Genomic DNA, 144,179 nt, shown 5'->3' with positions numbered 1-144,179 from the left:
TGTATTTGTGCAATTTGAGAGATTTAGAAGAGAAGCCAAAAGACAGTGCCTTTTTTATTGTTTGTTAGAACATCTGTCTTAATGGTCCTTGCTTTGCCAGTTAAACAATAAAGCTTTTCATCTGCAGAATCTTGTTGTTTGGCTTTCTTGGACCAAAAATGTCCTGAGTCCTGACACTATTAAAAACCTGAGAAATTGGTGGGATTGTGGAATACAAGGAACAACGTGAAGTAAGATCGACTAGAGCAACAAAACCTACATATAAAGTATGAATATGGAAGAAACGAAATTAATTTCAATAAACATAAATGGACTTAACTCGGTAGTGAAAAGGAGAAAGGTGTTTCATAAATTAGAGAAATTAAAATTTGACATAATTTGTCTACAAGAAGTACACATTAAAAAGCAACACGAACAATTATTGATACAACCTAAACTTGGAAGAACCTTTTTATCATTGTCACAAAGTAAAAAGACAGGAGTTGTTTTATATATTAGAAATTCAATACTTGTGGAGCAAATATATGCAGACTCAGAAGGTAGAATTTTGATGGTGGAAATAATTGATAATAATATGAAAATTCTTTTGGTAGCAATATACGCTCCAAACAATAATCAAAGTGACTTTTATAGAAAATTACACATGAAAATAATTGAAATGGAGTACGACAATATATGTATGATGGGTGATTTTAATGGAATAATGGATGAAAACTTGGACTATAAAACACACAAAACAGTAAGACATAATAGAAAGACACTACCGAAACCCTTTTTTAAGATGATAGAGGAAATAAATTTGAAAGAAGTATGGAGAGATAGAAATGGGAAAAACAGACAATATACCTTTTACTCCAATAAATAAATAAATAAATAAATAAATAAATAAATAAATAAATAAATAAATAAATAATTTTATTTCTATACCGCCCTTCTCCCGAAGGACTCAGGGCGGTGTACAGCCTATTAAAAGCACAAAGACAGACATCAATTAAAAATAATTAAAATTCTAGAGTGCGCAGAGATGGCCAAATTGACGAGCGAGCTAAAAAACGAAGAGAACTTTAAGTACCACGAAGTATGGGGAATTTGGTATAACTGGTTAAAGAATAGAATAAAAATATGATAATAGGCTACGATCTGTTAGACACCCGAAATGGACTTAATTGTATAGAAACGTAGAGAACTGTATAGAACTGTATATTGTATAGTTATGGATGAATTTCATTTAATGTCTGATCTAATGAAATGTGTAACATTGCACCTCGGATCAAGATTGTGATTGTATATTGTCTTTTTAAAAATTCGAAAATTCAATAAAGTATTAAAAAAAAAAAAAAAAAAAATTAAAATTATTAAATAATTTCGGCTCAGATTTAAAACCCCAAAAATTTAAAACACCCAATTTAAAATCATTACATTGATATCCCGGCCTGGCGGAACAGCAGGGTCTTGAGGGCACAGCGAAATATACAGAGGTCGGAGATCTTACACATTTCCGGGGGCAGTTCATTCCACAGGGCAGGATGATAGACACTCATCTTGGTCTAGGCTAGATATGATATGGACAACAATGGATTTGACTTTGAATATAGAACACGTGGAAATAGAAACAAATCTATGGGCTGACCACAATCCTGTGATAGCTACCTGGAAAGGTAGAAAAAGAAAATCCAGATGGACTCTAAATAATACAATTTTAAAAGAAAAAGACTTCGTACAGAAAATGGAGAGAGAGTTGCCCTTTCTTTTTAAGGAGTACAAGAAAGAAGATACATTGGCACAAAATCTTTGGGATACAATGAAGGCCTATGCCAGAGGTCTAATAATGGACTATACAAGGAAAGGAAACGTGAAGAAAAGACAAACTTCTAAAATATTAATTGATGAATATAAGAGATTTGAAAAGGAACTCCAGAAAGATCCATGCAAGAAAGATGTAAAAATGAAAATGGATATAATAAAGCACAAAATGGACTTACTGGAGAAGGAAGAATTAGCCCAAAAAATAAGAAGTGCTAAACAGAATTATTTCGAAAATGCGAATAAACCAGGAAGATGGCTAGCATATAAATTGAAAAAAGAAAGAGAATCAAGAAAAATAATACAATTAATTGATGATCAAGGGCAAAGTAAATGTGGAAATAAAGAGATGGGAAAAATAATACAAGAATATTATAGACAACTCTACAAGAGAGAGATTATAGAGGAAGAAAAAGTGGCAAGGTACTTACAAGATGCAAAATTACCTTGGATTCCCAAAGATATTGAGGAGATGTTGGAGGGGAGCATAACAATGATGGAATTAACAGAAGCAATCAAGAAGCAAAAGAATGGAAAGGCACCAGGGCCAGATGGTTTACCTGTTGAATACTATAGAACACTACAAGAATCTTTAAGTCTCCCATTACTAGACGTTATGAATGAAGTGATGACAAAGAAGAAAATACCCAAATCATGGACTGAGGCGTATATCACATTGATCCATAAAGAAGATACAGACCCACAACAAATAAAAAAATATAGGCCTATATCCCTACTAAATTCAGACTATAAAATCTTTGCTTCAATATTGGCAGAAAGGCTTAAGAGATATCTGAAAAATTTTATACATACAGTTCAAAATGGATTTCTCCCAAAAAGACAAATTAGAGACAATATAAGAATAATTCTGGGACTTCCGGTTGGTGATTTGCAGCGACAGGGTGTTGAGTGAGAGCTCGCTGCTCCTCAACACCTTTTAACATCGCGTTTTGGGGATCCCCACGGGGGACGCGGGACCCGGAGAGCCCTGCGGGCAAAAGAGGAAGCCAGGCAAGCGGGAAGTGGGTGCGATCACCTCTCGCTGGACCAGGCGGCTCTGCCTAGCCAACGCGGTGAGCCGGCCATTGATGGCGGGCGCGAAGCAGCAATAGCCAACAAAGACGGGAAGCTAAGAAGAAGATCGGAGGTGCGGTGACAGATTCAAGCCTATTCCCCTATACCTACGACCGTGCGGCAGAGAGGGGATCGGTGGTGTCGGGAGAGGAGTGCTCGGAGTGGCGAGAGGCAGAGACGGAAAAGGTGGAGCAGCTTGTACTCCCGGCGATCCGACAAGCTGAAGAGCAGACGAGAAAACGGGGAGAGTGGATTGCGTCTGTAAGGAGCTTTGGAGAGTGCGGTGTGGTGAGAGAGTAAAAGAAAAAGGAAAGACCATCGGTGTGGTTGGCTTTTGGTATTGGGATTGAGTGGAAGAAAGCAGAAGAAATACAGTGATTAGCTGTTTGAGGCTTTCAGCAAACAGGAAGTGCTTCCATTGAATCGGAAGAGAGGAACAGCAGCGGTTGAACAAGAAGACGCTCTGGCAGAGACTATTACCATCGAGTTTGGTTGGAGCCCAGCAAAGTGGGAAATTGAAGATCTCCTATTTGTACTCTAAAACTCCGTAAATACTATAAACACTATAAAACAATATACTTATACCCATATATTTATATGTTTATATCTTTCCTATCCTTCTCTTGAGTATCTGTGATATTAATAAGTGAACTCTGTTTTCCTCTCTAACTTTATAATTTTATAATTAACATTATTTAGATCTCTTAAGCCATTTTATAGATATATACAAAAAAAAAAGGTTGATTATATATGAGAATTTAGATTTCTATAATTATTACTAGTTAAGGGAAAAAAGGGTTGGATTTGTATCTTACTAATTAAATTATTATATAGGATTTTATATTTATTATATCTATTTATATTTATTGTAATTTATTTATACCTATTTATACTTATTTATATCTATTATATCTATTTATATCCAACCTTTATTAAGATCTGAACTTAGAATTTATTAGTTCATTAACTTATTGTGGTCAACTTATACAATTTAGAATATCTATCTGTATTTATCTATATCAATACTACCCATTAGGAACTGAACTTAGAATTTATTAACTTAAAATAATTACTTGTATTGCTAGCCTTTAACAATTTATATATATTACTTACTCTTTTCTAAGATTGAATTTAGATTTTATTAAGTGATTAATTGATTTGTATCGATATTTGTCTATCTATTTGGAGGAGAACTTACTTATTGAGAGTGCAGAGAGGACCAATAAAGGAGCGAAATAAAGGTCTAAGAAAGCTCCTCAGGGAAAACGTGGCAAGTGCCACTGGATGAGAATTTGGAGAAAGATAGAGGAGATAATAAGAGACCAAAAATCGGTTCTGAAAGAAATGGCAAGTCTGACCTCCACAATTGCAAAAACTGCTAAAAAAGCGACATCTATACCTACCTTAGCGATGTCTTCCCCAGCCACCCAGAAATCAGTAGAAGGTCTCCAGAAACTAGACAAACCCCCTATAACTCCTACACTGCAAACGGTACAAACATCCCTTCAGTCAATCCAAGAAACAATGCTTGCGATGCAAGAAAAACTTTTGAATAGTCACTCCGAATTAAAATCAGACATCCATGCTCTTGATTTTAAAATGAATGAGATTCAAACGGCTATTGCTAGTAACGAAAATAGAATTTTAAAAGCAGAACAAAGAATTGAAAAAAACGAGAAAAAACTGGACACAGTAGACCAAACTTTGTCGGCACAAAACAAAGAAACGGAAGACGCGCTGATCCAACTTGAGATGGACAAGGCCTCGTTTTTTTTGCATTTCCAGAACATCCTGGAAGATAAAGATGAGGATTTAGGTGATAAGATAGCGGAGTTGATTTCAGAAACTCTGCAGCAAGACAAGCAGGAAATAATTCGTGAGATTGATGAGGTGTACAGGGTCCAGACAAATTACGTAAGAAGAAACAGACTCCCCAGAGAGGTCCATGTGCGCTTTGCTAGAAAAAAAGTTAGGGATATCCTGTATAACATAGCTCGGGAGGAAAAAATTACCTACGGGGGAAAAGAAATTAATATTCTGAAACAAATTCCGAGAAGAGTGAGGGAAAGGAGGAGAAACTATAGGTTTTTGACAAATCATCTAAACAGGAGAAATATAATTTTTAGGTGGCTTTTGCCAGAAGGACTGCAAATTTCCTGGCAAGGGAGGAAAATAAGAATTGATTGTCTAAGTGATGCTCAAGACTTTTTAGAACAACTAAGGGGAGGAGAGGAGGAACAAACCAGTAAGGAGGATAACGAGATAGTAAATACGGAAGAAGAGATATCCCAAGAGCAAATTACTAGGGAAGACATAGAAGAGGAGAAGAAAAAGGAGGATATTGAGGAAAGAGGGAAAAAATCAAGACCAGTGAGAGCAGTAACTTTAAAAGGTAAATAAGAACAAGAGACTAGAAACTAATTTCAGGAATGAACGATACCAAGATCATATCGGTAAATGTGAATGGATTAAACGATTACAAAAAAAGAAGGATAATATTGTCGAAATTGGTGAAACAAAATCCCGATATTATCTGCATCCAAGAGGTCCATATAAAAAAAGATGAAGCTGAATATTTAAATTACTGTAAATTTGGTAAAGTATTTTCCTCACTCGCTGAGAAAAGGAAAAGGGGGGTTGCTATCTATGTTAAGAAAGGAATAATGGCAGAATGTAAATATAAAGATGAAAAAGGGAGAATACTCATAGTTGAAATAATGAGAGGTAACTCTAGACTGCTATTAGTAGGGGTTTATGCACTGAATAAAAAACAAGGGAAATTCTATAGGAAACTGCAGGAACAGTTGGCAAATTGGGCACATCTTGAAATATGTATGCTAGGGGATTTTAATGGAATTGTAGATCCAAAGCTTGATTATAAGTGCGATATAACCAAAAAGAATAAAAGATCTCCCTTACCAAAGTTTTTTTTTGATTTGGTGGATGAGATAAATTTAATTGACATGTGGCGTACCTTACACCCCCAGGACAGACAATATACATTTTACTCCATCCCACAGAACTCCTGGTCCAGAATTGATATGGTTTGGGTTACTAGAAAATTGGCATTAGAAATTAAGAAAGTTAACATGGGCATCAATACTTGGGCAGATCATAAGCTCCTTGAAATCAGTTGGTCCCATGGTACGAAGAAAATACAACAGAGATGGAGCTTGAGGACCAATCTCCTAAATGAAAAAGAGTTCACACTCAAATTGAATGAAGAAATCAAACGCTTCTTCTTAGAAAATGGAAATCGAGGGACAGCCAAAGAAATTGTGTGGGACACTATGAAGGCCTATGTCAGAGGAGTAGCCATCTCATATACTGCCTTTAAAAATAAGGAAAAAAGAAAGAGTAGAGAAGAACTTACTCAAAAATTATTACAAACTGAGGCTGAATTACAGCAACGACCGGGAGATGAGGCGACGAAACAACAGTGGTTGATGATGAGACATAGACTGAATCTATTGGACCAGGAGGAGGTAGCTCAAAAAATAAGAAGATCTAAGCACTATTGTTTCGAGAATGCTAACAAGTCGGGGAGATGGCTGGCATATAAATTAAAAAAAGAGAAGGAAAAAAACCAAATACTAGCTTTAGAAGATCCACAGGGCATCCTGTTGACGAAGGAAGAAGACAAATTAGAAAACATAAGAAAATTTTATGAATGTCTTTACAAAAATGAAGGAATTGAGTTAAACAAGGTAGAACAGTATTTGTTGGAAGCCAACCTTCCTCAAATTCCGGAAGAAGAAAAGGAAATGTTAAATGAAAAGATCACCATAGGGGAGTTAAGAACCGCCTTATCCAAAATAAAGAAGAACAAAACCCCAGGCCCTGATGGTCTCCCCGGAGAATTATATCAAAAATTTGATGATGCTCTGAAACTGGAATTGTTAGAAATTCTAAATGATGTTATTGCTGGCATAACAATCCCAGACTCCTGGAGGGAAGCGTACCTGACGATCATTCTGAAAGAAGGTGCCGACCCGAAGCAGATCTCCAACTATAGACCTATCTCACTGCTTAACGCAGATTACAAATTATTTATGACTATAATAGCGGAGAGATTCAAGAAAATTTTAAACCAATGGATACATAAGGATCAAAATGGTTTTCTCCCAGGGAGACAGATTAGAGACAATTTGAGAACAGTCCTAAATACCATTGAATATTATGAACAACACCCTGGAAAACAGATGGCTTTAATGTTTGTCGATGCCCAAAAGGCATTCGACAATCTGAATTGGACCTTCATGATAAACCAAATAGATCTAATGGGATTCGGGACTAACTTTAGGAGGATGATAGAGAATATTTACCAAAATCAGAGGGCAAATATATTAGTTAACGGAGGCAGAACCCAGACATTTCAGATCCAAAGAGGAGTCAGGCAGGGATGTCCCCTATCCCCCTTACTTTACATTCTAGCATTAGAGGTCTTACTCAGAAGGATTAGAACTAATGAAAGTATCAAAGGCTTGAAGATTAGGAAGGAAATATTTAAAACACAGGCTTTTGCGGACGACGTTGCCTTCATAATAGAAGACCCATTAGATACCGGCTCAAAATTAATGCAGGAAGTTCAGAATTATGGAGAAGTCGCGGGCCTTAAACTTAATAAGAACAAAACCAAAATAATTGTGAAAAATATGACAAACCTACAAACGAAAGAATTAGAAGATATATTAGGCCTCCAGGTAGTTAAGAAGATAAAATATCTGGGAATATGGATTATGGTGAGACTCTCTTCATTAAAAGATGATAACTATATCCCTTTATTGCAGAAAACTAATCAAGACCTTGATAGGTGGAGGAGGCTTAAATTGTCCCTGACTGGTAAAATTGCGGCGATCAAAATGAATATTTTACCGAAATTTCTATTTCTATTTCAAAATATACCGATATCACTAGATAAAAAAATTTTTTCGGATCTGAATAAACATATCAGGAATTTTTTGTGGGAGGGTAAGAAATCGAGGATTTCTCTCAAGACACTTCAAGGGAAAAGAAATTTGGGAGGGTTCGGGCTCCCTGACTGGGAGTTATATCAAAAGGCGGCAAAAATAATTTGGATAAAGGAGTGGATCAAATTACAAGAAGGTAGAATTTTGACACTAGAAGGACACGATCTCCTTGAAGGATGGCACGCTTACCTCTGGGACATAAAGGATAGGAAGAAAACTCATTTCTATAAACATAAAATTAGAGAGACATTGATTCGTACGTGGCTGGAAATTAGACAGAAGATATATACCAAGGTTCCTAGCTGGTTGTCGATTATGGATGCTCTAGTGGCCCCAAATAGAAGAGGGAACTATAAAATGGGCACATATAAGGATATCTTGGATGAAGAAGGGAAGCTCAAACCCTTGGAAGTACTGAGGGACCAGGGGTTTATTCTGGATTGGTGGAAATATCTTCAGATTAAGTCTAGATTTCAAGAAGATAGAGATAAATGTGGTATTGAAATGAAATATGGATATTTTGACAAAATTATTTGGGGACCAGATAAGAAAATGCTATCGAAAATCTATAACTTTATATTAGATGAGGATAGAGCCGAGAAGATAGCTAAAAATCAGCTAAGCATTTGGGAGAAAAATTTAGGATATGGCCTTAATTTCAATGATTGGGAGATAGCTTGGAACAGAAATCTCAAAATAACGAAATCCGTAACATTCAGGGAAAATCACTACAAAATGTTGCATAGGTGGTACCTAGCCCCGGACAGGCTGGCCAAAATATTTCCAAATTCCTCTGCTTTATGTTGGAAATGTGGAAAGACGGTCGGCACCTTTTATCATCTGTGGTGGACTTGCCCTGAGACCAAAAAGTTTTGGTTAAAGATCCGACTCTGGCTCTCGGAAATAATGGGACAAGAGATAGCCCTGGCCCCGGAATCCTTCCTCTTAGGTATGATTGAAGATGGTCTCGACAACAATAAAACCCAACTGGCAATTCAAATTATTACTGCGGCTAGATTAGCCTTTGCGAAACTCTGGAAATCCAACTCTACCCCCTCTGAAGAAACATTAATAAATAAAATTCTAGAGTGCGCAGAGATGGCCAAATTGACGAGCGAGCTAAAAAACGAAGAGAACTTTAAGTACCACGAAGTATGGGGAATTTGGTATAACTGGTTAAAGAATAGGATAAAAATATGATAATAGGCTACGATTTGTTAGACACTCGAAATGGACTTAATTGTATAGAAATGTAGAGAATTGTATAGAACTGCATATTGTATAGCTATGGATGGAATTCATTTAATGTTTGATCTATGAAATGCGTAAACATTGCACCTCGGATCAAGATTGTGATTGTACATTGTCTTTTTAAAAATTAGAAAATTCAATAAAGTATTTAAAAAAAAAAAAAAAAGAATAATTCTGGACACTTTAGAATATTATGAAGCACATCCTGAAAAGCAGATGGCCTTGATATTCTTAGACGCACAAAAAGCTTTTGACAATGTAAATTGGTGATTCATGACGCTCCAAATGGAAGAGATGGGCTTTGTCAGGAAATTCATTCAGGCAATTGAAGCTATATATTTTAAGCAGACGGGAAAAGTAATGATAAATGGAGAATTGATTGATGTAAGATGGATTGGTTTTCATACATGCAAATATGCTTTAGATATGAAGAAGATCTCAAACAAGGTTTATACAATGTTTTGACTAATTTAGATAAGATTTTAATGGGTTCTATGATCATGTAATTAAAAAGTTATATGGATATTTGTTAGAGGTAAAATTGGAAGAAGAACAAGTTAAAGAATCAGTGATAGTGTGGGGGAAAAATTTTGGTCATGGTATTGATTTAGAGAAATGGCAAAAATTGTGGTCGCATAATTTTAAAATGACAATGTCTACAGCATATAAGGAGAATTTGTATAAGATGTTTTACAGGTGGCATTTACCCCCGACGAGGATAGCCAGAATGTTCAAGAATAAATCGGAGAAGTGTTGGAAGTGTCATCAGACTCCAGGATCTTATTACCATATGTGGTGGACATGCGCAGAAGCTAAGAGATATTGGACTAAGATACACACGTGGTTGGAAAAAATGCTAAAGAGACATATTGACTTTAAACCAGAGATATTTTTATTAGGGATATTACCAGAGACATATAATAAAGAACTGCAATACTTAATTGTGAATGTTTTAACAGCGGCCAGAATTGTATTTGCTAAAAACTGGAAAGGAGAAAAGATACCTACTGATGAAGAAGTTATTAAGAAAATGATGGACTGTACTGAAATGAGCAAATTGACATTTGAAATAAGAGAACAGGAAGATAAACAATATTATTTGATATGGGATTTATTTTATCAATGGATAGATAATAAAATATGGAGATAAATATGAAATATGAAGTGGAAGTTGAGATAAAATAAGTGAAATATTTCTTTATGAAAATAAGCTTTGGTCATATATTGATATTTTGAAGATGGGATTGAGCACAAAAGGATGTTAACCGATTGATACACTGTCTGTAATTGTTTGCAATAATGAGTTTTATGTTTTATTTTTGTTTTATAATCAAAAATTGTTTTTGCAAAAAAAAAACCCTGAGAAATTAAATTCTTTGTGTCACCTTGACAAACTTGCATACTTGGACGCCAATCTTTAGAATGACATAGATGTGAATAATTATTTACTCAACCCAGAATTAATAACTGGACATTTGGGGATAATTACTGAATGATGTTACATGGTGCAAAAATACTTGTTCCGAGTCAGACTGTAATATTTTAATATAACTTTCCAGTTCTTTTCTGAAGCCCTGGATTTCTAAAAAGTGACCAATCTATTCAGATGTTTTCCATCACTAAAATCTTGTAGAAGACTTGGGAGAAGTTGACCACCAACCCAGACTCAAGAACCTAAGCAAAGGAAGCTTCATGAACTTAAACTGACTCTAGCCTGATTCACATATCAGGCTTATCCTAGCAGCTTGTGTATCATGTAGCTTGTTCAGATTATTTGGTTTGATGCTGTGTGAACCTTGCTAATTCTGGTTTATTCAATAGGCTATGCTTTTAAAAAAATAGTGGTGTAGAACAATGTATGCAACCAGTCCTTGTCTCCATTTTCAGCATTTTAGAGATGTGCTATGTTCCTTCTTGCTTCAAATGCTCTACTATCATCCCAGTGCCGAAGAAGCCCACCATCAAGGAACTGAATGACTACAGACCAGTTGCTCTAACATCTGTAGTCATGAAAACCGTTGAAAGGCTAGTGCTGGCCCACTTGAAAACCATCACGGATCCGCTGTTAGACCCCTTGCAATTTGCATACTGAGCAAATAGATCAACAGATTATGCTGTTAATATGGCTCTGCACTACATCCTACAACATCTTGAATCTCCAAAGACCTACGCAAGGGTCCTCTTTGTAGACTTTAGTTCAGCATTCAATACCATCATTCCAGACACTCTTCTAACTAAGCTAAACCAGCTACAGGTACCTGAACACACTTGTAAGTGCATCATAAGCTTCCTAACAAACAGGAAGCAGCAGGTGAAGCTAAGCAGAATCACATCAGATACCTGTACAATTAGCACAGGGGCCCCCCAAGGCTGTGTGCTCTCCCCACTTCTCTCTGTATACCAATGATTGCATCTCTAACGATCCACCTGTTAAACGACTGAAGTTCGCAGATGACACAACAGTGATCGGTCTCATTCGAGACAATGATGAATCCGCATACAGACGGGACGTTGAACAACTAGCCTCATGGTGCGACCGGAACAATCTGGAACTGAACACACTCAAAGCCGTAGAAATGGTGGTAGACTTTAGGAGAAACCCTTCCATGCTTCCACCTCTTACAATACTAGACAACACAGTATCAACAGTAGAGACCTTTAAATTTCTAGATTCTACCATATCGCAAGATCTAAAATGGACAGCTAACATCAAAAACGTCATCAAAAAAGCACAACAAAGAATGTTCTTTCTGTGCCAACTCAGAAAGCTCAAACTGCCCAAGGAACTGCTGATAGAGTTCTACAGAGGAATTATCGAGTCTGTCATCTGCACCTCTATAACTGTCTGGTTTGGTTCTGCAACCCAACAAGACAGACACAGACTTCAGAGGATAATTAGAACAGCAGAAAAAACCATTGCTACCAACCTGCCTTCCATTGAGGACCTGTATACTGCACAAGTCAAAAAGAGGGCTGTGAAAATATCTACAGACCCCTCGCATCCTGGACATAAACTGTTTCAACTCCTACCCTCAAAACGACGCTATAGAGCACTGCACACCAGAACAACTAGACACAAGAACAGTTTTTCCCCGAATGCCATTACTCTGCTAAACAAATAATTCCCTCAACACTGTCAAACTATTTACTAAATCTGCACTACTATTAATCTTCTCATCGTTCCCATCACCCATCTCCTTCCACTTATGACTGTATGACTGTAACTTTGTTGCTTGTATCCTTACAATTTATATTGATATTGTTTCCTGATTGCTTATTTGTACCCTATGACTATCATTAAGTGTTGTACCTTATGATTCTTGATGAACGTATCTTTTCTTTTATGTACACTGAGAGCATATGTACCAAGACAAATTCCTTGTGTGTCCAATCACACTTGGCCAATAAAAAATTCTATTCTATTCTATCTTCAGTGGGACATCCTATATCAAGTGCTGATGGCAGCAGCGCAGGAATCTTCTCCAGCATCCCAAACTTCTGTGCATTACTGTATAGAGAAGATAATCCATGATCAATAGTTCATGTTGGTTAAATATAGAAGAGTCAAGGGAGTTGTCATCCATACAGCTTAGGCCAGTTCAGTAAACAAACTCCATAGAACAGACATGTCAAACACAGATCCGGCCCATGATGTGATTAGATCTGGCCCACAGGGCCGTGCTGCTGACAGTGAGGAGCTGGCCCCCGCCGCCTCGCCCCCAACACAGCCAGGCCAAGTGCTTCCCCTGGGTGCGTGCATAGGAGTCAGTGAGGGAGCAGGAGCTGGCATCCCGGGTGAAAGGAAAGTGCTCAGAATGCAGTCAGCCTGTGGGACAAGGCGATCACTGGGGATGCCAGGCCCCGCGTGCTCACCGCCTCCTGTGCATGCACCCAGGGGGAGGGGCCAAGGCAGTGGTGGCAGGCCCTTGCTGTCTCCCGGGTGACCTCACAGGCCAGATCTAAGGCTGACCGCATTCTGGCCCAGATGGCACAGCCACCAGCAATGCTGCCAACCTCTCCACTTCCCCTCATCCCTTCCTGGGTGCAGAGGGAGGGAGGGAGGGAGGGAGGGAGGGAGGGAGGGAGGGAGGGAGGAAGGAAGGAAGGAAGGAAGGACATGGGAATGAGAAGGAGGAAGGAATAGTTAACTGTGCTCACTTGGAAGAAGCGTTTATTGAAAAGTTTGCCTTCACATGCAAATGCAAATGATATGTGAATGCTTGCCTTTCAAACAGGAGGATAGACAAATGCTTGTCATTAGAAACATTTCCATGCATTTATATTAGGCTGTCCTCTAAAAGACTTTTCAGACAAATATGTCATCAAGATATTCAAAACTGGGGGAGGCATGGCCAGCGCCGCGGCGCTACGACAGACTCTTTGGGGCTTCCAAGGAGTTGTTGATATCCCCACTGTCCGAGGGTCCTCTGTGACCTAAGTCATCCTGTAGGGATGACCAACAAGAGGAGTGCGTACTGGTCAACACAGGGAGATTGCAAACTCCCTGAAGAGACCGGAAGAAGCTCCTCAAATCGGACACTGAGGAAAGTGACTCAGAAGTCACTAAAAATCTGGGGTGGCCACAACAAAAGAGAAAGTAAAGAGCCAGCCTGTGACATTGAGGTCAGATTGATTCAATTTTATTCATTGTAGAAAGTTTCTTTTTAATCCACCTGGAAGATCTGTGGGGTGGAGAAGATTGGCTGAGAGTGAGGAGTGAGCGCGGGTGTGTATTCGCACCCATATCTGGAAATTTGGGCAGCAAGGAATGCGCGACTGAAAGCCCATTAAACACTTACCAAATCTCTATTGAAGAAGGTTTGGGGACTTTAAAAATAATTGGATATTAAGGCTTTCAATGGACTGAATGGAATATACTTTTGTTTTTTTTTTTGAATGGATTGTTACAAATGCTGATTGCTTAAATGATCCTTTGAAGCAAACTTAAAGAAGTGAAAGTACTGAGCTGAGACGAAAAGTTAACCTGCAGTGCCACCTAGTGGCAGAAGAAAAAGTTAAAGAAAGACATATATTTTGGAGAAAATTTAACAAATAACTGACCTTGACATTTTGACTAGAAGATAATAGAACAGCTGTGAAGAGTGAAGATTAGACTTTAAATTTGCTTTGATTTTTGCCAAACTGATTTTCCCTTGGATTTCTATTTTTGATTATTTTTTTTAAAAAAATATTTTTCTCTCTTTTGAGACAGTTGGATTATACTTTTTTCCCCCTTCCCCCCTTCTATAATATTATTTTTTACACTTTCTACATTTCTGAAGGATGGGGATGGTTTGAGACTCTTTTTTATTTTACTTTATGCCATTTTATTCTATTTTTGCTAATTCTACTATTGGTTGAATTAGATATTTGAACCATAACTACACCACAAGTGGATTATAAATTATCTGGGAAAAGTGGAAATGAAGAAATTTACAGCTCATTTGCATCCAGCATCAAGTCCCTCAGAGGCAGAAACACAGAAATCTTCAGAGATGATGGAACTACGAAATTTTATGCAATCGCTTCATGATGACATAAAACAGGAATTAAAAGAATGAAAGAAATGATGGGGAAGAATGAGGAGAGAATTCAGAAAGTAGAAGAAAAAGCAGAAATGACAGAAAAAAAAGTTGAGGAATTAGAAGAAAAATTGGTTTTAACAGACAAATCACAAGAAAGAACAATTACCCTGTTGGAAATGGAACGTTCTGAATTCTACTTAAGATTTCAAAACATAGAAGAAAAAGGAGAAAATCTACCAGAGGTAATTGCAGAGATTTTGGCTGAAGCCTTGGAACAATCCAAGGAAAAGATTTTAGGTGAGATTGATGAAGCATTCAGAATATATACTAGATATGCAATAAGGAATAAATTACCAAGAGAAGTGCACGTAAGATTCACAAAGAGGGCAATGAAAACAGAGATATTACAAGCAGCAAGGATCACAGCACTGAAACACAAAGATAAAGAACTTGTGGTTTTAAGACAAATACCCAGAAGAGTTAGAGATTTGAGGAGAGAATACCAATTTTTAACAACATTTTTAATATCCAAAGTAGTAAGTTTTAGATGGTTAATACCTGAAGGAATCATGGTGACATGGCAAGAACAACGATATAGACTGGATTTGATTGAAAAAGTGAAACTATTCTATCAACAATTCTTTGGACCATTGGAAGAACATTTGGGAGCTGTAGGCGTGACCAAAGAAAAAGATGAAGAAAAAGATAAAGATGACAAAGCAAAAGAGGAAAGGGCCCTAAGAGAAGGGGTGAGATCTAAAGACCCATTGGAACAAAGAGAGACCAGGGCGATGAAATTAAAAACTAGTAACAAGTAAACATGGAAGAAGAAATAAAAGCAATATCCTTAAATGTAAATGGACTGAATGCGGCGATAAAAAGAAACAGAATATTGACTAAATTAAATACCTTGAAGATGGACATTGTATGTCTACAAGAAGTTCACATTAGAAAACAACATTCAAAATTACTACAACATCCAAAACTAGGAGTTCTATTTACATCACTGATACAACAAAGTAAAAGAGGTGTGGTATTATATATTAAAGAAAAATTAGAACCTAAATTAATTTTTGAAGATGAGGAAGGTGGGATTTTGATGGTGGAAATAAAAATGAACTCTAAACAAATACTTTTGATAGCATTATATGCACCAAATGAAAAACAGGAAGAATTCTATCAGCGACTACACAGGAAAATTATAGAAATAGATTATGAAAATGTATGTATAATGGGTGATTTAAATGCTGTAACAGATGCAGACTTGGATTACAAAACAGTGAAGATAAATAAAGAATCTAGAAAAACACTCCCAAAATCCTTCTTTTCAATGATAGAAGAACTAAGTATTAAAGATATTTGAAGACAAAAACACCTGAAAGAGAGTCAATATACTTTTTACTCAAATAGACATTTATCGTGGTCAAGGATAGATATGATATGGATGTCAACTGGACTTACAGAAGCGGTGCAAGAAGTAAATATTGGCTCAAATATTTGGGCAGATCATAGCCCAATGACAATAATATGGAAAGGGCAAAAGAAAAAGACAAGATGGACTTTGAATGCAACAATACTGTTGAGGGTAAAACTGCCCTCTGCAAAGTGGTGCAATGGACCAGACAGCGAATAGATACGTTGCTTAGCAAAACACACAGATACTCACAGACTCTGAACGTTTAAAGAAAAATAAACAGTCTTTACTTGTAGTAAGAAAAACAAACTTGGCTTCTCAAAACAAAGATAACACTTCTTCAAATCATGGTTCAACACAAAAACATAGTTTGCTTACAATTCCAGTTCTCTTCAGTAACACAGACACAGTTCCTTCCAGCAGTTCAACCTTCTAATAGCCGGAGCAGAGGTGAATGAACTTCCTGCCTTCTTTTATGTCTGCTTAGCACAGCCAATTAGTCATCTTGTAGCAGTTAAAGTTACAGAACATAGTTTTCTATATATTACCTACCCAACCGTAGGATAAGCATCCAACAAATACTAAATGAAAAAGAATTTCAGAAATTTGTGGAAAAAGAATTGGAAATTTTCTTTAAAATAAACAAAAAGGAAGATACATCACTTCAGAATGTATGGGATACGGACTTCCGGTTTGCCTCCCGACGCCGAAAGACGGTCCCGTTTTTGGACCGCCAGCCCCGCTGCCTGTTAGAGCCGCTTCAATCAAGAGAAGCAGCTCGGAAGTTCCAGAATCCTGCGGGAATCTTGGAAGAGAGTGGGTGAGAAGCAGGTTGAGCCCCTGTGAGCCCCCAGATAGCTATCGTTTGCTTCTGGGGAGGAAACAGGCGCGGCTCCCTTCCAGCTTGCCGAGACTCCGGACAGCGTGGGACGAGTCTGCCTAGCGCAGAACAAGGCATCAGGAGCAACCTTTCCTTACTGAAAATAAAGCAATTCAAATCGCCAGGGTGGAAGAACAACTTGAACCTTAAAAACTGCAAGTATTACTAGCCCTGTGACTTATTTTAAAAACAGAAGATTGAGTGAGTGAGTGAAAGTCCCTTGAAAATGGCGCCCGGCTTCAGAGTTAACAAGCTGAAAGCGAGAGTGGATTTCAACTAGTTACAAAGTTGCATTGTCTGTAACAAGTGGAGGAAGAGAAAAGAAAACTCTTTTTAAAATAAGTCTGATTTTGCTTCAACCTCACCCTTACTCTGATTAAACCTGGAGGAATTTTTTAGAGGACTTTGTGGTGGAGGAAAGGGAAAAAGAATTTCTTTTTTTGGAAAAGCCAGCTTACGTGGCAGGATGGCTTCTAAGCAGACCAAACAGGAAGGAAAGGTGGCAGGGGGGGGGATCCCCCACACGTAAGCCTGAACAGCAGCCTCCCAGCCAGCAGAGCCAGAAAAAAGAGTTTGATTTTGAAAGCTTAAAGGATTTTATTACCCAGGTTTTGGATGAAAAATTTAAAGAATCACAACAGGAAATTAAGCAGGAGATTAAAGAAATTAAAGAGGTGGTGCAAGAAAAGTATGATAAGGTGACTAACAAATTAATGACAGTGGTGACTGGACTATCAGAAGCAATTATTAAAACGGATGCTAAGGTGGAAGAATTTAAATCAGAAATGGATGTCAAAATGAAGGAGACTGATTATAAAATTTATGATGTTGATAATAAAATGCAGAGATTTGAAAATGAAATTACAATGATGCAGTTCAGGTCAATGGAATTTGCCATAAGGCTGAGAGGCATAAAAGAGGATGATAGACAAGATTTGAGACAGATTTGTTCTGATGCTCTTGCTGTGTTTTTAAAGATTAGCCCTGAAGAGATTTTTTGCAAAATTGATAAAAACTACAGAGTGAATTCGTGGGTGGCCAGACAAAGACAATTGCCTAGAGATGTGGTAATATATTTCACAGACAGAAGAATGAGAAATGATATTTTGCAAAAGTCTTTTCTCTCTACTGTCCAAGTGGAGGGAAGAGAGATAGGAGTTTATAAAGAACTACCACCTAAGATGTTAAAAGACAGAAAGGACTTTGGATTTTTGGTGAATGAACTAAAAAAACAACAAATTCCATTTCGGTGGGATGCCCCAACTGGTATAATCCTGAGGTATAATGGAGAAAGATCTCGATTAAACACTGTTGAAAAGTCGGAAGAATTTTATTCTAATGTTTTTAAAAGGAGCTCGCCATCCCCACGTACATCTACTGTGTTGGAGATAAAGGAGAGTGATAAGGAGAAACAACTTCAGCAAGAGATGGAAGAGCAGCTTAAACAGGTGGAACCAGAGGTAATGGAAATGCAGGGAGCTACAGGAGGTTTTCTGGAGGAGCCCCTGCTAGACCTTCCTTCGAAAATTGTGATTGAACCACCTAAGACTACAAGAGATGTGGCTTTGGACCTAGCCCGGATGGCTGAAGCTAAAGATCAGCATGTAACTCGAGCAATTTCTAAGCAACTTAAAGAAAGACAACAACAGGAAAGGCCCAAGCCACAACAATATAAGAAAGGAGCCAAGAGCAACATACAAGAATGTGAAGCCATGGGGGGAGCAAAGCCAAAGACTACCGATTCGGAAGATCTTCGGCAATTCTGCTCGTCGCTTCAAAAAAGTGTACATGACGATTAAGATCTTATCTTGGAATGTGAATGGACTGAACTCACCACAGAAAAGGAAGAAATTATTTACATATCTGAGACAATTTAATAATGATATAATTTGTTTACAAGAAACTCATGTTAGAACAAAAGATCAAAAATATCTGATAAATTCAAGATTAGGAATACATTTCATAGCCTCAAGTGTGGAAAAAAAGAATGGTGTGGTTATTTATATAAATAAAAGATTGTCAGCTAAAATTATAGAAGCAGATGAAGGTGGCAGGTTTATAGCAATTGAACTGTACACAGCAACTGCTCCAATTTTAGTGATTGGAATTTATGTTCCTAACCAACAACAGGATAATTTTTACAAAACTTTGCATTCTAAAATATTGCAATGGGACTATAGAACTATTTTAATCATGGGAGATTGGAATGGAGTAATTGATTTAAAAATAGATAAAAAGAGTTCGGCGAAGTCAAGGATTAAACTGCCACAGACTTTTTTTGATATGAAAGAAGATTTGGAATTAAAAGACATTTGGAGAATACATAATCCAAAAGAATTGGACTTTACTTTCTTCTCAGATAGACATAGGTCTTTCTCTAGGATTGATTTTGTTTTACTATCAACTGATTTACTTGTAAAAACAAAAAGAACAAAGATTTTTCCAAGGACTTTGACCATAGCCCGGTATGGATAGAAATTGAGCTGGAAAAGAGTGAGAGAAGATCATGGAGACTAAATGAAAATTTGTTTAGATATGAAAAAAATATAATAGAACTTAAAAAGCAGATGAAAGAATTTTTTTAAATGAATTTGAATAAGGGTACCCCTATTGAAATCGTGTGGGATGCGAGTAAAGCGTATATGAGAGGGGTACTCATTCATATGAACTCTAAACATAAACTGAATAGACAAAAGAAAAGATCTGAAATCGAAGCAGAAATAAAGAATAAAGAACAGCTACTTATAAAAAATCCAACAGATGAAAGAATACGAGGAGCTATAAAACTTCTGAAAGATCAATTTCAAATGCTTATGGCGGAACAAACAGCAACAAATTTACAATTTGCGAAACATAACACATTTTGTAACGCTAACAAACCGGGCAGATGGTTGGCTTATACACTAAGGAAGAAGCAGAGTACACGGATTATTGATAGTATTGATATTGGAGGGAAGGAAATTTCTCAACAAAAATTAATTAAAGAAGTTTTTGTAGATTATTACACTAAATTATATGCCAAAGATGACACACAGAATGGACTTATAGAAGAATATTTAGAAAATAAAAGAGTTACAAAAATTACCAATCAACAAAAGGAGAGAATGAATTATCCTATAACAGCCGAGGAGATTATTGCCGCAATTAAACAATTGAAAACAGCTAAAGCTCCTGGGACGGATGGTTTAACTGCGGTGTACTATAAAACTTTACAAGCAGAAATGATTGAGCATCTTAAAGATTTATTTTGTAGTATACAACAAGGGGGTAAAATACCCCCATCATGGAAAACAGCTTATATTTCATTGATACCGAAAGAGCAAACAGGTCCTAAAAAACCTGAAAATTTTAGACCAATATCTCTTCTGAATAATGACTATAAAATATATGCAAAAGTATTAACCAACAGGTTGATGCCAGTTATTCAAGAGGTGATTCATGGTGACCAAGCGGGATTTATAGAAGGCAGATACATGAAGGACAACGTAAGGCAAGTTATAGATTTATTGGAATATTTTGAGAAGAACAAACAGATCCCTGCAGTGCTGGTTTTCTTGGATGCGGAGAAGGCCTTTGATAGAGTGGATTGGAATTTTCTATTAAAGACTTTAAAAAAGATGGACTTTGGGGATCAATTTATACAGGCGGTTTCAGCAATTTATCAAGAACAAAAGGCACAGATTATTATTAATGGAAGTTTGACAACAGATTTTAATATTGAAAAAGGAACAAGACAAGGTTGTCCGTTATCCCCATTGTTATTTATTTTAACATTAGAAGTCTTGTTGAATACAATACGGGACTCAAGTATCTTGAAAGGAATAGTGATAAGGCAAGAGGATTACAGAATAAGGGCATTTGCAGATGATCTGGTTGTTACCCTAACACAGCCAATGGAATCAATAATCCAGATGAAAGACATTATAAAATATTATGGTACAGTATCAGGATTTAGATTGAACCAGAAAAAAACTAAGATGATAGTTAAAAATATGACACAAGATCGAAAACACGAACTTGAAAGCAAGGCAGTGTTACGATCTGATGAGCGGCCGCCCAGCAACGGAGGCTTCCTGATCGGCTGAGCTGATAGCTCGGCCGGCGGGAGGTGTGAATGTTTTAAAGTGTTTTATTGGCCGTGCGAGCCCAGCTGCAATATAAATAGCGGCTGCGCACGACCGATGTTAGGTTACATTTTAACCCTTGTGCTTGTTGCTGTGAATAAACCGTGTTGCTTATCTTGGTCTCTTATCCGTCGTTCTCAATTCAGAACACTGGCGACGAGGATGGATGACTCCCACTGAGTACGGCCACGAGAGAAGAATTGTTTTGTTGTTGGCATTTCGGAAGGTAGCTACGTGAGGCAAACATTTTTTTCTTCTCTCTCGTTCCTTGTGGGCCTGCAACTCTTTCTAATGAGTAATTTGGCTATTTTTACGCCTTTTGTGCCCAGCGCAGAAACTTGGGACGCTTATATTGAGCGTTTTGAGTGTTTTTTGCAGGCAAATGACTATACTGACTTTTCCAATGACCGGAAGCGAGCTCATTTTCTCAACGCGTGTGGGCCGCAGATTTTTGCAACGGCACGGGCGCTTGTAGCGCCCCAACAGCTGTCCACCGTTTCTTGGCCTATTTTGCTGGCTAACTTGAAGGGCCATTATGCACCCGCACCTTCTCGCATTTTTCGCCGTTTCATGTTTCGTCAACGGGTACAAAAGGAAGGGGAGTCCATTAATGACTATCTCGCCGCCCTTTGGACTGAGGCGATAAATTGTGAGTTTGAAAACCTTGATGACTCCCTCCTCGAGCAACTAGTTTGCGGCGTGCGCGATTTGCGGTTGCAGCGCCGCCTTTTGGCCAAATCTGTCATCAATTTGGAGACTGCTGTTGAGGAAGCGGCTGCGTTTGAGATGTCTGACCGGTCTGCAGCAGAAATTCAAAACTTCCTGCATGTTCCACCGGCCTCTCGTTGTGCAGCCATACAGCTAGGGGAGTCTTACGAACACTCTGATACCATTGCTGATAGCGAAGAGGAGGTGGACCGCCTCAAGGCGTCAGTCTTCAATCGACGCCCACCCTCCAAAGGACGGGCTCCAGCGTTTTGTTTGGGTTGTGGGGATTCACATCCTCGTGCTTTTTGCCGTTTTCGAAACGCCGTTTGCCACCACTGTGGAAAGAAAGGCCACCTGGCAAAGGTTTGCCGTTCAAGATCCTCCGCGGACGTCACGGGCGTACCATCTTCCATTAAATTAGGCCGGGAAGGGTTCAACGGTCCTCAGGACTCTTGTTTTGCTATTTCCCGCTGTGATCTTCTCTCGTCTGGCAACCATGCTGTCTCGGGTCACAAGAAGATCTTTCTGACTGTTCGTATTGAAGGAAAACCGTGCAGGATGGAAGTGGATACTGGTTCATCTAAGTCCATCATCGCCTGGCAGACCCTTAAAGAGCTGGTGCCGTCCTTCACTTGTGACCGTTTGCAACTCTGTTCTACTCGTCTCCACGACTACCAAGGAAATGGCATTCCCATTTTGGGTTGCAGCCAGTTTATGGTGGAGTGGGGGGAGTTTGCAGGTCCCCTCCCACTTTTGGTAGTCAAGGGCAGGCTCCCTAGCCTTTTGGGTTTAGACTGGTTTGGGGCGTTGGGGCTTTCCATTGCCGGCATCCATACCACGTCTAGTGATGATTTCGAAACCTTGACAACAGAGTTCGCTGAGGTTTTCGACGGCACCTTAGGTAAATATAAGGGTACCCCCATATCTCTTAATTTAGACCCCCAGGTGCCACCTATACGCCTTAAGCCCCGACGGGTCCCTTTTGCCCTTCGCCCTAAGGTGGATGTGGAGATAGATAAGTTGCTGGCTCAGGGTGTACTTGAGCCTACGGATCATTCTCGATGGGAGACCCCTATTGTTATCCCCACTAAGCCGGATGGTTCCATCCGTATTTGTGGTGACTTTAAGTGTACCCTTAATCGGGCCTTGCAGGCCCACCCGTATCCGGTCCCGGTAGTTCAACACCTCTTACATTCTTTGGGTCAAGGGTCTATTTTTGCTAAATTGGATATGTCCCAGGCGTATCAACAGCTTCCTGTTGATGACGCCACGGCCACTGCCCAAACAATTGTCACGCATCGGGGCGCTTTTAAGTGCCGCCGATTACAATTTGGGGTCTGCGTAGCTCCCGGCATTTTTCAGAGCCTTATGGAGCGGTTGCTCCAGGGAATCCCTGGCGTCGTTCCTTATTTCGATGATGTTTTGATCTCAGCTACCACCAAACACGATCTCATCGAACGTGTTCGCCAGGTGCTACGCAGATTTCAACAAAAGGGCCTGAAACTTAAAAAATCTAAGTGTAAGTTTGGCGTTCCCCAGGTCGAATTTTTAGGGTTCCTTGTTGATAAGTTTGGCATTCATCCTACACCTTCTAAGGTCGATGCCATAAAGAACGCTCCAACGCCATCATGTAGGGCTGAGCTTCAGGCTTTTCTGGGCCTGCTTAATTTCTATAGCATATTTTTGCCGCATAAGGCGTCTGTGGCGGAACCACTCCATCGGCTATTGGACAGAACGGCCTCCTGGAAGTGGGGGCAAGCCCAAGCTACTGCTTTCAGGGCTGTTAAAGATTTACTTACTTCTGATGCTGTGCTGGTCCAGTATAGTGACCATATACCCCTCGCCGTGGTTTGTGATGCCTCCCCATATGGCATCGGCGCTGTGCTGAATCATGTTTTACCCAATGGGTCCGAAGCTCCAGTTGCCTATTATTCCAGAACTCTGTCGATGACAGAGAGGAATTATAGTCAACTGGATAAAGAAGCGTTGGCACTCGTGGCCGCCGTAAAGCAGTTCCACGATTATATTTACGGCCGTTCCTTTCAATTAGTTACGGACCACAAGCCACTTTTGGGCTTGCTGGCCGGAGATAAGCCTACTCCCCAGATTATCTCCCCGCGTTTGGCGCGGTGGTCTGTTTTCTTGGCCGCCTATAACTATCAGTTAATTTATCGCCCCGGGAGCACCTTGGGAAATGCGGACGGCCTTAGCCGCTGCCCCCTTCCTTTGGCCGTAGAGGATCCTGTTTCGGACCAGCTGGTTCTTTTGATAGATGATGTTCCTTCCCTTGTGACGGCTGTGGATGTAGCTAAACACTCCGCTAAGGACCCTACCCTTGTACAGGTCATGGATTGGGTGCGTAGGGGATGGCCGCGTGGGCCGTTACCCACGGAGGTTAAGCCATATTCCATCCGCCAACACGAGCTTTCTATTTCCCGGGGGTGCCTTTTGTGGGGCTGCCGAGTGGTGGTTCCCCCTGTATTGCGGCCAACTATTCTGAAACGGCTGCACGATAGCCATCCCGGTATCGAGAGAATGAAGGCTTTAGGCCGTAGTTATGTTTGGTGGCCTAAGCTTGATCAGGCCATCATAGATTGGGTAGCAAGGTGTCAAGTTTGCCAGTCATCCCGGCCAGGGCCCCCGGCTGCCACACCTAGGGAATGGGAGATACCCAGGAATCCGTGGTCCAGGCTGCATATAGATCTAGCAGGGCCAGTTCAGGGCCAGACTTTTTTTAATCGTGGTTGATGTGTATTCTAAATGGGTGGAGGTTGTTCGTATGGCATCAACCACATCGGATGCTGTGAGCAAGGCTCTCCGTAACATATTTGCCACACATGGACTTCCCGATGTAATTGTCTCGGACAATGGACCCCAATTTGTTTCAGCAGCGTTTCAGATGTTTTTGATGGGGTTGGGTATTCGTCATGCCTTAGTGGCACCATATCATCCGTCCAGTAACGGCCGGGCGGAGAGGGCCGTCCGCTCGGCCAAGGACGCCTTGGCCCGTTTCAGCCCCGGTGATTGGCAAGAGAAGGTGGAGCGGTACCTTTTGGCGCAGCACTCAACCCCATGCCCAGTATCCAATCGTAGCCCGGCTGAACTTCTTATGGGCCGGCGACTAAGGACTGTGTTAGATAGGCTACATCCGGACTATACACCTGAGGCACCCGTGGATTCCTCTAGCCGGCCCCGGGTGTTCGGGGTTGGTGATGGCGTTTATGCCAGGAATTATGGGGGTAATCCTTTGTGGCTTCCTGGACGTATTATTTTAGTCACGGGACCCCGTTCTTACAGGGTCGAACTTGAGGATGGCCGGACCTGGCGGCGCCATATAGACCAGCTAAGGAGTCGCATTACGGCTCGGACCCGGGGTAACGAGGAGCCGGATATGTTTGGTGCACTTCCGACGGCTGATCCGGTGGACGATAGTACTCTAGAGGCTCCGTCGTTGGGGTCTTCACGTTCACCTGTTGTAATTACAGCTCCTTCATTGCCAGAGGTACCCGTAGATGTTCTTGCATGATCATCAAATATTCCACCGTCTTCAGACCAGCTACCTCCGTCTATGTCATCTCAGGAAGTACCGGAGACGGCGTCAGCCCCTGATCGCTTGGACGGCGATTTGCGCCGGTCCGGGCGTATATGTAGGCGCCCGGGTTATCTGGATGATTATTGTACTATCTAAAGGGGGAGGAGTGTTACGATCTGATGAGCGGCCGCCCAGCAACGGAGGCTTCCTGATCGGCTGAGCTGATAGCTCGGCCGGCGGGAGGTGTGAATGTTTTAAAGTGTTTTATTGGCCGTGCGAGCCCAGCTGCAATATAAATAGCGGCTGCGCACGACCGATGTTAGGTTACATTTTAACCCTTGTGCTTGTTGCTGTGAATAAACCGTGTTGCTTATCTTGGTCTCTTATCCGTCGTTCTCAATTCAGAACAGGCAGGTTTTGAGATAGTACCAAAGGTTAAATATCTAGGAGTTCAGGTTGCAGAATCCAATATGAAATTGTTTCAAAATAATTATGAGGTGTTGTGGCGAGACGTACAGAAAGATATGGAGACTTGGAAAAAACTGCAACTGTCTTTACTTGGAAGAATAGCAGCAGTTAAGATGAACATTTTGCCAAGATTTCTTTTTTTTGTTTCAAATGATTCCGGTGCTTAAAAGTGATAAACAATTGAAAGAATGGCAAAGTGGATTGAATAAGTTTGTCTGGAACGGAAAAAAACCGAGAGTGAAACTGAAAATTATGCAAGATGTTCCAGAAAGGGGAGGTCTTAAACTTCCAAACCTACAATTATATTATGAAGCAGCAGCTTTGACCCAAGCAAGTGATTGGTTTGGAAGGAAAAAGACTGGAATATTGAATAGAGAAAGTTTTGATCTTGAATTCGGTTGGCATGCTTACTTATTTTATGAGAACAAAGTGGATAAAGTATTTAAAAGCCATATACTTAGAGATTCTTTAATGAGAGTTTGGAAGAAGCACCGATTCAAATGGGATTACAAAATACCGCTATGGCTGGATCTTGGTCATATCATGTGGAATACAAATATAATGTCACTCAGGGGGGGTTTATATAAAGAAGTTCTTTTTTTAGATGCGGGCAGATGGCAACTGAAGACTTTAGAAACGCTGTTGGAAGAAGGGATTAATTTAACTTGGTTACAGTATAATCAACTTCAATTGAGATGGAAAGAGGACCAAAAAATCGGTATAATGATGCATGAGGAAGAACTGGTTAGACATATAAAAGAGAAAGGTCCAATGCATATTAAAAGGCTTTATAATGTTTTGTTAGAAAGGGATTCAGAAACTGAATTGGTTAAAGATTGCATGATTAAGTGGGCACAAAATTTTGCAGAACCAGTGATGTTGGAAACATGGGAAAAAATATGGGTTCAGAATGTTAAATTTACACAGTCGCAGAATTTGAGGGAAAATTTTTATAAAATGTTTTATAGATGGCATTTAGATCCTAAGAAACTGTCATGCATGTACCCTAATGTTCAACCAAAATGTTGGAGATGTGATTGCTTAGACGCCACATATTATCATATGTGGTGGACTTGTAAGAAAGTGAAGGCCTTTTGGGTTAAAATTTGGTGGGTTATGCAGAATGTTTTGAGGAAAAAAATTCAGTTTTCTCCACAACTGTTTCTGTTGGGTATAGTTAAGGGCTTTACATTGGGTGAAACAAAGTTGATATTGTATATGATAACAGCAGCGAGATTACTGATAGGTCAATATTGGAAAAATGAAGCTACGCCTACTATTGAGGAATGGACTTTGAAGATGGCCAGCTTTGCAGAGATGGCGAAGATTTCAGCATATTTAAAAGACCGCTCACAAGAGACTTATGAATGGGAGTGGAAAAAGTGGATAGATTATGTGCAGAATAAATATCAAACTAGTAAATATCAGATAGCTTTTAACTGAAAGTATTATATAAAGATAGAATATTTAAATTTTGTGAAGATGTGAAAAATATGCAGGAGGTGGAGGGGTTCAAGTTTTATAACAAGGGGATTTTGATTTGGATTATATTCTGTGGAAGTCCGGGGGGGAGGGGCGGGTTAGGGGGAGTTAGGGAGGGTTAGGGAGGTTAGGGAGGGTTGGGAGGGGGAAATTGGGGGAAAAAATGTAATTGTAAAACTTTTTCAATAAAAAAAAGAATGTATGGGATACAATGAAAGCATATATCAGAGGTTTGGCAATAATGCATTTGGGGAAAAAGAACAAAAAGAAATGGTAGAAACAAGCAAGATTGGAAGAAGAATATAAAAGCCTGGAAAAAGAGTTCCAAAAAGATGTTCAAAATAAAAAAATTAAGAAATTGATGGAATTGAAGAAGCATGAAAGCGAACAAGAATCATTAGCAAACCAATTGAGAGCATCGAAGCAGAATTTCTTTGAAAACGCAAATAAACCAGATGGCTAGCATATAAATTAAGAAAAGAGAAGGAGAAGAAAACTATAAAATACTTACAAGATGGAGAAGGGAAATTACAATACAGAAATGAAGAAAAAAAAGAAAGCAATTCAAGAATATTATGAAAAAATTTATTCTCAAGAGAAGATCTCCGAGGAGGAGATACAAAGTTACCTGGAAAAATCAGATTTAATTAAAATATCAGATCAATACAAAGGAATGCTAGAAGAAAGATTAACAATGATGGAATTAACAGAAGCAATAAAAAGACAAAAGAATGGAAAAGCGCCTGGACCAGATGGCTTACCAGCCGAGTTGTATAAAACATTGGAAGAAGTGATTAGTAATGTAATGTTGGACTTACTTAATGAATTATTATTAGAGGCTAAAATGCCAGATTCATGGAAAGAGGCATATGTGACACTCATACCTAAAGAAGATACAGATTTACAATTGATCAAAAACTATAGACCGATTTCATTACTAAATATAGACTATAAGATTTTTGCTTCAATAATGGCAAACAGGTTGAAAAAACCGCTAAATGAATATATTCATACTGATCAAAATGGATTCCTACCAAAACGACAAATTAGAGACAATATGAGGATGATTTTGAATACTTTGGAATATTATGAAAATTAAAAAAGAGGAGTACAAATTGCAAGCATTTGCAGATGATTTGGTATTCATTATAGAGGAACCACAAACCCTGGTGGCCCTAAATTATTAGAACAGATAGAAGGATATGGGAAAGTTTCTGGCTTGAAAATAAATAAAGATAAAACAAAAATTTTGGTGGAAAACACAACAGAAAAACAAAACAGAGAGATAAAAGAAAATTTAGTTATACAAGTGGTGAAAAAAGTTAAATATCTGGGAGTATATTTAACCTCAAGATGTGCAACAATAAAAGAAGAAAATTATTACAAATTAAAACAACAAATTGAAAAAGACTTGGAAAAATGGAAGAATCTTCAATTATCACTGATGGGATGGATTGCATTGATAAAGATGAATATATTACCAAGATTGCTATTTTTATTCCAAACTGTGCCAATAAAAATTGAAAAGACTTACTTTCAATATCTTAATAAGATAATGAGGAAATTTATATTAATGTGGATAAAAGAAGGAATCATAGAGTCAGCTACAGGACCCTCTCTATTCACATTATTATAAAGCTACATGAACGCTAAAGGACCCTCTCTAGTCACATTATTATAAGAGAGAAAAGTGCTTGCTTGGAGATTATATTAAAAATCAGCTAAACCCCATTAAGTGGTAATATAGCTTCTGATGAGACCTAGATGTCACGGAAGGACAGCCATATGGAAAACATCTGAGTGACCTCACTGTGAATGACACAAGGATATATATGTTACAAAGAGTTACTTAATCCAATAAATTTACCCAAGGACAGCATTAAATTTCCCATTAGCAACTACAAGCACTTAAGAAAGGTTGTCTAGCTAAAGATAATCTTATAAACTAAAAATAATGGTTTACTAATGGTTTAGTAATTAGGAAGTCTGTCAATTATCATATGACAGGTGTGTGTTAGCCATATATGGAGAATGTATGATCTCATGTTAACCATATATGGAAAATGCATGATCTCACCGAATCCTTTGTCTTAGAAATGTATAAAAACAGTTGTATCATAGTTCTTTCCTTGTTCAAAGCTTCAGGTACAAATCTGGCTCTGAACCTTGCGCAATAAAACTGTCTCTGGCTGACCCAGGAATGTTGTTTGGTCCCTTCATTCCACAACAATATGGCAAGGGAAAAAAGCAAGAATAAGTATAAAAATGCTGCAAGACACAAGATTACGAGGGGGATTTGGTTTACCAAATTGGGAACTATATTATCAAGCAGCAATATTGATATGGTTGAAGGAATGGATTGAACTAAGAAATACTAGGTTGTTAACATTGGAAGGGCATGATTTACAACTGGGATGGCATGCTTTTTTGTGGTATGGTAGAAATAAGATACATACATATTTTCATAGACATTATATAAGAAATGCATTGCTATTGGTATGGGAGAAGGTTAGAGATAAATATTATGTGAAAATACCAATATGGTTATCAACAATGGAAGCTTTAATACACCCAAATGTTTTTAACTTTGGAAATATTGTTAGATATAAGGATTTATTAACAGATAAGGGGGAACTGAAAGAGAAACGAGAACTGGAAGAACAGGGGATTGAGACAGATTGGTATATGTATATGCAGATAAGAACAAGATATGAAAAAGATGCTAAATTATATGGTTTTTATTTGGAAAAGACTGAGTTGGATAGGATACTCACAGGAACAGAGGAGAATTTAATAAAAAAATTATAATTTCGACTTCTGGTTTGTTGCTTGTCGCCGCCAGACGATCCCTCGGGACCGCCAGCCCCATTACCTGTAAAGAGCCGCCTTCACAACGGAATGGTGGCTCGAAAAAACTCCGTTTCCACGAGGAAATGGAGATAGAGCCAGCTAGGGCAGGTAGAGCTCTCTGCGTAGCCCCAAAAGTTTTTTTTCTTACTTTTGGGGACGAAGCAGATGAGACTCCCCATTTCCCTAGCCGCCGCTCCGGGCTTTGGGAGACCTCTGCTTATGCAGAGCTAGGCGACAAGAACAAGCCTACAAATTTAACAGATTAATTAAAGAGGACGTGAGTTGGACCTGTGATCCTGAATCGCAAGTATTTTATTTATTTTATAAAAGTTATTCAAGAAGGGAAGAAGGAAAAAAGAATTTTTAAAAAATGGCGACTGCCGAGGCTTGAGAAGGGGCTGAAAGGGAAAGTCCTTCCGTTTTCTATTACTACAAAGTAGCGGAATAAATACTCCTGGCTACAATTGAAGAGAAAACTCCACTTTTGTGTTTTCTTTCTCCTGGAGATTTGATATTGATCTTGGTTGGAAAGAAGCTTTTTTTTTTCTCTGCTTTTCTTTTCTTTTCTAAAAAAGTTTGTCTGGGCGGAAACATGGCATTAAGACTTACAAAGCCGGACAAACAAGCAGTGGGGGGGGATTCCCCCATTAACAAACTACATGAACAAGTTCTAAATCTCCAGTCTCAGAAACCTGATTTTAACATAATTGAATTTCTCTTGGAGGAGATTGTAAGAAGGGATGAGATTGTGAATCAGAACTTTAAAAAATTTAAGCAGGAAATTAAAGAATTGGTGCAATTAAAGTTTGATATTTTGGAACGAAAGATTATAAAAATGGCTAATGGTTTTACAGAATTTATGATCCAGTTGGATGCAAATACTAATTTATTAGAGTCTAAAATGGAAGAAATTGAAGACAATTTGGACAATAGAATACAAAAAATTGAAAATGACTTGACAAATACTCAAGATAATAGCTTAGAAGAAAAACCTAAAATGGAGGATGATCAAAAGACTTGTAATGCAGAAAATATACAACAACGGATTGAAAGAGAAGTTTTAATGATGCAATATAATTTCACTGAATATGCGATTAGACTGAGAGGACTGCAGGAAAATAACAGAGATGATTTAAGGAAAATATCTTCTGAAATTCTGGCTGGGATTTTAAAGGTTCAATCTGAGGAAGTATTTTGTAGGATCGATAGAGTTTATAGAATAAATTCCTGGACTGCAAAGCAAAGGCAATTGCCTAGAGATGTGGTGATTTATTTTACAGATAAGGAGATAAGAAATAATATTGTGCAAAATTCTTACAACTCTACTTTGCAATGGTTTGGAAGAAAGATTTGGATATATAAAGAGCTCCCGCCCAAGATGTTATTGGAAAGAAAGAAATTTGGTTTTCTGGTGACTGAACTTAAAAAAAGAAATATTCTATTCAGGTGGGATGCTCCAGTTGGTATTATATTGAGATATCAAGGAGAAAGATATCAATTAAATACTGTTGAAAAAGCGGAAGAATTTTATCAAAAAATTTTGAAAATGAATACAACATCTTTATGCACAATACAGGATAAGCAGAAAGAATTGGAAATAAAGGGAAAACATCGAATTATAGAGGCTTCTGTAGACAAATTGCCTTCGGATTCTTTAGACACCTCAGATGGATTATTTACAAATAAAAGAGAAGTGGCATCGGATTCTAACGTGATGATGATTCATCAAGTCACAGACAAGCATGGAAATCAATTAGCTGATATACAATTGATAGAAAAGAAATATGAGTTACAAAAGCAAAACCAACAAGATCAAGTCATAAAGCAGAATGAAAATCGATCAGTCGATATACAACTTGTAGAAAGGAAATTAGGATGGAGTTCAAACCCACAAAAGGAAAAGAAAAAAAGGAATAGGTCTCACAAAAATAAAAATTTCTAAATTAAGCAACAGTGAAGCCAGTTTTTTTTTTTTAAAAAAAAGAATGAATATATGAAAAGACAGTTGAGGCGAAGTATTGGTTAACATTATCCTGAGGAGAGTGACAGACCTCTGCAATGCCGTAATTTTGGGATGTGAAAAGAGCCTTATTTATTTATTTTATTATTAAATTGGTTGGATTGGAATTATCCATTTTGGATTTCTTTTTATTGATAAATGTATTATATTTATGTTGAGCTATAAGGCAAGAGAGCTACGCTGGGGCACGCAGAAGATCTGGTTGTTACCCATTATGATGATGGGAATTAATAATCCTGAAGAAAACCACAATTACAGATATTATATGGAATATAATTATAATGTCACTCGGGTGGTTGTTTTCCTTTTTTATATATATATGAGGAGATTTATTACTGATGTGGGCAGATGATAACTGTGGATTTTGAACAATCTGTTGCAACTAGGATGCTATGTTACCCTAATATGGATGATGTACTCAACAATCTAGTGGAAAGACATCAAAGAAGATATTATATGGATTATAAATTTAAAGTTATTGATTTTTTCTATATAACGGAATATTTTTTTTAGTAGGGCAGGCAGTAGATTAAAGATATTAAGAATTGTTGTGTATGGCAATTTTGTAGGAAAGTGGGTGGAGATAGGTTAGTTTACTGATTGTTTAGTTTAAGAAAAGGGATGCTTAAGTGATATATTTATGGGAGTGGAGCAAATGGATGGAGCTGAATGAATGTTAAATTAGGATTTATGGGGAAGGCTGCTTTGAAATGTTATATTAATATACACAAAAGATTAAATGTTAAAGCACTAACTTATTATATAGTTTTAAAGTGGAAGGTTGTTATGAAATGTTGTATTAATATACAGATATAAGTACGGGGGAGGAGAAAAAGGGCAGATTACTGTTAAATTGGGAGTTATAATAATATTATTATGCTAAATTAGAAGTTATTATGTAATGTTATAGTAGAATGATATTTTGAAATGTATGGTAAAAGGGGGAAGTAATAATATTAATAATATTATTAGTAAGTAAGGGTCAGTATTTAGAGGAGGGAGTAAGGGGATGGTAAAATATTATATAATCTGTTATGAATTAGGTTTTTGTTGTGAAGAAGTCACGGGGGGATGGCTGGTGAGGGGGGGTTAGGGAGGAGGGGGGGAGAAAAATGCAGGAAAAAAATTTGTATTTGAAAACTTTTTCAATAAAAAAAAATTATAATTTCTTGCTGTACATTGAATTGGAGGAAGAGCAAGTAAAAGAAACAATGATAGTTTGGCGAAGAAATTTTGGATATTCAATTGATCTTGAAAAATGGCAACAACTATGGGAAAGGAATTATAAATTAACTATGTCCACTGCATATAAGGAAAATCAATATAAAATGTTTTATAGATGGCATATGCCACCGGAGAAGTTAGCAAAAATCTTTAAAGATAAATCAGCGAAATGTTGGAAATGTCACCAATTACCAGGATCTTATTACCATATGTGGTGGACATGCCCTGAAGAAAAAAATTATTGGAATAAAATTAAAATTTGGTTGGAAGAAATGATACTACAGTAGGACGTAAAGTGAAATTGAATATAAGAGTGAAATAATACGGGGTCAGCCTGGATGATCTCTAAAGGTCCTTTAACTAGTAATTATAAAAGACAGTTGCTGGGTTCAAAAAGTCAAACCGCAGGGTTAACTCACTATTCTACCGTTGCAAAGTTCAAGAAGTCAAACCGCAGAGGTACAATGTTAAAATGCAGAACTAAACCACATGGATCAGCGTGAAGGGAGGGGGGTGAGCCTAGCACATAGGAGGTTTATTTCATACTTCCTGTTTTTCTAGTATTGAAGGGTATAAAAATGTGTGTTAATAACAGAACGTTGTTCAGAATGTAAACAGAATGCATGTCTGAACCTTTTGGCCAAAATAAAAGCTTTTTCTGATCTCGAAATTCATCTCATTTATTTTTCTGCAACAATACAGCAACGTATTGAACTTAAACCAGAGTTGTTCCTATTGGGTATCCTCCCTGAAAAAATTAGTAAGGAAAATATTTACTTGATTATACATGTAATAACAGCTGCTAGAATTGTTTATGCTCAAAATTGGAAAGCAGAGAAAATACCTTTGGAAGAAGAAGTAATAAAAAAAAATTTAGACTGTGCAGAAATGAATAGATTAACTTTGATGATTAAAGATAGGGAAGAGTCAGAATATTTTAAGATATGGAATAACTTTTATGGTTGGTTGGAAAAGAGATATAAATGATTAATTTTATAATTTTGTATAAAAACTCAATGATTAGAATATTGTTTTAGCAATGAACTGTTATAAGGGCTTGGATGAAGATCAAGATAGAAGAAACTTATGGAAGAATAATAATTTTGGAATATAACACCGAGGTGTCACAGGGAAGGGATAACTGATGTATTAAATGTTTGTTTGTCTTAAAAAAAAAAATTAAAAAAAAAAGATATTCAAAACCATGTAATCTTATCCCAAGTTTCATCTATCGATGGCACAGATTCAATCTCTCAGAGCTGTGTGTGTCAGAATATGCAGGCAGATTAGCCAACTGAGGAGGGAGGAGGGAGTGACAAGGATGAGGGACTTGTCTTTAACCTAACAAGAAATGCAATAGGAAGGAAGGAAGGAAGGAAGGAAGGAAGGAAGGAAGGAAGGAAGGAAGGAAGGAAGGAAGGAAGGAAAGAGGCAGGGAAGGAAGGAGATGAGAAGGAGAAGGAGAGGGAGGCAGGGAAGGGGGAGGGAGGGAGGAAGGATCGAGATGGGAATGAGAAGGAGGGAGGGAGGAAGGAAGGAAGGAAAGGAGTGTCACTGCATTCTTTTATTTACCAGCTGAGGGAGGGAGATTGGAATGAGAGGGAGGGAGGGTCTGAGGGAAGTCTTGCCTTAGCACTTGGCCATCAGCAGCCGTGCTGCTCTTTCGCCATCCCCTTGCCCCCTCCTCCTGGCCTCTCCTCTCCCTCAGGGAAGTGGGGCTGAGCTGGGCTGGGCTGGGCTGCGGGGTCCTAGTGCCCCGGGAACTCAAGGACCGGGCTGGGTGCTTGCCCTCCACTGCCCAGGACTCCAGGCAGCCTATGCCGCTGTCCAGGGATCCTCCGTGTGGCCTGAGAGGGTCGGCGAGGCTCCTCTGGTGGACTAGGGTTTGGCGCTCACCCTGGTCTCACCCTCCACTGGAGACCTCCGGATCCCCCCTTCCAGCCTTGCCTGCCCCCCCCCCCCACAGGAGGCGGAGGATGACGCTGCTGTATGTGGAAGCGTGGAGGAGAAAGTTTGCAGGAAGCAGTTTCCTCCTAGTCCAACTTCTGCCTTTACAGATCTCTGGAGAGGAGGAGGGGGTGTCAGGGGAGCTGCGTGAGGGAAGGCTGTCCCAACAAGCCAGCATCCTTACCACACATGATTGAAAATGGGGATTCCCTTTTGAGAAGGGCCAGCCTCTCTCGTGCAGGACCAAGGAGCGCTGCTCCCCTGTCTCCTCTGTTGTGGATTTAATAAGACAAACACAACTTTTGGGTTAATCAGAGACAGATTTTATATATTGCGCAATAGGTTCAAGGCTCTGTACATGAAGCGTTGAACAAAGACAGAAATTAGGTACAATGGTTTTATACCCTTCTAGACAAAGGATTCTTTGAAGTCAGCAGTTCATATGGTCCTATACATTTATCAATTTTAATTGACATTACAGAGTTTCTTTGCAAAACAGTCATAATTCTTTTTGTAGATTACTGAAGCATATCTTTTATCTTTTGTTGAAACAACAAAGTGGACATCTCTGTCACTTTAACCTCAAGGTGTAAATCACATAGACTGTTCTTATCTGTGACAACTGAGAGGCCTTGAAGTAAGCATCCTTGCAAAGAAATATCCCTGCCTGTGTTCTGAATATAATTGCAAGCAATTTCTCTCTTACAATATTAAGAACAAAGAAGGGCCCTTTAGTGACTATCTAACTGGATCCGTGTTTTTATTTATTTTATTTTATTTTATTTTATTTGTTACCTGTCCCACCTCTTCCTCTGCAGAGATCTGTCAAGGCATAAATTGGAGGAAACTGCTTCCTACAAACTTTCTCCTCCCCACGTCCACACGCAGTAGCGTCATCCTCCGCCTCCTGCTTTGCTGGGAGGAGGCACCAGACAGGGAAACGCCAATGATGTCTGGAATTGGGAGAAGAACATCTCCTTTGACGTGCTATGCACACGCATCCCATTCCAAGCTTGGAGACTTTTATCCACATCTGAGCTTACAAACTGCCAATCATGCCTGGGCTTGGGAAGAAGGCTTTCTCCTTCCTGTGGATAAAAGCCCCCAAACTTGGAATGTGGTGTGTGTGCGCGCACGCACTTGGCTGCCAGCAGTTTGGGGAGGCGAGGAGCTTGTGGGGTACCAAATTGTCCCCATGTCAAGTTAGCCAGTGCGACTTGTTCCATCCCGACCCAGCCGTCCCATGTCAGCCACACCCAGTTAGCGGCGTCAAACTAGCCACGCCCAGCCAGCCACACCCACCTAGTAGCAGCGACCCAGCTACTGGCCCTTTGAGGGCAATCATGATGCTGATGCAGCCCTCAATGAAATTGAGTTTGACACCCTTGCCATAGGATGACTAGAAGTCTCCTTCTTTGGGCCAATCATTCAGTAATGGTATATGGGAATGACCTTGGTGGACAGAAGGAAGAGCCACGGACTAGACAACTGTCCTTTGTGCAAATGGAATCTCAGCTCAAAGGTGAAGAGGAGGTATGGTAAGTGGTTCAGAACTAACCCCTAAACCTAACCCTAACAACCCCCCCACCCCCACCCCTCACCCACACCCCTCACCCCCGGTTTTCCAGAGAATAAGAGAGGAGGGTAGAAATACTTTCAGACTTGCAAGATAGTTGTCAGCTCTTTGAAATAGTCCAGACAAGAAGCATAACAAAGAATACTAGCTCTGTCTTTATTGTAAGATTACATAAACAAAATCTTGCATATGGTTAATATGATATTTTTGCTATTTTATCACTTTTCATTTACTTCCTGTCTTTGTTCCCACAGTTCATGAATCCCACAAAGAACTTTTGGTCAAGTGCCTTCAATAATATGACCACTTAATACCAAGGGTGGCTTATCGTCTTCAAACATCATATAAGAATGATCTCATTTCTGTTGTCTCCATTTGCTTTACTGGAGCATCAAGTTCCAAACATCACTTAACATCTACAGTACAGTATTATGGCAAAGTTGTGCCTTTTAAACCTCTGTCTGAAACTAGAACCTTGCACAGTCATGTCAATTACCTGCTGGATTCCTTTTTCTCCCTTTTTTCTTTTCCTTGTCTGCAGACAGAAGCATCCACATGGGGTCAAAAAAGTCAAAATGATGTTCACACATATGTAAAAGGGGGTGGGGCTTCAGTTGAGTGATCATAGCATCCATCTAGATCCCTCCCCTGTAGACACCCCAAGAAACTATCACACAAGGGCAACTCCTTTAGATCAGTCAGCACTTGGGTGATTTGAACATATTCTGGTGTTCTTTCAACATCACTGCTGTATGAAAGGGATTATTTTTACCATATGCAAAGGGAAATATCGTAAGAATGAATGCAAAAGTTAGGGAATGTGGTGGTTTCAGAGTGCCAGGGAATGTGTTTCACATAACTCTTAATTGAAAGGGTGCAAGGGGTGACAGTGAACATAATTTGAAAAGTGTAATGTGGTGTTATGTTGAGCAAGGGTGGTGCAAGCCAGAGTTTTGCTCTTTAGTAGACCACTGAGAAACATATGAGTGTCAGAAATAAAGTTGATTCTACATTTGTTGACTTCAGAAAATATGGTAAAGATAATTGGCTTGAATTATTTGATGTTTTGTGTATATAGAGAGTTAAATTTTGGTTGCTAAATGCAGTAGCAGTGGTATATAATGGAAGAAAGGTATGCATTAGTATAAATGGAATACTTAGTGATCGGTTCAGCATTGAGAAAGGAGTAAGACAATTATTTAGTTATGTATTTAGTTACTAAGTCAATCTATGAAACCTGCTCTAATAAGGATAAAAGTCTATCTGACAGTGCAATACACTAGAACATGGCAACTTTAAGATCTGTGGACTACAATTCTCAGAATTCCAGAGTCATCTCCAGCCCATAGGGCTGTTTAGAAAACAAGAGTTTAGAAAAAAAACATTAACTTAAATCAAAATCTGAAATATTAAAAATGATCTAAAGCTGTGATGGCGAACAGGTGGCACTCGGAGCCATCTCTGCAGGCATGCGAGCTGTCGCCCTAGGTCAGCTCCACCGCACATGCGCGCGTGCCTCCCACCAGCCAGCTGATTTTCGGGTCTGCCACGCATGTGGGAGATGTGCGCGCATGCACGGGGGGGTGTCGCACGTGCATGTGTGGGGTGCAGGGTCGCATGTGCATGCACCAGGGGTGAGGGGTGCAGCGCCCCCCCCCCCCGCGGCCCATATTTGATCCCAGAAGGCTTCAGGGAGGGTGCGCTTTCGGCACCCGAGGAAAAAAAGGTTAGCCATCACTGACCTAAAGCAACAGTTTAAAACAATTGAATTTAGCCAATAAAATCAACTATTTAAAAAGCCTGCTTAAAACAGGTGGTTTCAGGATATTTAATTAGGAGTCCCATCTCAGCAGGATAAGCATTTCAAGAAGGGCAGCTATAGAGAAGGCTGGACCCTGTGTAGACATAAAATAAGGATCTGGCAACCATAGGCAAATCTCAGATTCTCTCAAGTCTTAAAAGAGTTTGGAAGTTCTATAGGTCTTTGAAGGTAATAAAGTAGCAATTTATGTTTCACACAGAACAGATTGGCAGCTATGCAGTGTTTTTAGCACTGATGTAACATAGTTCTTTTGAGCTCTTCCAGGACAAACTTTGTCATTGAGTTCTAATGGAAGGTGAATCACACCAAGAAGATACCAATGAAGGATTAATTTCACGTTGGTGCTTTAATAATATAGAGGTAGTCCTCGATTTACAACAGTTCATTTAGTGACCGTTCAAAGTTACAAGGGCCCTGAATAAAGTGACTTATGACAGTTTTTCACGCTTATGACCAAGGCAACATCCCCATGGTCACATGATCAAAATTCAGATGCTTCGAAACTGGCATGTACTTATTATGGTTGTAGTGTCTTGCGGGCTGATGTGATCAGCTTTTGTGACCTTCTGACAATGGGAAAGCCACATTCACTTAATAACCATGTGATTAATCTAACAGCTGCAGTGATTCACATAACAAGAAAGAAAGATTGTAAATTGGGGCAAAATTCACTTAACAAATGTCTCACTTAACAACAGAAATGTTGGGCTCAATTGTGGGCATAAGTTGAGGACTATCTGTTTATGAACAATGTTCATTTGGGATGCTATGTCTGTTTGAATATTGAATACACTAGGTCATGTCCGCATGACTCTTAACTTAGTTAATTTACCTTACAATTTGACATGAGATGGTCAAATACTTTGACTATAACTGGTAGAAGTATTTTGGTTGGTAACCCAGTTTTTTGTTTTTGCTGCTGTTCTTCGTGCTATTGCTTTTAACAAACCATACTGTCCCAAGTAATTTTCTTTCTTTATTTTCCTTTTTTCATCCCTATTGGCATATGCATAAATAAGTGAAAGAAAGGGGGAAAATGGTAAGAGCAGTCTCTGATTCCAGAAGGTGGAAGCGGCCGTTAACTTCAACTCAGCCATCCTTGACCAAGAGAGAGTCCAAGATAAGGTAGGTTACATCACACTGTTTTGGACTATCATGTGGTTAAGATATTTCACGTTTACCACATATGCTTTAGTCTTGGCTTAAATCAATGTACTGGCTGGGTAATACACAAATGACATTTAACAAAACAGTTTTGTTCATGTAGCATGCTATGCCCCAAAGAAACCACATAATGTAACAGCATACTTGTTGTAAATCAGAGGTCCAGGCTTTTGCTCTGTTTCATGATGTCTCCCAAGATGTCTCTCCAGACTTCGTAGAGAGCTTTATTTTTATACAGTATAACACAAGCAGATAAAAGGTAGCACAGTAACAGGGTTCTAATTGGATAGAAAATATTCACCCCCCCCCTCAAGATGCCGTCCTCTCTAGGTGAGATTAGATCATCCAAATCCAAGCCAATAATGAGGTAAGTAGGAAAGATTCACAGAGCACAAGCTGGCAGTGTGCTGCTACAGCCTGGCACCGTGACCTTTGACCTACTGACCCACATTCCACTCTGTTTTGTTTGTCAGGCCATCCTCTTATGAGGGGCCAGAAAAGGGGTTATTATCAGGAAAGGAATATCCCTGCAGTTGTTTATACAAGGCATAAACCTGACCCTGAGGCAGTGTGAGAGGTGGTTTTGGGCGAAATGCAGAAATACATATGTTACAAAAAGAGGGAAGACACTGAACAAAACAGCACCCACCAATTAAAATAGCACAAATGATAGGCCAAATTATACAAAATTTCAAGTTGATGCTGGATGTTTCTTGACTCATCTAAAATGTTAAGGTAACAAAGTTACATTTTCAGGAACTGATACAAATCAATTGCATTAGGGGGTGAATAATATACAGCTTCCCCCAACGAGCTATATTCTTCTAATCAAAGTTCCCTTTGAACAAATACTCACTCAAATTAGTAAAGTTTTGAATTATAGTAGTAGGGGTACAAACAGGGATTAAACATGTAGAAAGCAAATTTTCCATTTATACACTTCAGACAAACAAAAGGCATCAGTTTTTGTGATGTTTGCAAGCTGCACCCATAAGTTTTGTTTCAAGCGAATGTTTGGGTGATATGGTAGCTGCTGATGCCAAAGTACAATTATTAACAATCAAACATAAACAAATTATGGTTACAGAATTGGCAGTTAAAATCACAAAAATGGCAGCGCACAAATTCTCGGGTGTTTGTTCCACTTGTTGCTGCTGCAGCACTGCCTGCACTTTGGTGGTCAAATTCTTCACATCTCCCCATGTCACTGGATGACTGGCATGACGGGATCGGGTTGGTCGCCGCGCTGTCTGTAGAGTCACCTTTGCCATCTCTGGAATAGGGTTCAGGGGTTGGTGCCATGACATCCTTGGCTGGGCAAACACAACACGCTGATACCCACAAAGGTCCTGTAGGTGTAAGTATAGCAGCCTAGCCCCGCCCCCAAGTAATTAAAGGGACCGGTCCTAACCATGTTTTGTCTGGTAATGCTCTATAATATACCAGAGGAGGAGGCAAACTTGTTTTTTGTTGAAAATGCCTCTGATAAGCAGTCGAATTAGAAATTGAAAAATTCAATTGATTCAAAGTAAATAAAACTTTTTTAACCTGTTGTGTTACCCATGACAAATTTGGGACCCGAGAGCCCTCCTTTTTTATTTGTTTGTGAAGGCAGTCCTTAAAGGACCTATTAGCACGTTCCACAATAGCTTGACCTGTGGAATTATAGGGAAGACCATGAGTAACAAAAATATTCCAGGTTGTACAAAATTGCAAAAAAGCCTGTGAAGAATAGGCAGGCCCATTATCTGTTTTTAAAGAAGAAGGCTTGCCCAGAGCTGTAATGGCTGAAAAAAGATGAGAAATAATATAATTAGCTGTTTCCCCTCATTGAGGGGTAGCCCAAATCACTCCAGAATAGGTATCAATAGATAAATGAATATATTTCCAAGGAGCTAAAGAAGGAACATGGGTAACATCCATTTGCCATAATTGATTAGAGGTGAGACCACGGGGATTAACTCCCGTGTCTCCTGAAGGGGATGCCCCAGAACATTGAGGACAGGATGAAACAATTTGCTTAGCTTGCTCTAGTGGAATGTGGCAAGCTTGTGCCAGCCCCCTGGCATTTTGATGAAAAAAAAATGACTAAAAAATAGATCTGTAAACAAAGTAGGTAAAACATGAACAGCAGCATCAGCATGACTGTTGCCTTCAGAAAGAGGCCCAGGAAGAGATGAATGACTGCGTATGTGAGAGACAAAATATAAATGCTTCCAGTCTTGTAGAAGCTGCTGTAAAGTGAGAAATAAAGCCATAAGATTGGAGTCAATCCTGGGCGTGATATAAGCATCTGGAAGATTAAAAATAAATTGACACACATACTGAGTCAGAGATCAGATTAAAAGGCTGTTGAGAAAAAGTGTGGAAAGCTAAGATAGCTGCAGACAATTCTGAGCGCTGAGATGAAGACTGTCCTGCAGTGTAAGACACTTTCCAGATGTCGTCATGAGAATCCTTGTAAGCAATAGCTTCTCTCGTTTGTCCTCCATCAGAAAAAACTGTAAGAGCTTGCGGTAGTGGAGAAGAAGAAAGTAATGAGCGAATAGGAAAGGAGGAAGTCATTAAGCAAGCAAACCTAGGATCTTTAGGCAAATGATATGAAATACAGCCTACATAGTCAGTTAGAGCACGCTGAAGAGATAAATTATTCTGAAAATAAAAGTGAAAGTCAGATTTTGAGATAGAAAGAATAATATTTATTAAATCAGTTCCATTTCTTCGACAGGCTCGAGTACGCCCCAAGGTTATAAATTCAGCAGTAGCTTGGATAAAGGGTAAAACATTTTGAATTGGTGTATTTGGCAAATAAAGCCATTCAATACAATATACTTTTTGCTGTTCTAAAACAGCCAATACTCCCGTGGGTAGTTTACTAGTAGGAAATATTAACAGAGATAACTGATAATCTCTATGAGGGATTCGATCCACAAACTGAGTACTCAAGATGTTATTAATTTTCTCAACTGTAGCAAATACTACAGATGGAACTATAATTAAATCTCCTGGCTTTTTTCCTTTAGTCAATAATTCAATTAATGGACTAAGTAAATGCATAGGTAAAGAAAAATATGGGCGGACCCAATTAATAGTACCCAGCAATTGTTGCAAATTTACTAAGGAAATAACTTTGGGTAACTTTAAATGAGGAAAAGCCGGAGCAGAAAGAGACTGCAACAGTTTATGTCCTAAATACAGATAAGGGGCGTGCAGCTGTATTTTTTCTGGGGCAATTTACAATCCATTTACACATAAATCATTTTGTATTTCAGAAAGCCAATTAGGTTATATTTTTTGCACTCCAATTAAAATGTCATCCATACGATGATATACCAGGGTTTTGATCCCTGATGAAAGAGAGGGCGAGATGTTACAGACATGCCCCCCCTTGGATTTTTACACTCTCTTTTAAAATAACCAGGTTTTCCACAATCGTAACACTTTCCTTGAGGTTTGCTGCCTTGTGATAAAGCAGCTGTCAGGTTTTGGTGTTATCTTAAATAAACTTCATTCTCAAACGCAAAGTCTCTGATGAATCTTTTCTTTATTTAAGAATAGAAACAACGTCATTCCTGAACTCTTTATGCAGCCAAAACTGGCACCTCCTTCCAAACCCCTCCCTTTCCGTTCTTCATCCCCAATGTCTCATTGGCCATCGTGCAGATCCATCTCTCTGTCCCAAGCACTTTCTATTCACAGGAATTCCCCCCTCCCTCTATCTCCTAAACAACGTTATCTACCAAGGAGCAGAAACTAAGTGAAAGTTCATCTCAGCATTAAAGCAAGGCTTCTCCCTCTCTCATTCATGTCAGCGCTGGAGGAGATCATAAATTGGAACGCTGACATCAGCTGCTAACAAATTAGTTTGATAGAAGAGTGTTCCTATATCCTGACATGCTTTAATCGTATCTGCCAAATCAAGATCTTTTTCCAGCCCAACAATTGCTCTTCGGCATTCAGAAGTGGTGTTGTCTTTTGTCATTTGTCTGATGTTAGAGAACGCTTGTTGATGTTTGCCAGAAACGGGCACTTTTCCGAAGGCTTGATAAGCACATTCAGAAGAAACTTGCAAAGTTGCAGCCGGTGCACAAACAGAAAGCATATCAGCAATTTCTTCTATATTCCCTCCCTTTTTGTCTAACTGTTTCTTTAAATTCTGCTTAATGGGGGTGTACAATGGCCGTGGGGATGCAATAGAATTATTTCCTTCAGCAGGAGCTGATGGTTCAATTAAAGATGGTTTTGGGGTGACAATCTTAATTTTATCATTATCAGGTGGAGGGCTTGTAGTTAATTGTTGCCCTTCCAAAGCATCAGAGCCATATTTTTCTATTGCCTGACAACATTGATACCATTGATGTAATATTTTCACAGGAGCCCGAGGTTCAAGATGTATGTCCTATCCTTGTCCAGTCCCGTAAATGAAGTGATCCCCTTTCAGGGTACCAGGGACAATGTTTCCCTATCTCAACTATCAGTCCCCTTATATCAGTCTCGGACGTCCTGACGCCAGACTTGTGCAAAAGGAATCTTAGTTCCTGCACATGCTTTTGCTGATATTAAGATAGATTGCAGCCCATAACTTACCACTAGAGATAGCATAACAGATATAGTGCCCTTGCTGACCTTAATAGGGACACTAAAGTGACAGGTCAAGGTAGTTGTGATACTGATAACTCAAATAAGCAGGGGATCGTGGTCTGAGATGAAGAACTTACTTCGGAAAGGGGAAAGTGTGAACCAGGTATTACACATCGGTCACACAAGAAGAGCACGGTATCCAAAGAGAGAAGCCACCTACTGGTTGGTGATTCAATTGTAAGGGATGTAAATTTAGGAAAAGATATGGAGGTTTTGAAAGAGGTCAAGTGTCTGCCAGGTGCTACTGCCAGCAGAGACAAGTGGCGTATTCTTAAGATAGTCAAGAATGCCAGTAAGGACTGTGATGTTGATGCTATTATACATCTTGGCACAAATGATCTGTCCCAAAAGGATGTACTTTCTGTGCAGAATGATTTCCAGAGCTTGGGGTATGAACTTAGTTAGTGTCAGCGTTCCAGAAAACCCCCGACTCCCAGTAAAGACGCGGAAGCAGGCATTTTCCAAAGTTCTCTTTACTAGAATAGGTAAACTGGCACATCTGGGAAAACCCGAATCTGAAAAGCCCGGGCTTTCCTTCAGTAATACAAAGCTCCCAAAACCACCACCTTTCTACTCAATCGATCACATGCTCCAATCAACGTCCGTTCCACCTCGACCCAGCACCTGACCTTCCTCCTCCAGATGCTGGATCACCCTGACCTTGACCGATAGGAAGAATGCTATTATGTCTACTAATTCCCCTCTCCTAAATCCCCCCTCCTACTTTCCCACACATGAGGAGGTGGCAGCATTGAAGCTTCCGGCCTAATATGGCTTCCAAGGCTGACAGGCGTCCCCCCTTGCAGGAAGAACCACATCCTGAAAAATAAAACAGACAAAACACAAAAGGAAGGGGTTACCGCTTAGCACCAATCCTTTTAACCCCCCCTCCCCCCCCCGGAGGACCTTTCGGTTTGTCAGGAAATTTGTCATGAAACTGTTTCATGAGCGCATCAGCCTTCACATCCCAACTCTTAACCCAAGTAGCTTCAGTCAAAGGGTAACCTTTCCAGTGCACCAAATATTGTAATCGACCCCTGTAGAGTCTAGAGTCCAGGATTTTCTTCACCTCATAATGAGTGTCCCCTTGTATTACTAAAGGAGGGGGCAGAGCAGCTGGCAAAGGTCTGAGGGTAGATTCTCTGACCGGTTTCAATAAGCTGCTGTGGAAAACGGGGTGTATTTTCCCTAATATGCGAGGGAGTCTAAGTTGGACAGTCACTGGGTTAATCACCTTCACTATAGGAAAGGGACCTATGAATTTGGGTCCAAACTTCTTGCTGGGCACTCTCAATCTTAAGTACTTGGTTGACAAATACACCTTATCACCTATTTGGAAAGGTGGTTGGAGATCCCGATGTTTGTCGGCTTGAGCCTTATATTTTTCCGCTGACTCCGCTAAAGCTTTTTTTGTATTCTCCCAACCCTTTTTCAATGAAGTCATCCAGTCCGTTAAGGACATGGAAGTAGGCAGCTCCCTAGGCAATTCAGGCATTGGCACAAAATCCATGCCTGTAGTTATTTGAAAAGGAGTCAAGCCAGTACTGCTGTGTACTGCATTATTATAAGCAACTTCTGCGAACAGTAGCAAGTCCACCCAGTTCTCTTGTTGATAATTCACATAACACCTAATGTACTGCTCCACCATAGAGTTCAATTTTTCAGCTGATCCGTTAATTGATGGGTGAAAAGCCGAGCTAAGTCCCTGAGATGACCCAATGGATCATAGAAACTCCCTCCAAAACTTAGCGGTAAATTGGACCCCGCAGTCCGATATTATTCTTCTTGGGACTCCATGTAGCCTGTAGATGTGTTTCACAAACAGCTTTGCCAGTTTTTTAGCCGAGGGTAATCCGCTGCAGGCAATGAAGTGGGCTTGCTTGGAGACTAAATCAATGACAGTCAAAATGACTCTGTTGCCCCCACTGTCGGGGAGCTCAACTATGAAGTCCATTTTTTCAAGGAGAATAAGAAAGAAACATCAATACAAAACTGTTGGGATACAATGAAAGCCTTTGCCAGAGGATTAATCATTGATTATACATGGAAAAGAAATGTGAAGAAAAGACAAACCCTTAAAAGTATTGAGAGATGATCACAAAAGACTTGAAAAAGAACTCCAGAAAGATCCATATAAGAAAGATGTAAAAATTAAAATGGACACTATAAAGCACAAAATGGATCTACTGGAGAAGGAAGAATTAAAGCAAAAAATAAGAACTGCTAAACAGAACTATTTTGAAAATGCAAATAAACCTGGCAGATGGTTAGCATATAAATTGAAAAAAGAAAGACAATCAAGGAAAATAACGCAATTAATTGATCATCAAGGACAAAGTAGATTTGGAAACAAAGAGATGGGGGAAATAATACAGGAATACTATACACAACTGTACAAGAAAGATAGAAAGAAAGACTGAGGCATAGATCACTTTGATTCATAAGGAAGAGACAGACCCACAACAAATCAAAAACTATAGGCCGATATCCCTGCTAAACGCAGATTATAAAATCTTTGCTATGATATTGGCAGAAAGATTTAAGAGATATTTGAATAATTTTATACACTCCGACCAAAATGGATTCTTACCTAAAAGACAAATCCGAGAGAATATAAGAATAATCTTGGACACTTTTGTTGTGGCTCCATTACCGGAGCCTGTGTCATCATCAGGAGAGGACTCCGAGAGTGAAGGGGAGGAGTTGGCAAGGCCTCCCTCTCCAGGACCCTCCTCTCTGGCAATGCCTTCGGTGTCCGCCGAAGGGCAAGAGATAGGGCCAGGGCCAAGCACGTCCACGCAGCCACAGATGGACAGTGATGAGGGTAATGAGTCTTGGCTGGACCCACGCCAGCGTTGCAGAGATAAGCGCGCGCAACAGAAGAAAGGGCGTGCCAGAGATTAGGCTGAGTCACTGGACTACACCCCACAGGATATAAAAGGGAGCGTGGTGGCCAGTCAAACCTTGTGACGAACAAAGCTGAAAGCTTCCATGCCATTCTGCATTGCCGGACTTTTGCTTTAAGACTTTGCTGGAGTATCTCTGGACTTGATTTAATTCCGTAATTATTGAGCTGCTTTCCTTTGATGTATCAGAAGTGGGGAGAAGTTATCTCTCCTCTTTGTAAATAATAAACTCTTGGCAGGCAGCCACTAGGTTGTTGCCAAGTTCCGTTATCATAAGGAAAAGGATTTTGCCGGCTGGTTTGGTCTTTAACTCCTGAACGTCTGTTGGTGTGTGTGCATGGGGTTGGGGACAGAACAACTTTAGAATACTACGAAGCGCATCCTGAAAAGCAGATGGCTTTGATATTTTTAGATGCACAAAAAGCCTTCGACAATGTCAATTCGTGATTTATGATGTTACAGATGGAGGAGATGGGCTTTGGGAAAAAAATTCTTCAGGCAATTGAAGCTATATACACAAAACAAAAGGCTAAGGTAATGATAAATGGAGAATTGTCTGAATATATTGAAATAGAGAAAGGCACTAGACAAGGATGCCCACTGTCCCCATTGTTGTTTATATTGACATTGGAAGTGCTAAACAGAAATATTAGAGAAGAAAAGGAGATAAAAGGTATGAAAATTCGGAAAGAGGAATATAAGTTACAAGTTTTTGCAGACGATTTGGTTTTTATTATGGAAGAACCTTTAACATCAATAAATAAATTGCTAGAAAGAATTGGAGAGTTCGGAGAAGTGGCTGGTCTAAAAATTAATAAAGAAAAGACAAAGATAATGACTAAAAATATGTTGAAAAAGCAAAGAGAAGAATTGATGGAGATTTCAAATATACAGGTTACGAATAAGATAAAATATTTGGGGATACAATTGACAGCAAGGTGTAGTTCTCTTAAGGAAAATAATTATAATAAGGTTAAACGACAGATAGGACAAGATTTGGAAAAATGGGGAAACTTGCAACTATGTTTAATTGGGAGAATTGCAACCATTAAGATGAATATTTTGCCTAGAATGTTGTATTTGTTTCAGACAATTCCGCTAAAGTTGGACAAGGATTTTTTTACAGATTTGAATAAAATGATATTGAAATATATTTGGCAAGGGAAAAAGGCAAGAATAAAAATTAAGTTGTTACAAGATGCTAAAGTGAGGGGTGGTTTTGGTTTACCTAACTTTGAATTATATTACCAAGCAGCTAGTTTAATGTGGATTAAAGAATGGGTAACATTGAAAAATACTAGACTATTGAATTTGGAGGGACATGATTTGTTGATGGGGTGGCATGCCTTTTTATGGTACAAAGGAACTAAAATACAGGGGTATTTTGGAAGACATCAGATACATGAAGCTTTCCTTTTGAATTGGGAGAGGATTAAAAAATATCATTATTTCAGTCTGGGTATCTACAATTGATGCTTTTTCATATCCAGTGATATTCAAAAGGGAACAAATTGTTAGATATAGTGAATTATTGGATGAAAAGGGTGAACTTAAATTAAAGCAAGACTTAGAAGATCAGGGATTTAAGATGGATTGGTTTTCACATATGCAAATATTTTCTAGATATCGAGAAGATCTCAAACAAGAAGGCTTTTATAATGTTTTGACTACCTTAGATAAGATATTGATGGGTTCTGATGACCATGTAATTAAAAAGTTATATGGACACTTGCTAGAGGCAAAATTGGAAGAACAACAAGTTAAAGAGTCAATGATAGCATGGGGGAAAAATTTTGGTTATGGTATTGATTTAGAGAAATGGCAAAAATTGTGGTCACATAATTATAAAATGACAATCTCTACAGCAGATAAAGAGAATTTGTATAAGATGTTTTACAGGTGGCATTTACCCCCGACGAGGATAGCCAGAATGTTCAAGAACAAATCGGAGAAGTGCTGGAAGTGCCATCAGACCCCAGGATCTTATTACCATATGTGGTGGACATGCGTAGAAGCAAGGAGATTTTGGACTAAGATACACAAATGGTTGGAAAAAATGACAAAGAGACATATTGACCTTAAACCAGAGATATTTTTATTAGGGATCTTACCAGAGACATTTAACAAAGAATTACAATATTTAATTGTGAATATATTAACAGCGGCTAGAATTGTATTTCCAAAAAACTGGAAAGGAGAGAAGATGATTACTGATGAAGAAATTAAGAAAATGTTGGATTGTGCCGAAATGAGTAGATTGACATTTGAAATAAGAGAACAGGAAGATAAACAATATTATTTGATATGGGAGCTATTTTATCAATGGATAGATAATAAAGTATGGAGATGAAATATTATATATGAAATGAAATTTGGATAAAATGTTTAAGCACTTGTTTTTTTTGTTAGAGGTAAGAATATCTGTCATATAATGAGAGTTTGAAAATTTTGAGAGCACAAAATGATTTTCACCGATCGAAATACTGTCTGTAAGTGTTTGGAAGGTTGATGTTTTTATGTTGTTTCTGTTTAAAAAATAAAAAACAAATTGCAAAAAAAAACCCAAAACCCTATAAAGTCCATCACAAACTCCTCCCAGGGCTTGGTGGGTTCGGCCACAGTCTGGAGAAGGCCAGGGGACTTCCCCGGTCGGTATTTCATGGTGGCACAGGTGGCACAGGTGGCACAGCTCCCGACATAGTCTTCCACTTCGGTTTTCATTTTTGGCCACCAGAATTGCCTCCTAGTCAAATGGAGGGTTTTTAAAAACCCAAAGTGCCCCCCTAGGCGAGAATCATGACTTCTCTTCAGTACCAGGAGCCGTAGGCTGTGGGGCACGTAAAGTTTATTCCCTTTCTACACTAACCCGTCCCTTAGGGTGAGTTCCGCCTGGTGCTCTTTGAACCAGGAATCATCCGAAAGCACCGCTTTTAGCTCCGCTGTCAATTTGTCTTCGGGGACGTTGGAACCTTGGCGCGTTTGCGCTCTGGTGCGGGCTTGGGCGGCTGGCTGAGACTCTGAAATCATGGTGTGAACTATCTCTTCCCATCGGCTGTCAAATTGGGGTTTGCGGGAGAGAGCATCAGCCAGAAGGTTCTTACCGTCTGGGATATATTTCAGGTTAAAGTTAAAATGTTTGAAATATTGAGCCCAACGAACCTGCTTTGGAGAAAGCTTCCTCGGGGTCTTCAGTGCCTCGAGATTCTTGTGGTCAGTCCAAACCTCAAAAGGCTCCTCCACCCCCTCCAGGAAATGTCTCCAGGACAGGAGAGCCCATCGCACCGCAAACGCCTTTTTCCCATACCGCCCATCTGCGCTCAGTGTCCGTTAACTTCCTGGACATGTAAGCACACAGAATTAGATTGTTCTGGGGGCCTCTTTGTAGTAGAACAGCTGCCACATCACTTGCGTCAGCCTGAACCACGAAGGGCTTATTTGGGTCAGGATGCTGTAGGATCGGCTCCACCGCAAATAGGTGTTTTAACTGTTCAAAAGATTTTTGGCAATCCATTGTCCAAGCTAAGGGCTGGCTGGGTTTTGGCTTGGTGGGAGATGGGACGGTCTTTAGCAGTTCTGTCAAAGGGAGTGCGACTTCAGTGAAGGAAGGGATGAATTGTCTGTAAAAGTTTGCAAACCCCAGGAAGCTCTGGAGCTGCTTACAGGTGTGTGGGGGCTGCCAGTCCAGTACTGCCCTCACCTTACCCGGGTCCATTTTGATACCCTTATTTGACACCCTGTATCCCAGGTATTCCAGGGCATCCTTGTGGAACTCACATTTGGACAATTTTGCATAAAGTTTGGCTGCTAGGAGTTTTTTCAGCACTTGTCTGACTAATTTGACGTGGTCTTCCATATTTTTGCTGAATATAAGAATGACATCGAGATAAACAAGGACTCCCTGATATAAATGCTCATGCAAAATCTCGTTGATCAGTTGCATGAAGACCCCTAGGGCATCCTGGAGTCCGAAAGGCATGACCTGGAATTGGAAGCTGCCCAAGGGGCAGTTAAAAGCGGTCTTCCATTCGTCTCCCTCGGTAGTAGGCTTCTCTTAGATCTAGCTTGGTGAAAATTTTTCCTTTTGATAGGTGGTTGAGTAAGTCTTTCATTAGTGGGAGGGGATTGGTATTTTGAATGCAAATTGCGTTTATGGCTCGAAAATCGATACACATCCTCAAAGTGCCATCTTTTTTCTCTTTAAATAATATTGGGGCGGCCTCTCAGCACCTTATCCCGCACAGCACGGAGACAGCAAAAGAACGCAGCTGGACACATCAAACAGAGGTTGAATGCTGGTTTAATGCTTTCGTCAGATACGAGACAACGCTGAGCTACAAAGCCTTTCAAAGTTGGCACGACGAGCATCCGCCTCGTAGCGCTTTTTATCTCAGTCCCCCGCCCCTGTAATGATCAGGCGGCCACCCATCAGCTGTGGAAGCTTGCTCCGGGGCACCGCCGTGGTATTCCAGCGTTTTCTCCTACGAGTGCAGCGGCTTTCTTGTATTACAGACCTATTCACGACGCCCCACCACCCGGAACCGTGTCGCCTACACCTAGTGCCACCTCCACCGATATGGGATTTCGTTGCCCCACCGGAGGTGTCCCTGTGGTTTGTATCCTTCACCGTTCCTCCTTCCCGTCCCATCAGTGTCGAGCACGCCGGGTTGGTTGGATTTCGCAGGCTCGATGAACCCTCTGGCTAGGTTGGTGTCAATGTACTTCCTCAATTCAGTCATCTCAGCAGGTGTCATGGAGTACATCCTAGGCAATTTAACCCCCGGTTGTAATTCGATGACGCAGTCTGTGGGCCGGTGAGGGGGGAGGAGGTGCCGAGTATCAAAAGCCCCTCAACAACACATCACCTTGATGGATGGTATTGAAGACCATGAAGGGGGAGGAATATTGCCTGTGGATCCAGAGAATACTGACGGATTCCAGCAACAAAACACGGTGGAGGGGGGTGTTGCGTTAGGACACCATGTACACTAATAGTGGGTGATGGACGGAAGGCAAGAAGGGGGGGGTGGAATGGGAACATAAATCAGCTGCTGAAGAGATAATAGTGCGGAGGGGAATGACGTCCTATGCCTGCGACGAGCACGAACGGAACAAGCGGCAGCTTTGATTGTGACAGCTGTGAGAAATCATTGCCTGCCTAATGATAGTTAACTGTATCTACACCCTATAAAACAGTATGGGTGGAGAGCTAGGGCGTCTCTGACTTTGTTTTGCTTAGCAGCTCAGTCTCTACTGTACGCTGCTGTGTTGCCTCCATTAAACCGGGTTTTGGAACGAATCCTCCTTTTCATGAGTGCATGTTGGTTTGCGCCCGGTGAAACACTGGTGGCTCCAGAGGGGCTGGGAGAAAGTCGGAGACCAGCTTTCCATCTTCGAGAAATAGGTGCGAAGTGAGAGAGAGATGGCAGAAGGTACGGAAGAGGGGATTTCCGTTTTGGATTTGGAAGTGCCTGAAGGGACGAAGGATGGAAAAGAAGAACAGGGGGAATGTGAACAGCTGGTGGTGCGTCCCAAACAGAGAGCGGTTCAACCAGAGGAGAAGCAGGGGAGTCAGGAGAGTACGGTTGCAGAAAATACCCAGCCATCCTCAGGACATTGGTGGCATAGTTCGGCTTTGTGGGGGAAACTGGGGTTTCGGGCGCCAACACCCCCCCTCAGGTCCGCAATATCAAGGTTGGAGACAACAACAGTGAACTGATGAGGAAGAGGGAGAGTGCGGTTACTCCACTGGATTGGGAGTAACCACAATGGATTTGTTGAGAGAGGGGTCTGGGGAGGCCAGCTTTAGGGACGCTCCTTCCTGGCAGCCATGGGCTCCAGGGTTGGAATCATCGGCTACCTGGCAGGGAGGGAGTGGAGCGTCGGTAGGAACGTCTGAGAGCAGATTTAGACTGGCCAATCCCAAATTGAGGATGGATAAAGAGCGGTATCAGGGGAGGGGGGAGGAACCCACCCACCCCGAGACGATACCAACGTTGGGGCTGCATGGAACAACCCAAACCCATGGGAGGGTCCAGTGAGAAAGGGAAAGGGAACCAGCGGTTAGGCATCAACAGACAGAAGCACGGAGGAGCCATCAGGGAGGTGAAGGCTCTGCACGTGGTAGGGACCCAGGTCCTGTTTGGGTGCCTGGATTGTGGCCACAGCAAATCCCCTGGGGGCCTCCTCCATTGCAGGCTACTTTTGACGGTAATCCGGAACATGTGGCTCTCTTTTTGAGCCAAGTAATTAGCTACATGGATGCCTATGGACATTTCTATCCCTCTCCATGGGCGAGAGTGGTGGCTGTTACTATGACCTTAACTGGTGATGCGGATGACTATGTAGCTGGATTACACAACATACATGCCCGGGAGCTCGCTGTTGTGGCCCCGCCCTCTGAGCCTGTCCCATCGGAGGAAGAAAGCTCCGAGCATGAGGAAGAGGAGTCAGCCAGGCCTCCCTCTCCAGGCCCCTCCCCTCTGGCATTGTCTCAGGTGCCGGCCGAGGGAGAGGAGATCAGTAGGGAGACAGCTGGCTCGGATCAGAGTGACGAGGAAACATCATTCCTGGGCGCACGCCTCCGAAGGCGTGATAAACGTTTGCAGCAGCTTAGGAGGCGTGCTAGGGATTAGAACTGAGTCACTGGACCACACCCCAGAGACTATATAATAGAGGGTAGTGGTCAGTGATCCTTGTGACGAACAAAAGTAAACCTTGGATAGTCACTAAAGCCTCGTCCGGAACTGCGGAGAGAAATATTATTTCTGCTTGGACTTTTTGCACGTTAAGTACCTTATCTTTCTGTTTGTGAAAATAAAGGCATTTGGCAGACGGTGTGTCTATCGCTGCCAAGTGGGAGATAAGACCTGGGTGCGTTCCAAAGTGTTTCCTTAACCCTCGGCTGGCTGTGTTTGTGTGTGTGTGGGTATGGGGACAGATCACTCACGGATTTAGGTCGCTTTCTGGAAGCCCTGCGGTGTAGGTTCGAGGATGATGCGAGTACTCAAGCAATTGTCGAAGGTGATTTAGTCTCATTGAGGCAAAGGGGTCGAGCAGCTAAAGAATACGTACAAGACTTTCGGAAACTAGCAGGATGGCTGAGGGGGTGGCCCGAGCGTTTACTCATGCACCAGTTTCACATGGGTCTGGACAGGGAGCTACGCCAGGCTTGTATTTATAGGGGGTTTTGTCCTCGTATTGTGGAGTGGTATAAAGCGGCTGTAGAACTGGATATTGGTTTAAAGGAGTTTCATACATGAGTTGAAGTACTGGGCCAACCACGAAAACTATTGGAAAGACCACAAATGGGCCGAGGAGTAGTGAGACCGAACATGCCTATAGGGGCCAGATCTACTGCTCCTCCAAGACGTCCATTTTGATGCTACCGATGTGACCAGGAGGGGCATAGAGCTGTCGAATGTCCGCTTCCACCTCTCCGGGTATCGGCTCCACAACCATCGAGTCCTGGGGAAAGAACCAACCCACGGTCACAAGTGACATCGGAATGTTCTCGTAGTGCAATGCAAGCAATGGAAAGCGGTCTTAGTAGACGTGAAGAAAGACATGGTTGCTCGGGAACTGCTCGGGTACCAGAAGAGCCAGAGGTTACCAAAGATGAGACGGATCCCCGAGACCCTATGGTATGTGCTCCTATACGTCCCTTTATAGTCCAGGTAACATTGAAACACCCAAAATCGGGTAAGGCAGAACACATAGGGGCTTTGGTTGACACTAGGTGTACGTGCTGTCTCTTGCGGAGGTCAGTGGCTGAAGGGTTGGGTCTTTGTATTATAATTCTGCAGACTTCCATTAAGTTCGAACAAATGGACGGCTCAACCCTAGGCGGACAGCCTGCTACACATGTGACAGAACTGGCGAGACTTGAAATTGGACAACATTGGGAGTTGGTGCGATTTGTGGTAGTGGAGACAATGATAGAACCTGTTATCCTGGGGCTATCATGGTTGGACAAGTGGAAGCCCACCATTTGGTGGGAGGGGGGTTACCGCAAACTAAGAATGGTATTGGGTCCTGAACCCCCAGAGGATGGTTCTAGTAAAGGAGCTGTGGGGCGAGAAACAGAGCCATCCCTACTGGAGGGGGTCCCAAGGATATACTGGGACTTAAAACGTGTATTCAGCAAAAAGGAATGTGAATCCCTCCCACCACATCGCCCCACCGACTGTGCTATAGAACTGAAGCCTGGTCTTCGGTTGCCCAAACCTCGCATGTATGCAATGACTCCCCAGGAACTGGAGGAGCTACGTCGATATATCGATAGTAATCTGGCTAGGGGATTCATAAAACCCAGATCACACATGGCAGCGCCGGTACTATTTAAAGAGAAGAAAGACGGTGGCCTTCGCTTATGTGTTGATTTTCGGGGATTGAATGCAGTATGTGTGGAACCTTTGTACCCATTACCCTTTATGACAGACCTGCTCTCCACTTTGGCTACTGGTAAGATTTTCACCAAGCTCGATCTACGAGAAGCATATTACAGAGTCCGTATCCGTGACGGTGATGAGTGGAAGACAACTTTCAACTGTCCTCTTGGGAGTTACAAGTTCCAGGATATGCCGTTCGGGTTGCAGGGGGCTCCCGCAGTATTTATGCAACTTATTAATAGCGTGCTCTATGACCATCTGTATAGGGGAGTCCTAGTCTATTTGGACGATATTCTGATATACTCCACCACCATGGAAGAACATAAACAACTTGTGAGACAGGTTCTAACAAAACTGTTAAATGCCCAGTTATTTGTGAAACTTTCAAAATGTGAGTTTCATAAAACAGAGATTGACTATCTTGGATTCAGGATCACGGGAGAGGGGATAGAAATGGACCCCAACAAGGTTAAAACAGTGTTGGAATGGCAGGCTCCAAAGACCCGAAGGCAGCTACAGAGCTTCCTCGGGTTTGCAAATTTTTATAGGTTCATTCCCACATTTGCCCAGATAGCCCTACCCCTAACAGATCTTCTACGAACACGGGATCTGGGTGTAGGAAAACAAAAACCAAAACAGATACTAGAATGGACACAATCCTGTCAAAGGGCGTTCGAGACCTTGAAATTTCTATTCGCCAGAGAACCGATATTTCGGCATCCTGATACGACACAGCCATTCGTTATCCAAGCAGACGCAAGTGAGGTAGCAGTGGGTGGAGTCCTGCTGCTGCCTCGGCAAACAGGAAAACAAGAGATGTACCCCAGGCGGTATCCCCCTGGATAGTAGACTTAAAAAAGGAAATAGTGACGAACCCCTGGTTAGCAACGAATCGCCAATTAGTGACGCAGAGAGGAGGATTGGCATGGAGGGGGGACAAATTGTATATCCCAAACCCCTTAAGGGACAAACTATTAAAACAATGTCACGATGTGAAAACGGCCAGACATTTCGGGTTCGTCAAAACATTACATTTTCTACGACGGCAATTCTGGTGGCTGCGCATGCGGAACCATGTAGAGGAATACGTACAGGGCTGTCCTGTCTGTGCAGTAGCCAAGCCACTAGTAGGGAAACCACCCAGCCTATTACAGTCAGTCGCTGACCCATGTAGACCATGGGATGAGGTAGCCATGGATTTTGTTGTTGAGCTACCTAAGAGCAAAGGACATACTGTAATCTGGACGGTCATTGACCTGTTTTCTAAACAGGCACATTTCATCCCATGTAAAGGTCTGCCTTCTGCTAGACATCTGGCAAAACCGTTCAGCACATATATCGTCTCCATGGTGTACCTAAACGGGTTATATCTGACAGGGGTCCTCAATTTACTGCCCGATTCTGGAAACTGTTCCTACGACAAATAGGAACCAAGGACTTAGTTCTGCGTTCCATCCGAGTACCAATGGGGCGGCCGAGCGAGCCAATGCAATGGTGGAGAGATATCTACGCTCCTACGTATCCTACCAACAGGATGATTGGTATGACCTATTACCATTTGCTGAGTCAGCCTACAATAATATGGTACATAGTAGCACAGGATATACCCCATTTCAGGTGGTGTCAGGAAAGGAGTTTCCTGCTATCCCAGAACTCGACATACAAACACAAACATCACATACGCCTGGCGACTGGACGAGGAAAATAAACAGGGTTTGGCCGCATATAAAGAATGCGTTAACAAAAGCCACAAAAGCATATAAACAGCAAGCTGACAAGAGGAAGAGTGATGCCCCACCCTTTAAGGTGGGGGATAAGGTATACTTATCTACTAAATATATAAAATTGCGTATACCCAGCAAGAAGCTACGCCCCAAATATATAGGCCCCTTCACCATTACTAAGGTCATAAACTCCATCACCGTCTCCTTGAGACTTCCACCTCTACTAAAAAGGATACACCCCGTATTCCACAGTAGCCTCCTAAAACCGGCTATTGGCGTGTGATCTCTGGGAACGAGCCCAGGACCAGTGACAGGAAACATATATGAAGTAGAGAAAATACTTGACTCAAAACTGTATCACGGGACACTTAGATACCTGGTGCGGTGGAAAGGATACCCCGATACAGATGCAACATGGGTACGACCAATGAATCTAAATGCCCCTCGATTGCTGAAGCGATTCCATAGAGCACACCCACACAAACTTGGGAGCTATCCCTAAGGGAAAAGACCTGCTAATCCTATCTTTTTGTCTCTACAGGATGAGACCTGGTGGGGGGGGCACATGTCGAGTGTCAAAAGCCCGGCTGCTGGATTAGCCCCCCCTGTGGTGCCAGGATTGTTGAGGCATAGGAGGGGGGCCAGGGGGATCCCTGGCAGCTTGGGACAGACGACACGGGATACCACTGGCACTGGATCCATCCCTGGCCTGGGTAAAAAGCCCAACTGGGCGGTATGCTCTCCGCAGGAGGTAATGCTAACGCAGGCTGGCGAGGGGCCCATAAAGGGGGGTTTTGGAATCCCCCTGCTGCAGGGTGGCCATGGTGCGTCAATCCTTCCAATTTGCTCCTGGCCGGGTGGGGGGGGGGCTGCGCTCCACTAACCCATCCTTGTCCCGGGCCAGGGAAAGTGAAAGTAGGTTGCGCTAGCCGCCATCTCACCTCAAGGGGTTTTGAAGAGGGTGCGCAATTCCCCACTTCCATCCGTTCAAAGCATTCAGGAAGTCCAGACAAGGACTGGCTCCGCATTGCCCCCATCCTCCAGTCACTCTCATGCGGCGACTTCAAATCCCCTCCTGAAGCTGGGTCGGATTGGCAACTCTTCCAGGACTCTGATGCCTTGGGCCGAGCCCCGAGCCGGAAAGCTTCCTCTGCAGCCTTCATGGCCTGTTCCATTTCTTCAGGAGAAGAAAGCAAGGGGTCAGTACTTCCTTTAGCCCCCAGGCCCCCGACAGCTCCTTCCTTCTCTTTCATCTTCACTGAGTCTTCGCACCACCCAGGGTTTAGGTAGATGCTGGGGCTCAGCACCCCCAACAGCCCCCTTATGGGGTGCCGTTAGGTTTTAAGGAGATTCGGGATGTCAGTGTTCCAGAAAACCCCCGACTCCCAGTAAAGACGCGGAAGCAGGCATTTTCCAAAGTTCTCTTTACTAGAAATAGGTAAACTGGCACATCTGGGAAATCCCGAATCTGAAAAGCCCAGGCTTTCCTTCAGTAATACAAAGCTCCCAAAACCACCCCCTTTCTCCTCAATCGATCACATGCTCCAATCAACGTCCGTTCCACTTAGACCCAGCACCTGACCCTCCTCCTCCAGATGCTGGATCACCCTGACCTTGACCGATAGGAAGAATGCTATTATGTCTACTAATTCCCCTCTCCTAAATCCCCCCTCCTACTTTCCCACACATGAGGAGGTGGCAGCATTGAAGCTTCTGGCCTAATATGGCTTCCAAGGCTGACACTTAGTAGTATAGGTTGTAGGCTTATCTTTTCAGAGGTTTTACCGGTATATAAGGAACAAAAAGGGAAAGGCCAGCATGCAGCAGAGTTTAATGTGTGGCTAAAGGAGTGGTGTAGAAGGGAAGGCTTTGTTTTATTAGTCATGATGTCTGCAACTGGTCCAATGAAAAACTGTACAAAAGAGATGGATTGCATCCATCAAAGAAAGGGGCTGGGTTACTTAGCATTAAATTCACAGATTTTCTGGATAAACACTTAAACTGAACAGCGGAGACAGAGAATTAATTGATACAGAACATTTCTGTTCCCAGCAATCCAAAATTAATAGGGTTATCAGTGCATGTAACATAGATGTCTCTGTGGGTAAGATTATCACCCCTGCTGTCAACCCAAACCAACCATTTAATAGTGAGTGCCATACCATGTGCGCTAATCAAACAGGTGGCAAGAAAGTAGGGGCAGTCAGGCACCACACAGGTTATGTAGACAGTAAACACAGGGTCAATCAAAAAGGACTCAAATGTCTATACACCAATGCACAGAGTATGAGGAATAAACAGGGTGAATTAGAAATTCAAGTAAATGAGGGCGGATATGATATTGTTGCCATTACGGAAACTTGGTGGGATGAAACCCACAAATAGAACATACAGCTAGAGGGATATAAATTATTTAAAAGAAATAGACCAAATAAAAGAGGAGGTGGAGTTGCACTATATATAAGAAATAACTACATCTCTACAGAAATAGAGCACAACAATGATGAAAATTATCTTGAATGCATTTGGGTCAATATTAAAGGGGGGGGAAAATGACATTGCCATAGGTCTATACTATAGGCTACCCAACCAAACAGAGGAAATAGATGACCTTTTTGCTAGTCAGCTAACTAAGGTATGTAGGAAGCACATCACAATAGTAATGGGGGATTTTAACTACCCTGACATCAACTGGGAGACAAACTCTGCACCAAGTGGAAGATCCAACAGGTTCCTAACAAACCTAGCAGACAACTTTGTTTCCCAAAAAGTAGAGAAGGGAACTACGGGATCAGCCATATTGGACTTAATTCTCACTAACAGAGATGAAATGATAGAAGGTGTTGAAGCTACAGGAACCTTGGGGGCAAGTGATCACGCACTATTGGAATTCAACATTATGCAAACACAAGTAGTAGAACAAAGTCAAACTAGAGTCTTGGACTTTAAGAGAGCTGATTTCAATAAACATAGAGCTTGAGAAGGATTCCATGGATGAGAATCCTCAAGGGGAAAACAACTCAAGAATCTTGGGAAATTTTGAGAAGTGAGATTATAAAAGCCCAGTCTAGCACAATACCAATGAAGAAGAAAAATAATAGCTTTCAAAAGAAACCAGCATGGCTGCATAAAGAACTCTCTGACAAATTGAAAGACAAAAAGGACAAGTATAGAAAGTGGAAAGAGGGGCAAATAACTAAGGCAGAATATCAGCAAATAGCCCGAGCCTGTAAAGATGAAGTGAAGAAAGCTAAGGCTCACAATGAACAAAGGCTTGCAACAAAAGTAAAAAATAACAAAAAAAGCTTCTTCCAACATGTTAAAAACAAGAAAAAAGTCAAGGGAACAATTGTCCCATTGCTGGGAGAAAGTGGCAAGAAGGTGAAAAGCAACAAGGAGAAAGCAGAACTACTTAACTCATTTTTTGCATCTGTCTTTACACAAAAGGAAAAACAGTCCAACCTATCAAAAACAGCACCACAAAAAACAGATTAGGAACACAAGTTAAAATAGGGAAGAAAATGGTAAGTGAACACCTGTCTACCCTAGACAAGTTCAAATCACCAGGACCGGATGAATTACACCCCAGGGTTCTGATGGAACTGGCAGATGAGACCTCAGAACCACTGAACTATATCTTTCAAAGATCCTGGAGCACAGGGGAACTGCCAGAGGACTGGAAAAGAGCTGATGTAGTTACCATCTTCAAAAAAGGAAAAAAAAAACAGATCCAGGAAACTACAGACCTATCAACCTGACCTCAATACCAGGGAAGGTTCTGGAAAAGATAATCAAGCAATGAATCACCGAACACCTAGAAGCAAACCAAGTAATAACCAAAAGCCAACATGGGTTTGTCAAAAACAGATCATGCCAGACTAATCTTTTTGCATTCTTTGACAAAGTGACAAAATTAGTGGACCAGAGGAATACTGTCGATATAATTTACTTGGACTTCAGTAAGGCATTTGATAAAGTAGACCATAACCTACTACTAGATAAAGTAGAAAAACGTGGGCTAGACAGCATCACCGCCAGATGGATTCGTAACTAGCTGACCAACCACAGTCAACGTGTAGTCCTCAATGGAACTGCATCTACGTGAAGTATGCAGTGGAGTACCCCAAGGCTCTGTTTTAGGCCCAGTACTCTTCAACATCTTCATCAATGACTTGGACAAGGGGATAGATGGGGAACTCATCAAATTTGCAGATGACACCAAGCTGGCAGGAATAGCCAACACTCCAGAAGATAGGCTCAAAATACAGAAGGATCTTGACAGACTTGAACATTGGGCCCTATCTAACAAAATGAAATTCAACAGTGAAAAAAGTAAGGTTCTACATTTAGGCAAGAAAAACAAAATGCATAATACAGTATATGTGGTACCTCACTCAATAGTAGTAACTGTGAGAGGGATCTTGGAGTCCTAGTGGACAACCATTTAGATATGAGCCAGCAGTGTGCAGCAGCTGCCAAAAAAGCCAACACAGTTCTGGGATGCATAAACAGAGGGATAGAATCAAGATCACGTGAAGTGTTAATACCACTTTATAATGCCTTGGTAAGGCCACACTTGGAATACTGCATTCAGTTTTGGTCGCCACGATGTAAAAAAGATATTGAGACTCTAGAAAGAGTGCAGAGAAGAGCAACAAATACGATTAGGGGACTGGAGGCTAAAACATATGAAGAACGGTTGCAGGAACTGAGTATGTCTAGTTTAATGAAAAGAAGGACTAGGGGAGACATAATAGCAGTGTTCCAATATCTCAGGGGTTGCCACAAAGAAGAAGGAGTCAAACTATTCTCCAAAGCCCCTGAGGGTAGAACAAGAAGCAATGGGTGGAAACTAATCAAGGAGAGAAGCAGGGGTGAAATGCTCCCGGTTCGGACTGGATTGCCTGATCCGGTAGCGATGGCGGCAGGTGGTTCGGAGAACCGGTAGGAAAAATCCCTGTGCCCCCCCCATGCCCATCTGAGCCGCACAATCATCAGAGGCTTTTTTTTTTTTACTTTTAAAAGCATTTTTTCTACAACCTGTTCCGACGAAAAAATGATTTTAAAAGTAAAAAACAAAAAAGCCTCTGATGATCACGCGGCTCAGCTAGGATAGTCAGAGGCTTTTCAAAGCATTTTTTTCTGCCACCTCTTGGCCGAAGAGGTGGTTAAAAAATGCTTTGAAAAGTCTCTGACGATCCCAGCTGAGTTGCCTGATCGGCAGAGGCTTTTCAAAGCATTAGAAAAAATGCTTTGAAAAGTTAAAAAAAAAAAAAGTTGGCCACGCCCACCCAGTCACATTAACCCCCACCCACCAAGCCACGCCCACAGAACTGGTAGTAACAAATTTTACATTTCACCCCTGGAGAGAAGCAACTTAGAACTAAGGAGAAATTTCCTGACAGAACAATTAATAAGTGGGACAACTTGCCTCCAGAAGTTGTGAATGCTCCAACACTGGAAGTTTTTAAGAAGAGAATAGATAACCATTTGTCTGAAGTGGTGTAGGGTTTACTGCCTGGGCAGGGGGTTGGACTAGAAGACCTCCAAGGTCCCTTCCAACTCTGTTATTCTATTCTAAACTGAAGTTCTCTTGACAACACCAGTTTTTAAGCCAGTGGTTCGTTTCTAAAATCCTTTGCTCCCTATTGGATGTTGGCCTTTTAATGGAAGTATAGATGAAAACACCACTTATGCTCCTAATTCTTTAACTTTCTTCCCTAGCTGCTCATAATCTCTTGTTGTTTTTAGATTCTTTTTTTTATAACTTTTTAAAATTTTCTTTTAATACAAACATTCCATCTTACATTAAACAGTGTGTCATCTGGGTATAAAATTCTTTGTGTCTTAACAATTAAACTTAGAATAGAATTCTTTATTGGCCAAGTGTGATTGGACACACAAGGAATTTGTCTTGGTGCATACGGTCTTGGTGTACATAAAAGAACAGATATATTCGTCAAGAATCATAAGTTACAACACTTAATGTCATAGGGAAACAGTCAATATAAATCTTAAGGATACCAGCAACAAGGTTACAATCATATAAGGATGAAATGAAATGTGGGCAAGAAGCAAAAAAGAAGAAAGATGCTGTTTAATGTAAAATAGAACAGTAGATGTAATATGAAAGACAGAATGGGTTATATGTTTTGTTGTCTGAAGAAGTATAGATTGGAGAGAAATAATAGTGGATGGTAAAGAAGAGTGTGTTAAAGATGGAGACGAACAAAGGCATTAATTGAAATTAAGATGAAAAATTGAAATAGAAAACTGAACAAAATTGAAATGTTAGTAAATGATGTAAGTAAGAATGAAATGAAATATTAAGAAAGAAGTAAAATAGAAGAAAGATATTGTTAAAGGTAAAATAGATTAAGGATCGGAAGGCCAACTCAGCAAAGGTTTTAAGGTAAAAATGGAGTAAGTTGAAATATATTGTTAATAATTAAAAAGAGGAGGGGAATTTTGATAAATATATTTAATAAATGGAGGAAAAGTCGGGGTTGCCTGGACACCATAGTGGAAAATAGTAAATTAAAAATGAATACAGCAATAGAGAGATGAAAGAAGGAGTAGAGGGATGGAAGGAAGGGAGAAGGAGAGAGAGGAATGGAAGAAAGGGAAGAGGGGAGGAAGGAAGGGAGGGGAAATAAGAGTAGGCAAGAAGGTTAGATAGGGAGAAAGAGAGGAGGACGGGGAGAAAGGAAGGGGAAGTAGGGAAGGAGTAGGAGAGGAGGAAAGAAGAAAGTAGGAAGGATAAAAGAAGGGAGGGAGACGGAAGAGAATGAGAAGAAAGATTGCTGTACAATAAAAAAGATGAAATGGAAGAAAGGCAACCCCGAACATGCGTAAATGTATTAGGATAAAGAATGAATTTTTTTTATTTATTAAAAAGTAAAAAAGAATAAATATGAGTAAAAGTAGAGAAATTAGAATTTGAGGGCGAATGAAGATGTTGTTTATATAAATAAACATAGAAATATTAAGATATGATTAAAAATATGGAAAAAGATGATTTTGGCAGAAATTGTAACTAAGTAAAATGTATTTGGATATGATAAGTTGTATAAGATATGATATGGCCAATACTCTGTTCATAAAATATGCGGGTGAATGGGGGGGGGAAGAAAAAAAAAATCAATAAAACTTGATTCAAAAAAAAAAAAAAAGACTAACAAGTCTGGAGAGCATGGGGGTTTTGCCAGAGCACAAGACCTTTTGTTAGCGAAGGAGGAAGAGTGTGTGTGCATGTGTGAGTGGTTTCACCCTTGAACAGCAGCTGGATCTCATTTCTGTTTGGCCTCTAGCCACACCCCTGCCTGTTGCTAGCTCCTCCGAGCCATGATCAACAGAAAACGGAAAGCAAGGGAGGGCCATCAGAGTGTGGGACCTTCTGTATATAAGAGGGAAAGCCGAGTGGGCTGTAACTGAAGGGCGGGAAGGGGGTTAATGTATTCTTAATAGGCGCCTCGGATTAATTGTAACCCTGGAGGACCTATCCAATGGGACCAAAGGGGAGGGAATGGGGCATCGCGTTAGGGTGTATAAAATGTCTTGCTTTTGAATTCAGGGGTGTGGCTTTTGGCTTAGAACTTCCTGTTGAAGTTTCCCAATAAGACCCACCACACTTTGCAAACTGCCTTTTTAAATTTTATTTTGGATAAATAAACTTCTTTTCTTACCAATCCAAGTTTTTTGTGTGGAATCATTTCCAGCAGATGCGTAGGCTAGAGTGACTCGCTCCATTATTTTGTTGGAAGAAATATCCTTCTGGGTTCAGCTCCAAGTGGGGAAAAAGACACTGGAAACATGGAGACTGCTTGGAAAGATGGTTTAGTCCCACATTCGGCAACCCCCACCTTGCTTTCTCTATCCTACCAGTCATGGCTCAGTGGAGCTAGCGATAGGCAGAGGTGCGGCTAGAGGTCGCTCAAAGAAGTGGAATCAGACTGTTGTCCAGGTGAAATCCCACATACACACCCTTCCTCCTTCCCTAACAGAAGGTCCTGTGCTCTGGCAAAACCCCATGCTCTCCAGACTGTTAGTCTTTCTGTGGTTAGGAAATGCACAGAGGAAGCAAGATCCAGCTGTGATTGGGAGACCGGCCCACTCACTCACACACATGCAGGCATACACACATTTCCCATGCTTTTCCATGCTTTAAAATTAAAATTTAGAGGTACTCACCTTCTTTCCAAGCAGCCTTTGAGATCAACACTCAAAACCCATTTAAAACCTAGTTCCAAATGGCCAAGGCCCCAGAAAACTTACCCACAGACTCAATGGGTCTGCTGCTAGCAAGGGAAGCTTACTTGGGCAAGGTCCATTGTTTAGGTTAGCTTGGAGTCCCATCTCTGGCGTGCCAAATTGTTGAAAGAAATATCCTTCTGGGTTCAGCTCCAAGTGGGGAAAAAAATACTGGAAACATGGAGACTGCTTGGAAAGATGGTTTAATGGTGGACAGGGTCACACGGTTTGAGTTCCTGAGCAGAAAAGGGGGTTGAGATGCTGAGCGTGCCTTGGTTTTATGCCCTCTCTGCGCTTTGAACTTCCTGGGGCACAGGAAGAGTATCCTGATTGGTTGTCAAACTCCCAGGGGCTGGGTGTTTTAGCTAGCCTTGCTGGCTGATGTAATCTTCCCAGGTGCCTTGTGGTGAGTTTCTGTTGCTAGATGGGTCCTATTGTGTTGCATATGATGGTCCATTGACAAAGGTGGGGGGAGGCAGGAAGCTGCTTTGTCTTTAAAACATGTTTCTCCATTTCTCATCCAGGGAAATATAATATTCTGCCTTTTTAATATTTCCTAAAATATTTCATTCTTCTAGGACAGGGGTGAGTGCTAACTTCCTACAATTTCAAAGTGAATTTCTGGATGCAAAGACACTCTTGTTTTTCTTCTTTCCTTTACTGCTGTTTTTCCCCAGCTCCCTCGAGGAGGAAGCTAGAGCCACTCTTCCAAAGCCAGGAAATCCCAGGTTTCCTTACACCTGTGACCGGGGAACCGCCGGTAAGCAAATTTCGGCCCAGAGCAGTGGAGGTCTTTCTAACTCGGGTTTTCTTTTGTGTGCCTCAGCCCATCTTTTCGGTGGCGCATGGAATTCTAGCGGCAAGGAAGCTTCAAGTATCCCCGTATACTTCATCTCCCCGTCTCGAAGGCCTGTCTTTGATGACGAGCAACGTGCGCCGTCCGGAGCGCCGCTCGCAACTCAGACAAGGCATACTTGAGAAAGGCGCGTCAGTCCCGGAACGGGTGCTAAGGGACCCTTGGGTTTCGCTGGAAAGGGGCAGGAACGGCTTGTTCCTCAAGTCCACAGCTATATAAGCTCTCTTGGAATTTTTTTCTCGCTTTATAGACGCGGGGCAAAAAAAACCCGGGGGTTCTTCCGCTCCTTGCGCTTGATGCACTTCCTGTTTACGGCTCTGCTAGAAGCTGTAGAACTGCTGCTTCCAAAGCGGAAAGGGGAGCAGGCCCCGAGAGGAGACTGGTTTGTTGCTGTTGCTGTTCGGAGGAGCGAGCGGGTGAGATCCGAGACGGTGGGAGCTGCTCGGGTGAGAAAAGCAGTTATGGGTCGCCACCAATTTTTAGTGCGCGGGTGGGGGGGCACAGGAAAAGTGGGGCTCAGCAACGGGTCTCGCGCACCCTTCCCCACCCGGGGCCTGTTTTTTGTGGCTCGTACTCTTTCCTGATTGGCGAAAGGGGAGGGGAGGGATGGTGATCAATACAGGGAGGATGGATTGGCGTTGTCCCACCCAGTTCCCCGCTGGCGTTAGGTGGAGAAGCGTGGAGAAGGAAGGTGTTTGCCTTCTTCCCCCTGCTGCTGTGGCTCCAAGTCCTTTCCTCCCCGTTCTCTCTCTTCCCTTTGTTAGAAGAAACATCCTTCTGGGTTCTGCTCCAAGTGGGGAAAAAGACACTGGAAACATGGAGACTGCTTGGAAAGATGGTTTAATGGTGGACAGGATCAAATGGTTTGAGTTCTTGAACAGAAAAGGGGTGAGATACAGCGAGTCCCCAGGTTTTATGCTTTCTCTGGCTTTGAACTTCCTGGGGCCCCAAAAGAGTATCCTGATTGGTTGTCAGACTCCCAGGGGGTGGGGGCTCTTAGCTAGCCTTGCTGGCTGATGTAATCTTCCCAGGTGCCATGTGGTGAGTTTCTGTTTTAGATGGGTCCCATTGTGTTGCAAATGATGGTCCATTGACCAAGATTGGGTTTCTGCCTCTGGCCCATTAACAAAAGGGTGGGGGCAGGAAGGTGCTTTGTCTTTAAAACATGTTTCTCCATTTCTCATCCAGGGAAATATAATATTCTGCCTTTTTAATATTTCCTAAAATATTTCATTCTTCCAGGAAAGGGGTGGGTGCTAACTTCCTACACCTTGTCCGTGGGATTGCGGCTAAACTAGGGCAGAAGCAGGGACATTTTAGATTAGAAGCACTAAAGAGGCCTGCCTGCAGGTGGAAGAGATCCCTAGACCAATGTTTTTTCAACCTTGGCACCTTTAAGATAGGTAGACTTCAACTCCTAGAATTCTCGGATTCAAGTTCACCCATTTTAAAGGTGCCAAGGTTGAAAAACACTGACCTGGAGGATTGGGATCATTGGCAAATGATGTTCACAGAAAAGAATTACAATAAATGCTAATATAACAACCTATTGTTGGAAGAAACATCCTTCTAGGTTCTGCTCCAAGTGGGGAAAAAGACACTGGAGACATGGAGACTGCTTGGAAAGATGGTTTAATGGTGGACAGGATCACATGTTTTGAGTTCCTGAACAGAAAAGGGCAGATACAGTGAGTCCCCAGGTTTTTATGCTCTCTCTGGCTCTACATTTCCTGGGGCCCCGAAAGAGTATCCTGATTGGTTGTCAGACTCCCAGGGGGTGGGGGTTTTAGCTAGCCTTGCTGGCTGATGGTCACATGTGCTTCCCAGGTCACATGTGGTGAGTTTCTGCTGCTATTGTGTAGAGGGCTAATCCTATCTTTGTTGGATCTTTGGCAATTCCTACTATGGCTCTGCCTGAAGGAGGCAGATCTTTGTTATGTAGAATAGACTGGCCCAAGCCTTAATGGCCCATTGACAAAGGGTGGGGGCAGGAAGATGGGAGCTGCTTCAAAACATGCTTATCCCAGGGAAATATAATATTCTGCCTTTTTCATATTTCCTAAAATATTTCACTCTTCCAGGAAAGGGGTGGGTGCTAACTTCCTACACTATCGTGAGTTAATTGGAAATAATTTATATAATCTGTTACTAATGAAAGCACCCACCCCTCTTAGAAGAATGACATATTTTAGGAAATATTAAAAAGGCAGAATATTATATTTCCCTAGATGAGAAAAGGAGAAACATGTTTTTAAAGACAAAGAGCAGCTCCCTGCCCCCAGCAGATATTTGGTGCACATTAAGACTGGGCCAACCTATCCACAAAACAAAAGACCTCCGCTCCAGGGTGATGGGATTAAGACATGACCCTCCAGGACATAATAGGATTATCTATCAGCAGAGCTCAGCACATGGCACAACCAAGCCCCTTCATTGCATCACCCAGCAAGGTTCAAGCAAACTTGATTCAGACAAACATGACTCCACAAGATCCAAATAATAGTATAAAATATTTGATGAAGAATTTAAATGACTTTGGAGTTTTGGCTAGTTTTAAAATAAACCGAAAAGAAGATATTGGTCAAGAATATGGCAGTATACAAACATGAAGTTTTAATGAAGAAATATAAAACAGCAGTATAGCTGTTTTACCTAAAACAGCAGTCTCCAACCTTTGCAGCTTGGTGGCTCGGTTGTGTCTGTGAGAGAGTGGCAGGCACATGCGCCCTCGGCTCACACAAATGGAGCTTCGCACATGAGTGGAGGGTGCTTACACTCCTGTGCGAAGCTCCACTTGCATGAGTGGAGGATACTTGTACGCACAGCTCCACTCACGTGAATGGAGCTTCCCACACGAGCACCCTCCGCTTGCGAGTGGCACTTTGCACATGTGTGCGCTTGCCTGCCGCTCGCGTGAGTGGCGCTTTGCGCGCGCACTTGCCCATTTCTCCTGCAGCCCAGTTTTGAACAGGTTGCAGGCCAGGGACCCCTGATTTAAACTGATAATTCTGGTATCACTAAATATCACTATATGGCTAGACTTGATGCAGCTTTACCAGCGGTGTTAATATAAAATATTAAATTGTGTTCACTCATTATGTAAGCTTGCAAGCATCTGTATTTGTACCTCTGCTTGCCAAGAGTCTTGACTAAAACTGCCTAATAAAAACATTTGCTACTAAGTGTATACTTAACGGTAAGAATTCAATCCCCAAAATTAGCTAATTGACATATTGCATCCTTGTTGTATGCAGATGATACAGTACTTTCATCACAAATGCAAATTGGACTTCGACAAGCCTTGAATGTTCTGGTTAGTTATTTCTCTGAAAAAACTTGTGAAATCAACTGTAGTAAAACTAAGATTATGATCTTTGCAAAGAGACCTAAATTGACACCTGGAAGATAAATTGCCAGAACATCGAGCAAGTCAAATCCTTTAAATACTTGGGCATGGTTTTGTGTTCTTTCTTAATTAGGTTATTAGGGGCACCGGGGAGGGGTGGGGTGTGGGTTTGGGGGGTAACCCACGAGGGGTTGGGCCTAGTCCGGCAGAGGGCTATGTGTCCGGGGGTCTGGGGTCGGGAGTCGAGGAGGGGGCTAGTTTCCGTATCAACGAGGGCTGTTCCATCGGTACTGTGTGTGGGAGGGGCAGATATGGCGGGAGCAGAGGGCCATATGTTAGGGGAGTACGCACTCGCTATCTTCGAGCGATTGCGTGCTCCGGCCCCCAATGCTCTTCTTGTTCCCTGGGTTGCACAGATCCTCAGGGCTCGGGCCTTCAGTTGATGTTCTGCAATGCCAGGTCCGTGGTAAATAAAGCCCCCCTCATTTGTAATCTCGTTCAGGAGGGGGGTGCTGACCTGGCGGGTATTACGGAGACCTGGTTGGGCCTGGAGGGGGGGTCCCCCTTGTTGAAATGTGCCCACCAGGTTTCCGCGCATTCCATCAGCTGAGGTCTCAGGGGAGGGGCGGGGGGGGGTGGCGGTTGTTATAAAGGAAGGTCTTGGTCCTAGGGAGGCCACTGTGCCTCAGATAGACGGATGTGAGTCCCTCCTTGTGAAGTGGGGCCATGGGGGGTAGATGGGCTTGCTGGTCGCGTACCTGGCTCCCTGCCACGTGGTGGCGACCTTTCCTGAGCTACTCAACGTGATAGCCGAGGTGGCGGTTGATACCCCCAGGCTTATGGTCATGGGGGATTTCAACCTGCCATCTATTGGTGAAACGTCTGAGGTGGCTCAGGAGTTCATGGCTTCCATGATGGCCATGGACCTGACCCAGTTAGTTCATGACCCCACTCACACGGGGGGACACACTCTGGACCTGGTTTTTCTCTCTGGCCAGTGGCTGAATGATTTTGATATAGGGGATATTGTGATCGAGCCCTTGTCATGGTCAGATCATTCTCTCCTTTGACTTGACTTTCAAACTGCTACACCTCGCCGCAGGGAGGCGGAACCGATCAGGTGGTTCCGCCCCAGGCGCCTGATGGACCCTGATAGGTTCCAGACGGAGCTTGGGCCATTCCCTGAGGTTCTGGCTCATGACGCGGCTGAAGACCTGGTGGCCACCTGGGATAGGGCGGCCGCTGGAGCTTTGGACCACGTCGTGCCTTTGTGGCCTCTGACCCGGTGCCGATCCCAGGTGGCTCCCTGGTTTTCCGAGGAGCTGAGGGAAATGAAGCGCTGGAAAAGATGCCTAGAGAGCTGTTGGAGGGCCAGCTGGTCCGAATCTGACCAAACACTGGTGAGGCCTCATATTAAGACCTACCTAGTGACGATAAAAGCGGCAAAGTCTGATTACTTTTCCGCTCTTATTGTGTCTGCAGGTAACCGCCCAGCCGCCCTGTTTAGGGTGACCTGCTCCCTGCTCCATCTGGGAGCGCGGGAAGACCCCTTGGAGGGTAGAGCTGAGGATTTTGTACAGTATCTGCATGACAAAATCGCTCAAATTCGGGAAGGCTTGGACTCTTGACGGGATAGGTTCAGATGGGGTGATGGAGGAAGGTCTTGAGAGTGTTATCTGGGAAAAGTTTGACCCGGTGACTCCCGAAGACGTGGACAGGATTCTGGGTAGACTTAGCGCGGCCACATGTTTATTGGACCTGTGTCCCTCCTGGTTGGTGCTGGCTTCCCGGGAGGTTACACGAGGCTGGCTCCAGAGGATTATCAATGCTTCCTTGAGTGAGGGCTGCTTCCCCACCGCCTTGAAAGAGGCCCCTCCTCAAGAAGCCCTCCCTGGACCCGGCTGTTTTAGCGAATTATCATCCAGTCTCCAACCTCCGCTTTGTGGCGAAGGTTGTTGAGAATGTGGTGGTGCGACAGTTCCCCCAGTACCTGGATGAAGCGGTCTATCTTGATACGTTCCAGTCGAGTTTCAGACCTGGATACAGCACGGAAACGGCATTGGTCGCATTGGTTGATGATCTCTGGAGGGCTCAGGACAGGGGTTTTTCCTCTATCCTGGTCCTATTAGATCTCTCAGCGGCTTTTGATACCATTGACCATGGTATCATGCTGCGCTGGTTAGAGGGGTTAGGAGTGGGAGGCACCATGTTGCGGTGGTTCTCCTCCTTTCTCTCTGACCGGTCGCAGTTTGTGTTGACAGGGGGCCAGAGGTCGACCTTGAGGTGCCTCATGTGGGGTGCCGCAAGGGTCGGTCCTCTCGCCCCTTCTGTTCAACATTTATGTGAAGCATCTGTGGTTTCGGGGTGTAGTTCCACCAGTACGCTGATGACACCCAGCTGTACATCTCTACCCCGGACCACCCCAATGATGCCCTTGACGTGATGTCCCGGTGTCTGGAGGCCGTGCGGATCTGGATGGGGAGAAACAGGCTCAAGCTCAACCCGTCCAAGACTGAGTGGCTTTAGCTTCCGGCGTCCCGATATAGTCAGTTGGTGCCATCTCTGACTATTGGGGGCGAGTCGCTGGCCCCCACGGAGAGGGCTCGCAACTTGGGTGTCCTCCTGGATGCACGGCTGTCCTTGGAAGAACATGTGACGGCTGTGGCCAGGGGGGTCTTTTCATCAGGTCCGCCTGATTTGCCAGTTGTGTCCCTTTCTGGATTGGGACTCCCTACGCACGGTCACTCATGCCCTCGTCACTTCCCTCCTGGACTATTGTAATGCTCTCTACATGGGGCTCCCCTTGAGGAGCACCCGGAGGCTCCAACTGGTGCAGAGTGCGGCCGCGCGGGTGGTTATGGGAGTGTCATGGCGCTCCCATGTAACACCTCTCCTGCGCGAGCTGCACTGGCTCCTGGTGGTCCTCCGGGTGCAATTCAAGATATTGGTTACCACCTTCAGAGCGCTCCATGGCTTACGACCTGGGTACTTACAAGACTGCCTGCTGCTACCAATAGCCTCCCACCGGCCAATTTGCTCCCACAGAGAGGGGCCCTCTGGGTGCCGTCAGCCAAGCAATGTCGGCTGGCGACCCCCAGGGGGAGAGCCTTCTCTGTGGGGGCTCCTGCCCTCTGGAACGAATTGCCCACCGAGATGCGGAGGATTCCCGACTTACGTACCTTCCACCGGGCGCTCAAGACCCTCCTATTTCAACAAGCCGGGCTGGCCTAATTTTAATTTTTTAATCGTTAATTCTTAATTTTAAATGTCTAAATTGGATAGCTTTATTTTAATTAGATATGGGCCAAACTATTTAATATTTTTTAAATTGTTTTTAAGTTTATATTTGTGTGTTTTATGCTGGCTGTACACTGCCCTGAGTCCCTTTGGGAGAAGGGTGGTATATAAAATAAATAAATAAATAAATAAATAAATAAGTAAGTAAGTAAGTAAGTAAACAAATGGTTTTCCACAGCTCTGGTAAATGCAGTGCACATCAAAACTATGTTATTCAAAATGCTCAAAAAATAGTGGCTGCAATTCAGTCTTTTTATTTCTCCAAAGGAGCACTGAAGGTATACTCGGCTGAAGCTCATGCACGATTACTCTTTAGTGCTCTGGAAAGGGTGCAATCCAAATTCCGAAGAGCTATAATTCAGGTAGCTCACTGCATTCCAAATGTAGTTACTAAAGAGGGAGGCAGGATTATCTAAAGTCGAAACAGGTGCATGGACTTTTTTTATTATAGCACATTGGTTAAAATTACTTTCTCCCCCACAGGCTTCAGTTCTTTCCTTAGGGAGGACAGTTATGAATCAGTATGGTTTAGGACAAGGGTGTCAAACTCACGTCATCACAGCGTTGTCATGTGACGTATTGTGACTTTTTCCCCCTTTGCTAAACTGGGTGTGGGTGTGGCCAGTGCGTGACACATCTGACCCATGGGCCGCAAGTTTGACAGCCCCGGTTTAGGACCATCTCAGAAAAACTTCAGTATCTTGGCTTCTCCAGGGAAGTGCACTTAATGATGGGGTTCCATTGGCATCCTTCAGTCTCAAGAGACTATGGTATCGTGCTCTGGAAAGAGGTCCTAAAACAGCATCTAGTGTGACTAAAAAGGCCAATTCGAGAGTGGCAATCCCTTCCACACTGAGGGCAGATACATTCTGTTCCCTGCCCAGCCCCCAGATTTCGCTGGGAAACAGGTGTGCAATTAGTCCATTTAAACTATGTGTTGGAAGCCCAACAAGATCAGTCTGCTCTTCCTAAGAGCATTTTGTTGAGCAGTCAAACTCCTCTCTTCAAAGCAGTGAGATACTTACATCATATAACTGTCCCCAAACTCTGAAGGGCACTAAATTTAGCACACTGCAATACACTTCCCACAGCAGTTTTGGAGGGCCAGTATTAAAAAAAATTCCATACGAGCTGAGACTGTGCCCCTGTGGACAAGGGGCTATTGAAACTACAGCTCACTTCCTATTGTACTGTACCTTCTATAAGGACTCAAGGACCCATTTCATAACACCTCACCTGATAAAATACCCTGGGAAACACCAGGTTTTTTTACGTACAACTGCTGTTATCAGTTCAGTATCACTTAGTTTCTTTGTAGCTAAATTTTGTTATACTGTATGCAACATTAGGTAGACTTTGCCCACTGACAATCTACCACTAATATATTATCTTGTATTTTTTATTATTTTTAATGCCTCTTATTTGTAAAGCTGGTCTGTCACCGTAATAAAAATTATTATTTTGTAACTGCTTGCCAAGATTCTGGCTAAAACTGCCTGATAGAAACATTTGCTACTAACTACAGTATATACTTACTGGTAGAGGGTAAAATGGCACATGAATTCGGTTTCAGTTTTCCTTTTTGAGGGTATGATTCATATCTGTGGGAACAATCAGTGATTATTTGAATTTGCATTTGGTATACTTAAGGAACATTAGAAGGTATTAATACTCTTCCACAGTAAAATAAGAGATTATTGTATTCAGAAGATCTGGTTCTGCATAACAAAAAATATTTTTTCACTAATAATGGCTGGCTCCAGGCTTTAGTTAACACGTCCTTGAGGGAGGGGTCCTTCCCGCAGCCCTTGAAGGAAGCGGTTGTAAGGCCCCTCCTCAAGAAGCCTTCCCTGGACCCAGCAGAATTAAAAAACTTTCGTCCAGTCTCCAACCTACCCTTTGCGGGAAAGGTTGTAGAGAAGGTGGTGGCACTTCAGCTCCTGCGGTCATTGGATGAAACGGATTATCTGGACCCTTTTCAGTCTGGTTTCAGACCTGGCTACAGCACGGAAACTGCCTTGGTCACGCTGATGGATGATTTCTGGCGAGCCCGAGACAGGAGTCATTCCTCTATCTTGGTGCTACTTGACCTCTCAGCGGCTTTTAATACCATTGACCATGATATCCTTCTGGGGCGACTAAGGGAGCTAGGAGTGGGAGGCACCGTGTTGCGGTGGTTCGCCTCCTATCTCTCTGGTCGATCACAGTTGGTGCTGGTAGGAGGACAGAGGTTGACCCCTAGGCCCCACATCTGTGGGGTGCCTCAGGGCTCGGTCCTCTCTCCCCTCCTATTTAACATCTACATGAAACCACTGGGTGAAATCATCCGACGACATGGGGTGGGATATCAGCAATATGCTGATGATACCCAGCTTTATATCTCCACCCCTCGTCAGTTCAGTGAGGCAGTAGATGTGATGTGCCGGTGCCTGGAGGCTGTGAGGATCTGGATGGGAGTCAACAGGCTCAGTCTTAACCCAGACAAGACCGAATGGCTCTGGGTATTGCCCCCTAAAGACTATGTCGATTGTCCATCCTTGGTTCTGGGGGGTGAGAAAGTGCCCCCCTCAGAACGGGCTTGCAATTTGGGTGTCCTTCTAGACTCACAGCTGAGACTGGAACAACATCTGACAGCTGTAGCTAGGGGGACCTTTGCACAGGTTTGTCTGGTGCACCAATTGTGACCCTACTTGGATCAAGAGGGTCTCCTCAGAGTCAGTCATGCCCTTGTCACCTCACGGTTGGATTATTGCAACACGCTCTACATGGGGCTACCCTTGAAAAGTGTTTGGAGACTACAGTTGGTCCAGAATGCAGCCGCGCGAGTTATAGTGGATGCGCCTAGATACACCCACATTACACCAATTCTCCACAAGTTGCACTGGCTCCCTATTGGTCTCCAGGTGCAATTCAAGGTGTTGGTCATTACCTTTAAAGCCCTATATGGCTCAGGGTCAGGCTATCTTTGAGACCGCCTTCTACCACGTAGCTCCCAGCGACCGGTAAGATCCCACAGAATCGGTCGTCTCCGGGTCCCGTCAGCTAAACAATGTCAGCTGACGGGCCCACGGGGGAGGGCCTTCTCTTTGGCTGCCCCGGCTCTCTGGAAACAATTACCTCCTAAGGTCTGGACCGCCCCCACCCTATTGGCCTTCCACAAAGCGGTGAAGACCTGGCTCTTCCGGCAGGCCTGGGGCCGTTGATCTCGTTATAATGATCTTGCGAGACCCGGCCACGAATTGGAGTGCATGTGTTTTAACGTTTTTAAAGTTTTTAATGTTTTTGTCTTTCTTTTTAACATTTTTTATGGGATTGTTCGCATTGTTTTATTCTTTGTTGTAAGCCGCCCAGAGTCCCTTGGGAGTTGGGCGGCATAGAAATGCGACAAAATAAATAAATTATCAGCCTACTAAAATATTGAGTTGTTTTTGTGACTTCTGCTTTTTCTAGCTTTGCCATTTTATTTTTGTTTTAACCTAGACTGCATTTCATTTGATTAGCATATTCTATGTGCTGAGTGTTATACAAACTATCAACCATAGTTGGAAGCCTTTTGACAGTGCTATAAAAAGAGTGAAAGTTTTATCTAGGATGAGAAAAAACAGGATTCAAGTACTGTACTGTTATATTTTGAATGAAACTTAAGATGGAAATATAGTTAGAAGCTGCAGTAGAACAGGCCCCATAACCAAAAAACCTCACCCCTATTGTAATAACATTTCTTTCAGAAGAATATGGAATAATTCAATTTTTTCTCTAAAAACGCTCCCTGTCTGATGCGAAAGACAATCTTTGAAGCTTTGATGAAATAAAAGATATTTCACATATATTGCAAAATGGTTGTCTGGTTTAGCCTTCTCATTTTTATTAAGACTGATACTATCTTATCTGAATAAGCAGGAGCCTGTAGTACAGTGGACTAAAGCACTGTTATTAACATCTGCTTGCAATTACTGCAAATTCAAATCTCACCAGGCTCAAGGTTGACTCAGCCTTCCATCCTTTCAAAGGTAGGTAAAATGAGGACCCAGATTGTGGGGGCAATAAGCTGACTTTGTATAAATATACAAAAGTATGAAGGCTATTGCTTAACGCATTGTAAGCCGCCCTGAGTCTCCGGAGAAGGACGGCATATAAATTAAAGCAAAAAATAAAAAAAGAAAAGAAAAGAAAAACTTCATTGAAAAACACTTGTTATTCAAAAATATGCTGATTTTTTTGCCACCTAGACTACAAGGCTGTTTTCCCATAATGATTTGGGTGTGTGTGTGTCATTTAACAAGCCATATTTTCAGGGTATTCATGCTTTTTAAGAAAAAATTGTGTTTGGATATTGAAATGAAGTCTTTTACAGGACACAGTAAAACATGGTGGATTATTATGAAGTTCTAGGAGTGCATAGACATGCTTCACCAGAAGACATTAAAAAAGCGTATGTACTCATTTTTTATGTTTTTATTTTATTCAAAACAAAGTTAAAATACAAAATACAAAACTCAAATCCAAAAAGAAAAACACAAAACAATCAATGCATTAAAAAACATAAAAACACATTTTTATCCCCTCTAGTTGAATACTGATTAATATACTGTAGTACTACAACATTAATTCCCACCCCTTGTGAAACAAGCCCCCCCAAAATTTTTAAATTTCTAAATCTATTCGCAACTTGTTGACCTGTCTTTTACAGTATATGTTAGATTAATGACAAAGTAGTTAACAGGAAGTACAATAATAGTGAAACAGAACAAAATTAAAGTTTCAAAACTCACTGTTAACAAGCTGTTATTGTAATCCACTCGTAGAAAATTTACCATGGCATCTTATCTATCTGAAATCATCCCAAAAGGTATAAATATATCGTCCTGGGTCAAATATCCATGTTTGTTTTTTAATGTCATCTCTTGTCAATTGTTTAATTAAATATAGTAAATTCAGTCTCCAGAATAGGTCTATCTTCCAATCAAAGTGCAAGCAAACCTAGTTGCCAGTTAACTGTAATCCATCTAGTCTCCCTCAGGCTTCATAGAGGAAAGGAATTTCTCTCTTCCCCCTTCCAGTTAAAGCTGTGATGTTGAAGAAATGTACAGATTTAAACTTTGGAACAGCAGATGAAATCCACTTTAGTGGTTCTCTAGCCGTGAGATTATCTCTTTGATCTGGAACTGGATCAAAGTCCTTTTGTGTATCTTTATCCAAAAATAAAGCTTCAGATCCTAAAGGTGCTTTTTTTCAAGAGGCAACTGGACTTCCTGATTTTTCTTTGAAGACATTTTGCTTCTCATCCAAGAAGCTTCTTCAGCTCAGATCCTAACATGTTTTGAACAATCATTATAGTTTGGTCAAGCTTTTGAAAGAGAAATCCAGCTAGAAGCTGCATATTTCCCCACCCTCCTTTCTTAGGTTTCAGACACTGTTCAGCCATTTTAATCTGTGAAATTTAGTCATGGAACAAAGAACAAAAACAAAGAGTAAGTTTTCCAAGGTTATAAGAAAAATTCAATAGAAATAAACTCCAGGTATTTTGCAAATTCAAAAAATACAGAATCCAGTGGTGAGTCTGATAGCTCTTCACCCCACCCCACCCCGAACGCTGCTGTGCTTTCCATACGGAAGGGACAGAAGCTATCCAGAACAACATATATCAAAAGGAAAAAAGAGAAAAAGCTATTAGAGTCCAGTGCAAGGGGTTGAAATAAATCAGCATTCAACCGCTAATCAACTTTTCAAGCAAAAAGCAAAATAAAACAAATTCAAAAAGTGAAAATGAATACTCAGGCATGCTTAGAAAATGAAACTGATTGACATTAAGTTGTATACGCCCAGTGACTTTTCAATCGCTTCCAGAGGGAATTAGAATCTTTGAGACACCCCCCCACACACACACACTTTCCTAACTGGGTCCACGATCGGCCAAAAGTTGTCTTGGGTCACTCCTAAGTACTCCCATTCAAAACCAGGAAGCGCCACTGCCAAAGAACCAGCTTTAGCAGTGAAATTAGCAGATCGTCGCATCCAAATTTTGTTCATGTGACCATGGGGATGCTGGAACAGTCATAAGTGTGAAAAAGGGTCATACGTCACTCTTTTCAGTGCCATTATAACTTCGAACAGTCACTAAATGAATGGTTGTAAGTTGAAGACTACTTGTATATCTTATATTCCTGTCATTAACCACTTTTTGAGGAAGGCCTTAAGCCACACAAAAGTGATTGCAGTTTTCAGCCTATAAAAAGTGTCCTCATCCTTCCTTTACTAACACTTAGGTGATTGTTTATATGTTTACTCAGAATTAAATCTTGCAGTTGAAAATGGTCACATAGTCAGCTAGTTGTTTATTAGCTGAGAAAGATTGTAAAGCAGAAGTTATTTAAAACATTCAAGAAAATATGCCTGCAGATAAAGTTTCTTATGTCAGAAACTTACATCAAAAATAAAAACTGATCTTAACAAAACTTAGTCCTGAGAATTGATTGTTTATTGATCAGTTGGCTGTGACATCTAAATTAAGAAATTGGTCACTAATACTAATTTCCTAATCACCCCTTCCTATGATTCAGTTATAGATTGATAAAGTTATCAGAATAGGAGCCAGTAAACAGTTCACAGTATAATCTTTATGGTATGGCACTTTGTACCCTATCTAGACCTGTGGAGTATGGATGAGATTTTTACTTAAACAATTTATTTATTTTTTAAAAAAATTCACATATTCTCCCTCAAAGCATCCCATTGGCGTGCAAAGGAAGCTTCCAGTCTCCGTGTGAAAAGTGTTTGAGCGCTGATGCACTGCCTCAAAGCACCCTATTGGCGCTCAAACACTTTTCACACGGAGACTGGAAGCTTCTGGGGGCCATGACTTCTGCTTTTGCAGAGAATGGGCACCTGAAGTCCCGTGAGATCAGGGCACCCAGAAGCTTCCAGTTTGCACACGAAAAGTGTTTGCACGCCAATGGGAGGCTTGAAGCAACACAATTTCGCTGGCCCAAAGCCTCCTGTCGGCATGCAAACGCTTTTCCGTGCTGAGACTGGAAGCCTTTGGAGGAGACTCACCAAGGCTGCCCGCCACTCCAGAAGTGGCAGGCAGCCTCGGTGAGTCAGAGAAGCCGAGCAGGGCACACTTGTCCTGCTCCCTCTGCTCTCACCGCTCCACTTTTGGAGCGCCAGGAGCAGGCAAAGAAACCGTGGCCAAGACGCTGAAGAGGAGACAGCTTGCTAGATCTTATCAAGGTAAGTGAGTCTTCACAGGCCTGCCTGTAGAGACCCAACGTGGCAGGATGCAGGGGAAGCAATTGTGGGGAGCATGAGGTATCTCAGTGGGTCGGGGGGGGGGGCTTGGATGGTCTTAAGTAGGTGGCCTGTTCCATCACTACCACCCCCCCCCCCAGGCCTTCCCCACCCTGAGATACCTCATGCACTTAACGACCTGCGCATTCGATTAGCAATTGTGTGGGCGAAAGCGGAGTGATCACGGTCAAGTTATGCAATTCACTCCTATGAATTCTCGGGTTACAAATGTAATTGGCAGGCTCCATTACATTTGTAACTCGAGGACTACCTGTAGTTCTTTGGGAGCTTGCAAAGTGTGGGGCAGGATAAATCTCATAAACTTGAGCAATCTATTATGGGCAAATTATTATATTTATCATGTATTAGGAAATTAACATTGGTAGTGTATCTATTGATATTTAAAATGTTAAAATTCTTAGTTCATCAGGCTAGTTTGTTTTTCTGTTCATGCAGTGTTGTTCTTGAATAAAGTATCTTTGGCTTTGATTTCAGGTACCGTAAACTGGCATTAAAATGGCACCCTGATAAAAATCCAGATAATAAAGAGGAAGCTGAGAGACAATTCAAGCAAGTTGCTGAGGCTTATGAAGTGCTGTCGGATGGTGAGTAATGATATGAAAGATTTCCACACCAGGACCTGTGGCAGTTAGAACATGCCTAAAACTATTGAATATATATTTGGCCCCATAATGTCAAGGAAAAAGTTCTGCAAGATTGGACCAGGTAAAAATGTTCTTCTCTGGACTTTTCTTGGAAAAAGAGAGATATGCTGCACTGGATAATTGTTCACAGCAGCTGTGGAGAGGGAAGGAAAGGTGCTAGCATGAGTGGGGAGCAGGCATAGTGTTTAAGGGAAAGATAATTTATATGATTTAAATAATCAATTTCAATCTATATTTAAATGTAGATTATATAAATTGGGGCAATATGCAGCTCAATCTTGATTACACTCTCCCCACCAATATGTCAATTCAGGTTTCTGGGTCTGTCCTTTATTAGTTATAGTTAGGGTTTCCCAAACTATAATCTCCCTTCAGGAGGTGCAGACAGAGTACAGTGGAGTGTGAAGAACCTTTTAGTTTACACTGAAACTTTGGGAATGGTGGATTTATTGTAACATTGTATTGTTTTCACTGTTCATTTGTGTTCATTTTGGTGTTTGGATTTTTAGGGGAGGTGTGTACATTAAGATTACAGGTAGTCCTTGATTAACAATGGTAATTGGGACTGGAATTTCTATTGCTAAGCAATGTGGTTGTAAAGTGTGACATTACATGACTATGCTGCTTAGTGAAGGCAACTCTGGCAGTCCCAAGTTACTGTTGTTAAGCAAATTACCACAGGTTGTTAAGCAAGCATCTCACGTGACCATGACTTCTGACTTCCTGCTGGCTTCCCCATTAACATTCCTTGTGAGAAGACAATAGGGAAGGTTGCACATCGTGAACACATGAGTGCAGGGTGCTGTGATGGCCAGAACTTCAAGGACTGGTCATAAGTACCACTCATTCATTACTATTGCTAAGTTTGCTGCATAACCTAAAAGTCAAATTATTCATTCAGAGAGGGATGTCAGTTTTGTTACATATTTGGTCCTACTTAAGAGTTATATCTTGATTATTCCATTATGATGAATGAAAATAGAATGTATACCCTGCAGCTTTTTCATAGTCTTAAGAGTTGTGGCAAAGACTTGAGGCTGCAGGGAAGAGCTGCTAGCTATAAGTTAAGGGGAATTGAGAAAAAGTGCAAAGGAGCAAAGGAGCAGCCCGTGTGTCTAATAGTGCACGAATCATATAAGTGTTGTGGTCTGCCAGCAGCCTGTGGAGCTGGCAGCAGAGTCGGATAGCGATGAGGCTGAGGAAGAACATGGGCCAGTCCTGGAGGCTGGGGAAGGCCCGGATGAGGGCTCTGCATCGGAGGCAGAGATGGGGCCAGGGCCATCGGGGAGTGATACGCGGACTTCGGAGCCTCCAGAGGCTGACAGTAGAGCGGCAGAAGAACAGGAGGAGCCTGTTCCTAGTGTATGTATGAGAAGAGCTGCCAGAAGGCAGGAGCAGCTAAAGCAGAGAGGACGACTCGGGAGTAGGGCCAAGAGATGATTGGCCCCTCCCATAAGGCTTAAAAGACCAGCAACGGCTCTTGGCCTCTTTGCTGGAAAACAACCGTTGAGAGATTTGCTTCGTGTTTGGCTGTATTTCTTTCTTGTCAGCGTCTTCTGTTCCTGAACTGTTGCCAAGAAAAGCCTTTGGCAGTTTGCCTAATTATCCCAAGGTCGGAGATAAACTGAAAAATGGTGTTTTGAGGACTTTGCTTTCATTTAATTTAGAATACGCTGAGAATGAGTTAATTCTCAGCTGTTTTAATAAAATCTGTTTGTTTTTTGGAACTGTTTTGCATTTAATATTAACTACGTGGGCCTGGGTCACAGCAATAACTAAAAATCCAAAACAGCAATAATACATTCAGGGTAAGTGCGCCTGAGATTGCAATTTTATTTTATTTCAGAATGACCGGCTTAGTTCAGTGCACTACTTGTTTTGCAGCTGTCTTTCTCAGTACTCTTTTCAAATTTGGATACTGTCCTATTTGTAAACAAGGTACTAGTCTACATGGACAGATTACCTATCTAGAGTCTCTAATCTGTGTTCTTCAAGCAGAAATTAGGCGTCCAATTCAGCCATTCTACTCTATTGAGCTGCTGCTCCATCAGTCCCCTCTACCACAAAGATCCTGCAGGAGAAGGGCAGTATGGACAACTGTGGGATCTGGCAGGGTGAGAGTTGTGAACCATAAACACACAAAGCTTTCACTGTGTCCCAGCATAACAGATATAGTGCCCTTGCTGACCTTAATAGGGACACTAAGGTGACAGGTCAAGGTAGTTGTCATGATAACTCAAATAGGCAGGGGATCGTGGCCCGAGATGAAGAACTAGCTTTGGATAGGGAAGGGGTGTCAAACTCAAGGCCCCGGGGGCCGGATCTGGCCCACGGGGTGCTTCGATCTGGCCCGCGGGGCTGCCCTGGAAATAGCCAAGTACTGGCCCACAGTACTTCTGCCAGCGAAAACTGAGCTTGGGAGGGCTGCATGCTGTGGTGCAGATCTTCCACGACCAATTCCCGTCATGGTCGCATCTGGATTGCCAGACCCGGGAGAAGGGCCCTGCAGTGAGGGATAGTGTTGTGGCCCGCCAGCGGCCTGCAGGGCTGGCAGCAGATTTGGACAGTGAGAAGGCTGGGGAGGAATATGGGCCAGTCCTGGGGTCTCGGGACAGCTCGGACAAGGGCTCTGCATCGGAGGCAGAGAGGGAGTTCGACAGCAGTGAGGCACAGGAACAGCTGGAGCTCGTTGCCAGTGTGCGCATGCGCAGAGCTGCCAGAAGACAAGAACAACTAATAAAGGACTTCCGGTGGCATCGCAGGCGCCGAGGACGCTCTTCCCATGAGCGCCAGCCCCGTGATCTCGTAAAGCTGCTAGAACAGCGCAAATCAGCTGTCTAGCGGCTTGAAAACTTTCTCCCCGGAAAAAGGGGAGGAAGAGAGCAGACGGGCGTAGGTAGAGCTCCCCAAGGAGCCCCAGGAACAATTCTGGGGCTCGAAGGGTGAGAGCTACCTGGAAGCCCGACAGAGCTCCGGATCCGGGACGTTTCTGCTTCAAGCAGAAGAAGACGCCGCGACCACCCCTGCAAACAACACTTGAATAAACATCATTCGGAAGCAGGCTAAGCAAAGTCAGGAGAGATGAGATCTGCAAGTACTGAACTTTAACTCCAAATGTATATTACTTCCTTCTGATTTATTAAGGAGAGAAAGTGAAACCAAGATGGCGATTGTGCTTTAATGGGGCGTGAAAGCGAAAGTTAAAAAGGAAAGTTTCTTTTAGTGTTGGCAGCCCCTGTCTAAAATTAGAGATTTGTGTTTTTTTTTTAAAAAAAGAGATTACAGCAGTGATCATTAAAAAAAAAAAAGACTGATATTATTTAAAGACTGATTTCTGGATTTGGTGGATTTACAGTTCTGGCAGTTGACTGAATTTAAATTGGAAACTAAAAATGGCTTCAAAACAAATTAAGGCTATTGTCCTCAAAAGTGCTGGGACTTCACCAGCTCAAACGTCCAGATTGCAATCTCTCTCTGTTCCAACGGAACCAACAATATTAACATTTGAAATGTTTCAGGAAGCCCTCAAAACACAAGCCTCTGTTACAGAAACAAAAATTGCTTCAATGTTTCAGGAGCAAACTTGAGAAGTTGCTGAAGAAATTGCACAGGTCAAAGAGACTATTCAAAAACGAAACCAAGAAATTAGAGAAGACATTATTATGGCAGTACAAGGATTGGCAGGACATATTGAAGCAATAGATGAAAAAGTGGAAGAAATTAAGCAATCTAATGAGAACTTGGAAAATAAAATGGGGGAGGTCCAGGACAAGATGGAAAGAGCAGAGGCGGATGTGATAATGATACAATATAGAGACATGGAATTTGCTCTGAGAATAAGAGGCCTCAAGGAAAATAAGCAAGAGAATTTGAGAGAGATCTTTTCAGAAGCATTTGCACAGATAATGGAAGATCAAAAAGCAAATTTTGAATGGCAAATTGACAAAATTTATTGTGTCAATTCATGGGTGGCCAGACAGAAACATCTACCAAGAGACATTGTAGTTTATTTTACAACAAGGAGATTACGCAATGAAATCCTACAAGTCACTTTTAAAAACAAACTTCAAGTGCAGGGGCAGGAGGTTTTAACACTGAAAGAAATTCCCCCAAAAATGTTGAGAGCCAGAAAGGATTATGCCTTTCTGGTGGAAGAATTGAGATACCATCAGATACAGTATAGATGGGAAGTTCCAGCTGGTTTGGTGGTGAATTATTCAGGAGAAAGATACCGTCTCAATTCAGTGTGGAAGGCAAGAGATTTTTATACCAATGTATTAAAGGCTGGATGCCCTCAGTCCCAGGAAGCTAGAAGGAAGACGGAAATGGATGGGGCAAGAAAGGGGGAGAAAGAAGAATTGTTGGTACAGGCCCAAAAGGGTGATTTGATTATTCAAGAAGAATTAATACAATTTTCGACTACTGTTCAAGCTTTGGCGATAGAAGAGCCTAAGGATCAAAGACAGATTCGAGCGGCAGCCAAGCGTCAAGAAGAATTAAGAGTGCAGCAACTTCAAATGATTCAAGATACTACAAAAACAGAAGCAGTGGGAGGAGCAAAGCCAAAAAGTAAAATGCATGGAGATTTCTAGCAGATGCTCCCAAGTGCTTCAAAGGGCCAAGAATGGCAACTAGATTTTTGACCTGGAATGTTAATGGCCTAAATTCACCACAAAAGAGGAGAAAAATATTTCATTATTTGAAACAGTTTAAAAATGATGTAATTTGTTTACAAGAGACTCATATTAGAAGTAAAGATCAAAAATATTTAATAAATGCAAGGTTAGGTATACATTATGCTACATCTGCTCCTGAGAAGAAGAATGGTATAGTTATATACCTAAAAAAAGACTTAATTGCTAAATTAATTGAAGCAGATGATCAAGGAAGATTTTTAGCAATTGAACTGTTAATAAAAGGAGAAAAAATACTTTTAATTGGCGTCTACGCACCGAACCAACAACAGGAAAGATTTTATAAGCTTTTACATTCCAAGTTATTACAATGGGATTATAAATCATGTATTTTATTGGGCGACTGGAATGGAGTTTTGGACACTAAAAAAGATAAGGGGCTCTTGCAGAACATTTCAATGCGTGCCAGATTGCCAAAATCGTTTTTTGAATTGATGGAGGACATGGAACTGAGAGATATCTGGCGAGAGAGAAACCCCGAAGAAAAAGACTTTACCTTTTTTTCTGATAGACATCAATCTTTCTCAGGAATTGATTTTATATTAATTACAAATGATTTCTTTTCCAGAGTGAAGAAGACGAAGATTTGTCCAAGAGTTTTAACCGATCATAGTCCAGTCTGAAAAGAATTCTAGTATGGAAGGGGATCTAAGAGGTCTTGGAGGTTAAATGAAAATTTGTTTAGATATGAGGAAAATGTAAAAGAATGTAAAAAATTTATGAAAGAATTTTTTATTATAAATATGCATAAGGGTACATCTATGGAAATGGTATGGGATGCAAGTAAAGCATATATGAGAGGCATTTTGATATATTTGAATAATAAACATAGACGTAAACAGGAAAAAAAAAGGAAGGACTTAGAAGAGGAAATCAGGAAAAAAGAACAAGCTTTGATATTGAATCCAGCAGATAAGAAAATAAAAGAGGCAATTAATTTATTGCACGGGCAATTTAATATGCTAATGGCAGATCAGGTCGCAACTAATTTGCAATATGCTAAACATAATACTTTTTGTAATGCTAATAAACCAGGGAGGTGGTTAGCATATTTGTTAAGGAAAAAGCAAAAGTCATGGACCGTAGAGAAAATAGAATATAAATGTAAAGAGGTTTATCAGCAAAATATGATTAAAAAAGCATTTTTAGAATTTTATACGAGGTTGTATGCTGGTGATAAAATTCAAGGTACAGATATAGATAGATACCTACAGAAAGAGTATATTCCTACAATTACAAAAGAGAAAAGGGAGGGTTTAAATCAACCAATAACTACTGAGGAGATTATGTCTGCAATTAAGCAGTTGAAAGTGGGTAAAGCTCCTGGGACAGATGGCTTGACAGCTGCTTATTATAAACATTTGCAGTTAGAAATGGTGGGACCACTTAAAGAATTATTTACTAATATACAATCAGGAGGAGATGTACCCCCATCTTGGAGGACAGCTTATATTTCTCTGATTCCAAAGGAGGAGCAAGACCATACCCAGCCAAAAAATTATAGGCCCATATCACTCTTAAATACAGGTTACAAGATTTTTGCTAAAATATTAGCAAATAGGTTAATGACAGTCATGCAACAAATGATTCATAATGATCAAACTGGTTTTATAAATGGTAGACAAATGAAGAGTAATGTAAGGCAAGTTGTTAACCCATTGGAGTATTTGGGGAAGAACAACCAAATCTCTGCGGTGCTGATATTTCTTGATGCAGAGAAAGCATTTGATAGATTGAATTGGCAATTTTTATTGAAAACAATAGAAAAGATGCAGTTTGGGGAACATTTCACAAAATCTATTAAGGCAATATATCAGAAACAAACAGCGCAAATAATAATTAATGGTAGTTTAACAGACACTTTTAATATAGAAAAAGGAACAAGACAAGGATGTCCTTTGTCTCCATTATTGTTTATTCTGACTTTGGAATTTTTGTTAAGTAAGATACGTGGGTCGGACAAAATAAGTGGAATTAAGATTAGGCAGTATGACTATAGATTACGAGCATTCGCAGATGACTTGGTTGTTACTTTAACCCAACCATTACAGTCGGTTGTAGGTCTAATGGATATAATTAATATGGACAAGTATCTGGATTTAAAATAAATGCAGGGAAAACGAAGATAATAACTAAAAATATGACTATAAAGCAAAAAGAAGAACTAGAAAGACTAACAGGATTTGAAATTGTAAAAAAGGTTAAGTATTTAGGGGTTTATATTATGACATCAAATGCGAAATTATTTAAGTATAATTATGATCCATTGTGGCGAAAAATACAAAGAGAGATGGAAAACTGGAAAAAATTACAATTATCCTTGCTAGGAAGAATAGCAGCAGTAAAAATGAATGTTTTGCCTAAATGTTTGTTTCTTTTTCAAATGATACCAATACTTAAAAAAGATGAGAATTTGAAGATATGGCAGAAGGGTATTAATAATTTTGTTTGGGCAGGGAAGAGACCGAGAATAAAACAAAAAATAATGCAGGATACACGTGAAAGAGGAGATCTCAAAATGCCTAACTTAAGACTTTATTATGAGGCAGCTGTTCTATCAGCAATGAGTGATTGGATGAATTTAACAGAAGAAAGAATATTGAATATCGAGGGATATGATTTGGTTTATGGGTGGCATGCTTATTTATTATATGATAAAGTGGACAAGACTTTTAAAAGTCATATATTAAGGAATGCTCTATTGCGAGTCTGGAAAAAGTACAAGTATAAACTAAACGAGAAGTTACCATTGTGGGCAATACCCAGACACGCGATAGAGAATATAAGTGTAGAGCAAAGGCAGGATGTGATTACATATAAAGAGCTTCTTAACAAGGAAAGAGGTATACTACAATTAAAATCTCTGAATCAACTAAGAGAAGAAAGGACAATTTGAACATGGTTTCAATATGTACAGTTGCAAGCTAGATGGAGAGAAGATCAGAAAATTGGCTTTCTGCAAAATGAGGAGAATTTGGTAAAACAGATTCGAGATCAAAGTCAAATGCATATAAAAAGGTTGTATAATGCGTTGCTAGAAATAGATTCAGAAACGGAGTTAGTTAAGGACTGTATCATAAAGTGGGATCAAAATATTGAAGAACAATAATGATGGAAACATGGGGAAAAATATGGGTTAGAAATGTGAAGTTCACGCAAGCCCAAAACTTAAGAGAGAATTTTTACAAAATGTTTTATAGATGGCATCTGGATCCTAAAAAGCTAGCCTGTATGTATCCAAGTGTGCAACCTAAGTGTTGGAGATGTGAATGTGATGATGCTACGTATTATCATATATGGTGGACATGTAAAAAAATTAAGGCATTTTGGATAAAAATATGGTGGATTATTCAAAATATTCTCAAAAAGAAGATAAAATTTACTCCACAGTTTTTTCTGTTAGGCATAATTACAGATTGTACTGTTTTAGAGACTAAGTTGATTTTAAATTTAATAACAGCAACCAGACTCTTGGTGGCACAGTACTGGAAGAAGGAAGATTTGCCTACTATCGAAGAATGGACACTAAAAGTAGCGAATTTAGCAGAGATGGCCAAAATTTCAGCGTATTGTTGTAATGATTGTTAAAACTTTTTAAATAAAAAAAAGGAACAACTAATAAAGCAGGGTCGACTTGAGAGTAAAGTCACACCTTGGAGTTGATTGGCCCCTCCCATAGGAAACAAAAGAGGAGCGAACGGGGAGTCGGCTTTTGCAGGAAACAATTTGTTTGTTCCATGACTCTGAGAGACTCTGTTCCAAGTTTTGCCTTCTACTGCATTTGGAAACAAGTTACATGGCAGCTTGCCAAGCAAGATAAGGTGTGTTGATAAATATTCCTCTGAAAGACTGTTTGGACAGGCCTTGCTGACTGTGAATGAATGTAATTCACAGTCGTGTAAATAAAAGAGGTTTTGCCGGGACCAAGACTCTGCTTCCTGCTTTTTAAGGGAGCCAAGGTCAGAACAATGTTGATGTTATTATTGTTGTGGTCCGCCAGCAGCCTGCGGAGCTGGCAGCAGAGTTGGACAGTGAGGAGGCTGGGGAGGACCATGGGCCAGTCCTGGAGTCTGGGGAAGGCTCGGACTAGGGCTCTGCGTTGGAGGCAGAGAAAGGGCCATCTGGGAGGTACGTGCTGCCTCCGGAGTCTCCAGAGTCGGACCTCAGCGAGGCAGACAAACAGGAAGCAGCAGGTGAAGCTAAGCAGAATCGCATCAGATACCTGTACAATTAGCACACGGCCCCCCCAAGGCTGTGTGCTCTCCCCACTTCTCTCTGTATACCAATGACTGCATCTCTAACGATCCATCTGTTAAACTGCTGAAGTTCGCAGATGACACAACAGTGATCGGTCTCATTTGAGACAATGATGAATCCACATACAGACGGGAGGTTGAACAACTAGCCTCGTGGTGTGACCGGAACAATCTGGAACTGAACACACACAAAACTCTAGAAATGGTGGTAGACTTTAGGAGAAACCCTTCCATACTTCCACCTCTCACAATACTAGACAACACAGTATCAACAGTAGAGACCTTCAAATTTCTAGGTTCTACCATATCGCAAGATCTAAAATGGACAGCTAACATCAAAAACGTCATCAAAAAAGCACAACAAAGAATGTTCTTTCTGCGCCAACTCAGAAAGCTCAAATTGCCCAAGGAGGTGCTGATACAGTTCTACAGAGGAATTATTGAGTCTGTCATCTGCACCTCTATAACTGTCTGGTTTGGCTCTGCAATTCAACAAGATAGACAGAGACTTCAGAGGATAATTAGAACTGCAGAAAAAACAATTGCTACCAACCTGCCTTCCATTGAAGACCTGTATATTGCACGAGTCAAAAAGAGGGCTGTGAAAATATTTACAGACCCCTCACATCCTGGACATAAACTGTTTCAACTCCTACCCTCAAAATAGAGCACTCCACACCAGAACAACTAGACACAAGAACAGTTTTTTCCCGAACGCCATCACTCTGCTAAAGAAATAATTCCCTCAACACTGTGAAACTATTTACTAAGTCTGCACTACTATTAATCTTCTCATCGTTCCCACCATCCATCTCCTTCCACTTATGACTGTAATTTTGTTGCTTGTATACTTACGATTTATATTGATATTGTTTCCTGATTGCTTATTTGTACCCTATGACTATCATTAAACGTTGTACCTTATGATTCTTGATGAATGTATCTTTTATGTACACTGAGAGCATATGCACCAAGACAAATTCCTTGTGTGTCCAATCACACTTGGCCAATAAAAAATTCTATTCTATTCTATTCAGAGGAACAGGGGGAGCCTGTTCCTAGTGCGCGCATGCGCAGAGCTGCCAGAAGGCAAGAACAGCTAAAACAAAAGGGATGACTCAGGAGTAGGGCTGGGAGATGATTGGCCCCTCCCATTAGACTTAAAAGAGGAGCAAAGGCACGTGGGCCTTTGCAGGAAGCAACATTTGTTCATTCGATTCAGCTTAAAGCCTGAAGCTCTGTTTGATTCTGGACTCCGTGTGGCTTTGCCAATTAGATCTTTGACAGCATGTCAAGGGAGATAAAGGTGGGTGATTATCCCGAAGGACTTCTCCCGAAGGACTCTTTATAACTAATTGGGACTCATCTGTGAATGAACAGAATTCACAGCTGTTGCAATAAAAGAGATTTTTGGGACTACTCGTGTGTTTTAATGACTCAGAAAGCCTAGGTCAGAACAATTATACATCTTGGCACAAATGATCTATCCCAAAAAGATGCAGATTTCTGTGCAGAATGATTTCCAGAGCTTGGGGCAGGAACTTAGTAGGATAGGCTGTAGGCTTACTTTTTCAGAGGTTTTACCAGTATATAAGGAAAAAAAAGGAAAAGGCGAGCATATAGTTGAGTTCAATGTGTGGCTGAAGGAGTGGTGTAAAGGGGAAGGCTTTGGTTATATTAGTCACGATGTCTGCAGCTGGTCCAACGAAAAACTGTACAAAAGAGATGGTTTGCATCCATCAAAGAAAGGGACTGAGTTACTTGGCATTCAATTCACAGATTTTCTGGAGAAACATTTAAACTGAACAGCGGGGACAGAGAATTAATTGATACAGAATATTTCTGTTCCCAGCAATCCAAAATTAATAGAGTTATCAGTGCATGTAACAGATGTTTGTGCAGGTAAGAATATCAACCTTGCTGTCAAGCGAAATCAAGCTTTTAATAGTGAGTGCCATACCAAGTGCACTAATCAAACAGGAGGTAAGGAAGTAGGGGAACTCAGGCACCACACAGGTTACGTAGAAAGTAAACACAGGGTCAATCAAAAAGGACTCAAATGTCTATACACCAATGCACAGAGTATAAGCAATAAACAGGGTGAATTAAAAATTCAAGTAAATGAGGGCAGATATATTGTTGCCATTACGGAAACTTGGTGGGATGAAACCCACAAATGGATCATACAGCTAGAGGAATTTAAATTATTTAAAAGAAATAGACCAAATAAAAGAGGAGGTGGAGTTGCACTATATATAAGAAATAATTACATCTCTACAGAAATAGAGCACAACAATGATGAAAATTATTTTGAATGCATTTGGGTCAATATTAAAGGGGGGGGGGAATGATATTGCCATAGGTGTATACTATAGGCCACCCAACCAAACAGAGGAAATAGATGACCTTTTTGCTAGTCAGTTAGCTAAGGTATGTAGGAAGCACATCACAATAGTAATGGGGAACTTTAACTGCCCTGACATCAACTGGGAGACAAACTCTGCACCAAGTGGAAGATCAAACAGGTTTCTGACAAACCTAGCAGACAACTTTGTCTCCCAAAAAGTAGAGAAGGGAACTAGGGGATCAGCCATATTGGACTTAATTCTCACTAACAGAGATGAAATGATAGAAGGTGTTGAAGCTACAGGAACCTTGGGAGGGAGTGATTGTGAAATATTGAAATTCAACATTATGCAAGCACAAGCAACAGAACAAAGTCAAACTAGAGTCTTGGACTTTAAGAGAGCTAATTTCAATAAACTTAGAGCTTGAGAAGGATTCCATGGATGAGAATCCTCAAGGGGAAAACAACTCAAGAAGCTTGGGAAATTTTGAAAAGTGAGATTATAAAAGCCCAGTCTAGCACAATACCAATGATGAAGAAAAATAATAGCTCTCAAAAGAAACCAGCATGGCTGCATAAAGAACTCTCTGACAAATTGAAAGACAAAAAGGACAAGTATAAAAAGTGGAAAGAGGGGCACATAACTAAGGCAGAATATCAGCAAATAGCCTAAGCTTGCAGTGAGGAAAGCTAAGGCTCAAAATAAACTAAGACTTGTGACAAAAGTCAAAAATAACCAAAAAAAAGCTGCTTTCAACATGTTAGTCAAGGAAACGATTGGTCCACCAGTGGGAGAAAGTGGGAAGAAGATGACAAGCAACAGAGAGAAAGCAGAACTATTTAACTCATTTTTTGCATCAGTTTTTACACAAAAGGAAAAAACAGTCCAACCTATCAAAAACAGTACCATAAAAAACAGATTAGAAACACAAGAACACAAGGGAAGAAAATGGTAAGTGAACACCTGTCTACCCTAGATGAGTTCAAATCACCAGGACCAGATGGATTACACCCCAAGGTTCTGAAGGAACTGGCAGGTGTGATCTCAGAACCACTGAACTATTTCTTTCAAAGATCCTGGAGCACAGGGGAACTGCCAGAGGACTGGAAAAGAGCTGATGTAGTTCCCATCTTCAAAAAAGGAAAAAAAAAAAAAATAGATCCAGGAAACTACAGACCTATCAGCCTGACCTCAATAACTGGGAAGATTCTGGAAAAGATTATCAAGCAACGAATCAGTGAACACCTAGAGGCAAACCAAGTAATAACCAAAAGCCAACATGGGTTTGTCAAAAACAGATAATGGCAGACAAATCTTATTGCATTCTTTGACAAGGTGACAAAATTATTGGACCAGAGGAATGCTGTGGATATAATTTACTTGGATTTCAGCAAGGCATTTGACAAAGTAGACCACAATCTATTTATTTATTTATTATTCGAATTTCTATACCGCCCTTCTCCTTTCGGACTCAGGGCGGTGAACAGCCAAAATAAAAGCATTTATACATAAAGTACGATTAAAAATAGATTAAAAATAATTAAATTTGGCCCATAGTTTAAAATTTATCAATTTAAAATCCATATCAAAATTTAAAACCAACCATAAAATCATAAAATCAAGAGAGACCGGCTAACTGAAAGAGATGAGTTTTTAGGGCCCGACGAAAAGTCCGGAGGTCGGAGATCACTTGTATCTCTGGGGGTAGATTGTTCCAAAGGGTAGGTGCCACCACAGAGAAGGCTCTCCTCCTGGGGGTCGCCAGCCGGCATTGTCTAGCCGACGGCACCCTGAGGAGGCCCTCTCTGTGGGAGCGAACTGGCCGGTGGGAGGCTATTGGTGGCAGAAGGCGGTCCCGTAAGTACCCCGGCCCTAAGCCATGGAGCGCTTTAAAGGTGATCACCAACACCTTGAAGCACACCCGGAAGTCCACCGGAAGCCAATGCAGCTCGCGCAGGAGAGGAGTCACATGGGAGCGCCCCGTCACTCCCATAATCCCCTGCGTGGCCGCATTCTGCACCAGTTGGAGCCTCCGGGTGTACCCCAAGGGGAGCCCCATGTAGAGAGCGTTACAATAGTCCAGACGAGAGGTGACGAGTGCTTGAGTGACTGTGCGTAGGGAGTCCTGATCCAGAAAGGGGCGCAACTGGCGTATCAGGCGAACCTGATAAAAAGCCCCACTGGCCTACTACTTGATAAGATAAAAAAATGTGGGTTAGACACATTTTAGGCATGTTTTTGGTCCCAGGAGGCTGCAGGGAGGCCTACTAGGCCCAAAACAGGGTACGGGGGTGTGTGGCGCGCCCCCCTGGCCCATTTTTCCCCCAGGAGGCTGCAGGGAGGCCACTAGGCCCAAAATGGGGTGTGGGTGGGTTGCGCACGCATGCGCGGGGGGGTGGGGGGAGCATGCGCAGGGGGCAGGGGGTGTCGCGTGTGCATTGCATCATGGGTACCAGCATGTGCACATGCTGTTGCGCACGTTCGCGCTGTCGGCACACGACAACAAAAGTTAGCCATCACTGGTATAGGGTTTCTAAATATCGGGCTGACTGAAAAGAAGTACTCAAAGAAGAGGATGATTTGTCCTCTCTTTTTCCTCTCTATCCTTAACTTGGCCTTTTAAAAGTCAGGGAACTTTGCTGAACAGGGTTGCTATGCTTGGATGGAAATCCACTAAAACAGATCAAGTATCAAATGTGAGATCATCAAGATAAAATTTCTTGGATTTGTATATTTGCATTTTAACTGCTTCCTGTTCTTTGCAGCTAAAAAGCGGGCTCTCTATGACAAATATGGAAAAGAAGGATTAAATGGAGGCAGAGGTATATAAAGATTTACTACTGCTGTTCTTATTTTTTCAATGTAAATATTTTTGGAACTATTTATGGATTTGATTATTAGAAAGGGTAGAATATGGAAAGAAGAGAGCCATGATATAACTTTAGAGAAGATAAAATAAGAATGGATTTATAACTGCTGTGAAGAAGATTGGAAGCTGCTTCTTTACATCTTTTCATTTCTTTTTTCTTTATTTCTTATTATCACTTATCTCTACTTTTCTTTTTAAAATTTGTATTGTTTTACTCTGTAAAAATTCTTCAATAAAAATTAATTTAAAAAAAGTAAATGATTGTGGAGTGGAGCTATTAATGCATTTTAATAGGTGTGTACTGATTTGAGTAGGATATTGGAGATCTAAATCTAGATCCTGGCTTAGAAAAATCAATGAGGATTCTGATAAATGTGCCTCAAGTCTCATTGATTTCAGTAGTCTACTTCAACTATAACTAAATCTAATTCAAATCCTTCCTGAAGTTCCCATCATCTTTCTATTATCTCTAATCTAGCAAGGATTTTGAGAAAAGAAAATATGAGGATGACATGCTATCCTGAACTTGATAAAAAGACAAAAATCCAAGAAATACAGTACAATACTAATTAATTTGCCAAAATGATGGTGCTCTTGCTAAATTATATAATGAATTTTTTCATATTCTGAAAAATGGAATATTGAATATTCTCTTTGTAGGTGGATGTCATTTTGACAGTCCATTTGAATATGGTTTTACATTCCGTAATCCAGAGGATGTCTTCAGGGAGTTCTTTGGTGGAAGAGACCCATTCTCTTTTGATTTCTTTGGTGAGTATTTAACTTTTAAATTTTGGGGAGTCTGAATATGTAAAATATTGAAAATTTTACTTTTTTTTGTAGGAATCCTCATAACTGCTGTTTCTAATCCTCTGGTTTTTTTGTATGTTGGTGAAAAGCTACTCTTAATATGTTCAAAATCTGATTTGGTTTCTTTAATTCGATACTTTAGAGTGCTGAAGATTTGTGCAATAGTCTATATCTGTATAATCCTTTAAAATATTTCCAAATTTCTTTTTATGGTGTCCTTGGAAATGATTAGTTCATAGAATCATAGTGTTGGAAGGAACCTTGGATGTCTTCTAGTCCCAAAGCCCAGCCCAGCCCAGGAATCCTCATGCCATCCTGAATAAATGGTTGTCCAATTTTTCTTGAAAACTGCACCCCATACCTTCAGGAGGCAGGCTGTTCCATTGTTTAATAGCTCTCATTTTGTACAGTTGTATAGATATATTTTAAGATTTTGGATACAAGTTCTAATGGCTTCCAGCGTGGACAAATTTGGAATGAGTTTAACTTTTTGACTTTATTTGATATGAATAGCAAATCACATTCTGTTGTGGCCCATCAGAGGCCTGTGCAGATTGTAGCAGATTCTGACAACGAGGAGGCTGGTGTGGTGCTGCGCCAGCAGCCTGTGCAGCTGGAGCTCAAGTCGGACAGTGAGGAGGCTGTAGAAGATGTGGTGCCAGAGGCGGGGATTCAGCCAGGGCCTTCAGAACCTCCAGAAGCTCCCTTAAGTGAAGAGGACGAAGAGGAGGAGCCTCTTCTCAATGCACGGGCGTGCAGAGTTGCCAAAAGGCAGGAGTGGCTCCTCAGGAGGAGGTCTCCTCGAGAGTAAGGCTTGGGGCTAATTGGCCACTCCCTTAGCCTATTTAAGGAGGAACGCTGATTGCAGCAAGCTGTAGAGAACAACTTTAGTTCACTCTCCTTCGTGTCTGCTTCTGGGCTTTCTGCCAACTCTAGTAAGACTGTGATTACCTTATCTTAGAATTCTGGTAGGCTGTTAAGACAGTTCATTAACAGCCTTTGAATGATAAAGACTAAGTTATTTGAGTAAAATAAGCTTTGTATAGATTTTGTGTGTGCTGCATTCTTTGGGGTCCGTAGCTGGGGCAGAGCACATTCAATATTCTCCTTTATATGTTGATATGCTTACATGCATCGATTAACATAGTTATTTGCTTATTTGCTGTCTGGTTGACATCCTTTCTGGTAAGAATATGTTTTAAATTTCTTTTGAAGTTTTACCATAAAGAACAACCACAATATAAAAGAACCAGAATTGTACAGTTGCTTTTAATCAAGATGCAAAAAGTATTTTTCCTAAACCAAGCAGGCTGGTTTGAATGGATTTGGTTTTAGCAGGTCACAGATATGAATACTAAAGGGAAAAATGTTTCCAAAGCCTTGCAATTCACAGATAAAATCAGTCTTTTCTGATTGAGTTGCAATCATTTTGTTGGAGACAGATGTAGCCAGAACATCAGCTAATCATGGTCTGTGGATTTCTTATGCTGCTTGGAGGTTGGAGGATACTTAGTCTTTGTGAATTTTTTCTTTCCTGGCTAATAAAATTCACTAGATCTGGGTTGGTTATTAGACTTCAGGAAGAGTTAATGCTTAAATGAAGTGGAGAACGTGGAGCCATATCGGTGGGCACGCAAGCATTGCCCTAGTTCAGCTCATTTTTGGGCCCACTGGAAGTCAGGAAACAGGTTGTTTCCAGCCTCTGGACAGCCTCTGGGGGCGGTGGGGGGGTGGGGAAGGCCCATTTTTCGCTCTCCCCAGGCTCCAGAACCTTTCTAGGAGCCTGGGGAGGGCAAAAACGGCCTTCCCCAACTCCCCCAGGGCCGGAAACAGGGGGGGTGGGGAAGGCCATTTCCGTCCTCCCCAGGGTCCTAGAAAGGCTCTGGAGCCTGGGGAGGGCAAAAAAACAGGCCTACCGGGCCCACTGTGCCATCATGTGCCAAAAGCAGGGGGAGCGCGGGGCGCTCACGCGCTCATGTGCAGGACGCATTGAATTATGGGTGTGGGCACGCACGCACCTGACCCCCCCTGCATTCCTCCCCGCTTTTGGCATGCAACGGCAAAAAGGTTAGCCATCACTGCACTAGGGCTAGAGAGTGCAAATGCAGTCTTTTTCAATCATAGATATGATCAACTGTGGATTCTTTCTGGGTTGCATTGTTAGGTTTGTATAGCTTGACCTTTGCCCTTCTAGGCAGAAAAATGCTTACTTGGTTGTAAAAGAGAATTAGTATTTTAATCTCTGGAGTTGGCCCAGAGAGTTTTGGGCTAAGGGGACCCTAAAATACTGGTATGACATACAGTGCATTCAGAAAGTATTCAGACCCCCCTTCACTTTTGTCAATTTTGTTATGCTGTAGCCTGATTCTGCAGTTGTTGAAATTCATTTTTTTTCTCATTAATCTACACTCAGTACCCCATAATGACAAAGTGAAAACAGAATTTTAGAAATGTCTGTAAATTTATTAAAAAGAAAAAACTGAAGTATCACATTGGCATAAGTATTCAGACCCTTTGCAACAGCACTTGAAATTTAGCTCAGGTGCCTCCCATTTCTCTTGATCATTGCTGACATGTTTCTATACCTTGGAGTGTACCTGTGGTAAGTTAAATTGATTGGACATGATTTGGAAAGGCACCCACCTCTCTATAGAAGGCCTCACAGCTGACAATGTGGGACAACCATCACTGCAGCCTTCCACCAATCTGGGCTTTATGGCAGAGTGGCTAGACTCTGGAGCTGCATGTGGCTCTTTCACCCCTCTGCTGCGGCTCCCTGTTACTCAAAATACGCGTCACAACCACCAATGTGCAACACCTGCCAGCATGCGATTTATTGAGCTTTTCAACTCCTGGTAGGCCAACCATGGATAAAGCCAAGAAAAGAAAACTTTCAGAAGAAAACAGAACGTTTAATTCAACTACATATGCTAGTTTTGTGGCCGCTCAAGAAATAGTCAGGCACGGGAAGGGTTTTTGTGGCTCCTGGGGTTTTCTTTTCTGTGGGAAATGGGTCCAAATGGCTCTTTGAGTGTTTAAGGTTGCAGACCCCTGGGCTAGACAGAAGCCTCTTCTCAGTGCAAAACACATGAAAGCCTGCTTGGAGTTTGTAAAAAAACACCTGAAGGACTTTCAGACTGTGAGGAACAAGATTCTCTGGTCTGATGAAACGAAGATTGAACTGTTTGGCCTCAATTCTAAATGTTATGTCTGGAGGAAACCAGGCACCGCTCATCACCTAACCAATATCATCCCAACAGTGAAGCATGGTGGGACTTTCAGCAGCAGGGACTGGGAGACTGGTCAGGGTTGAAGGAAAGCTGAATGGAGCAAAGTACAGGAATATCTTCAATGAAAACCTGTTCCACATTACTCAGGATCTGAGATTGGGCCGAAGGTTCACTTTCCAACATGACAGCGATCCTAAGCACACAGCAAAGACAACACAGGAGTGGCTTAGGGACACCTCTGTGAATGTCTTAAGAGTGGCCCAGCCTGAACCCTGACTTGAACTCTATTGAACATCTCGGGAGGGACCTGAAAATGGGTGTCCACTGACCGTCGCCATTCAACCTGACTGAGCTTGAGAGGAATTGTAAGGAAAAATGGCAGAAAATTCCCCAATCCAGGTGTGAAAAGCTTTGTCGTGTCATACCTAAAAAGACTCGAGGCTGTAATTGCTGCCAAAGGTGCTTCAACAAAGTACTGAATGAAAGTTCTGAATACTCATGCCAGTGTGATATTTCATTTTTTTCTTTTTAATACATTTATAGTCATTTGTAAATGTCTCTGAGCTAAATTTCAAGAGAGTTTGTTGTTATGCGGTACTGAGTGTAGATTAATGAGAAGAAAATAAATTTCAACAACTGTAGAATCTGGCTGCAGCATAACAAAATTGACAAAAGTGAAGGCGGTCTAAATACTTTCTGAATGCACTGTATAACTACATTTCATTTTTACTTAATAATTCCAGATAGGCTGTAGAATTTATGAAGAACTCTAGTAATTGTTCGGGAGTGGACAAGGATATAGAAGTTAAAATCAACAAGATTAGGTTCTGTAGATAGAGGCCATCAGGCTTGGGTAGATTTGTGTGATCTGTTCTTTAAGGCAGTGGTCCCCAACCCCCGGTCCGCGGACCGGTGCCGGGCCGTGGAGTACCTGGCACCGGGCCGCGCAGCGGCCGGGGGACATGAACGCTGCAGCACAAAGGCTCCTGGGCCGTGCGCAATGGGCCGTGCGCAAAAGCTCCTGGGCCGTGCCCCCACCCCTGCGCGCGCTCAGCGGGCCGCGGCGATAAAAAGGTTGGGGACCACTGCTTTAAGGGATTCATTCCCTATGAAGTCTCTGTGATTTTGAAATAGCCTGAACCAAAGACTAACAGAAAGTTCACTTGATTTTGATAGTAATGCCTATTACTACAAACTAAGGATGCTGTATTAGCTGCAAAAGAGGCAACTGCAGCAGGCTAAATTTGAAGAAAATTCAAAAATTTCAGATACTTTAAAATGTAGCAACCTGTTTGTTTCTGGAGGCCAGATATTCAGGGAAAATAGGAGGAGGAAGAAGTATTAGGGATGTTTGCTACCATGAGTTTTTTTTATATAAAAATAAAGGCAGGATATTAATAAATGAGTAAAATAAAAAAATAAAAGTGCTTTTGTATAAAATGTTCTGGTTGCCGGATATTTTTCTGAGTTCAAGTTGTAACTTTCAGGCTTAAAAACTGATTTCATTCCAGGTAACATGAATAATTTGCCCAATGTTTAGAACAAAGAATAGAGACCCTGTAGTCCTCCAGATGCTGCTCAACCAGCATTAGTTTGGTGCTTGAATGTACATTTTAGTATTTTAAATAATGGACTCTCAACTTACAGTTTGAGAGGTACATTTGCTCATCTAGGACCTCTTCAAAAATTTCACTGGTATTTTTTAAATTAAGAAATATATAGGAACTAATAATTTTATCAAGTTAAAATAATTTTTTCAAGCCCTACATACTGGGAAACTGGTAAGATCTCATATTAAGAATTACCTAGTGGCGATAAAAGCAGCAAAATGTACCCATTTCGCTGCTCTTATTGTGTCATCAGATAATCGCCCGGCCGCCCTGTTTAGGGTGACCCGCTCCTTGCTCCACCAGGAAGTACGAGAGGACCCCTTGGAGGGAAGAGCCGAGGATTTTGTTCAGTATCTGTATGACAAAATCACTCAGATTCGGGAAGATCTGGACTCCGACTGGGTAGATCCAGCGGGGATGATGGAGCCAGGTCCTGAGAATGTTATCTGGGATGAGTTTGATCCTGTGACCCCTGAGGATGTGGACAGGATTCTGGGTAGACTGAACGCGACCACATGTTTGTTGGACCCGTGCACCTCCTGGTTAGTGCTGGCTTCCCGGGAGGTGACGCGAGGCTGGCTCCAGGGGATTATAAATGCTTCATTGGGCGAGGGTGTCTTTCCCGCCGCCTTGAAAGAGGCGGTGGTGAGACCTCTCCTCAAGCCTTCCCTGGACCCGGCAGTATTGGCTAATTATCCTCCAGTCTCCAACCTTCGCTTTGTGGCGAAGGTTGTTGAGAGTGTGGTTGCGTGACAGCTCCCCCAGTACCTGGATGAAATGACGTATCTAGATCCGTTCCAGTCGGGCTTCAGGCCTGGGTACAGCACGGAAACGGCATTGGTCACGTTGGTGGATGATCTCTGGAGGGCTCGGGACAGGGGGTGCTCCTCTGTCCTGGTCCTGTTAGATCTCTCAGCGGCTTTTGATACCATCGACCATGGTATCATGCTGCACCGGTTGGAAGAGTTGGGGGTGGGAGGCACCGTACTACGATGGTTCTCCTCCTTTCTCTCTGACCGGTCGCAGTCTGTGTTGACGGGGGGGCAGAGGTCGACCCCGAGGCCCCTTATATGTGTGGTGCCACAAGGGTCGGTCCTCTCGCCCCTTTTGTTCAACATTTATGTAAAGCCGCTGGGCGAGATCATCCGTGGTTTCGGGGTGAAGTACCACCAGTACGCTGATGACACCCAGCTGTACATCTCCACCCCAGACCACCCCAACGATGCCCTTGAAGTGATGTCCCGGTGCCTGGAGGCCGTACGGATTTGAATGGGGAGAAACAGGCTCAGGCTCAACCCATCCAAGACCGAGTGGCTGTGGTTTCCGACGTCCTGCGAATCATTGGCCCCCACGGAAAGGGCTCGCAACTTGGGTGTCCTCCTGGATTCACGGCTGTCTTTAGAAGAGCACTTGACGGCCGTGACCGGGAGGATTTTTCATCAGGTTCGCCTGATCCGCCAGTTGCGTCCCTTTCTAGATCGGGACTCCTTACGCACGGTCACTCATGCCCTCGACACCTCCCGTCTGGACTATTGTAACGCTCTCTACATGGGGCTCCCCTTGAGCACTCGGAGGCTCCAACTGGTGCAGAGTGCGGCCGTGCGGGTGGTGACGGGAGCGACGTGGCGCTCCCATGTAACACCTCTCCTGCGCGAGCTGCACTGGCTCCCGGTGGTCTTCCAAGTGCGCTTCAAGGTTTTGGTTATCACCTTTAGAGCGCTCCATGGCTTAGGACCTGGTTATTTACGGGACCGCCTGCTACCACCAATAGCCTCCCACCGACCAGTACGCTCCCATAGAGAGGGGCTCCTCCGGGTGCCGTCGGTCAAACAATGTCGGCAGGCGGCCCCCAGGGGGAGAGCCTTCTCTGTGTGGGCACCTACTATCTGGAACGAGCTCCCCCCGGAGATACGGAGGATCCCGGGTCTGCGTACCTTCCGTCGCGCGCTCAAGACTTTCTTATTTCATCAAGCTGGCCTGACCTAAATCTTTCCCTTTTTAAATGGAAATTTTAAATTTGGTTTTAAATTATTGGGGTTTTAAATTTGTTCAGCCAAATTATTTAATTCATTTTATTTTATTTTAAATTTTGTATTTATATGTTTTATTCTATGGCTGTTCACCACCCTGAGTCCTTCGGGAGTAGGGCGGTATATAAATTCAATAAAAAAAACAAAACTGATGAACGAATTTCTTGGGTCGAACAAGAGTGTGCATCTCTGTTAATTTTTATTACAACTTTTGGCCTTGGATGAAACATACTGCTTGAATTTTTGTTCTATTTTGGGACTGCTTAGGAAGGTGATTTTTTTTCTTGAATCCTAAATATGACAAATGTATTACATTCTTTTTCCTCTTTCCAATGATATGGATCTACAGTATTTTTGGAGAAACTGCTCCCCTTTGATTTGTTTCCTGTATACATTAGGAATAAACATGGAAATGAATATGTAGTTTTCACTTAATTGGTAACTATTAATAATGAAAAGCTTATCTACTTGTCCCATTTATTCAATAATCGATATCCTGGTATTAGAAAACAAGTATTGAGGGTATCTGAAAAGTGAAGGGTATTTTTTGATAATCTGAATTTAATCAGGTAAATGGTATTACATTTTGAGTATGAAAATAAAACATGTTACTCTTTTGTTAAGAACATTTTACGACCTTTCTTGTCACAGTTGTTAAGTGAATGACTGCAGTTGTTAATTTAGTAACGGTTGTTAAGTGAATCTGGCTTCCTCATTGACTTTGCTTGTCAGGAGGTTAGAAAAGATGATCACATGACCCTGGGACACTGCAACTGTCCTAAATATAAGTCAGTTGCCACGCATCTGAATTTTGATCATGTAACTGTGGGGCTGCTGAATGGTCATAAGTGGGAAACAGTTATAAGTCACTTTTTTCAGTGCTGTTGTAACGTCAAACAGTCACTAAATGAAATGTTGTAAGTCGAGGACTACCTGTATTCAGTGTAAACCTTTTATATGAAAGGTCAGACACAAAGACTCGTGGCACTTTAGAAGCATCTTCATGCCTGAATATAGTTGATTGAAACTGTAATGCAACTGAAGAGAAATGTATGTTTCCTTTTAAGTGTTGATGGAAAAAATTAAAGGCAGGACAAATGTTATATAAATTAAATCTGATCCTATACTTGAAGAAGTATTTAAACTCTTAAATTTCCCTAGGAGCATTTTAGACACTATAAAGTCATATTCACAGTAAGGACAAAACTTGAATTGAAAAAATAAACACCAGGTAACTTGGAAAAAAACTGGTTTTATATAGATCCATAATAGTGAGCAGTAATGTAATACAGTTCATGGGTACACAAGTCACCTTCATAACTTGCTCATGAATCAATGTAATAAATTAGGCAGCTATACTAGTGGCATTACCTGATAATGTGCTGAACTTTAGCATATGAAGAGTGTTACTACAGGGGGTAGTATTTTCTGTAAGAGATTCTTGGGCCATTGGTGATGTTGGAAATATACCAAAATTGTGATAGTCATTAAAGAAAGCTAGGTCTACTAATACTGGTTCTCATAGTTAGGGTATTAATAAGTGGACTCATTCACTTTATCTTTTAATGGTTGAAGGCTTCCCTTTTATTTAATTTTTTAGTTAAGTTGCTGGTCCTTGGTAAGGGTAGCAGAAGAGCATCTTAAGAAACATGTACATGCAAATAGGAAAGTGAAATGAACATGTACTGTTTTCCTTCATGTAGAAGACGGGTTTCATGAAAATGAAAATCAGTCGAATATAATGTTTGGAATGACTGACATGGAGCCAAGAGATCCAGTTGAAAGTATTTGCTAGATTAAAAGGGAATGGGAGTAGAATTCCTTCATAGAAGAGTATAAATATAAATCCATGTACTTTCCTTTGAAGCATTGAACATTAAAACTTTGCCTGCCAACAGGGTGGATTTGATTTAAATCAAACTGATTTAAATCACGATTTAAATCACGATTTAAATCACTAGTCAGTAAGGCTTGATTTAAATCATAGTTTTCTACATAAAGTCTAATTCTTGCTGGTATAACTTTAATATGCAAGTAGATGAAGATTTTTAGAATAACAACTTTTCATATTAGTTTTTTTATCCCCAGTTTAATAGGTTAATCATTCATATTTGGACAACTTTTCTGTTGTACTTAGGAAGGAGAAAAATAATCATTACCTTAATAATAACAATTTAAATAGATTTATTCAACTGAAACAATAACATTACAGCATATGTTATTTGCTTAAACAAACATCCATGTTTGTTAACTAATTTGGCTAAACAATATATATATATTTTAGGAAACTTAGACTGTCAGCCCAGCCTACACATGAAAAACTTAAATACTGTCCTCTGTAGCTCACTCGTCATCTTCATCTTCTTCTTTGTTCATAATCTGGAAAAGAAAAACAAGCTTTCCTGCTTTATCGGGTCCCAAACAATTTCTCAATTTAGAATGAATGAGTCCAAAGGAAGAGAATATTCTTTCAATGCCTGCAGAAGCTACTGCTGTTAAAAGTGAAATCATTACTTGAACAGTCTCTAAATCCAAGTGCTTAAGTGACTTCCACCAGTTCACTGGTGTGACTTTAAAATATCTTCAGCAAACATATATTTCTTGAATGGTTCCCCCTTAGCTTTGAAGTTTATTATAGTTGACATTACAGATGGATGATTGTTGGATACCCATGTCATAGCTAACTCCTCTTCCTCAGCACTTAAGTTTTGACCCTGATACTGGATATTGACAATATTTGCCAAAAAATGAGCTGGAGACAGTACTTGTCCCATTCGTTTTTTTAATGCTTGTAATTTAATTCTGTCCATGTGTAGTTCTGTTTTTAAGTGTTCACTCAGTTCCTTCCAAATTTCAACAGCATCAGCAATAAAACAGCTATTTTTCTGTATTTTGTTTAAAGCTTCAGAGATGGGTTTCAGGATGCTCAGCATATGTTCAACATTTCTCTTAAGCCCAATGTTGAGGTTTTTGGCCGTGACAGTGCCATCTATTTTATCTCGATTTTCTTCACAAACTGTCATCAGAATAGGCCAGTTCTTGATATACTGCTCAAAACAGTCCACCACAGAGTTCCATCTAACATCTTGCGGGAGCGTTAGCTTGGTTCCACCCATCCTTTTCAGAGCTGCTGCAGCAAAATGATTGTTATGGAAGTATTTAGCAATTTCAACAACATTAGTCTTTATTTCTGGAACACTTAAGTCTTTGGCTAAGAGGTGCAGCAAATGAGCACTGCAACCATATGTTATTAGCTTTGTATTCCCTTCCTGCTCTTCTAAATTTCTTCTCATCTTGGATACATTTGCAGCATTGTCTGTGACCAAACTGCGTACTAGACATTTGAATTTTTGTTCACGTTATTATAGCTTTTACTGCCACTTCTTGTAAGTATTCTGCTGTGTGTGCATTTCCTGACGTATCAATTGTTTGTGCAAGGACGACTTTCCCTTCTTCTGTTGTTATACAAGCACATACAATAGGATCATTGTGGACATTACTCCACCCATCAATACTTAGGTTAACAATTCTACCCTCCAGAGCTGTTGCACATTGCTCCATTTCTCTGTCATACACTTTATCCAGCAGTTTCCCTGCAACATCTGCTCTGCTGGGTGGACTGTATCCTGGTCTCAGTGACTGAACCATATTAATGAAATGTGGGTTCTCAGTCAGACGGAAAGAAGAGTTCGTTGCATAAACAAACTGGGCAATTTTTTCATCAATTAACTCTTTTTCTAATCTGCTAGTTTTTATCACAAACTTATCTATGGTGGTTCCAGGAGGGAAGGGTTTTTTCTTTCTTTTAGGTGATAGTGATATGTGGCTGTGGGTGTCTGATGATGATGATGCTAATGAAGCACTATCCTGGATGGATAATTCTGAAACTGTAGAACAGGAGGATGGTGATCTTGAAGGTGGATAGTTTCCAGAATCCATGAATTCCCCTAAACAAAAAAGTCAATGCTGTTATTTTATTGTTTATACAATTTCTGCTTATTGTACACAGCACTGCCCCAAAAGGAATATTTGCTTTTCTTCATAACTGTACCAAATGACAGTAACATGCAGTAATAATAAGAAATATAATTTTGCTCAAACATGACAGTTCAAGGCAGTCTTTAGAAATATGATTCAATAAAAATGTTTACCAACCTGAAGATCCTGCCTGTTCAAATGTGTTTCTTTGGTCATCTTCATCACAGCACTTCTCATGATGTTGCCTCATTCGGGCCACCAGGCCTTGCATTTCTCTGTTGCAGTGTTTGCAGTTTGCACGCATGCCTACCTTACCGATAGGTAAAGGAACTTCATTAAAATATTGCCAAACTGGGTCTCTTTTACGGCCTGCTGCCATTATAGGTTTTTTCCTCCAAGGAAAGAATGTGATAAACCTCAGGTCATACAGACAAAAAGATCCAAAGACTTGGCTGTCTGTGGGTGTGCAGTATTGTGCTCAGAAAGTTTCACTTTCATTTTGTACTGCTTGTCTGCTTGCCCCTTCCTCCTCACACTTAGTTTCACTTTCTTCTTGTGCAGATCTATTCCACTCCAAACAATCAGAAAAATATTGTTTCTATTCTATTCACTGAACTTCTTGAAACTTAGCACTGAAGGGGTTGATTCTGTATTCATAGGTTTGTAGAACAATAGGATTAAGGTCTTTTTCTCAACTCTGTTCATGTTATAACATTTTTGCTGTGAAGAAGAGGCATGTGATCTCTGCTGAGTCAAATTCAGTTTTGAGAACTGCAAAAGTAAACCAAGCATCTGTGATAATATCTTGTAGGCAGAGAAACTGCCCAATAATCTTACAAAAACCTCTGGAAGAGCATGACATTGTGAATGGATTAATGGAATTTATTTACCAAAAAAATTAAACATATACAGCCTTATTCTACATAATTAAAAAACTAATCTTTATTTCATGATGGAATAACCTTTGGATGGTAATATATTTTCCTCAAAAAGCATTTTATTTAAAAAAATCCGATTTTAAATCAAAAAAATCCGATTTAAATAAAAAAAATCCGATTTAAATAAAAAAAATCTGATTTTTTTTTTATTTTTTTAAAAAAATCATTGATTTTTACCCACCCTGCCTGCCAAGCTATGCAAATCTATAAGGTTCTCAGTTATTTTGGCCTTTTAGATGGACAGAACTAGGCTCACATCATTTGAATGTTTATATAGCTATAATATAATTGAAGTTAAAAAAAACCTTAGTAAATACCGTGTTTCTCCAAAAATAAGACTGGGTTATTTAATTTACTGTGTTTCTCCAAAAAGAAGGCCGGGTCTTATTTTCTTTTGACCCCTGAAAAAACAGCTAGGCCTTCTTTTTGAAGGGTTCTAATTATTGACTCACCTCGTGGCGGTAGCACTGACAGCCCCACCCAGCAGGAGCCCACTGCTGGCCCACTACTGCAGCCATTTGCCACCACTCGCACGCATCGCCCCGGCCTCCATTTCACCTTCAGATGCCTGCCGGAAGGCATCTGCAGCAGATAACAGAGCTCCGGATTGATCCGGAGCTATGTTATCGGCTGCAGATGCCTTCCGGCAGGCATCTGAAGGCAAAACGGAGGCCAGGGTGATGCGTGTGAGTGTTGGCAAGCAGCTGCAGAAGAAGCGGCTGCAGAAGAAGGTGGGGCAGGTGTCGGGGTGTGCGAGGCCTGGTAAGTAGGGCAGCTCCACCACCCCCATCCCCACCCTAGCTTATTTTTTACCTCTTTGCCTCGCCCCACCCCCTGCACCCTGGAGTGGGCGAGGTCTTAATTAGGGCTAATTTTGTGGGTGGGGCTTAATTTGATCACATGCGCTCAAAAATGTGATAGGGCTTCTTTTCAAGGTGGGCCATCTTTTTGGAGAAACCCAGTCTTATTTTTGGGGAAACATATATATACCGTGTTTCCCCGAAAATAGAACATGTCCCAAAAATAAGGCCAAGCCTGATTTTTGGGGTGGGCCTAAATATACGCCCTCCCCTGAAAATAAGCCCCCCCTCTCTCTCACACACACACACAGGTCCCTCACCCCACTAACCCTCTCAAGGCAGCCACATCCCTGCGAACTCCTGCGCCCCAACCCCTTTCGCCGCCTGCAGCACCGACCATAGACCTCGAGCGCCTGCTCCTGCTCTTGTGCCATGGTGGAAGCCCGCCCACTCTCACCCCTGTGCCCAGGCGCCACGTCCGCATAACCCGCACTACTGAGCGCCCGCCACAGCAGCCCCAGCGCAAGCATCGCCGCCCTGGGGCTTCCTTGGCAGGGCGGCCACTGGCAGCAGGCCTGGTGCGTCCCGCAGCTGGTCATAGGTCTCGGTGGGGATGGCTGAGGTGCTGCTGCCACCATCACCTGCAGAGGCCCAGCGGTCCCCTGCAGAGGCCTGGCGGCCCCCTGCAGCCAAGCTCAGCCACAGGCGAGGAGTGTTGCCCGTGGCTAGGCCAGCCGAGCTGTGTCTGTTGGGACTACCCTGGGCACAGCTGCCTGGTGTCTCGCTGCTGGGCACCTGGAAAGAGTAAACTCGACCTGCGGGAAGAAGGGAGGGCAGGCAAGGGTCCCGCGAGGCTCCCTTCCCCAGGAAGAGTCTGGCCTGATCGCCGTCCAGTCCGGTGACTCCCGAGGCAGAGGGGCTTCCCAGGCTCGCCGGCGGGCGCTCTGGTTGGTCAGCGCTCGGGGGGGACAGGACCGCGGGATGATCTTAGTGGAGAGGAGCAGGGGGGAAGGGGAGGCCGCTGGTGACCATCACCATAGAGTGGGAAGCACACTCCCAGAGCGGCTGCTGCCCTGGCTGGGGTTTGGAAGCCGCAGAGACAGAGTTTGGGGGAGAGAAAGAAAGACTTCTGCTGCTTCTGCTTTTGGCTGCATGCAAGGGAAGCAGCAGAAGCTGCAGAAGTCTTTCTTTCTCTCCCCCAAACTCTGCCTCTGCAGCTTCCAAACCCCAGCCAGGGCAGCGGCCGCTCTGGGAGTGTGCTTCCCACTCTATGGTGACAGCTGGAGCTGGACCCTGAAGGGAGAGCTGGCCCAGGCCGTGGCTTCTGTGTGGGTGCTGGTGGTTGGTGCCAGCGGAATTGGCTACAAGCTCCTCAAGGACCTGGTGCTCACTGGCTTTGCCCACATCAACATGGTGAGGCCTGGGAGGTGTGCGAGCTGGGGGTGGGGACAGGCACTCGTGCGGCTTGGTACCTTCGGGCCGCTCGTGTACTACACACACACACTGCGGGAGGGGAGGGGCTTGATGGCATGCCGCCCACTCAGTCCCACTGTCTCTCGGCTTGCCTGCGGCCACACCGTAATAAGTACCCATTCAGGGTGTCAGGATCACCTCCCTCCCCCCCACCCCGTGCCTCTGCCTGCTGCCGGTGCTGCTGTGGAAGCGTCCCACAAGCCAGGCAGCCACACAGCACGTCCGGATCACCTGTCTCTCCCCACCACCTCTGCCTCCACGCTCAGACTTATCTGCATTGCACCAAGTGGTCAGTGGGCTGTGGCTGCTGCCGGACACCGTCAGCCCCTGTGTGCTCACCACCTCTTGTGTTGGCCACGCCCATCCCCCAGGCTAATTTTTGTGGTAGGGCTTATATTAGGCCCACCCCCCAAAAAAATCAGGCTAGGGCTTATTTTTTGGTTGGGTCTTATTTTTGGGGAAACACGGTAGTTCAATTCATTCTCTAATCTTTATAAACATATATACATGTAAAGCAGATTCTTTGGCAAAAAAACGATGGGTAGCATATGGAATTCTTACTTTTAACGGGATCCACCAAGTTCAATAACTATTTCCCCCTATTGTTAGTTTTTAAATGACATAATTCATCTAAGGACCATTCATAACCATTTTTTAAAAATGTAATTTAGATGTATTTAATGTCTTGAACCCCTTCATGGATTACTGCCTTGTCGTGGCAAAGGGGCTTGCGTAGCTCAATGAAGCTATGAGCTATGCTGTGCAGGGACACCCAAGATGGACAGGTCATAGCAGAGAGTTCTGACAAAACATGATCCACTGGAGAAGGGAATGGCAACCCACTCCAGTATCTTTGCCATGAAAATCCCATGGACAGTACCAAAAGGAAAAAATACATGACGCCGGAAGATGACCCCTCAGGTCAGAAGGTGTCCAATATGCTACTAGGGAAGAGTAGAGGGCTAGTACTAGTAGTGCCATAAAGAGTGAAGCGACTGGGCCAAAGCCGAAAGGACGCTCAGCCGTGGATGCATCTGGTGGTGAAAGGAAAGTCCAATGCTGTAAAGATTTTTTCTCCATAGGAATGTAAGATCCATGAATCAAGGCAAGCGGGATGTGGTCAAACAAGAGATGACAAGACTGAACATCATCAGCTTAGGAATCAGCGAACTAAAATGGACAGGAATGGGTGAATTTAATTCAGATGACCAGGTATACTACTGTGGGCAAGAATCCCTCAGAAGAAATGGAGTAGCCTTCATAATCAATAAAAGAGTAGGAAAAGACAGTACTGGGGTACAATTTCAAAAACAACAGAATGAACTCGGTTTGAATCCAAGGCAAATCATTCAACTTCAAACATTCTTTTCCAACAATCCAAGAGGCGACACTACACTTGGACATCGCCAGATGGTCAATATCAATATCAAATTGATTATGGGGACTCGGGAAGCATCTGGGTCTGGCTCACCCAGCTTCTCTTCCTCTTGCAGACAGCTTTCCCAGTCTAGCTTGACGCAGGCTTCCTCCCCAGGCCCCCGTCTGTTTTCCCCCCGACAGTCAGACAAAGCTAGGCAAAAAGCCAGCTCTCACTGGCACCCAGCTTCACTGACAGCGGGCTTGGAAAGGGCAATGTGAGCTGTGCTGCCGCCTGCATCAAGTTAGACTGGGGAGGGAGAACGTGAGCAAGCATCGAGGAGACCGCGGAGGAGGGAAGCCAGGCAAAGGGGCGAGTGAGGGGCATCCGCAGCATGCCGGGCCTGGCAGACTTTCTAAGCCTGCCTAAAGCAGGGAGAGAGAGAGAGAGATCTGATCTAACTTGAGTGTGTGTGTGTGTGTGTGTGTGTGTGTGTGTGAGAGAGAGAGAGAGAGAGAGAGAGAGCGAGAGAGAGATCCAATCCAATCTTGGAGAGTTTTATCAGGGCTGGCGGTGGTGTGCTCTCTCTTCCTCTCTCTTTCACACACACAAACAGGTTGGATCTTTCTTTCCTCCTCCCCCCCACCCCACCCACTAGAGACCCCTGGATTACCTCCCCAACCCTGCCTGTCTCATACAGACACCACCCACATGAGTGACATAGAGTTGGCCACGGCCAATCAGTCACATGACCACCACCCCAGTCACGCCCACCAGGTCATTAGGAAGAACCGGTTGTTATATTATTTGAATCCCACCACTGGTAGTAAAACCTTATTATTCAGGTTAAATTGCCAGGTTGGCACTTTGCAATAAATAAGTGGGTTTTGGGTTGCAGTTTGGGCACTCGGTCCCTAAAAGGTTCGCCATCACTGTACTAGGCCATTCAGGTATCACCTAAATCATATCCCTTATGAATACACAAGTGGAAGTGGTGAATAGATTTAAGGGATTAGATTTGGTAGACAGAGTGCCTGAAGAACTATGGATGGAAGTTCATAACATTGTACAGGAGGCAGCAACTAAAACCATCCCCCAAAAAAAGAAATGCAAGAAAGTGAATTGCCTGTCTCATGAGGTCTTACAAATAGCTGAGGAAAGAAGGAAAGCGAAAGGCAAAGGAGAAAGGGAGAATAGGGCGTGTCAAATTTTTCAGCTTTCAATTTCCAAACATTAGGGGTACTCAAAAAGTGTGACATGCCTTGGGGATTGCAAAGATATTTTGGTTACTTTAATATAATTTAGATGTGCTTGGTAACTACACAAATATCATAACTTTTCAGACCAGCAATTCCCCAGCAAACAATTCAGACCAGCAATTCCCCAGTACCATCAAAGAAGAACATTATTCTGTGTGCAGTGAGCCAGGTGGAAGATATCTTTATCATTTCACTCCAGAGAAAGGCTCAAAAACAGGAAAACCTGCTCAAGTGATTGCAGATAATCTGGTGTATTTCATGAAGAAGAAAGGCATGGACAAAAGCTTGAAGGCCATTGGAGGAGATTCTACAAATGTTAATACTGGCTGTGAAGGTGGTGCCATGCCCTGGGTAGAGGTCAAGCCAGAGCATCCACTCTGCTGCAGCTGATTGGCTGGTCTGAAGGTGTATATGAGCTATGTTTGATGTGCAAACTGACTACAGCGGAAATAAAGAAGTTCATTGATGAACCAAGGCAAGTACCACAGTGGCCCTGTCATGCCCAATCAATAGACGTGTGAAACAGGTCACAGAGGTAGCAAGCAGAGTATATACACATGAGAAACATGAGGGTCATATCAGAGGCCAAGAAGCAAGTTAGCGGCTGATGTTGAAGCACAAATCAAAACAAGGCTTGATGAAACTCGCTTAAACATTTTTGTAACTCAGATAATTGCTTTCTGATGTTAGTTTATGATTGCATGGTTTATTTTTTGCTTAGCTAGATAAGATTCTTGCAGCAAAAAACTTTAATTTTTGTAGCACAAGGTGTAATTTTGAGAAGATAGAGTTAACAGTATTTGTGGGATATATGATTAGACGTGCATTTACCATACCAAGCTAAATGTTGTGCAATTGCAAAAATAACAGATTTGAATTCTTGGTGTAAAAACACATATTTTTAGAACCCCTCACTGAAAAAAATGGCAAAAATTAATTTTCACCCCATTAAATGATACACCCTACTAAAGAGCCTTTTGATGAGGGCGAAAGAGGAAAGTGCAAATGTTGGCTCAAAATTCAACATTAAAAAAACTAAGATTTTGGCATCTGGTCCCATCACTTCCTGGCAAATAGAAGAGGAAGAAATGGAAGCAGTGACAGATTTTATTTTCTTGTGCTCCAAGTTCACTGCAGATAGTGATTGCAACCATAAAATTAAAAGATGCATGCTCCTTGGGAGGAAAGCTATGGCAAACCTAGGCAGCATATTAAAAAGCAGAGACATCACCTTGCTGACAAAGGTCCGTATAGTCAAAGGTATGGTTTTCCCAGTAGTAACGTATGGCTGTGAGAGTTGGACCATAAGGAAGTCTGAGCACTGAAGAATTGATGCTTTTGAATTGTGGTGTTGGAGAAGACTCTTGAGAGTCCCTTGGACTGCAAGGAGATCAAATCAGCCAATCCTAAAGGAAATCAACTCTGAATGTTCTTTGGAAGGACAGATACTGAAGCTGAAGCTCAAATACTTTGGCCACCAAATGGGAAGAGGACCCATTGGAAAAGACCCTGATGTTGGGAAAGATTGAAGGTGAAAGGAGAAGGGGATGGCAGAGGATGATAGTCTTCGATGCAGTGAACGTGGATTTGTGCAAACTCTGGGAGACAGTGGAAGATGGGGGACTGGTGTGTTATGGTCCATGGGGTCGCAAAGAGTCAGACACAACCTAGCGATTGAACCAACAACGTAAGTATAATGCCCTACAAATATGTCTCAGATGGTCTGATCTTCATATAAATTCTAAAATAAAAATAAACAGCTAAAATTAAGGACATATTGAACTCTACTTACAATTCTACTGTAGGGTTTCAGTCTTACGTAACAGCAGAAGCATGTCTTGCTGTTCCTCCTCCTTTTTTAAAAATTCCAGATGTTTTACAAAGTAGCAGGGCTGGCAATATGGAAGCTTGGAAGTGGTTAGTTTGGGGGTGCCTGGAGTCCTTTTGTTGAGGTGATATTGAACAAATTGTTTTTTTTTTCAGTTTTTCAAATAAACATACACATCTAATGGGGCTTCGCACGCCAGGGCAAGCACCCTCCGCTTGCGAATGTGGAGGTTCGTGTGCACACTTGCCTGCTGCTCTTGTGAGTGGAGGTTCACGTGCACGTGCCCATTTCTCCCGTGGCCTGGTTTCAAAAAGGCCACGGCCCTGGGGTTGGGGACCCCTGACCTAGATTATGGTAGTTTGGGTTCTGTTGGATCTTAGACTAGACTGATTATAAAGTGCTGTGACACAGTCATTCTTCAATTAAATGTTGAAGATCACATTATTTAAAGTGCCTTCTTTTATTGTAATTTTTTTGCATATATTCATTTATACATATTTTTTCAGGTATCTGGATCAAATGTCATAAAATGGTAAACTTTGATTTTAAAACTAACAAAGATGAAATGTTTTGATTAATAACTTGCACTCTGCTTTCAGGTAACATCAATTTTTTACGCATTATATACCATAAGACCTGTTACAAAAGCAAAATCCCTTTTCTGTAAACAAACACATAGACCACATAAGCAATAAGGGTATTCTTTTTATTGTTCCATTTAGCGTTTCTAATACCTTCGTGCAGGTTTTTTTAAATATATGTCTGGTTAAAATGTCACTAATCAGGGTAATATAACAGATTTAGATTCTTAATTACTCTCACTTTTGTTCAGGGTTTTTTGTTTTGTTTTTTGCTTTTAATTTATATGCCGCCCTTCTTCAGAGACTCAGGGCGGCTTACAATGCGTTAAGCAATAGCCTTCATACTTTTGTATATTTATACAAAGTCAGCTTATTGCCCCCACAATCTGGGTCTTCATTTTACCTACCTTTGAAAGGATGGAAGGCTGAGTCAACCTTGAGCCTGGTGAGATTTGAACTTGCAGTAATTGTAAGCAGCAGATGTTAATAACAGTGCTTTAGTCCACTGTACTACAGGCTGTTACCCAAGTTCCTACATCTACAACTAGGTTGTATGTAGGAACTAGGTTCCCAAGTTCCTACATCTACAAAAGGATATAGTTAAGGTGGCAGTGAAACACAAGTTACTTAACTTTTCCACAGGTGGTTTTTTTATTATATTAGAAAATTACACTTAAAGGCTGAAGTTCAGTGCATATTTCCTTGGGAGTAGGACTTCTTGAAGAGAGCCAGGGTAGTGCAGTGGTTAAAGGCTCCAGGCTAGAAACCAGGAGATCATGAGTTGTAGTCCTATCTTAAGGATGAAGACAGTTGGGTGACTCAGGTAAAGGACCTATTGAAAACTATCAATAATATTTTTGTGTACAAAGATATAATGTAGCACTAACAAATCTTTATGTGACAATAATACTCTCAAATCGAAAATTGAAATAAATTATGCTGGAGATGCATCTTAATATTTAAATGTCCATTTTTAAACCTTTATGTTTAATTAATACAGAAATTCACATGTTAATCCTAATCCCTTTTTAACTTTATTTGTAGACGATCCTTTTGATGACTTTTTTGGTAATAGAAGAGGGTCACGTGGAAACAGAAGCAGAGGTGGTTCATTTTTCTCTGCCTTCAGTGCATTTCCTGCCTTTGGGAGTGGTTTTTCTTCCTTTGATACTGGTAGGATGAACTTAATTACAATGTAGACATTAAAATGGACAATTATCAAAGGAATAAAATTTCACATGTTTATGCACAAAGTTTAAACTGTGCAGACCTGCAAAATGTGAGTCTGCCTTGGACACCATGTATGCAAGCTAGAATTATAGGAATAGACAACTAAAAGAGAGCAACAGTTGCTTAGGGTGGGCCCAATGATTTGAGTTTTTTACATTTATTTCAAGTTTGAAGAGCCTTTGGTGCTCCAGAGTATTACTGATTTGCACCATTTGGCAGCTCTGTCAAGCATGGGAATTAGCAATATTTGGATTTCCATTGGTTCCCCACTTTTCTAGCCCTTCAAAGGGTGTACAACATAAACTAAACTAGTTACATAATTTTCAATTTTACAAAATAGAGTTCTGATTACTGTTTGTAGCTCCATATTTGAGCAGTGAGGATAGATGTAGTTGTGTTTGGTGTAAACCACTATTATTTGGTAATTTGACTGTATTCTGAACATTTAGTATTATTTAATATTTCTCAATATTGGTGAATAAATATTATCTGAAATAAATGGCCTGATAGTTCCAAACATTAGTCTCTCCATTAATCTAAAAACAAAAATATAGGTGGGAAGCTACTGTTGAGTTCTTGAATTAATGTGGTTCCTTTACCTTGGCCAAATACATTGTCACTTTTTCTTAATAGGTTTTACTTCATTTGGTTCTCTTGGCCATGGAGGCCTTACTTCTTTCTCCTCCACGTCATTTGGTGGTAGTGGAATGGGTAATTTCAAATCTGTATCAACTTCAACTAAAATAGTTAGTGGCAGAAAAGTCACTACAAAGAGGTACAGTGATTTAAATTTAAATTTATTAGCATGTTGTGAATACTATTTCTTTCCATTCAAAAGAAAACAAAACTACAGAATAGTAACTATTTCTTTCAGTAGTGTTTGACTTGTTTTTATGTTGTTATGTATCATTTTTTGTCCTGGGGATAAGTCTAAATTTGGCATCCCTGTGGCTGAAGTGCCCAAGATACGCTTCATAAAGAAAAAGTATGTGGTGTGTCTGAAATGACTCAGAATCATAGTTAAAAAGGTAGTTCATAATTTTGCAAGGATTTTGACAACTAGAGAATTAATTGCTTCAAACCTGTGGATAAAATGAAGCTTTCCATTTTAGTTTGCTGCAGTGAGGTCTTTTAGTGAATCACTTTATGGACAAGAAATTCATGTGTTATCTTACTACTGTTTAAAAAATCAAAAACCAACACCCATGCGCTTCCATTAATTTTTATCCTGCAGAATTGTTGAGAATGGACAAGAAAGAGTAGAAGTTGAAGAAGATGGCCTGTTAAAGTCTTTAACAATAAATGGTAAGGAGCAGCTGCTATCTTTGGATAACAAGTAATTCATCACACGCATTTAACAGAAATTTTAAGCTATAACAAGCACCCTTTGCGGATTAACAGGAACATATTTGAAGATTTCAGACGAACTCTTTCATTATACTATCTGTAATCTGAAGTATTTATAAATGGCTCATCAGAGCTCATATGTCAGACTTTTTGCATTTAATTGCTGGGACCAGATGAATAGGACCACTTTTTGTCCTTAAAACTGTTATAAATTTCTGTATGCACTTTGCTTTATATTAAACATGATTCTCGGTAAACACCCTACTTTAGTGTTAGGGATGAATTGTACACTAATGTTAGCATGAATCTTGTTTTTTGCTTTTTTTTTAAGGTTTTGACATGAGCCAATTAATACTTTACTGTGAAGTTAACATTTCTGAGGCAAATTTGTGTTCAGCATTTAATAGTGAATAATGTTAATATGTTAATGATGGTGCATTTCTGGTTTAAGCAAATTAAGGTTGTTTTCCAGTTTTGCATGATTGCTGGCAATTTAGTAGATTTTGACATAAATGTGTAATGTTTAAGCCTAAACTAACAAGTTAAAACTACTGATCTTAGGTATGCTGTCATTTTTGCTAAAAGGTTAAAAATGAATAAATGCTGATTGTTTATGGTGCGTTCTTTCTTGTGTGATACTTTTATGTGTGCCTACAGTGCATTCAGAAAGTATTCAAACCCCCTTCACTTTTGTCAATTTTGTTATGCTACAGACTGATTCTGCAGTTGTTGAAATTCATTTTCTTCTCATCTACACTCAGTACCCCATAATAACAAAGCGAAAAGAGAAGTTTAAAATGACTGTAAATTTATTAAAAAGAAAAAAATGAAATATCACATTGAAATAAGTATTCAGACCCTTCACTCAGTACTTTGTTGAAGCACCTTTGACAGCAATTACAGCCTCGAGTCTTTTTAGGTATGACACGACAAAGCTTTCCACACCTGGATTGGGGAATTTTCTGCCATTTTTCCTTACAATTCCTCTCAAGCTCAGTCAGGTTGGATGGCGACGGTCGGTGGACACTCATTTTCAGGTTCCTCCCGAGATGTTCAATAGGGTTCAAGTCAGGGCTCTGGCTGGGCCACTCTAGGACATTCACAGAGGTGTCCCTAAGCCACTCCTGTGTTGTCTTTGCTGTGTGCTTAGGATCGCTGTCATGTTGGAAAGTGAACCCTCGGCCCAATCTGAGGTCCTGAGTGATGTGGAACAGGTTTTCATTGAGGATATTCCTGTACTTCGCTCCATTCAGCTTTCCCGCAACCCTGACCAGTCTCCCAGTCCCTGCTGCTGAAAAACACCCCCACAGCATGATGCTGCCACCACCATGGGATGATATTGGTTAGATCAGTGGTTTCAAACTCACGGCCCGCAGGCCAGATGCGTCATGCGCTGGTCACGCCCACCCGTTTTAGTGAAGGGGGAAAAAGTCATGATGCATCATGTGACGACAACGTGACGGTGCGAGTTTGACACCACTGGGTTAGGTGATGAGCGGTGCCTGGTTTCCTCCAGACATAACATTTAGAATTGAGGCCAAACAGTTCAATCTTCGTTTCATCAGACCAGAGAATCTTGTTCCTCACAGTCTGAGAGTCCTTCAGGTGCTTTTTTGCAAACTCCAAGTGGGCTTTCATGTGTTTTGCACTGAGAAGAGGCTTCTGTCTTGCCACTCTGCCATAAAGCCCATTGATTTATGGGCACTATCCAACAAAATGAAATTCAATGGTGAAAAAAGTAAGGTTCTACATTTAGGCAAGAAAAACAAAATACACAGGTACAGTATAGGTAGGACATAGGTATATACATAGGTAGTATATGTGGTACCTTGCTCAATACTGGTGACTCTGAGAGGGATCTTGGAGTCCTAGTGGACAATCACTTAAATATGAGCCAGCAGTGTGCCGCAGCTGCCAAAAAACCCAACACAGTTCTAGGCTGCATAAACAGAGGGATAGAATCAAGATCAGGTGAAGTGTTAATACCACTTTATAATGCCTTGGTAAGGCCACACTTGGAATACTGCATTCAGTTTTGGTTGCTGCAATGTAAAAAAGATGTTGAGACTCTAGAAAAAGTGCAAAGAAGAGCAACAAAGATGATTAGGGGACTCGAGGATAAAACATATAAAGAACGGTTGCTGGAACTGGATATGTCTAGTCTTATGAAAAGAAAGACTAGGGGAGACATGATAGCAGTGTTCCGATATCTCAGAGGTTGCCACAAAGAAGAGGGAGTCAAACTATTCTCCAAAGCACCTGAGAGTAGAACGAGAAGCAATGGGTGGAAACTAATCAAGGAGAGAAGCAACTTAGAACTAAGCAGGGGTGGGTTCTACTTACCTTTACCACCGGTTCGCAACGGGATCGCACACGTGCGCTGGCTTCACTCGCGTGCGCGCCTTGCTTCTGCACATGCACAGATCACTGATGACGACATCTGGGGTGGTGGGCGGCGCCTCCCACCAGTTTTACTACCGGTTCTTGTGAACCGGTCTGAACCAGGGGCAACCCACCACTGGAACTAAGGAGAAATTTCCTGATAGAACAATTAATCAGTGGAACAACTTGCCTCCAGAAGTTGTAAATGCTCCAACACTGGAAGTTTTTAAGAAGAGATTAGATAACCATTTGTCTGAAGTGGTGTAGGGTTTCCTGCCTAAGCAGGGGGTTGGACTAGAAGACCTGTAAGGTCCCTTCCAACTCTGTTATTCTATTCTATTCTATTCTATTCTATTCTATTCTATTCTATTCTATTCTATTCTATTCTATTCTATTCTATTCTATTCTATTCTATTCTATTCTATTCTATTCTATTCTATTCTATTCTATTCTATTCTACAATGATTGCAGTGTCTCCAGGTCATGTGATCATCATTGATGTGACCTTCCCAGCTGGCTTCCAACAAACAAAGTCAATGGGGGAAGATGGATTCGTTTAAAGATTTCATGATTCACTTAACATCTGCAGTGATTTGCTTAACAACTTTGGAAAAAAGGTCATAAAATTGGGTGCAACTAACTTAATGACCACCTTGCTTAGCAACAGAAATTCTGGTCCCTATTGTCATAAGTTGAGGACTACCTGACTCTATTTAAATACAGTTTTAACACAGTGGTCTTAAAAACAATTTTTAAGAGTACTATTAAATTTTGGATGAATATTCATTTGCTTTTCATGTCTATGGAGATTCTCAGTCATCCAGGTCATAGTGTCCCAAAGGTGCTTTTTCAAGAGGCAACTGGACTTACAGAAAGTCCAGTTGCCTCTTGAAAAAGCACCTTTGGGATGTTTGCTTTTCATTTTATCTGAAGCAATGGATGACAGCAAAAGGACTTTAGTTTTCCCAAATTTACATTTTGTTAAGCCACCTAGGCAACTTTATAGGGCTTGCCCATTTCCTAAGGAATTTCATGAGAGAGTGACATTCTTTTAGAAAACAGTTTTCCCTTTAAGAAATGCCACATTTGTTTACAAAATAGGAAGCTTTTAGCAGGCATATCACTATAACGAAGTCTCCGAAAACTAAAAAATACTAACAGTAGTATTTACAGGTATCATGTTGCCTATCCTCTAAATTCATTCTTTTGGAGGTAAGCATGCAACAGATTTCTACAGTATAGGTTTTGGGTGTTAGGAAGCTGATTTGAAATTGAGTTCTAAGCTGGCTATTACTGAACACTTGTTAAGAGTATTACTGAGATTTTCAATAGAAGTTTCAGAAAAGCTGCAGAGATCAACTTTATCAAGATGTAAATATCTGTGCACTTAACTGTGTATCTATACCACATGCATGTCATCAGATTATGCACACACTCTTTATCAGCCAAGCCACAAAAGTTGTGTTTAAAAAGCAGTGTGCTTTCAGAGGGCTTTCTGAAGAGCCCTTAAAGCTCAAATATACATTTGTTGACGGGAGAAAACTTTTATTTTAAAATTATCAGAAGATAAACTTCTTTGAAAGCATTCTCCTATAATAGAATTTATATAGACTGGTGAGTTGGAAGAAACAAATCAAAATAAAAGTGCAACCTAATACATTTTTCTGTTTAATTTTTAATTAAGTCTATGAAAATTGTTATTTTTGTGAAAAATGTTCCTGTTAGTATCTTGACACTCACAGAGAACAGCTATTATTATTATTATTATTATTATTATTATTATTATTATTATTATTATTATTATTATTATTATTATTATTATTAATCAAATTTCTATACCGCCCTACTCCCGAAGGACTCAGGGCGGTGAACAGCCAAGATAAAATACAGATAATCCAAATATTAAAAAAGTCCCTTAAAATTATTAAATATTTCGGCCGAAACACAGATTAAAACACCCAATTTATAAAATCACAAATTAAAAAATTTAAAAAATTTAAAAGATGGGGAGTTAGGCCAGGCCAGCTTGCTGAAATAGAAAAGTTTTGAGAGCACGGCGAAATGTGCGCAGGTCCAGGATCTTCCGTATCTCTGGGGGGAGCTCGTTCCAGATGGTAGGTGCCCCCACAGAGAAGGCTCTCCCCCTGGGGGCCGCCAGTCGACACTGTTTGGCCGACGGCACCCTGAGGAGCCCCTCTCTATGGGAGCGTACTGGTCGGTGAGAGGCTATTGGTAGCAGAAGGCGGTCTCGTAGATACCCCGGTCCGATGCCATGGAGCGCTCTAAAGGTGGTAACCAAAACCTTGAAGCGCACCCGGAAGACCACCGGGAGCCAGTGCAGCTCGCGCAGGAGGGGAGTCACATGGGAGCGCCACGTCGCTCCCATAACCACCCGCACGGCCGCATTCTGGACCAGCTGGAGCCTCCGGGTGCTCCTCAAGGGGAGCCCCATGTAGAGAGCATTGCAGTAGTCCAAGCGGGAAGTAACGAGAGCATGAGTGACCGTATTTAACGAGTCCCGATCCAGAAAGGGACGCAACTGGCGAATCAGGCGGACCTGATAAAAAGTCCCCCTGGCCACGGCCGTCATGTGCTCTTCTAAAGACAGCCGTGAGTCCAGGAGGACACCCAAGTTGCGAACCTTCTCTGTGGGGGCCAGTGACTCGCCCCCAATAGTCAGCGATGGCACCAACTGACTATATCGGGATGTTGGAAACCACAGCCACTCCATCTTGGATGGGTTGAGCCTGAGTCTGTTTCTCCCCATCCAGATCCGCACGGCCTCCAGGCACCGGGACATCACTTCAAGGGCATCATTGGGGTGGTCCGGGGTGGAGATGTACAGCTGAGTATCATCAGCGTACTGGTGGTACTTCACCCCGAAACCACGGATGATCTCACCCAGCGGCTTCACATAAATGTTGAACAGAAGGGGCGAGAGGACCGACCCTTGTGGCACCCCACATACAAGGGGCCTCGGGGTCGACCTCTGCCCCCCTGTCAACACAGACTGCGACCGGTCAGAGAGAAAGGAGGAGAACCACCGTAGAACGGTGCCCCCCACCCCTAACTCCTCTAGCCGGTGCAGCATGATACCATGGTCGATGGTATCAAAAGCCGCTGAGAGGTCTAATAGGACCAGGACAGAGGAACAGCCCCTGTCCTGAGCCCTCCAGAGATCATCAACCAACGCGACCAATGCCGTTTCCGTGCTGTACCCAGGCCTGAAGCCCGACTGGAACGGATCCAGATACGACGATTCATCCAGGTACTGGGGGAGCTGTCGCGCTACCACACTCTCAACAACCTTCGCAACGAAGCGAAGGTTGGAGACTGGACGATAATTTGCCAACACTGCCGGGTCCAGGGAAGGTTTCTTGAGGAGAGGCCTCACCACCGCCTCTTTCAAGGTGGTAGGGAAGGCACCCTCACTCAAGGAAGCATTTATAATCCCCTGGAGCCAGCCTCGTGTAACCTCCCGAGAGGCCAGCACCAACCAGGAGGGACACGGGTCCAGTAAACATGTGGCTGCGCTCAGTCTGCCCAGTATCCTGTCCACGTCTTCGGGCGTCACAGAATCAAACTCTTCCCAGATAATACTCACAAGACCTGCCTCTGTCCTCCCCGCTGAATCTACCCAGTCAGAGTCCAGATGTTCCCGAATCTGAGCGATTTTGTCATACAGATACTGTACAAAATCCTCGGCTCTACCCTCCAAGGGGTCCTCCCGCGCTTCCTGGTGGAGCAGGGAGCGGGTCACCCTAAACAGGGCGGCCGGGCGATTATCTGATGATGCAATAAGAGTGGCAAAATAGTTATACTTCGCCACTGCTGTTAGGCAAAACTTAACAAGAAGAGTAACTTACCAGTTTTCATGCTACTTTATTGCAGCATGGTGTACTGTACAATATTTCACAACAGCACAAGCTTAATTTGGGTGCTGCCAAATTATGCATCCTTAATAGAGTTTGATATCTTTGTTATGCAGTTCTTTCATATAATTTGAAATTCATTCATCAGATGCAAAGCATTCACCACTTTTAAGTGAAAGCACAATTTTAAGGGGAGTTTTGACAAAATGTCCAATCAATTACTGTCATTAACAAATACACTCCATACACTTTGTTTGCCTTCCAAGAATGGATACTGTCAGGATGCTGAGTTCTTTGCCAGATAATTTCTGTACTTGCCCTGCATGATCATAGCATTTATAAAACCCTGGCCTCCTGGTTCATTTATTTGTCTTTTTCAAATACACTGCATATAAGTAGTTCTCACTTAGTGACCATGATTGGAACTGGCAACTCTGCCACTAAGTGCCATGGTCACTAAGTAGACATTCATGTGACTGCAATGGGCTAATGACCTCACTTCACCTGTGTTTAGCAAATCACCCTGGTCATTAGGCAAAACATCATGTGACTCTGATTTACAATTTTACTTCTGCCTGATCTATTAACTCTGCTTGTTGTAAATCAGTTGCGAACCACATAAATGGTGATCATGTGACTGGGATGCTGCAACAGTTGTAAATGAATGCTGATTGCAAAGCATCTGAATAGTGATCACATGACACTGCAATGGTTTTAAATACAAGGATTGGTCATTATTCACTGCTTGAGCTGGTGAAGGAAGCATAAAGCTGTTTGCCTTTGATGGATTTTGATCTGATTTGTGTGATAAAAGGATCTGAAGAGAAACCAGTGTTTGCCAGTAATAGAGACCCAGTTCCATCAACCCATTGTCTTTGGAGGTGGGAATATTGTCCCACCCCCAGTCATGAAAATTTTGCTACAGCTGTCCTGGTTATTTCTTTCATCTGTAGTTCCTCCCTTCTGTTCCTACTTCCTTTCTCATATCTCTGATACTAGAAGTATTTGCAGATTCTTGCAGTTCTACCTAGTTTCTTTCTTATTACATCATTGATTGAGTTCTTGAATAAAACAAAATTACTGTCTACCAAGCCTCATTATAGGAAGCAGAGGGGTCCTTGGTACTCTCCGAGTTTGGTTGTTTCCTTACCAGGGGTGGGTTCTAACCGGCTTTACTACCGGTTCTCTTTGTGCGCGCGCTTCATGCGCGATCGCCTCTTCGGTATATAATTTAAACCAAGAGTCATTTCAGGTTCCCAGATAAATGAAGCTCTTTCATCCCCCTGCTGTGGCTTCCTGCCAGCTGAACCCACCACTGGCTGGCCCCGCCCCTCGCCCTCCTCCTGCGTTATTTTATTTACCAGCTGAGCTCATTATTTCTGGACTGTCAGACTCTCCGTAGCTTTGCCAACTTCTTATCAGTAAGCTACGTGTTTCCGCATCCACCCACATTCCTTCACTTGCTTCACACACTCTTTCCTTTGTTCTCTTGCCAGCAAGGTCCGGCTGATATAGCCGGCCCGAATTACTTTCAAAAATGTAACAATTAACTTTTCTTAGTTAGTGAGGTGTTTTATTTTCTTTATAACAAATAAATGAGTTTTATTAGAAACCTTTCTCGCGTTTCTTTTCAGATTATTTGCAACTTGGAATAAGCCTCGATTCATCTCCTCCTCTAAACCAGGGTAATTAGTCCCAGAGCCAAACATGGGATTAATAAACGCCCTGACATACTGGTAACGAGGATGGTTTGATTTATGGCTTTTTTCCTTGTTTTGTTACTTCTGATAAGAGCGCATAGGCAATTAGTTTTTAGCTACTGAGGTACGCTAATTATATTGCTAAGATGCCGAAACAGAAGAAAAAAGGCAAAGTGAAACCAAGACCACTCTTCGTAAATGATTTGATTGATCTTTCCAACGAAGAGGTGGCAGACAGGAGATTTTCATATTTCCAGCCCCTTACTACAGCCACACGCCTGGAACAAGAAAAAGCCGTGGGAACAGAAATGGACGGAGATAAGACAGAAGCTGTTTTTGAAGATGATGATTTACGACTGAGGTCAGTAACATTTTCTTCTGATCTTCCAAGCTCTGAAAAAGTCTTCCCAGAACCTTCTGAATTTGTAATGCTCGATGCAAGGCTGAAGCACACTGCTGAGCAAAATTCCTCCCACGCAGAGAGAGAAATAATTCATTACTCTTCTCAAAGCCCTGAGCTCACCCAGCGTGAGATGGCCATCAAATCCTATCGTGACCGTATAAAACTCTATGAACAGCAGCTATTCCAGGCAAAAATGGCTATATTTATGCTTGAGCAAGATATGGGAGATAACTTAAATTTTTCAAAAAGCGCCATATTGTCTTCTTGCTCAGAGCCAAAGACACTCCCCCTGGTGGATCCTGTGTCAGGCCAATTAAGGCAAAGAGCACTGCATACGTCACATGAAAGTCTCCCTGATCAAGTTACACATGTCTTACATAACCACTCCTACTCTAAAGCATACAATGCCCCGTATGCAAAGCTGCCCAAAGGTGCAGCACCATCTGCTGGCAAAAGTAATTTACTACAGGAAGCTGAAATGCCACAAGTGTCTCCACGGGCTCAAACTCCAACACCCCCTGGTGGTGATGGTGCCTTTTTAGATGGAACACAGGCAAACTTTATGCAGCAAAGGCAAATGACTGCATCTCCAGCAGGTCATGCCAATATTGCAGCTCAAGCACAAATGGCAACTGGATCACAGCAGATTCCAGTGCATCAGCCACAGCAGCTACAAATGCCTGCATATGTGCCCCAGCCACAAGTGCAAATAGGGCCACCTCCTGGCCCACCTCCAATGGCACAACCAAGACCATTTTTAGGTCCACAACAGGCACAGCAAATACCACAGGCATTTCTGCCAGCACAGCCAGCATACCAAGTGCAGGCTCCTCACCAGGCATTTTCTGTCTCTCCACTAACTGGTGAGTCAAAACTAAAAATGTCAGGACATAATTACAAAGCCTGGGTCAGTGAGATTACACTATTGCTTCTTAGAGAAGGCACGCACTGTATGGTATTTAACCCACCTGCTCAACCTTGGACTTATGCAATAAGAGATTTAGAGATAAGGGCTCGCACAACATTATTGATGTCCATGGATACTGAACTGCAGGTCACTTTTCCACCAAATACAACAGCCCGACAAATTTGGGCTGAATTGGAAAATTGCTACAGGCCTATCTCAATTGAATCTTCATGTTTACTCATGTCTGAACTCCACGGTTCGAGATTGAAACCTGGTGAACAAATTGGAGGACATTTGACCAAACTGAAAGGACTGAGAACAGAATTGAGAGAAAGAGGCCATAACATTGAAGATATTCAAATGATCAGCATCATTATTAACTCTTTGAATTATGAATGGAAAGATGCTGTTACAAAAATTAACCAAGTCCCTATTGCTCAACGCACAGTGGACAATGTCTGTAGACTTTTAATTGAAGAAGAGGCATTCATGTTGGCCACGCCACACTTGAGAGGACCACCCGCATCAAGAGCTCCAGCTAGGCGCCCCTTCCGAGGAAGGACCTACACTCCAAGGATGCCAAGATGCTACACCTGCAATCGTGTGGGACATGCCACCCGGGATTGTCCCCAACGAGTTCCAGCTCCCGTCACGCACCAGCCCAGAGGAACAGATTCCAGAGGCAGAGGCAGAGGCGGAAGACAAGGTCGTCGTGGTCCCCGGCGTGATCCACAAACTCCACTCGCCACATTGGCTTTAACCAATGATCCACAACCTCAACCAGAGTACGACAGACGACTCCTGTGGACTTTGGACAGTGGTGCAGCATTGCATGTTACCTACAGAAAGGAACTTTTCACAGAGATGCACGAGCCTGAACCTGAGCTACGTGAACTTTATTCTTTTTCAAATCATTCTTGCCAGGTCAAAGGAAAAGGAACTGTTTATGTTGAAGAGCTCGATGCATTCATTCCTGATGTTTATTACATACCAACAGCAACCAGTAATTTGCTTAGTCAGTATCACTTGTCTAGAATGTTAAAGTTCCAGGTTCACCACCGTGAAAAAGCAAGTTACATAGTTAAAGATGGAGATATTGTTGCTGAAACCATATTAATTGGTGGTGTTTATTACTTAAAGCCAAAGCCTAAAACACAAACACAGGCAAGTATGCAAACTCCAAAAAGGCAGAGCACAGGCCCAGAGAGAGATGCTCCAGTGAGAGATCCTGTTGCTATTCCAAAGGCTCCTAAAGCCAACAAAAATAGAATTGGTAAACAGGTTGCTCAGAGCAAGCCTGAGGTTCCGCATAAAAATGTTAATGTTGAGAATTCACTAACAGGTAAACCTTTGCATTCCAGGTGTATCCATAAATGGCATAGAAGATTGGGGCATGCCAGTTTCCGTGTTCTTAGGAAGATGCCGGAGTTCGCAAAAGGTTTGGATCTAAAGGGGTGTAAGGTGTTTTTGGATTGTGCTGTATGCAAGAAGGCCAAATCCAAAGCAGCAGCCATTCCCAAACGCGCTACACGCCTGTCAACACGCATTTTTGATTTGGTTCACATTGACATAGTTGGTCCATTCCCGCCATCATTTGGTGGTAGAAAATATTTTCTAACAATTGTTGATAATTACTCTAGATATGGATATGTGTATCCTATGAAAGAAAAATCAGAGACCTTTCAGATCTTTAAAGACTTTGCAACCCTTGTTTCTACCCAACACCAAGTTCGCATCGCCAGAATCCAGAGTGATCGTGGTGCCGAGTTCATGTCTCAGCGTTTCCAGGACTGGATGCGTAAGAATGGAATTATTCATCAGACTTCGGCCCCTTACACACCGGCCCATAATGGAGTCGCAGAACGAAGACAAGGGGTACTGCAAACCATGATGCGTTGTCTCCTAGAAGACGCCAACCTTGGTAAGATATACTGGGGTGAAGCTATCAAGTATGCAAATTACATTGTCAACCGTACTTGGAGCAGTGTAACAAATCAGACTCCTTTCTTCATGTTGTATGGCTACAAGCCCGATCTTAAAAACATTCATATTTTTGGTTCATACGCTATGGTGAACATTCCCTTAGCTCAAAGAAGAAAAGGAGGTCCAGCAGCAAAGAGACTGAGATTTATGGGTATTGATGATAACTCAAAGTGGAGCAAATTTATTGACTCTAAACATGTAATTGTGATTTCCCAATCTGCTAATTTTGAAGAAGATATTGACTGGTCCAGGATTCATTCCAATGATCCTGGAGTTTATTTTCCCAGAGATGATACTGCTGATGCTACGCAGATTGATGATCAAGATTCCACTAATTCTTCTCAACCCGATGTTCCGTCTTCGCAAGCCGCGGATGCTGACGCTAGCGACGAAAGTGAGGACGAGGATGAAGAAGAAGAAGACTGGACAGTTGTTCCGAGACGTTCCAAGAGGGCCACAAAAGGAATCCCTCCACAACGATATTCTTGGCAACTGACAAAAGCACCCTTGCCTTTGATTTGCAATGTTACACTTCCACCTGATAATTTCACACAAATCAAGCAGCTCCCTGATTCAGAGCAAGACAAATGGTATGAAGCAATGCAGGTTGAAATGGACAGTCTAAAGAAACTTAAAGTATTTACACCTGCAAAACCTCCAGCAAACAAAAAGATCATTGGCACTCGATGGGTCTACAGAATCAAAAAGAAACCAAATGGTGAGTCATTGTACAAGGCCAGACTTGTAGCTCAGGGTTTCGCTCAACGTTATCCTGAGGACTACACAAATACCTACTCACCGACAGTCAGAACTGAGAGTGTAAAAATTGCTTTAGCAACTGCAACTATCCTTGGTTTAGAAGTTTTCCAGTTTGATGTTGACACGGCTTATCTACATGCAGACCTAGATGAAGAGATCTACGTGAGAAGTCCTCCGGGATTCCGACAGCAAGAAGGGGATACCTGGTTCCTAAACAAAAGTCTCTATGGTCTGAAACAATCTGGTTTAATGTGGTATTTATGTCTTACTGACAAACTAAATTCAATGGGCTTTATTAAGTCCGAAACTGATGAGTGCGTGTTCACAAAAAGATCTAACAATGCATATGAGATAGTTCTTGTTTATGTTGATGATATTGTTTATATTGGTCCAAATAAGCAAATGAGTGAAATTTTTGCCAAAGCTTTGCAGAGATACTTCACATTGAAATCATTAGGTCATATTAGCACTTATTTAGGTGTTCAGATTGAAAAAACACAGAAGGGGTTTAGTCTTTCACAAGAAGATAAAATTGAACAAGTTTTGCATCATTGCAACATGAAAGATGCTAACACAACAAAGACACCCATGCAAACAGATTTTCACAACTTGACACAAGAAGAAAGTCCTGAGTTCGAGGATCAAACACTTTATCGTTCAGTCATTGGGTCACTATTATACATTAGTAGTTGGACCAGACCCGACATTGCACTTAGTGTTAATCTCTTATCACGACACGTAGGTAAGGCAAAACAGTTTCATTGGACATGTATTAAGAAATTATTGAGATACCTAAAATACACTAAACACATGAAATTATTGTTAGAACCAACACATACTGATCATGCAGAATTATGTTGTTATGCAGATTCTGATTGGGCAAGTGATAAGAAATCACGCAAAAGTACTTCAGGTTATATGATGTTCTTAAATGGATGTCCTGTTTATTGGCAAGTACGTAAACAGAATTTTGTTTCTTGTTCATCTACTGAAGCTGAATATGCTTGTGTTTCAGATGCATGTAATTCCCTAACTTGGTTTGATGCTTTAGTCACAGATATCTGGACACACCCGATCCGACCGATCACAGTGATGGAAGACAATGAATTGGTGGTTTATATTTCTGAATCTCATTTCACAGGTTCTAGGTCCAGACACATTGACATTCGTTACCAAAACATAAAACATTTAGTGAAAAAAGGTTTTGTCAAAATGCAGTATGTATCTACACATGATCAAATTGCTGATATGCTCAACAAACCACTTCCAGCAGCTCAACACGAGTATCTGCGTGAGAAGATGTGCCTTATTTGATGATGAACTGATATTCGCTCAACTGGCAAAAGAAGGGGAATGTCACTGCGTTATTTTATTTACCAGCTGAGCTCATTATTTCTGGACTGTCAGACTCTCCGTAGCTTTGCCAACTTCTTATCAGTAAGCTACGTGTTTCCGCATCCACCCACATTCCTTCACTTGCTTCACACACTCTTTCCTTTGTTCTCTTGCCAGCAAGGTCCGGCTGATATAGCCGGCCCGAATTACTTTCAAAAATGTAACAATTAACTTTTCTTAGTTAGTGAGGTGTTTTATTTTCTTTATAACAAATAAATGAGTTTTATTAGAAACCTTTCTCGCGTTTCTTTTCAGATTATTTGCAACTTGGAATAAGCCTCGATTCATCTCCTCCTCTAAACCAGGGTAATTAGTCCCAGAGCCAAACATGGGATTAATAAACGCCCTGACATCCCAGTTACTCCTTGCCTGAAAAGGTAAGGGCAACGGTGGTGGATGGAGACTTGCTCCATATTCCAGAGTGGGAGCGAAGCAGCCCTGTACTTGCCTCTTCTTCTGGCCCTTGTTGGTGCTGCGCACATCTCGGTCACTCAGGGAGACGTGTGACTTTCTCTCTGCCCCAAGACACTGGCCCAGCCCGGATGCGGCTGACGCCGGTGCTCTCACCGCCTCCATGGCCTGCTCACTACTCTTGCAGCGCCTTGTGCAGCACACTTAAATTTAGCACGCTTCACAATGGGGGAGACAGCGTCCCCTGCTCCTCCTGGAGCATTGGTCACTCAGGGAGATGTGCAATTTTCTCTCTACCCCGAAACACTGGCCTGGCCAGCTGCAGCCGATGCTCCGCATTGTAATAGGCTCCAGGAGGAGCAGGGGACGCCATCTCCCCCATTGTGAAGTGCACTAAATTTAAGTGTGCTGCGCAAGGCGCTGCAAGAGCAGCGAGCAGGCCATGAAGGTGGCGAGAGTACCGGCGTCAGCTGCAGCACGGCCGGGCCAGTGTCTCAGTGTGGAGAGAAAGTCATGCATCTCACCAAGTGACCGAGGTGCGCGCAGCACCAACAAGGGCCAGAAGAAGAGGCAAGTACAGGGCCGCTTCACTCCCGCTCTGGAATATGGAGCGAGTCTCCATCCACCATCGTCGACCTTACCTTCTCAGGTGAGGAGTGAGGGGGAGGAAGGGGCCTGGGCCAGCCAGTGGTGTGATCCGGTTCGGCATGGAGCCATAGCAAGGGGCCCAAAGAGCTGCATGCGGCTCCAGAGCCGCGGGTTGCCAACACCCAGGATAGCCTAATATAAATGCACAGAAATGTTTCTAATAACAAGCATTTGTCTATCCTCCTGTTTGAAAGGCAAGCATTTACATATCATTTGCCTTTGTATGTGAAGGCAAACTTTTCAATAAATGCTTCTTCCAAGTGCTTCTTCTACCACACATGATTGAAAATGGGGATTCCCTTTCAAGAAGGGCCAGCCTCCCTAGTGCAGGACCAGCTGCTCCCCTGCCTCCTCTTGTTCTGCAGAGATCTGTCAAGGCAGAAGTTGGACTCAGAGGAAACTGCTTCCTGCAAACTTTCTCCTCCATGTTTCCACACGCAGCAACGTCCTCCTCCACCTCCTGCTTTGCTAGGAGGGCGCATCAGACAGGGAAACGCCAATGATGTTTGCGATTGGGAAAAGTACTGTATGTCTCCTTTGGCATGCTGTGTGCACACACACGTGTGCACACACACCCCATTCCAGCCTTGGAGAGTTTTATCCATATCTCAGATTACAAACTGCCAAGCATGCCTGGGCTTGGGGAGGAGGCCCTCTCCTTCCTTTGTGGATAAAAGTCCCCAAACATGGAATGCTATGTGTATGTGTGTGTGTTTTTGTGTGTGCACAGGTGCGCGCTTGGCTGCAAGCAGTTTGGGGACGTGAGGAGCTTGTGGGGCACCGAATTGTCCCTACATTGAGTTAGCCGGTGTGACTTTTTCCGTCCCGACCCAGCTGTCCTGACTCAGCCATGCCCAGTGAGTGGCGTCAAGGTGGCCATGCCCACCTAGTTGCGGCAACCCCGCTACTGGCTCTTTGAGGGCAACCATAATGCTAATGCAGCCCTCAATGAAATTGAGTTTGACACCCCTGCTGCTTACTGAGCAGCAAGCAGTAGGCACTAGTGCTGACGTTCACTGACAATGAAGGGTCCTTGGTTGCTTCCTTGCAGAAGTTTCCTTACCCAAACTTGATAACATCATCAGTGCTGGTAAGGAGTGGGGTTTGCTCTTAATTTATATTCTAGTGCCTTGCCCTGTCAGTGTTGGTGGGGGTGGTCTTAGAGGTTCTTTGGTTGAACTGTTTACTGTCAGCTTGTTTGGCAGTTCTCTGATTGGGGTATTGTTTACTTCTTAATTGTTGGTCTGATGTTAATCTTGGTGTTAATCTCTGCTCATCTGAGTGTTGATTGCTGGTGGGGAGCTGTTTTGTTTTGTTTTTGTTCTCTTTTTGGCTTGTTGATTGTCTCTTTTGCATAGTATGTACATGTTTATGTATAAACATGTACTGGTGGAGTTCCATCAGTACACTGATGATACTCAGCTGTACATCTCCACCCCAGGCCATCCCAACGATGCCCTTGAAGTGATGTCCCGGTGCCTGGAGGCCGTGCGGACCTGGATGGGGAGTAACAGGCTTCGACTCAACCCTTCCAAGATCGAGTGGCTGTGGCTTCCGGCGTCCCGATATAGCCAGCTGGTGCCATCGCTGGCTATTGGGGGTGAGTTATTGGCCCCCACGGATAGGGCTTGCAACTTGGGTGTCCTCCTGGATGCACGGCTGTCTTTAGAAGAGCATATGACGGCCGTGGCCAGGGGGGCTTTTTATCAGGTCCGCCTGATTCATCAGTTGCGTCCCTTTCTGGATCGGGACTCCTTACGCACGGTCACTCAGGCGCTCGTCACTTCCCGCCTGGACTACTGCAATGCTCTCTACATGGGGCTCCCCTTGAGGAGCACCCGGAGGCTCCAACTGGTGCAGAATGCGGCCGCGCAGGGGATTATGGGAGCGATGGGGCGCTCCCATGTGACACCTCTCCTGCGCAAGCTGCATTGGCTCCCGGTGGTCTTCCGGGTCCGCTTCAAGGTGTTGGTTCCACCTTTAAAGCGCTCCATGGCTTAGGGCCTGGGTACTTACGGGACCGCCTTCTGCCACCGATAGCCTCCCAGCGGCCAGTACGCTCCCACAGAGAGGGACTCCTCAGGGTGCCGTCGGCCAGGCAATGTCTGCTGGCGATCCCCAGGGGGAGGGCCTTCTCTGTGGCAGCACCTGTCCTTTGGAACAACCTGCCCCCGGAGATACATAGGATCCCAGATCTCCGTGCTTTTCGCCGTGCCCTTAAAACTTTTGTATTTCTTCAAGCTGGACTGCCTTGCCACCCCCCCCTTAGATATTTTTAGATATTTTTAATTTATAAATTGATTTTAGTTGGGGTGTTTTAAATTTTATATCGGGCCAAAACTTGTTTAATTCTTTTAACATTAATCTTAAATTTTGTATGTAAATGTTTTTATTCTTGGCTGTTCACCGCCCTGAGTCCAGTAGGAGAAGGGCGGTATAAAAATCAAATCAAATCAAATCAAATAAATAAATAAATAAAGTGTTTATTCATGGCCAATTTGTCAGAGTGCCAGGCTTCTAGGAATTCTTGCCTTGGTATAGGATGGTCGCAGTTTCCCAGTTGAAACTATGGTTAAGTCTGTCCATATGTTGTGAAATTAAAGAGTTTTCATCATGTCTTCTGACTGCTGGTTGGTATTCATGGATGTGTTCTGCTAGTCTGTATATTTTCATATTTCTGAAACAAGTGTTTTAAAAAGAATTTGTCACATTTGATGGGATGAATAGGCTTTGGTTGTTCTCATATTTTGCATTCCAAAAGAACTATCCTACTCCATTCCTTCAAATTTTAGTCCCAAGTCTGTGCAACAGGCATCTGTTTAATATGACTATAGTTAAATTGGGGCTATACCAAATCCAAAATTGTGTCCAACTCTTTTAATTCCAATGGTATTCTTTGGGTGATATGGTATGAAACATACATGTTACTCAGGTATCACTGATAGAGAATATTGATCAGGTATCAAACCCTGAAGCCCGAGGTTTGCCATACCGGGGCGGGACGGCGCACTGGTGATGGTGGGTGTAGGAGAGCTGGAGGCTGCAGCGATGGAGCACCCGTGATGGGGGGTGTAGGAGAGGCTGCAGCGGCATGCTGACGAACGCCGAGGACCAGCTGGTCGGCAGAGGGTGAACCGTGGATCAGCTGTGCAGCGGGGAGGTGGGGCGACGCGAGGCAAGCAGCCTGCTGGGATTCGGAGCTCCAGATACCGCCCAATGATCAGCTGTTCCAGCCTGACGATCAGCAGTTCCAGGTCACAGGACGGCCGGGCGTCGTCCTACCGGACAGGATAATGCACAGCTGACAACGGGGCAAGGCCAGTGCCGGCGGAAGGGAATGGCTCGCCTAAATAAAACGCGCTGGGAGGCAGATGCTCCCAGCGCTGACTTTACATCTTTACAATTCGCTGTTTTGCTGTTAGAACTCATTGTGTGCCAGAGTCCAGCTAAATAAACTAGTTAGCCTCCAAGCAAGTGGCATCTTAATCCTGGTTTAGGTCTAGAACTCAGACCCTTGAGATCAGGTTTATCGGAAAATTGTGGTAAGGTTGTTCCGATGTATATTTGACTGCATTGTAGCTATAGAATTGTAGAATAGAAAAGAACAGAGTTGCTGCTGCTTGGAGAAAAGCTAGATAAACCAGTCCTTTGCCATTTTCTATTGTATTTAGCCTCATGTCTATATACATTATAATTACACTGATTTTGTATGCACCCACACATGTGCGTGCGCCCCTGCACCAGAGACCCGAAAATCAGCTGTCCAACAGGCGGCGCATGCACATGCGTGGTGGAGCTGAGCTGGACGACAGCTCGCGTGCCTGCAGAGAGGGCTCTGCGTGCCACCTGTGGCACACATGCCATAGGTTTGCCATCACAGGTCTAGGACTAAGATTTCCTGACAGGGAAGGGAAACATTGCTTTGAATCCAGCCGAGCAGAAGGCACTTTTTGAGATAAAAGGAGAAAGGGTTTAAATGAGATACAAGCAGTGGTGGGATTCAATATTTTTAACAACCGGTTCTGTGGGCGTGGCTTAGTTGGGTGGGCGTGGCTAGCTCGTCATGTGACCGGGTGGGCGTGGCTATGTGCATAGGGACTACTCAGAGGGCTGAAAAAAGTCATTTCTGACTGGTCCTCGCACTTATGACCATCCTCACATTTATGCCCATTGCGGCATTCTTTTTTTTTTTTTTATTGAAAAAGTTTTTCAAATACAGATTTCCGCCCCCTTTTTTTCCCCCTCCTCCCTAACCCCCCCTCACCCTCCCCTTCCCCTGTGACTTCTTCATAATAAAACCCAAATTCATAACAGATTATATCATACTTTACCATCCACTTACTCCATCTCCATATACTGACCCTTTCTTTCTAATAAAATTATCATATCCCCCTTATACTATACTATGCTATACATTTCAAAGTGACATTCTATTGTAACATTATCTAATAATTCCTAATTTGACATAATAATATTGTTATATCTCCCAATTTAGCGATTTCCGCTCACAATCTACCCTTTTACTACCCCCCATACGTATATCTCTTAAGTCAAATCTTTTGTATATATTAATATAACATTTCAAAACAACCTTCCACTATAAGACTATATAGTAAATCCTAATTTAACATTTATTCAGTTCAGCTACCCATTTCCTTCCCCCCCATCATTATATCTCTTAGCTCAAATCTTTTATATATATTCACATCTAGACATAATATCCCTTTTCTTTAAACTAAACAATCAATAACCTAACCTATCTCCACCCACTTTCCTACAAAGCTACCATATTAATATCTTTATTCTTCTGCCCACTCAACTAGAAAAATATTCCCTTATGTAAATAAAATCCTAAAAAAAAAAAAACTTTAAGATTGTAATCCATATAATGTCTTCTGTAGTGTCTTTCAGCTGGATGATAAACTCCATCGCCCATGTTAGGGTAACATGCATCCTAATTCCAACAGTATTTTCAATATCTTCAATCTTCAATTACCATCTGCCCCCATCCATAACAAATATCTTCATGTTGCAAAAAACACAACAACCACCCGAGTGACTTTATATTTATATTCCATATAATGTCTATAGAGGTGTCTTTTATCCAGATTATTAATTCCAACCATCATAATAGGGTAACAACCAGATCTTCTGCGTGCCCCAATCCAGTAAATCTCTTGCCACGTAACGCATAAACGTAATATATTTATCAAGAAATCCAAAAAAAGAAAAAGATATTTCCAATCCATTCAATTTAAGGCCCTTTTCACATCCCAAAAGTTCAGCACTGCGGAGATCTGTCACTCTCCTCAGGATAAAATAAACCAATACTTTGCCCATTATCTTTTCATATATTCAGTCCTCTCATAAATAACTGGCATTACACTGTTGTTTAGTTTAAAAGTTTTTGTTTTTGTGAGACCTACTTCTTCTTTTCTTGACTTTTTGTGGGTTGGATCTCCATCCTGAATTCCTTTCTGTAGATTGTGTATCGACTATTTGGTTTTCATGCTGATCTATAACTTGGTCTTGTTGGTCTTGCTTTTGTGGCTTAAATCTTTCTGGTTCTGTAAATTGTATATCAACTGATTGACTTCCATGCTGGTTTGTGGCTTGATGAATCATTACATTAGAATCCAGTACCGCCTCTCTTATATTAAATAGTCCAGCTGAGACCTCTGAGAGAGAATCCAAAAGCGGCTCATCTGTGGAGACCTCTGTGACTTGTTGTTTCTTCATTACTGCCATCTCCTTCTGCTTTTCTTGAGTTTCTATCTCTTGTTGATTTTGCTTTTTAAGGACCTTATAGTAAAATTCTTCCGCTTTTTCAACAGTATTTAACTGATATCTTACTCCTTGATATCTCAATATTATACCCACTGGGACATCCCACCTGAATAGAATATTTTGTTTTCTTAGCTCAGTCACCAGAGGTCCAAATTTCTTTCTATCTCTTAACATCTTAGGCGGCAATTCTTTATATATCCAAATTTTTCTCCCATACTGTTGTAAAGTAGAATTAAAGGATTTTTGCACAATATCATTTCTTATTTCTTTATCTGTAAAGTAAATCACCACATCTCTAGGCAGTTGCCTTTGCTTTGCAATCCAAGAATTTACTCTATAGGCCTTATCAATTTTACAGGATACCTCCTCAGGATGAACCTTTAAGATCCCAGCCAGAACTTGAGCAGATATTTTTCTTAGGTCATCACTGTTATTTTCCTGTAAACCTCTAATTCTGATCGCAAATTCTGTCAGCCTGTATTGCATCATTACAACTTCTCTTTCAATCCCTTGCTTTATATCTTCTGCATTATAAGTCTCGTGACCAGCTTCCTCTTTAGATTTTACTTCTAAACTATTGTCTTGAATATTTATTAAATCCTTTTCAATTCTTAGTATTTTGTTGTCCAACTTATAAATCTTATCATCAATTTCCTCCATTTTAGACTCTAGTAATTTAATATTTGTATCCAACTTTATAACAACTTCTGAAAAACCCTTAGTCACTGTTACAATCTTTCGTTGTAAGTTATCATACTTTAGTTGTATCATTTCTTTAATTTCCTGCCTTAATTTTTCAAATTTCTGGTTCACAGTCTCATGATATTTTGCCATTTCCTCCTGAAGAAATTCTTTTAAGTTAAAACCATTCTGCAAAGTCTGTAGGCTCAGAGCTTGTTCAAACAGTTGTGAGTGGGGGAGCACCCCCCCCCTGCTTGTCTATCAGGCTTTATAAGTTTTAACGCCATCTTGCCAGCAAACTCTTTTTTTTCCCCCCCAAACAAGATCAAGTACAAATCTCCAAGAAGAAAGGAACTTAAAATAACTAATTTTCTTCCAAATTGTAGCCAGCACTATATATTCTGCTACTTTGTATCTATTACGGAAGGACTCTCACTTTCGGCTTTCTTCTACTTCCCAAGCCTCAGCGGTCGCCATTTTAAAGTTTTTTTCTCTTTCACTCTGAAATGCTTATAAATTCATTAAGGATACTTGCAATTTTGGGTCCCAAGTCCAAGTCTCATCTTTTTTAATAAATCCATCTGTTAAGTTCGTTGGTTAATCCGGTTCCAGCGCCTAGCTCTGCAAAAAGGCAGAGTTCTCCCGATGCCCGGAGTGACAGCGAGCGGAAATAGGGAGCCTCAACCTGCTCGTCCCCAAGAGTCAAAAAAAAGCCTCTGGGGACTTCGCAGAGGGCTCTACCTGCCCTCGCCTGCTCTGACTCACATTTCCGTCAGGAAATGGAGTTTTTCGAGCCGCCCTTCAGGTGTAAAGGGGGCTCTTTTACAGGCAACGGGGCAGCGGTCACGGAGGACCGTCTGGCGGCGCCGGAAGCCAGACAGGAAGTCACCCATTGCGGCATTCTTAACAACCGTGTCAGTCATTTCACCACTACTTCCTTCACCATGGTGACAAGATAGGGCATAAAACATAAAATGTGAGGACAGTCGTAAGTTCAAGGACTGGTCAAAAGTGCGAGGACTGGTCAAAAATAACTTTTTCAGCCTTCTGACTAGTCCATATGCACATAGGGACTATTCAGAGGGCTGAAAAAAGTCATTTCTGACTGGTCCTCACATTTTTGACCGGTCCTCGCACTTATGACCTTCCTCACATTTATGCCCGTTGCGGCATTCTTAACAACTGTGTCAGTCATTTCACCACTACTTGTCTTCACCACGGTGACAAGATAGGGCACAAAACATAAAATGTGAGTATAGTCGTAAGTGTGAGGACTGGTCAAAAGTGCGAGGACCGGTCAAAAATAACTTTTTCAGCCTTCTGACTAGTCCCTATGCACATAGGGACTATTCAGAGGGCTGAAAAAAGTCATTTCTGACAGGTCTTCGCACTTTTGACCGGTCCTCACCCTTATGACTGGTCATCATTTATGCCCATTGTAACATTCTTAACAACCATGTCACTCATTTCACAACTGCTTCTCTTCACCATGGTGACAAGACAGGGCGAAAATCGTAAAATGTGAGGACAGTCGTAAGTTCGAGGAGTGGTCAAAAGTGCGAGGACCAGTCAAAAATAACTTTTTCAGCCCTCTGAGTAATCCATATGCACAAAAGGATACAGCAATAGAGAGGGATGAAGGAAGGAGAAGAGAGATGGAAGAAAGAAGGAGAGACAGGGAAGGAAGAGAAGGGAGGAAGGGAAGGGAAATTAGAGTAGGAGTGAGGGGCGGGGCAAGGGGCGGGGTGAGCCAGCAATTTAACAAAGGGTTCGGCCGAACCCCCTAGAACCGGCAGAATCCCACCACTGGATACAAGGTCTCTTTTTACAGAATTCAGAATGGACTGGAGATAGGGAGAAAGCTTAACTCACTTCTTCAGACTGCTTTGTCATTGAAACAAGGCATTTAAGGAAGTCCATGAAGTTCTAGAACACAGCATTATGATTTAAAAGGATCCTAAGTCTTGATGAGTCCTTGGGGTACATGTGTTCTCTATAGCCGTGGTGGTGCAGTGGTTAGAATGGAGTATTGCAGGCTAATTCTGCCAACTGTCAGCAGTTCGATCCTGACTGGCTCCAGATTGACTCAGCTTTTCATCCTTCTGAGGTTGGTAAAATGAGGACCCAGATTGTTGGGGACAATATGTTGACTCTGTAAACTGCTTAGAGAGGGCTGTAAAGCTGTAAAGCCCTATGAAGCGGTATATAAGTCTTAAGTGCTATTGCTATAGCTATTTTTGTCCATTACCACCTCTTCTCCTTTAGAATGATGAGTCTCTTACTCATTCCTGAAGGAGTATACTTGGATGTACAATTAATGGATGCTATCAAGTAGGACAGAATAGAAAGTTTTCTGGCCTCTCTAAATAACTTTAATAGACTAGTCTTGCAAGTTGCAAAAGTTTTGAAGAAATGAATTTGCTGTTCTTAACTGTTTTTCCTGATCCTGCAAAAAGTTTCAAGAGTGAGGATGTGTTGAGGACAGATGGTGCAAGCTAAGGCTTGATCTGGCTTGAGCTGGGTTCAGTGAAAATATGGATTTCCAGACAACATGACATCTGCAGTCTGTACAGTGGGGATATAATTTGTTTTTTTTTTTCAAATTATGAAAGTTCCCTGAAGAATATAACTTCTTCAGGTGAAGTAATAAAGATGATTTTAGATTGTGCAGAAATGAACAGATTAACATTAAAAATAAAAGATAAAGGGAGGGCGGAGCTGACGTCGCGACGATACGACAGAAGATCTCGGTGCTCTGAGATCGCCATCGATATCTCCGCCGCTGGATGGTCCAGTTTGGACCTCACTGTCCCGTAGAGACAGTGATAGAGGAGGGCACATCCTGCTGATCCCAGGGACACCGCAAAGTCCCTGGTTGATCCAGGAGAAGCCCTTTTTTCCGGCGGTGAAGAGGCAGCCATTAAGCTGCTGAAGTTGGGACAGCTCCAGAACGGAAGAGAATGAGTGAAAGAGTGTCGGCTTGGTGAGAAATTTTTAAAATAGACTAATTAAGAACACCCTGGGGTGAAAAGATAATTAAAATTGAAGACAGAAGAAGTTAAGCGGCGGAATTGAGCCTGAGTCTAAATTAGTTTTTCCTACTTTGCAATTTATTTTTATTTATTTTATTTTTTTATTTTATTTCGAATTTATATACCGCACCTTCTCCCAAGGGACTCAGGGCGGTGTACAGCCAGATAAAAACATACAATACAGACATTAAAAAAAATTAAAAGGATATATATTAATTTGGCCCCAATTTAAGATAACAAACCAATTAAAAATATTTTAAAATATGTTAAAAAATATGTTAAGCCAGCCCGGCTTGCTGAAAAAAGAAAGTTTTAAGGGCACGGCGGAAGGCACCGAGGTCTTGGATTCTCCTTATCTCTGGGGGCAGCTGATTCCAGAGGGTAGGTGCCCCCACAGAGAAGGTCCTCCCCCTGGGGGTCACCAGCCTACATTGTTTGGCTGATGGCACCCCGAGGAGGCCCTCTCTGTGGGAGCGCACAGGTCGGTGGGAGGTCATCGGTAGCAGCAGGCGGTCTCGAAGATAACTAGGTCCTATGCCATGGAGCGCTTTAAAGGTGGTAACCAACACCTTGAAGTGCACCCGGAAGACCACTGGGAGGCAGTGCAGCTCACGCAGGAGCGGTGTTATGTGGGAGTGCCAGGCGGCTCCCGTGATTACCCGTGCGGCCGCATTCTGGACCAGTTGGAGCCTCCGGGTGCTCCTCAAGGGGAGCCCCATGTAGAGAACGTTGCAGTAGTCCAGGCGCGAGGTGACGAGGGCGTGGGTGACTGTGCACAGGGAATCCCTATCAAGAAAGGGCCGCAACTGGCAGATCAGGCGAACCTGACAGAAGGTCCCCCTGGCTACAGCCATCAGATGTTCCTCCAAGGACAGCTGCATATTCAGGAGGACTCCCAGATTGCGCGCCTTCTCCGCGGGGGCCAAAGACTCGCCCCCGATAGTCAGTGATGGAGTCAACTGGCTATATCAGGATGCCGGGAACCACAGCCACTCCGTCTTGGAAGGGTTGAGCTTGAGCCTGTTCCTCCCCATCCAGATCCGCACAGCCTCCAGGCACTGGGACATCACTTCAAGGGCATCGTTGGGGTGGCCTGGGGTGGAGATGTACAGCTGGGTGTTATCAGCGTACTGATGGTACTTCACCCCAAAGCCACAGATGATCTCTCCCAGCGGCTTCACATAAATGTTGAACAGAAGGGGCAAGAGGACCGACCCCTGAGGCACTCCACAAATGAGAGGCCTCGAGATCGACCTCTGCCCCCCTGCCAACACGAACTGCGACCGGTCTGAGAGAAAGGAGGAGAACCACCGTAACACGGTGCCCCCCATCCCCAACTCTTCCAACCAGTGCAGCATGATACCATGGTTGATGGTATCAAAAGCCGCTGAGAGGTCTAACAGGGCCAGAACAGAGGAGCAACCCCTGTCCCGAGCCCTCCAGAGATCATCTACCAACGCGACCAATGCCGTTTCCGTGCTGTGCCCAGACCTGAAACCCGACTGGAACGGATCTAGATAAGCTCAACAACCTTCGCCACAAAGCGAAGGTTGGAGACAGGACGATAGTTGGCTAATACTGCCGGGTCCAGGGAAGGCTTCTTGAGGAGAGGCCTCACCACCGCCTCTTTCAAGGCAGCGGGGAAGTGACCCTCACTCAACGAAGCGTTGATAATTCCCTGGAGCCAGCCTCGTGTAACCTCCCGGGAAGCCAGTACTAACCAGGAGGGACACAGGTCCAGTAAACATGTGGCCGCACTAAGTCTCCCCAAAATCCTGTCCACATCATCAGGAGTCACAGAGTCAAACTCTTCCCAGATAACGTTCTCAAGACTATTCCTCGTCACCCTGCCTGAATCTACCCAGTCAGAGTTCAAATCCCCCCGGATCTGAGCGATTTTGTCATACAGGTATTGTCCGAAATCCTCAGCCCTGCCTTCCAGGGGGTCCTCCCGCACTCCCGGATGGAGCAGGGAGCAGGTCACCCTAAACAGGGCGGCCGGACGATTCTCTGATGACGCAATAAGAGCAGAAAAGTAGTTATACTTTGCCGCTTTTATCGCCACTAGGTAGGTCTTAATATGCGACCTTACCAGTGTTCGGTCAGATTGAGCGAGACTGGCCCTCCAACCGCTCTCCAGGCGTCTTTTCCGGTGCTTCATCTCCCTCAGTTCCTCGGTAAACCAAGGAGCCACGAGGGATCGGCACCGGGTCAGAGGCCGCAAAGGCACAACTCGATCCAAGGCCCCACCAGCCGCCCGATCCCAGGCAGCCACCAGGTCCTCGGCCGAGTCGTGTGCCAGATCCTCAGGAAGTGGCCCAAGCTCCATCTGGAACCTATCAGGATCCATCAGGCGCCTGGGGCGGACCCATCTTGTTGGTTCCGCCT

At 42.2% G+C, this 144,179-nt stretch overlaps 1 protein-coding gene across 3 annotated transcripts; it reads left to right on the top strand.

The window, feature by feature from the left end:
- The first annotated feature begins 66,908 nt into the window (after positions 1-66,908).
- DNAJB6 (DnaJ heat shock protein family (Hsp40) member B6) lies at positions 66,909-118,315 on the top strand. 3 transcript variants are annotated; one of them, XM_070944354.1, is made up of 8 exons: positions 66,909-67,044; positions 77,596-77,673; positions 81,024-81,133; positions 95,257-95,313; positions 96,021-96,131; positions 116,299-116,427; positions 117,118-117,259; positions 117,719-118,315. In XM_070944354.1, the coding sequence occupies exons 2-8, from the start codon at positions 77,609-77,611 to the stop codon at positions 117,822-117,824; spliced, it is 720 nt and encodes a 239-aa protein (XP_070800455.1). In that variant the 5' UTR covers positions 66,909-67,044; positions 77,596-77,608; the 3' UTR covers positions 117,825-118,315. The 3 variants fall into 3 exon arrangements, with proteins under 3 accessions (XP_070800455.1, XP_070800457.1, XP_070800456.1); XM_070944355.1 differs by having other exon boundaries at positions 66,994-67,014; XM_070944356.1 differs by lacking the exon at positions 95,257-95,313.
- Positions 118,316-144,179: the final 25,864 nt, after the last annotated feature.

This window comes from Pituophis catenifer, unplaced genomic scaffold (assembly GCF_029215685.1).
Source record: "Pituophis catenifer annectens isolate HBS135680 unplaced genomic scaffold, rPitCat1.0.hap2 SCAF_5, whole genome shotgun sequence".
In the NCBI taxonomy this organism is placed as follows: Eukaryota; Metazoa; Chordata; class Lepidosauria; order Squamata; family Colubridae; genus Pituophis; species Pituophis catenifer.
The sequence above is the reverse complement of the archived record's forward strand: the minus strand, read 5'-3'. Positions and strand labels throughout refer to the sequence as shown.

Excerpts from the sequence above, each read along its gene's own strand:
- DNAJB6 (XM_070944354.1), top strand. The coding sequence starts at position 77,609 with ATGGTGGATTATTATGAAGTTCTAGGAGTGCATAGACATGCTTCACCA. Across the intron at positions 81,134-95,256 it reads TTATGAAGTGCTGTCGGATG|CTAAAAAGCGGGCTCTCTAT; the intron begins GTGAGTAATGAT and ends TGTTCTTTGCAG. Across the intron at positions 117,260-117,718 it reads AGAAAAGTCACTACAAAGAG|AATTGTTGAGAATGGACAAG; the intron begins GTACAGTGATTT and ends TTTATCCTGCAG.